A 144,179-nucleotide genomic window follows, 5' to 3' on the forward strand; every position below is an offset into this window, starting at 1 on the left:
AGCTCCTGTCTGCAAGCCTAAGAAAATATCATTAATATTTAGTGTAAAATTAAGTGTTAGGGATTGGTGGTTACTCATGGGATGTGTCAAGTAATTGACTGGCAATTCCCCCAGTCTCTGCTCCATTTTTGTTCATTTGTGTATCTTTTAGATAGAACAAATTTTGGGTTGAAGGTTTTGTGAATGGGTTGGTATCCTTATTCCTCCACTGGAGGTCCTCCCTTAGTATAAGAGGTGGCCTCTTAAGGTTGCATATCCTCCACCCCTTCCAGCTGCAGATTTCCATTCATTCTTCTGACTCTTTAGCGCTCTCTCTCTCTCTCTCTCTCTCTCTCTCTCTCTCTCTCTCTCTCTCTCTCTCTCCTCTCTCTCTCTCTCTCGTTTCTCCACACACCTGAATCTGACCCCCCCATTCTCCTCTCAAACCCAGGTCCCTCCTTCCCTCTGCCTCCTATGACTATTTTATTCCCCCTTATAGGTGAGATTCAAGTATCTTCACTTTGGCCTTCCTTCTTGTTTAGCTTCTTTGATTCTGAGAGCTATAGCATGGCTTTCCTGTACTTTATGGCTAATAGCCATTTTTATGTGAGTATATCATGCATGTCCTTTTCAGTCTGAGTTACCTCACTCAGGATAATTTTCTCATTCCATTCATTGGCCTACACATTTCATTGTTTTTAATAGCTGCATAGTATTTCATTGTCTAAATGAATCACAATTTTTGTATCCATTCTTCAGTTGGGGTACTATTTCCAGTTTCTGGCTGTTACTAATAAAGATGTTATAAACATAATTAAGCATGTGTCTTTGTGCTGTAGTGGAGAGTGTCTTTTGGGCATATTCCCAGGAGCACTATAGCTGTGTCTTCTGGTAGAATAATTTCCAGTTTTCTGAAAAACTGTCAAATTGATTTCCAGAATGGTTATACAAGTTTGCACTTCCCCAGAAATGGAGGAGTGTTCCCCTTGCTCCACATCCTTGCCAGAAAGTGCTGTGTCTTAAGTTTTTTATCTCAGCCATTCTGATGGGTATAAGATGGAATCTTGGGGTCATTTTGACTTTTGTTTCTCTGATCATGAAGGACATTTGACATTTAAGTGTTTCTCAGCCATTCAAGATTCCTCTGTTAAGAATTCTCTGTTTAGCTCTGCACTCCATTTTAAAGTTAGGTTATTTAGTTTGTGTCTACCTTCTTGAGTTTTTCATAATTTGGATATTAACCCTCTGTTGGATGTAGGGTTGGTAAAAAATCTTTTCCTAATTGCCAGGCTGCTGTTTTGTCCTGTTGACACTATACTTTACCTTACAGAAGCTTTCATGAGGTCGCATATATCAGTTGTTGATGTTAGAGCCTGAGCATTGGTGTTCTGTTTAGGAAATTGTCTCCAGAATCAATGAGTTTAAGGTTATTTCCCACTTTTTCTTCTATTAGATTTTAGTGTATCCAGTTTTGTGTTGAGGTCTTTAATCCAAGTCTTTGGACTTGAGATTTTTTCAGGATGAGAATATAGATCTGTTTGCATTCTTGTACATGCAGACATCCAGTTAGTCCAGCACCATTTGTTGAAGATGCTTTCTTTCTTTTTTTTTCCCCATTGTATGACTTGGCTTCTTTGTCAAAAACAAATATCCTTAGGTGTGTGGGTTTATTTATGGGTCTTGGATTCAATTCTACCCACCAGCCTGTCTATTTGTATATACCAATACCATGCAGTTTTTATTACTATTGTTTTGTAGTAAAGCTTGAGAACAGGGATGGCGATTCCTCCAGAAGTTCTATTATTGTTCAGAATTGTTTTGGCTATCCTGCATTTCTTTGCTTTTCATATGAAGTTGATAATTGCTCTTTCAAGGTCATGAAAAATTGTGTGAGGACTTTTATGGTGATTGCATTGAATGTATAGATTGCTTTTGATAAGATGGTCATTTTCTCTGTTAATCCTAGTGATCCGAGAGCACTGACAATCATTTCATCTTGTGATTTCCATCTTCTTCAATTTCTTTCTTCAAAGACTTGAAATTCTTAGCATATAGGTCTTTGTACGTGCATAGTTACAGTTACTCCAAGATATTTTATATTATTTGTATCTATTGTGAAGGGTGTTGTTCCCCTAATTTCTTTCTCAGACAGTTTATTATTGGTATAAAGGAGGGCTACTGATTTTTTTTTTTCTCTTTTGAGTTAATTCTGTATCCAACTGCTTTGGTGAAGGTTGTTTACCAGCTGTAGGAGTTCTCTGGTAGAATTTTGGAGTCATTTATGAATACTATATTATCTGTGAATAGGGATACTTTGAATTCTTCTTCTACAATTTGTATCCCTTTAATTTCCTTTAGTTGTCTTATTGCTTTGGCTAGAACTGCAAGTACTATATTGAATAGATATGGAGAGGGCGGCCTTATCTTGTCCCAGATTTTAGCAGAATTTCTTCAAGTTTCTCTCCATTTAGTCTGATGTTGGCTATTGGCTTGCTGCATATTGACTTTATTGTGTTTAGGTATGTGCCTTGAATCCCTATTTCTCTACGACTTTTAACAAGAAGAGGTGTTGGATTTTGTCAAAGGCTTTTTCAGTGTCTAATGAGATGCTCATTTGGTTTCTTACTTTCAGTTTGTTTATATGGTGAATTACATTGATACTTTTTGTTGTTGTTGTTGTTATTTTGGTTTCTTTTTTTGTGTGTGTTTTTGGGGTTTTTTTGTTTGTTTTGTTTTGTTTTGTTTGTTTTTTTGTTTTTCAAGACAGGGTTTCTCTGTATAGACTTGGCTGTCCTGGAGCTCACTTTGTAGACCACACTGGCCTCGAACTCAGAAATCTGCCTGCCTCTGCCTCCCAAGTGCTAGGATTAAAGTGTGCGCAACTACGCCTGGCTACATTGATACATTTTTGAATGTTGAATCATTTGTGCATTTTTGGGATGAGGCCTACTTGATCACAGTGGATGACTTTTTTGATGTGTTCTTGAATTCACTTTGTGAGTATTTTATTGGGGATTTTTGCACCAGTGTTCATAAGAGAAATTGGTCTGAAATTTCTTATCTTTGTTAAGTCTTTGTGTGGTTTAGTTTTCAGGGTGACTGTGGCTTTGTGGACTCATTTAAGAGTATTGGTATTAGCTCTGGTTGAAAACTCTGATTGAATTCTGCTTTAGAACTATCTGGTCCAGGGCTTTTTTTTTTTAAATTAATTAATTAATTAATTAATTTATTAATTTATTTATTTTTGGTTCTGGAGATTTTTAATGAATGTTTCTATTTTCCTAGGGATTCTTTAGATTATTTACCTGATTTAGATTTAACTTTTGTGAGTGGTGTCTAGCAAAAACAGACTCAACTAACTTGGATCCCTGGGAGATCTCAGAGACTGAACCATCAACCAAAGTGCATCTACTGGCTGGACCAAGACCCCAGAAACATAGATAGCAGATGAATAACTCAGTTTCCATGTGTGTTCTCCAACAACTGGAGTGGGGACTCTAACCTGACTGTGGAATCTGTTCCCCAACAGGGTTGCCTTCTCTGGCCTCAGTGGGAGAGGATGTGCCTAATCCTGCAGAGACTTTATCTGCCATGGTAGCAGGATACCCAGGGGACCACCATCCTCTGAAGAGAAGGGGAGGGATTTGACTTATAAACCTCAAATCCTACCCACAATGACATACTTCCTCTGACAAGTACACACCACCTAGTAGTGCCAATCCCTGATTCTATGAGGACCATTTTTACTCAGACCACCACAATGCCCCTCTTTTCATGACAGACATTTCAGGGACCACTTCTGATAGCTTGCTCTGTTGCCTAAGAGTAGAGAGAATTTGTCTGAAATGCCACATTTTTTTCCTGAGGCACTTTCTCAAGAATTTGTACTGTGAGGAGGTCATGAAAAACCAGAACAATAAAAGCAAAAGATGCACTGGGTTAGAAGGCAAGGTTAGGAAATTGCATTTGTATTAAGGTCAGACAAGTCCAAGGTATGAAAACAGACTGAGGCTCTGTCCCAGGTTGCTGTAGAAACAGAACAATGAAATATGAATCAAAGGCAAATAAATCCTGAAAGCTACATATTGTACAGTATTTGGTCCTATATTCTGTTCAATAATCTATTTCTTACTTGTATAAGGGAAAATATATCTAAGCCACTTAGCCCCAATCCCCACCTCATCCCTAATCCCTTTCAGCATTTGCATGTGCTTGGTTTTGCATAAGTCTGGTCAACTTGACTAATGTCATTCTTTTTTGTTTGTTTGTTTTTTGTCTTTTTTGTTGTTTGTTTTGTTTTTTGTTTTTTGTGGTTTTTTTGTTTGTTTGTTTGGTTGGTTTGGTTTTCAAGACAGGATTTCTCTGTGTAGCCCTGGCTGTCCTGGAACTCACTTTGTAGACCAGGCTGGCCTCGATCTCAGAAATCTGCCTGCCTCTGCCTCCTGAGTGCTGGGATTAAAGGCGTGCGCCACCACCCCTGGCTACTAATGTCATTCTTAATGTTCACTTGGTCTAACATCTGGTCCTCGTGATGCCCACTGCTTTGTACCATCATGATCCCAGAGATTATTAGGGCTGCTAAGATCACTGACCATCATTGACCCTGGCTACTCTGACCATGTACAACACAGTACCAGGAAAATATGTGATCTGTCCATCAGGAAACATGGGAATGTAAAATTATTATTTGGTGTAGGAAAGACTTCATGCCTCTTAATCCCTAAAATCTCAGCTCCTTCAGTACCACGTTTGCCTGTGTGCTGCCTTGTTTCCTGCCATGTCAAGATGATGTAATATGTTGCTCTGGCCAGTGATATATTTTGATCATATTTTTTTCTTTCCCAAATGTTTCCAAATCTTGCCCATTATCATACCCATAAAACTTCATGTTATTTTTCTCACTTAAAAACAAAACAAAACAAAAACTATATATCAAGTCATATTTGTGTGGGTCAAATATTCCTGAGCAAGAGGCCTACCCTGGAATGTGGTTGATACATTTAATATCACCCCACTGATGACAACAGAGAGTTCCTGTCCTAGTACCTATTAGTTGCAAATAGCTCTGAACTAGGGGTGAGACATTGTGCCAATTTCTCCTTCTCCATACTAGGAATTCGTTTGGCTTAAAATTGTGCAGGCTCTCCACATATTGTAGTCACCTGTGCATCAGTCATGTTGTGTATTGAAAATGCCATTTTTCATCACATCTGTTTCTTACAATCTTTCTACTTCCTTCTCCACATAGATTTCTAATCCCTGAAGGGAAGGATGTGTTAAAGAAATCTCATTTAAGGCTGAGTGCTCCAAAGTCTCTCATACTTTGCATATTGCCCAGTTGTGGATCTTGTGTAATAGTTTCCATCTACTACAAGAAGAAACCTCTGTGATAAGAGTTGAGTGATGGGCATAGCAACATAGCATGGAGAGTCATTTTTTGTTATGTGTCTTTAGCAAAAGCATAGTAGGTTTCCCTCTAAGATCCATGAGCAATGCTAGTCTCAGGTTCCTGGCCACTTTGGTACTGTGATGTATGGCTTCCATCTCATTGAGTGGGCCTTAAATCCAAACATTCTCATATTGTTAACAGCATAATAATATCCTATTGTATAAATATACCACAGTTCTATTATCCCTTCATCAATTGATGGACATCTAGGCTATTTCCAAAATCCAACTATTATAAAAAGAGTAACAGTGAACATGGTTGAGCAAGAGTTTCTGTAATAATATATAAAGTCCCTTAGGTACATTCCTAAGAATGACATTACTTTTTACAATTATGATGAGGCTGCAGTTTTTCACTTTTGTAATCATTTTAGGAAAGCAAAGATTGAGGGGGCATAGCTTTCAGTGGAAAAGAGGACTAAAGTGAAAGTTTTCTACTGAATATGTACCTAGAAGAGATCATGAGTTCAAAGTTTCTTCTAAGCTGTCAATAGAATAATATTGAGTCAAAGAAAGCTCTTTCAGAGGTATATGATGGCAGCAGGTTATATGGCTTAAGTCAATTACCAAGTGAGCTAGATTGAGAACAACAGGATTAGATTCCTTATGTTTAAATTTTAACTTAAGGTATTATTAATCTAACATTTGAAACATGACCTCTGCCTACTTATTCACACCAAACCAGACTTCCAGCCAGAGCTAGACAACAAAATTTTTTGGATTAGTTTTAGATGGAGAGCCTGGCCCTTGGTTTTTACCCCCTGAATACCATCAAGGAGGCACTGGCATTAATGAAATGTAACAGAGTGTAGTAGTTGGGTTTGGTTGATATTCTTGTCAACACTTGATGCTTCAGTCTTATTAATATTTTTCGTTCAAGTTGGTTCAGAGATGTTTCCTATTACATTTTTTTATTTTAATTTTTCTGATATGTAAAGAAATTCAAGATTTTTCATGTATATATGGGCTGTTTGCATTTCTCATTTACAGAGTTTCTATTCATTAGTGCATAATTCTATAAGATCTTAAGTCTGTCTTTTCTTATTGACTTGTTGGAAAATTTTTACTCTTTGGTGTTACATTTAATAATACATTTTCTAATTTTAATACAGTCTGTTATATAGTTTCCTGTTCCATTGATGCCCATTGTGGTATTCCAAGAAAGATTTTTCTCCACAGAGAGTATAAACTCTGAAGCCAAAGATTCAGGGTTTGAATTCCACTCTATAATATAGCTTAATCACATAGTTTAGTTTATATTTGTCTCACATGACTGACTGTAGCTTCTAACTCCTATAATGTTATAGAAATTAAATAAAGTGATGTACACCAAGTTCAAAGGGAGACTGGTATATAGAAAAAAGTACATTTTTGTACTTGTCAGGACTTTCGTTTTTAGCACACAGTACACAAATGCTTTGTTATTTTCAAGAATCTGTCATAGAATTTGGTAGTTTGAATAGGTTTGACCTTCATAGACTCATGTGTTTGAATGCTTGGCCTATAGAGAGTAGCACTAATAGTAGGTATAGCCTTGTTAGAGTGGGCATGTTCTTGTTGGAGGATGTATATGACAGTGGGAGTGAGTTTTGAGGTCTTCTATGCTCAAGCCATGCTTTCTGTGATAGTCTCCTCATTGCTGCCTGTGGATTAAGACGTAGAACTCTCATCATTTCCAGCACCATGTCTGCCTGCGCAGCACCATTCTTCCCACCATGATGATTATGGACTAAACCTCTGAAACCATAAGGCAATTCCAATTTAATGTTTTTCTTTATGAGAGTTGCCTTGGTTATGGTGTCTCTTCACAGCTATAGAAACCTTAACTAAGACATAGAACTTCTGCTTATTTTGACTAGATGATTGCAATCCTGTCTTCAACACAATAGGGGAACTTGTCACTTTAGTTCTGGTGATCTTTCCTGACACATTTGGAACAAACAAGTCAGAGAAACAAAGTCTCCAAATTAACATGTCTGCTAAGAACAATGACCATAGCAAAAGGATTTTACAGTCCTTCATTCTGGTAGCTAACAGATACTACATACTGAGTTTAACATCTTGATTTCAATGAAAAAACACACCACTGGCTCCCTTTGAGGTTAGCATACAATCATACAGAATCTATTTTTTTGGTCAGTTCTCTCTGCCTTTGGAAAGAGCAGAGGCCATGGGACACCATTGATATTTGTTATAATAGCAATTATATCCTAGAAGTATTGCAGTAGTCTCTGCTCTGAGGTAAGGATGGCAGATTAAATAATCTTAGTTTCAGCATGTTTTCAAGTTGATTACCTATAAATAACCCACACTGAGGAAATGAATTTAAATAATATAATGTATGTTATATAACATAGTTTTTGAGGGATTCTAACTTGATACATAATCAAATACTCCACTTTCATAATTTAAATATGGAATAGTGTTCAGTCTGTAGTTGGGGGAGGGGAGTTTGTTGAAGCCATTGGTTAAATAGCAAGCTTTAAGATCTCTCATATCTGAGTCTTTGAATTAAATGATATAAAAATATACCTGAAATACATATGCATAATTACATACCTAACTACATACATACATACATACATACATACATGTCTGTACCTATAAATCTTTGATTTTATATCCTTTGCATGGAACTGGACTTGGTGGCATGTGACTGATTCTAGCACTTGAGAGACAAGGGCCAGCAGTTTAAGGTCATTCTCGGCTATCATGAACTCAAGCCTCACATGAACTACATGAAATACTGCCTCCAAAAGCAAAGCAAAGGGATGCAAAACAAAGCAAAAGTAAACTGCCTGGAATATGCTTAAAGGACCCAGGTTTCAAAGCTTCTAGCTGAGCAAATATGGATTTCAAATTATAAATTTACATTTTAAGTAATTCTGCTAGTAATTGACGTAGAGTTCAAGAAACACTGTTCTCTAAGGTGGATGCAAAATTTGTGGTTAAGGTCCTCTATAAACTACTAAATTCAAGATGGTAGAATCCAGAGGGGGTGGGTGATATTAGGCTTATCTTGAAATTAAGGTTGGCCTCTAGAGCTGGCTCTGTTCTTGAAAACTGGGCTAAACAACAACTGAGAACTTGTCACAACATCATCCTCAAGATACTATGGAAGTACTCCCAATACATTTGGTAAATGAAAATTAATCGTGCTTCATATAATAAAGTTGAGTGTGTATTTTAGGTTGCCATATAGTTAATGAAGACCCATAATTGATAGACATAGAGATAAAAAAGGAAGTAACAACAAAGAAATAATGAACAGTCAGATGCTGCTTTATCTAAAAAAGCTGTGGACAATAACAAAAGGTTGGCTGAGGTCTTGACTAAAACAAGGGCCTTCATAAACACTGACAAGGAGAATGATAATTTGTTTTATTTCTATCTAAAAATGGGAGTGAAACTCATGAAAAATTGTTGTGCAGGTCTCTGAATCATGAGTTTCGAATCTCATTTTAAAAGATTATTTATTTAATTCTAGTTCCCTAGTCAAAAGTCTAACAAAAGATCATGGAGTAATTGGCAGGAAACAGAATCACTCAGGAGTAATAACAGCATAATTCAAAACAAAGATTTCCCTAAGTGAAAAACAACTTGCAGTGAACATAAGATCCAGTCAAAACTTAGAAAACACATGAGCAACAATCAATCATGAATGCAGAGGATAAAACAGACATGGGACTAAGCACAAAGCCATTTAAAGCAATAGAATACCCACAACAGAGTCCTTTTACAAATACATTTATATGATTGATGAGCCACAAAGAAAGAATAAAATGTAACAAAATTAAACCAAGTTTTAAATGAAGTCCTTTAGCTAATGTGAAAGATCCTGTGAGGTTTTAAACAGCAGGTTGGTAAGAGCTTCAGAAAAACTGGTGGTTCAGAAAAAAATTACCCTCAATGTAGATCGGAGGAATGACAAACTGAAACATCCTTGAAATATTATATGAAGCTTGTCACGGAGATAATGTAAAATTGTAAAAACACAAAGTACTGGAAAGGCATAAAGTAGAACCAGTTCACTGAGCCCTGTGCAGAAATTCCTGAAAGAATACTAAAGAGATGAAATACAAGTTACCTTTGACAATAGAAAATAAAGTCATGATGAATATAGCATTTGACCTATAAGAACAGAACAATAATATGTATAGATAAATAGCCATAGGTTTTTTCAGATTTGATGAAACTCATAAATCAAAGTGGACTAAGCAACTAAGCATATGAAATTTTGTAAAGATCCAAATCAAGAGAGTCTACTCAAGGGAGCTTTAAAATACCCCAAGAAAAGGGAGTTTTAAGCCAAAAAAAAAAAAAAAAAAAAAAAAAAGAAAGAAAAAAAAAAGAAAAAGAAAGGAACAAATTACTCACTCAGAAGAAATTATAAGAAAAGAAGAATTTTCAATGAGAATAAAAGAATCCAGAAAATGTGATAATATTTTTACAGTTTTTAGTAAGGCGGCATATGGCTTTTGTTCCAGGTAAGACATCTGGAGAAAGGAAGGAAGGAAGGAGTGAACATTTTCCAACAAGCATACAGTGAGAGTTTGGTGCCAATAATGTGGCGGGAAACTTGTAAGACTGAATAGGGAAGGAGGGAGGACCCAAAAGAGTGAAGAAAATGGGACAGCAAATAATCTTTTCCAGAACAAGTCTACACAAGAACTGATCACACACTGAAAAAGCACTCATATGGAAGCATAGTTATAACAAAGGCTGTTTACAGCAAGCTCATAGACGATGTCAACTTAAATAGTGAAATACTTAATGCAATTCCACTAACATCAGGAACAAGAAAAGGTTGTCCACACATATCTACTCAATATAGTACATGAAGTCTTAGCTAGATCAATAAGACAACTGAAGGAGATCAAGGGGATACAAATGGAAAGAGAAAAAAAAATCAAAGTATCTTTATTTGCAGATGATATGATAGCTTATTTAAGTTACCTGAAAATTCTACTGGGAAACTCCAACAGCTGATAAACACATTAACAGAGTGCCTGGACACAAGATTAACTAAGAAAGAAAGAAAGAAAGAAAGAAAGAGAGAGAGAGACAGAGAGAGAGACAGAGAGAGAGACAGAGAGAGAGACAGAGAGAGAACGAAAGAAAGAAAGGAAGGAAGAAAGAAAAGAAGGAAGAAAGAAGCCAGTAACCTTCGTATATAAAAATGGCAAATGAACTGAGGAAAAAAATCAGGGAAGCACTTTTTATAGCAGCCTCAAAAATATATAATAATTTGGAATGGCTCTTGCCAAGCTAGTAAAAGTCTTGTATGATGAAAACTTTAAGACATTAAAGAAAAAAAAAAAAAAAGAAGATCTCAGAAGATGGAAAGATCTCCCTTGCTCATGGACCAATAGTTTTAATATAGTAAAAATGTTCATCCTACCAAAAGCAATGTGCAGATTCAAAGCAGTTCCCATCAAAATGCCAGCACAATTCTTCACAAATCTCTGAAAGAACAATCCTCATTGTCATATGGAAACACATACACATAGATACACACACAAACTCACACACACACACACACACACACACACACACACACACACACCAGAACAAAAACAAAAAACCCAAAATCAAAACCAAACCAAAACAGGATATCTAAAAACTATTATGAATAATAAAAGAACTGTGGAAGCTATCACCATCACTGATTTCAAGTTGTATTTGAAAGCTGTGGTAACAAAAACATAATTCTACTTGCATGAAAACAGACATGTTGATCAATGAAATCAAACTGAAGACCCAGACATAAATCTACACACACACACACACACACACACACACACACACACACATACACACACACATACCACACCACACAGCACACACACACACACACACACATACACACACATGTACACACATGCACAGACACCTGATTGTTGATGAAGAAGCCAGAAACAAACACTGGAAAGAAGGCAGCTTCTTTGGCAAATAGTGCTAAAAGAATTAGTCAGCATGCACAAATCTGCCCCAGTTGGAGTCCTAGAGCTCAAAGAAGTGGATAACCCCATTCCTACCCCAGAAGTGATTTCCAACTAATAATCTCTTGAAAATGAAAAAAAAATAGTTTCTCCAAGGGGAAACAAACTCTTCTTAAGGGTAGACTGCATACCCAGTGATAGGATTTTTAATCTCTGCAGCCATGCCAATTCAACCAGATTAGATTACATTAAAGGCAGGTTTAGTGGGAAGCAGGCTCTCTGGTGGGTGAGTTTGCTGACCTCAAGGACCAAGGCCAGGGAAGTCACCACTGGGAAAGGAGGAGGAGGGGTATAGAACAGAGAGAGAAAGGAGAAAAGGGGTAAGGGGGGGCAGAGAATGAGGGGGGAGAAGGGAGGAGGGAGGAGGGAGGAGGGAGGAGGGAGGGAGGAGCAAAATGTCTGGATTATATAGGGAGCAGCCTCTGGAGGAAAGGCAGCCCAGACTCTGGGTTGGAAAAATCAGGGTTGGGGGAACGATATGCCAGGTAGGGACTGAGGGATACTAGGAGAAACTGGAGGCCAGGTCTGCGTTGATATGTAAAATATGCACCTCAGTCCCTTGTGAGGGTCCAAAACCAAACACCTAACAGTAAATAGTCAAATAAAATTAAACTCAAATGACACTTTTGGAATTCCTTATCTCATAATGTCTTGCCAGGTCTCTATCTATCTATCTATCTATCTATCTATCTATCTATCTATCTATCTATCTATCTATCTATCTATCTACCTACCTGTCTATCTACCTACCTGTCTATCTACCTACCTGTCTATCTACCTACCTACCTGTCTATCTATCTATCTATCTATCTATCTATCTATCTATCTATCTATCATCTACCTACCTACCTATCTGTCTCTCTATCTGTCTATCTTTTACCCTAAAAGTTTTCTGTATATAGTACAGCTTTCAGTTTTGTGTTTTTCTGGGATTCCTGAATAGGACCATTTCTGTATCTATATCTGTTTCTTGTGCCTCTTCTGAAGTCTCTTTTTCTTGAGTTTGTTACTTTTGTCTTGTATCAATCTGGATGTTTTTGTTTTATTTTTAATTTTATTTTGTTTTATTATTATCACTTAGAAGTTTGTTCTTTTCCTAATTATTGGTCAAAAAGGGAAGATTTGTATGGGAGTGGAGGTAGAGAGGAAATTGGGCTTAGAGGGAGGGAAAGTAATAATTATAATGTATTGTATGAAAAAACTGTCCTTAAGTAATAAAACATATTAGGGACATATTTGAATGAACTATGCTTTTGTTAATTACATTTAGTTTCAAGTCATACATAGCACTAAATACTTAAGGACAAATACTAAAAGTAAATAAAAATAGATGCTATAGTGTCAAAATTAATAGAGGACAAAAAAATAATAGAGACCTGGATGACAAAGACAAAAACTAATGATACATAAAAACCCTAAACAAATATACTAAAAAAATGTAGTAATAAAAATTCAAATGTCTGAGTAAGACCTAATAATGCAAATATATTTAAAAGAGAAGTGATAGAGTATCTCATTTTTTAAATGGACTATCTTTTTCCTTTGTTTATTTTCTTGTGTGTGTGTGTAAGACAACCTTATTGTTCTCTTTTTATCATATAGGTTCCAAGGGTTGACCTCAGATTCTCAGATAATCTGTCATAAAAATACGTATGACATGTGAGAAATTTCTCACCATGTTGACATCTGACTCAAGACATTGTTTATTACTGCTGTCTCTGATAATTTTCTGCTGAAGAGGATAATCTCTGAATTATCTGTAATGACACAGTCATGTTCTCCACGGTCCTTTGAGATGTACTAGATGCGTAGATAGGGTCTGAATTTCCAAAGTGATGCTGGGATATTATACACTGTCATCCTGAGAGGCATGGCTGTTTCCTGATCTAACCTAAGTTTTGGTCTCCCCAAAAGTCTGGGTCTAGTGAGCAGATCCATCACAAAAGCAGTAAATAATTTGCATTTGAAATTCAGAAATGCAAATTGCTTTGGTTCACTATTTTTATCTTTTGGAATTTTCACCTTTTTGAAATGGCCTAGTCCAATGGAATATTTCAAAGAGGATTTCCTCCATTACCCATAACTCTAGGTGCCTATAACTAGAGAGCAGTCAGCCTCAGTGGACACTGTTGTAGCTTCATGTGGCCCTGCCCTTCAATGCCTGGCCTGAACACTTATGACGTATGGCCCAAACTCAAAGTGAAACTTTACCAGATATTTTATTAATTCTTTGATAATGTCACGATATTTTAATCAGAGTCACTCGTAACTTCTCTCCTTAATTCCTCCCTCCTTAGCTCCTTCCAGATCCACTTCTAATCTCTGATCTCTAACTTTATGTAATCTTTTAAAAATGATTTTCCACTTAACAACCTTCAACTCTCATTTCTGCTGTCCATATACTTCTGGGTGTGGGGCCATCACTGAACTATGGTCAAACTGTGAGAGCCAAACCTTTGGAGAAAACAAACTCTATCTACCTTTTTCAGAAGCTATCAACTCTCCATAGCTCAGTTAGTGGTGAAGTCTTAGAAGACCCTCCCTCTCCATGCTAGAATATTGACTGGTTTAACCTTGAACATGTCTTCTGCATATAGCTCTCTGAGTACAAAGTGCAATGGCCCTGTCATGTGTAGAAATACTATGTTGGACTGGCCTTCCTCAGTCTCTGGCTCCCATGGTTTTTAATATGAACTCTTCTGTTATGGGTCTTGAGGCTTGAGTGTGACCTAGATTTCCTCGGTGTAGCTAAGCATTCTGAAGTCACTTGTTCGCTGTACTTTGGCCAGTTGTAACTTTCTGCATTAATCACAGTCCACACTACACAGAGGAATATTCTTAAAGATACCTGAGAGATGCAGGTGCTCTAACGTATAGGTAGAGATGCAAATTTTCAAGGCAGTTTCAAATAATGTCCATGTAATGAAATAATCATATGGGTTCATTCCAGGGCCTGTGGATTCCCACAAACACAGCTTTCATAGCCAGATTTGCAGTAGTATGCATGTGTTTTCTCCCATGGAGAGGGCCTTAAGCAGAATGCAGCTATGGCTGTTTTGAAAATTGGCAACATAAAATAGTTGTAGCAGAAGTGATTTATCAATTCAATGTTCTATCTTTGGGGGGGAGGGTCTGAGGCAAAGCAAGGCTGGACTTGGGCTCTGCAGCATGGACTTCTCTCAAGTTGAACCTCTTGAAAGCTTGCCACACAGCCAGGTTCACCACTAGGTCAATAGAAGAGCTGTTAAGATGGCATCTTCCGATTAGCTTTTCCATTTCATATTCAGGAAGTAGGATTGAAAACATCTTTTTAAGTTATTTGAGTCAGGTCAGATGACAATGTCTAAAATTAGAAACATTCCCTAAAAAGCATTTTGATGATGTAGACCCTTGTCAAGTGCTCTGTACAATAGCAAAGAGTCTAGCACTAAGTAGACTGTCTCAAAAATCTGGAAAGGACATTTGAAAAGCACAACAATATCCACCGTGATGAAGTATAGCCTCTCAGTGTTATGTCTCTCCATTTTTTGATTTTCTGACTTCACCTCATACAATTAATTCCTAAGTATTACAGGCATTACCTCCCAAATAATCCGTTTCTTTCACATTATATTACATTTTTCACTTCTTGTCTTAAAACATTAATTTAGTAGTTCATTTTCCCAATGTGTTCATTACCTATAATGGGCCAATCACTACACCTGACATTAGAATATATAAATTATTCAAATCTGGATTTTTTCCATTAAAGCATTCATAGCTCATATGCAAAGTTTATTAAAATAAGATACCTGTGAATAAATTACATGCAGTGCCATGAAAATAATTTAAAAGCTAAAAAGATCATCTCAGGGGTTGATACATGAACTAAGCTAAGTAATAGACATTATTTCTAGCAAAGGCAATGGTTTAGGTGCAGGTACTGGAGTAGCCAATTGCATGTCCAGTTTCTAATTTTTAATAATCCATTAAAATTATATGAGATAATGAACACTCCCTGAAAACCCTTAAACACTTTTTGAAAAGTATATGGTATGTAAAATGTCTTAATTTGACGTATACTACTACAGTATCTGTCAATGTGGCTGGAACCATAGCAGATACAATCTTAAAAGGCAGGATAACTAGCCTTGCCTTACTGGAGAGGACTGAAGGACTTGGCAGGGCTTAAAGCTGGGGCTGATTAGTCCTTGATCTTTGCCCAATGATTTCCTTGTATATGTACACAGACACCATCATAATTCTACATCATTTTGGGGGCCTTTAGTTTAGTACTTTGCTTATTTCTATGGAATCTTCTACCCTTTTGAAGTTGGTAGTATAACTCGAGTACACTCAGAAAATTCTTAAGGCCACTTTCCTCTTAACTATATATAATTTCAATTAAAGTTGAAAATTCTTCATTACTACTTCTCCTTAACACCTGGGTGAGAATATTATCTCAGTTCTAGGGGAGAAGCAAGGCTGGATTAAAGTCATCTTACTAAAGGTTTGGATATCAAGTTCCCAGTAACAAAAGAGTCAGGGAAAACATAGTTTAGTTTGCTAGAATAGTTTATTCATGAGCTCATCTATTTATAGAAAAAATGTTACTGAAAAAAATGGTAAATTCAGGAAACAGAAGTAAATGAAGTATGATTCCTGTCTTTAAGCACCTTCAGTTGAGAGGGCCAAAGGTATAAAATAATAGAAGATATGGTCTGTGCTCATGGTTTATAAAGGCAAAGTACTGTCACACGGAAAAATAATCAATTCTGCCCAAGAAGGTAGGGTCATGAAGGAGGCAAGAATCTAATCTAATTTATGAGGCATGGGAACTGAGCAATAAGTAGCAGTGACCTGTGGTATATGAACTGCATTTGTCATTATGTCCTAGAGAGTCATCAATTTTGCTTGTTACAGAATCAATCTGATGTATCTTTCAGAGTAGAGTATGAAAAGAATTTACACTGCTTTCATGTGCCCCTGCTATGTGAGAGGTCAGGGATCCTGAGACACACTGGAGAAGGAGTTCCCAGAGGGAAAATGCTTTCTGATAAATGAACAAATACACAGAAGTGACAGTTCCTGTAGATGACGGACAGAGAAGGGAGGGAAGGGCAGAGCTTCAGTCATTCATTCACTCATTAAGTTAACATTTCCTGAGCCCCCCTTCAGGTAAGCACTGGGTGTTACCTTAGCATTGTGAGAATTGCAAAAATCAGTCACCGACATTGCTCTCAGAATCGCCATCCTGTCAGCAGGCTCTGATGCAGCCGCCTGGATATGACTTCTCATTCAAAAAACTAAGAGCCCAGTGAAAACAGGATGAAGGCAGGAAAAAATAATGTAAATGTTTCTTGCTGGCTCATTTCTTTGGCTGATAGATTTAAAGGATCTACTCATCCTGAAGATCGCAATCTGTATCCAGAGAGTGGATTAAAAGGCAGTGTTTGATGAGAAGGGTGGCAGGGTGGGGGAGCACTATAAAGATGAGAGTAAAGAGGAAGTACAAGCTCTGGATGCTGTTACTGACAACAGTGAAACACAGACCGTTCCTGTGCTTTCATGGCCTGCTGCAAGGAGCAGCGCTTCCCTGTTCTTAATGGATTTTGTTTTGTAACTATATCCACCACTCTTTAACATACACTTCCCATTTCAGGTAAACAGAGCTTGCCTTGCAAATGACCTGCAATTCCAGGATACCTTGGGCTATTGGAATTAACATTCGGACAGAGCACTAAGCATTCTAAGATTTTATTTTGTGTGTATGCGTGTGTTGTTTGCCTGAATGTATGTGCTTTATGTGAATGGTTTGTTTGTCCAAATGTTTGAATATGTACCACACTGTCCAGTACCTACAGAGTCCAGAAATGGGAATTCAATCCCCTGGAACTGGAGATAAAGGGAGTTGTGAGCTTTCATGTGAATGTTGAGAAACAAGCCTGGGTCTTCTGCAAATCGTAAAGAAAATGTTCTTAACCACCGAGCCATCTCTCCCTATTTTAAAGAAATATGCCAGATGATTAAAGGGTGAGTCAAGGTCAAATCTCACATCTTCCCTCATTGGAAAGATTACATCTTATTTGATGATGTTAACATTGTCAAGAACAAGGTAAGTTAACATTAATGGCATAATATGTGCTAGAAACTCATTAAATATTTTAAACATCTAATCTATGTGCTGATTAATCTTCATTGTTGACTAGTGGGATCTAGATGGAGGCAAACCTCTAGGTGAGTTTCTGACAGTGTATTCAGAAAAAGAGAGATTCCAGGGAGTTTAACTAGAGTATGGACCAATTCAGAATGAGGCCAGCATCATATAATGGGCTGGGGTCTTAGAATAAATAAAAAGGAGGCAGCAGACTGAACAGCAGAATTCTTCTATCCTTGTTCCCTGATGGCAGACCCAAAGTTGTTGGCATCCCTTCTAGGCTCTGCTCAAGAGTTTCCTGGCGATAGCCAGGTAGGCCTAGCTTGCTTTAAAAGTGGCTGTTTGGCCCCTCTTCACTCTCTCTGCTGCCCCCCTCTGCTTCTCTTCTTTCACTGACCCTTTCTTCTTTTCTCCCCTTGCCTCTCCCCCTCCACGTGTTCTTTGATGGCCCCTCCTCTTCCCATCTCTATCTCTCTCTCTGTGTCTCTCTCTCCGTCTCTCTCTTTCGCTCGCTCGCTCACTCACTTGCTCACTCGCTCTGTCTTTCTCTGCCTCTACTCTCTTCTCAGCTCTCCTTCCTGTGCCCCCAAATAAACTCTATTCTATACTATACCTGTCTTCTAGCTGGTTCCTCAGCATGGGCCCACTGAGGCATCCCTTGTACCTTACCATATCACATGCTATAAAACATATCCTTGGATTTTTTTTTTAAATAAAACACAACATTTGGTGCTTTAACTCAGATTTAGAAACTTGCAGGTTCATATTTCCCAATGCCACATGGACTTTCTAGCCATTGGATTGCTAGACCTCCATCCCAAAACCAGTGAAATAGTAAGCTTCCCCCTGCCACAGGTCAGCGTAAATGGCTCATGGTCCCCAGGGCAGGTTGTTGAGCTCATAGTTCCTCTCTGGTGTCCTTGAGGATGGAGGTATTCACAATCATCATTGCCCCTCTTGCTTACCCTTAGTTCTAGAACATCTTCCCTTGGGTGAGATTTTTTTTTCTCTCCTTGAGATGGTTTCTTTCTCGCTTTTAGGAAATCCTAGGCCTAGGTAAACTGGTCTCCAGAGACTACTCAAGAACTGGCCCGAGCTCAGCCACCACTTCATCACATGACAACCTGATGATCTGGACTGGCTGCCACCATGTCTACTTATTAACTTATTCTTGGGATGCTGGTAGGGATGACATTAATAACTTCTCACCCAAAAGGAAATATCTTAGCTGCTACTTCCAAGCTCCCTACTAGGATACCTCCCAGTCTAACTCACAGGCTAAATTTGGCCCCAGTATCCACTAAATCATAACTATAAATGACCTCTTAACAGTGCTTAAACAAAACCAAAACAAAACAACAACAACAAAAACCCAAAAACGTTTACAACTCGAATCAGGAATCCTAAAAAAAGAAAAGATTTCTATGTGCAGGCTTCAGGCTTTGGTCCAAGTAACTCTCTCTGCTTCCTACCCCTTCCCCTCCTCTTGCTCCTTACCTGACTCCACAGTAGCCATGCTAGCTGGTTGGAGCTCCAGCAGCAAGAACACGGTGGTATGCTGTGCTAGAGCAAAGTTGCCAGGAAGGGGACCCGGTATGCTCACTCTCTAACCACTCCCCTCTCCTCCAACTGAGGCTCTGTCAAGCCTCTACCTGCACTTCCTCTCTCCCATGGCCCCTGCCCATTGCCACCATGGCCAACTGCTTGCTCCAGTGGGCAGTGTTAGATTTCTATTTGCACCACAGGAGCAACCAAGCCATACTGTGTGCCACTCAGACCAGCCATACTACAGTTGTGTGCAAAGAGGCACAGGCTGCCTGTGGTGACAGGGAGAGACCTATTTATATACATATAATGACCTGTCCACTAGACAAAACATGTCTATCTGTCTCTTTATATGTTTCTCTCTGGATACATAACAACACTTCTGCTATTCCATTTAAGGTAGAACATGTGACTTTACAGTGGATCAATCACTTCAGTGCCATCTTAGCTAACAGCAATCACATGGCTGGCTGTAGCTTCACTGCCATCTTGGTTAAAGCCAGTCTCATGAAATATTCACCATTTTTATTATGGGCACTGCCCACCTCACTGCCATCTCACTTTAGAAAAGCCTGACTTGTCTTTCTCCAAAAGACACTTCAACTAGATAAGGTTTTCATATGATTTCTATCCTGCCATGGTAAATAAATTTAATATTAATTTAAAATTTTGCAACAGCCAAAAGGTTAAAGACTTCTGCCTTAAAGATATGTCCGGCCTTGTTTTTGCTACGGTCATTAATTTATAATGCACTCTTTTGTTTGCTAGGTATATACTAGAGCAAATAATTAAAAACAAACACAGATTGTCTAACTCAGAGAAGCTTAATAGATGATGACTCTCAATCTTGTCAGAAATCTGCTAAATGTAATAATAAATGCTTAAGCTTTCTAGGACAGACAGAGCCTTCCTAATTCTAAATTTTTATTAGATATTTTCTTTATTTACATTTCAAATGCTATCCTGAAACTTCCCTATATCCACCCCCCCCTGCTCCCCTACCTACCCACTCCCACTTCTTGGCCCTGGCATTCCCTGTACTGGGGCATATACAGTTTGCAATACCAAGGGGCCTCTCTTCCCAATGATGGCCGACTAGGCCATCTTATGCTACATATGCAGCTAGAGATACGAGCTCAGGGGTGCTGGTTAGTTCATATTGTTGTTCCACCTATAGGTTTGCAGACCCTTTCAGCTCCTTGGGTACTTTCTCTAGCTCCTCCATTGGGGTCCCTGTGTTCCATCCTATGGATGACTGTGAGCATCCACTTCTGTATTTGCCAGGCACTGGCATAGCCTCACATGAGACAGTTATATCAGGGTCCTTTCAGCAAATTCTTGCTGGCATATGCAATAGTGTCTGGGTTTGGTGGCTGATTATGGGATGGACCTCTGGGTTGGGTAGTCTCTGGATGGTCCATCCATTCGTCTTAGCTCCAAACTTTGTCTCTGTAACTCCTTCCACGGGTGTTTTAGTCCCCATTCTAAGGAGGAATGAAGTATCCACACTTTGGTTTTCCTTCTTCTTGATTTTCTTGTGTTTTGCAAACTGTATCTTGGGTAGTCTAAGTTTCTGGGCTAATATCTACTTATCAATCAGTGTATATCAAATGACTTCTTTTGTGATTGGGTTACCTCACTAAGGATGATATCCTCAAGATACATCCATTTGCCCAAGAATTTCATAAATTTATTGTTTTTAATAGCTGAGTAGTATTTCATTGTATAAATGTACCACATTTTCTCCATCCATTCCTCTGTTGAAGGATCTCTATTCTTTCCAGCTTCTGGCTATTATAAATAATACTGCTATGAACATAGTGGAGCATGTGTCCTTATTACCAGTTGGAACATCTTCTGGGTATAACCCAGGAGAGAAATTCCTGGATATTCTGGTAGTACTATGTCCAATATTCTGAGGAACTACCAGACTGATTTCCAGAGTGGTTGTACAAGCTTGCAATCCCACCAGCAATGGAGGAGTGTTCCTCTTTCTCCACATCCTCACCAGCATCTGCTGTCACCTGAATTTTTCATTTTAGCCATTCTGACTGGAGTGAGGTGGAATCTCAAGGTTGTTTTGATTTGCATTTCCCTGATGATTAAGGATGTTGAACATTGTTTTCAGATGCTTCTCAGCCTTTTGGTATTCCTCACTTGAGAATTCTTTGTTTAGCTCTGTACGCATTTTTTAATGGGGTTATTTGAATTTCTGGAGTCCAGCTTCTTGAGATCTTTGTATATATTAGATAGCACTGGTACAGCGACAGACAGGTAGATTAATGGAATAGAATTGAAGACCTAGAAATGAACCCACACACCTATGGTCACTTGATCTTTGACAAGGGAGCTAAAACTATCCAGTGGAAAAAAGACAGCATTTTCAACAATGGTGCTGGCACAACTGGTGGTTATCATGTAGAAGAATTCGAATTGATCCATTCTTATCTCCTTGTACAAAGCTCAAGTCTAAGTGGATCACAGAACTCCACATAAAACCAGAGACACTGAAATTTATAGAGGAGAAAATGGGGAAAAGCCTCGAAGATATGGGCACAGGGGAAAAATTCCTAAGCAGAACAGCAATGGCTTGTGCTGTAAAATCAAGAATTGACACATGGGACCTCATGAAATTGCAAAGTGTTTGTAAGGCAAAAGACACTGTCAATAAGACAAAAAGACACCAACAGATTGGGAAAAAGCCTCCCTAAGTCTGACAGTAAGCTCCTCAAGGTCTCCAAGAAGATATGGGCACAGCAACAAGACTGCCTAGTTGTGGTATGATAACCACTGAGAAACACCACTCCACTGCCTTATCTGCTGCCAGGGCTTGGGAAAAAATGTGGACAGAGGATACGTGGAGAATTAAGTGTCTCCTATTCCCTAAGATGAGGTGAGTCATTTCTCCCACACTCCTCCCTAAAAGGAGCAAAGCTTCTCATCTTCTGACCCTGATGGGCAGACTGACTCTGGCTGCCATGGAGATCACAGGGCCCTTAGAAAACTATTTAGGTAGTGGACTATAGACCAACCTCTGCCATTTAATTAATATATGTCATTTAGATTATAATTTATTCTTCTCAGATTTCTGATTATATTGACAGCTAAGATAACTGCAGCTTGACAGCTAGACCTCTAGCTCCTTACCCCAAGGAAATCCACAATTTTATTAGCTCATTAGTCAATTTTGTTAACTAGTCAAGACTATCAGACTTCTTATCAAAGAAAGGCAGGGTTATCTTGCTCATAGGCTTCATGATAAAAGATACAAAAGTTCAGATGTAATGTTTTACCTACGTAACCTGTTATTTCCTTATCTAAGCTCAGTTTCAGTGACTAAATGTTTTATACTTATTTCCCTTGTTATGCCACTGTCTTAACATTAACCAAAACATTTCTTATAAATTATCCTATGTCTAATAAAACATTCTGCTACATGATCTAACTTTTATAATCACAAGTTCTAATTTTAAGTTTCCTTTGGTTGTCTTTTAACTATAGACTTAAGGTGTTTTGCATGGTACATCTATATGATCATATTCACAAGGTCAAGGTTTTGAGTTTTCTTTAGTTGTCTTTTAAATACAAACTTAAAGATTCTTCTCATAGTCTGTACCCAGAGCTGATCCTGTGCCAAAGTGCCTGGAGTAGATCCTGTGCCACAGCATTCCATACCCAAATACTGTTGGGAGAGAGCTGGACACCCAGGAGTGCCAACAAACCTATGAGCACAGATAAGATCACCATTTCTGCTCAAATTCCTAGCCCAAGAGGGAACTGCTCAGAGCCATCAGGACACAAGAACCCAAGAACAGCCGGGGACAGGATCCTTCTAGTTTCAGACTGCACCCGGAGCTGACCCTGTGCCACAGCTCTCCATACCCAAATTCCTCCAAGAGAGAACTAATGTCCCAGGAGTACTGACACATGGGCTTGCAGGAGAGACAAGCCACAGTCAGAGACAGCAAGACCAGCTAACAACAGAGATAACCAGATGGTAAGAGGCAAGGGCAAGAACATAAGTAACAGAAACCAAGGATAATTAGAATCATCAGAAACCAGTTTTTCCACTATAGAGAGCTGTGGATACCCCAACACACAAGAAAAGCAAGACTCAGATTTAAAATCACATCTCATGATGATAATAGAGGAATTTAAGAAGGACATAAATTAGTCCCTTTAAGAAATACAGGAGAACATAAGTAAACAACTGGAAGCCCTTAAAAAGGATACACAAAAATCCCTTAAGGAATTACGGAAAAACACAACCAAACAGATGAAGGAACTGAACAAAACCATCCAGGATCTCAAAATGGAAGTAGAAACAAAGAAATCACAAAGGAAGAGAACCCTGGATATAGAAAACCTAGGAAAGAGATCAGGAGTCATAGATACAAGCATCACCAACAGGATAAAAGAGATAGAAGAGAGAATCTCAGGGGAAGAAGATACCATAGAAAACATTGACACAGCAGTCAAAGAAAATACAAAATGCAAAATGCAAAAAGCTCCTGACCCCAAACCTCCAGGAAATTCAGGACACAATGAGAAGAGCACACCTAAAGATAATAGACAGAGAAGAAAGTGAAGATTCCCAACTTACGGAAGAAAATTTCCCTAACCTAAAGAAAGGGATGCCCATTGTCTTAGTCATGGTTTCTATTCCTGCACAAACATCATGACCAAGAAGCAAGTTGGGGAGGAAAGGGTTTACTCAGATTACACTTCCATACTGCTGTTTATCACCAAAGGAAGTCAGGACTGGAACTCAAACAGGTCAGAAAGCAGGAGCTGATGCAGAGGCCATGGAGGGATGTTCATCACTGGCTTGCTTCCCCTGGCTTGCTCAGCCTACTCTCTTATAGAACCAAGACTACCAGCCCAGAGATGGTCCCACCCACAAGGGGGCTTTCCCCCTTGATCACTAATTGAGAAAATGCCTTACAGTTGGATCTCATGGAGGCATTTCCTCAACTGAAGCTCCTTTCTCTGTGATAACTCCAGCTGTGTCAAGTTGACATAAAACTAGCCAATACAATGTTGGATGTTAATTGTGTGGGATTATGCATGTCTGCATTTCTATCAAAATTAAGTGATTTAGTGACTGATAAAATTCACATAAAGTTCTACCTTGTCTTCTTGTCTTTTATTTTATTTTTAATCTTGTTTTCCTCCTCCCACAACTTCTCCTGGAAACTCCTACCTCCTTGCCCATCCTCAGCTGCTCTGTGTGACCCCTTCATGCCTTCAAAACCAGTACCACCTGGGTGACCCTTACACATTACCAAGTCCCGGGGCAGCAGGAGTACAACTTTGGCTCTCTCTGGAACACAGCCTCTTTGTGCTTTCAGAAAACACCTCCCAGAAGATGTCACCTCAACGATGCTGGTCTCTTCTTAATCACTGCTAATTTCTAGCTCCAGCTAACCAGCATTAATAGTCCCAGTAATGCAAAGGTTTTGCTTTAGTAGTTTTGGTATCTTGTTAATCACAGCTGATTCTTAAGCCCCAGCTAACCAGAACCACAGAATAATCAAACTCCAAAATAGCAATGGTTCTGAAAGAGTCTTTAATTTTCCCTCTGAAATTTCACAAGATAGGCATCCATCTTCTGGACTGTTCTCAACATTATCTTCCCAGCTCCTATACAACATCTGACAGAGCTCTTAACACGGAATGGATCTTCTAGCCCAAAGTTCCAAAGTCCTTTCACAGTCCTCCCCAAAACATGGTCAGGTTGTCACAGGAATACCCCTCTGTGCTGGTACCAATTTCTGTCTCAGTTAGAGTTTTGCTGCTGTGAACAGACACCATGACCAAGGCAAGTCTTATAAAAACAACATTTAATTGGGGCTGGCTTACAGGTTCAGAGGTTCAGTCCATTATCATCAAGGTGGGAGCATGGCAGCATCCAGGCAGGCATGGTGCAGGAGGAGCTGAGAGTTCTATCTTCATCCAAAGGCTGCTAGTGGAAGACTGACTCCTAGGCAACTAAGGTGAGGATCTTAAGCCCATACCCACAGAGGCACACCTACTCCAATCAGGTCACACCTCCACATGGTGCCACTCCCTGGCCCAAGAATATACAAACCATCACAGCCATCAACATATAAGAGGCCTTAAATAACTAAATAGATTGGATGAAAAAAGAAATTCCGCCCATCAAAACATCAAAAGCACAAAACACAGAAAGAATAGTAAAAGCAGTAAGGGGAAAAGGTCAGGAAACATAAAAGCAGACCTATCAGAATTACACCAGACTTCTCACCAGAGACTATAAAAACTAGAAGATCCTGGGCAGATGTCATACAGACCCTAAGAAAACACAAATTCCAGGCCAGGCTACTATACCCAGCCAAACTCTCAATTACCATAGATGGAGAAACCAAGATACTCCAAGACAAAACCAAATTTACACAATGTCTCCACAAATCCAGCCCTACAGAGGATAATGTATGGAAAACGCCAACACAAGGAGGAAAAGTCTTCAAACTATTCCACAAAATAAAACAAAAGGAACACTACCCAATTCATTCTAGGAAGCCACAGTTTCACTATGTATTCTTTGGAGATGGAACATTTTCTGTCTAATCAGGAACCTGTCACAATTTCCTCTCATAAAGGACTTCATAAAAGATTTTTTTCTACTTCTATCATGTTTAGTGTTCCAAATAGATTTTAAAAACTGGTTGAGTGCACATTACTTTTAGCTTTAGAAGATATCGTGAATATTTAAGAGGCATTTAACTATTATAAATTATTCTGATGATGTAAAAAAGAAGTTACACATAAAGTTATGGTTTCAACATAAAAAAAATCAGAAAATTCTTGTCATTATGCTGGATTTATATACATTCAGTTTTCTAGACAGAGGGAAATAGCCCTTTTTGTTCCTTCTGCTCCATGAAAGGTTTTGTCTTCCCTAAGGTCACCTTAAAGGCTGTTTTTGCTGTTAACAAATTTATCTCTTTTATAAACTTATAAGCTTCTGGAAACCCACTCATATCTACGCTTATGGACCAAATAGACTCCATCCAGATAAGTACACCTGCTTTCTGGGCCTTCTTTCATCCCAACCCCCAAGACCTATGGTTTTCAAAGACATATTCAAATGTATATGTATGAAAAAAAATTCTCACAAACCTACTCTATTCTCTATCTCTAATGTGTGTGTGTGTGTGTGTGTGTGTGTGTGTTTCATCATCTTGTGAAGTTCTGATGTTTACTCAAAATCTACATCCAGAACAGCTCCAGAGAAGCAACCCACAGATGCTCCAGCCTGCTCTCACATACACAGATGCTTCTATTGGATCTGCTCCTTCTTCACCACAGACCGTGGAAATCAAGAAAACATCCAACTCTCCTAATTCTAGACAAACATCCCCATCCCCACTTTCTTAGGTTTCCCAGAGACACATCACCCCAAAGTCAGCAGGACTTTGTAGTTAGCTAAAAATCACAACAAACCTATTCCTGCATCACCATCACCATCACCACTTTCTAGTTTCTATTTTTAATTAAACTAAAGTGGAGGAATGATGGTATTCCTTCTAGGTTCAGCCCAACAGTTATCCGGTAACAGCCAGCTATGCCTTGATTTATATAAAAGGGGCTGCTAGGCCCCTCCTCACTCTCTATGCCCCTTCTCTGTTCTCTCACTGACCCTTTTCTTCCTCTCTCCTCTTCCTCTTCCTCCTCCTCCCTCCCTCTCTCTCTCTCTTCCTGGCAGGCCTCCCCCCTCTCTCTCCACCTCTACTCCCTTGTCAGCTCACTTTCCCATGTCCCCCAAATAAACTCTACTCTATACTATACCCTATGGCTGGTAGCTCAGGGAAAAGAGATGCTTCCGCATGGGCCCTTAAACCACCCCACCCACCTCACCATACTGTGCTTTATAAAACATATCCTTGTTTTTTTTTTTTCCTGTAAAACACAGCAAATATAGCCAACTGCCATGTGATCTTGCTGCCATAACGTTGGCCACGTTGGACTGTACTTAAAAATATGAACCAAAATGAATTTGTCCTTCTTTGAATTGCTTTTGTTGCGTATTTCTCTCTGAATGACCAGAGAAGTAGCAAACATAGCCTACGTTCTTATTTCCACTCTGAAATAGGAGCTATCCCTCTCCTAAGAGTGTACCAGAAAATTTCCAGTAGAGAAATCCTCTAATGTAGAATATAACAAGTTAACGATAATAATACTTTGTAAACCATGGTGAATTTCCATGTTGAGATGGTGGTAAATAAAATGACTAAACTTTCCAAAAAATATATTAATGGTTGACAAACACTGAAAATTGTCATTCTTCAACTGATTATCAAAACAATAGATAACAGTGATGCACTTTGTAGGGTCTTTCACCTTTAAAGACAGTTGGCCTCTTTTTAAGGATAGTTTATATTTCTTTACAAACACTTTGATGCACATTACAGTCTTATGATGTTGGATGAGCTGTCAGATTCAGTAAAGCAGGGATCAAGCTCAAGGTATTTTCAGAATTTTACTGAAAGTTAATTTGATACTATGTTTCCAGTGCTGCTAAAAATCCATATTCCTCTACTTCAGTAACTCAAGTCTTTGAAATTTATCCTAAAATATTAACTATACAAGCAAAATTTTAAAATTCTGAAATGCAAACATAAACTGTGAAAACAACCTTAATACCTAATTATTCAAATGTCTTGAAGTATAATCAAATAATGGAATATTATTCAAATATTAATTGTAACAATTCTGAGTCCTACAGCTTGGACTTTCACCTTTAAAGACAGTTGGCCTCTTTTTAAGGATAGTTTGTATTTCTTTACAAATTTTCATATCAGCTTGTTAATCTTATAAAAGTACTCATCTGAAAAGTACTCAACAAGAATTGTGTTAAATCTACAGAGCAGTGTGAAGAACACTGCTGCCTCCAAACTGATGCTTCAAATCACTACTATATCTGTGAATTTTTATTTGTATATGTGCTTACATTTCCCATAATGCTTGCTACATCCACTCCAGTAGTGACAAGCCCAACAGGCCCCCAAAACCTGGGTGCTGTCCGGAGGCGAAAAGTTCATGGAAACTTAGTCTCCTGGAATCATGGCATCCTGTATAAAGAATGCTCCAATGTCCTTGCTTTAGTTGGTAAACGGATCTGTGTGCTTTGCCTTAATATTGCTTTATTACAAGTGCTCTTAAGGATTGATATTTTGACATATAGCTAAGTTAGATTTTAGGCAGTCCTTGATCTGACCTTGGGCATGGATAGCTAAGTCACTGCCCTACACAGAAATTTACCATTATTTAGGAAGAAGGAAGTTTGTGACCTAAAGAGGAACCAGAGTAGATACTTAGAACTATAGATAGCTGAGTTACACCCTTGCACAAGTATTTACAATGGCCTAGGGGGAAGGTGGACTATACAATAGACTAGAGTAGGAACTATGGCAAGGGCACAAAGCCCTTGCTCCTGGCTTCTAAGATTAAGTGGACCTTAGGTGGAGCTGTTTTTGATCTCAGTTGTTAACATTGAATTTTATCCCAGTTGGTTCCCGCCAGTCCTTCCCTGTTTGCATTCCTGTTTTGTGTAAGAATCCAGTAACCTCTTTGTACCTTGCCGGTGTGTTACCCAACTTCCCTATTTTGTTCTGTATAAACAGTTTGATGCTCGATTTGAAAAATTACGTTCAGATCCACACTCCCTTCTGTCAGAGTCTGTCTGTCAATTCCCGCCGACTCCTTGCCCACATGCAACTAGAGACTCGTTCCACGCAGACAAGGGACCAAGAGGGTCTGCGGCAAATGCTGTGTTTTATTAATACATCAATTTTGCTCTTCTTTCATTAAGTTTATACAAAGTACTTTATTCATTTAGATACTATTACAAATATAATTCTTTTATTAATTTCCAGCTTTGGATTTTTAACTGCTAACAGTTGGAATTGCAACTGAATTTTTTAGATTGATTTCCTGCAACATTTCTGAACTTATTAGCTCTAAAATCTTTTCATGGAGTCTTGAAGACATAATTTCTATTGTATCATTACTAAACTTGATAGTTTTCCTTCTTTTTGCTTCATTGCAATGGCTAGAAACTCTCCTTAGAATGCAAGATGTTGGATGGACATCAGAATATTTGTCTTTGTTCTGTCTGTGAAGAAAATATTTTGCATAGTTATAAAACTAGTCATTGGTGTTTTTAGATGTAAGGATTGATCTTCATTGACAAGTTGACTAGATTTAGAATCATTGTGAAAACACATCTCTTTATATTTATATTTTTTATATCTTTATGAATTATATTTATATTTTTATATCTTTATAAAATATTTATATTTTTATCTTTATTTATTATATTTTTATATTTTTATGAATATATATCTTTATGAATATATATCTTTATGAAGATATAACCAGGAAGACTTAACTGCATGTGTGTAGTACTATGTGCCATGGTCCTGGCATGAATTAAAAGAAGAATGATGCCTACAGCAGAACTCATCTCCAGGCTTCCTGACTGTGGACACAGTATGGCCAGCTACCTAACATCCCAGCTGAAAATTCTTCCCAGTCATGATGGACTGCTCACACAAAGTTGGAACAATTCCAGACCCCTTTCCCATAAGATGCTTCTGATAAGGCATTTGATCACAGCAAGAAAAGGAAAGAATACCGATGCTTCTGTTGAGTTGAGGAAATTTGCTTCTGCCATTAGATTGTTGAATCTTTCCTCGTGAAAGTATGTATTTTTGATTCAATGGCAGGGGAAGCTTTTAAAGATTTTTCTTCTTCTTTTAATTAATTTTAATTTCTTTTTAATTAAAAATAGCAAATAATATTTGTACATCATTCATTTTTACGTAATGTTTTATTTGCAGAATGTCTAAGTTAGTACCATGTTGGGGTGGTCTTTTGGTGCACTGTGCAAAGATTGTCTTTGTATTATTCAAATGCTGAATTCTGTGCCAGCAGAGTTGAGTGCAGACAGGACTTAGTGTTTTTATATGGCTGCATCATACCTTGTAAACACTCCCTTTAACGCCTTCAGATTGGTTTAATAAAGAGCTGGAGGGCCTATAGCAATCCTGGGAAGGATAGGCGGGACTTTTGGACAGTTAGTAACTCTGGAAAATATTCTGGGGGTGGGGGTGGGGAGATTAGTGCATCAGCCATGGAGGTGAGGAGGAGAGATTCACCACCCCAGAAAGAGAAAAAGAAACAGGTGCCGGTACTGAGGAGAAGTAACAAGCAATGTGGCAGGATGTGAATTAGTATACTAATAATGGATTAACATAAGTTATGAGCTAGTTGGAACAAGCTTAAGCGAAGGCTAAGCTGTCATAATTAATAAAAGGTCTCAGTTTCATTACTTGGGTGGCAGGTGGGTCAGAGACAGTCTGGCAATAATGCCATTAACATATGTATTATCCCATATAATTATCTGTTTTTGTAACAATAAGAAAAGTTTTAAAATCTACTCTCCAAACAATTTTTAAGGGTGCTCTAGTGTATTTTTTAATATGAACTCTGTAGTGTATCTTCTGTCCCACTAAATGTTCTTTGACCAGCATCTCCCCAGTCTCTCTACTCACTAGTCCCCTGTTGCCGTCATTTTACTCTATGTATTTATTAACTAGGTGTTAAACTTTCTCATATGAGGAACTTTAACATTAAGGAATGGGGGACTACAGCATCATCCCAGCACCTGAGGATTCCTTCTGTGGCTGTTGAATGTAGGCTTCAAGTATGAGCTTTAAATGAAAAATATCTGAATCTTTAAAGACCAAATAGAGTTACACATATATAATTGTCAGCTGCCATTTTATAATACTTAAATGAGTATATAAAAGTTAAAACTTCCTTAAAGACAATGGAATTGCAAAGTAGCTTTTCGATGTCTACAGTTGTTCATAGAATAATGGCAGCATCATATAAGAGATGTTTGAATTCTCCTGGAATTTTATTGGATAACATTGTAAGAATTCCCATGTTTCCAAATAGGAAATCCCATCTCAGCCCCTTTAAAGGCTAGCAACTACAATCTGTATATAAATTTCTTCCAAGGTTCCAGATTTTCTTTATGTGTACAATTGGCCTCAGTCAGTGGCTCATTTGGATAGAAGGATACAGCTTGGGGCTTCTATTTCCCTTGCTCCTAATTATTTTAGCCATGGCAGTGATTTCTGCTTCCTAGCATGACAACAGTCTTCTCTCTAGTGTTACCTCCACCTCTCCCACACCAGTGGACTATGGGAGATAAATTGTACCACAAGTGGTCCTTGTTTGCACAAGTGGTCCTCTGTATTTTGCAATGTCTCCTCTGTGGGGCTGCCTATCACTGGCAATTACAATGCCAGAACTTGGTTGAGAAAAATCGAACAGCTTTGAAACCTGCATCTCAAAACATACTCCTATGGCTTCTATGCCATTAATCACAGCTCACGTAACTATGCTGTGATAATAGAAACTGTTTGCTATGTTTTTGTTGGGAGAAGAGAAAGTTCAGCAAAGAGAAAGCATGTTCATGCTCTCAAATGAGTTTAGAAAGTCAGTTTGTCTAATCTGAGGTAGCAATAGTGGGAGAATATTGACATCTAGAGATCACAAGGGGAGAACAATAGTAAGTTTAATGAGAAACTGTTCCTGATTAACTGTGGCTCTCTATGACTAACGAAGCAGTCATATAATGATCAAGGTCATTGTGAAGTCCTTTATTTATGAAATTGTTATGGTTATGACACACTCAAATCTGGTTCGGTCCATTTGGCTGGTACTAACTACTTCAATGTGTCCCTGAAGAAAATTACTTCACAGAAGCATAAGAGCGAAGCCTAACTTTGTGGCCAGGAAGGAGCTAGAAGAATCTAGCTATGTCTTGATGAAAACCAGGCACAAGGCCAACTCCTTTTATATTTGGTTTTCATGAGAATCTGTCTGTGGGGGAGCTCTGAGTGTTTTTAGTGCAATAACAAGCTTGTGTTCTCTGAGCCAATTAGTATGTAATTAGGTGTTGGCTAATGAGGAGGAGGGACGAGATGGAGCTGGCAGAGGGAACTCGTGTGGGTGTGACTCTTGTGTACGCAGGTGGTGAAACGGCGCATGTTGAGAGCTAAATTGAATTTCTAAAACCCCATAATTTGTTACACTCTATTAGTAAGTGCTGGAGTAGACTTCCAGCATCCTTTCTCCTTCTCTGCAAGAAGTTCTTCTTTTCCTCTTGGTAGAATGTAGTCAGCACATGTGTTGTCAATATTTTCTGTTGACCATTCTTGAAGACTTTTGCATCAAAAGTTCTAATAGTATTGAGTTACCTAGAGGAAGACAAAAGGGATCAATTAGCTTACTTATTCCTCCATTCAACGCGTGTTACATTTTCATCAGCAAATAAAACAATGGCCCTTGCTTTCCTAGAGTTTACATTCTTTAGTGGAGAACTGATACCTAAACAGGAACAAACTGCTGGAAGCTTAGTCAGACAACTTATGGGAAAAAATGATAATAGAGTTGGGCCCATCAGGGTAAATTTTGAAAGATAAGTCGAAGTATACTCTACTAAGAATGTAAGAGGGATCTATACAAAGCATTGAAGGAGTTGTAGAAGAAAAAGGTTGAGGGACCCGAGGCAGAAATTGACACCAAGATAATGTATCCAGTATACCCAAAGGGTTAGGGAAGCATCTGAAAAATAAAACAGAATCAATTTTTGTTCCTTTCGTGATTGCCAGTTTGATGTTTACACAAGTAAAGGTGGTTCAGGTGTCTGTGATAGAGGCAGAGCTACAGTGCCCCGTACTCTCAGGTGTGTTTACAAAAATAGGATAGGGTAAATATAAGGAGATATAACAACTTTATAAATGAAAAGACATAGTGATTCAAATTATGTGGATGGGTAAATAGTTTTCTTTTAAGCAGGAGATATATAAATTTCTTTTATCTCTGTGAGCTCTTTGCAGGGATGCAGTACACCCTGGGTGATCTTGAAAGTGACCCTACGTGGTTTCTACTTTTCATTCATCTGGTCTCTTTACAGCTTCATAGTTAGACAGAGTTCTCTTGGTTATCTTTTTACTACTGTCTAGAGAAAGGTGAGAGTCTATGTTACAATACAAAATGCTTAAATGCAAGATACTGCTGTAATGATAATATTTGGAATAAAATAAAAGTTCCAAATAAGAATGTATGTATTTTTCTGCTCCAGACAAGCAAGGTGATGATTGATTTTAATTTCAAGTTTATTTTCAAAGTTTTAAAGTTATATGCAGCTTGAAAATTAAGGGAAACCTCAAACAGTAAGTTCTGATATTAGGGCATGCTTTTTTAACAATGAAACATTTCTTCCCTTCCTATCAAGAGTCCTAATCATGGCTCAGCAGCAGGAAATGGAGCACACCTGAAGCCTTCTATTTTCAGGTTCCCTATGTTGTATCATCTCTCTGATATTCATACATCATCAAGGAAACAACATTATGAGAGAATGCTTTTATGATGTGCTGTGCTCTTGGAAAACTAATACCTTGAAGCTAACATTTTTCAGTATTTACACAACTGTTAGTGGGAGTAGATTAGACAACACTGACGAGTGTTTGCATTTCATTTAGTTTTCATCTACTTTTTCAATGCCATATACAGAACTGTGGGGAATTGTGTTTGAAAAAAAAATGGCTCAACTGGCATTATAGATCCTCCTAATTCCAGGCATGTGCAGCTTTAAACAAAACAAAACAAAAACAAAAACAAAACAAAGAACCCCAACCTAGTTCTGTGTAGTAGCTTCACTGACATGCTTCTCAAAAATTTACCTATTCTGAACCAACTTGCCAATCTCCTTTGGCTCTTTCCTAAGTTTCTGCTGACTCATTGACTTCTTTTAGTCATCCCAGATAACTGCAGGTGCACATTTCATTTTGGGGGCGCTACAAGGATGAGTACGTTTCTCAGCAGACTAATTCAGTGAGGCATCTCCCCATTTCCCATCTGGGGATCTCTCTCACTTGCCTCTGCCAAATGATAGCCAACAGCAATAAACACGGCAGAACTCAGCCCTTTTTGTTTATAGCATGTTATTATTGCCATTTGTATGTGAAGGTATATTGAGCTAGTCTTTTCTTGTCACCAAGACAAAATACTGGATGGAAACAACTTAAGTGAGATTACCTTGGCTACCAGCTCAGAGGGAATAATACATTATAGTAGAGAAGACACAGTAGTTGAAGGGTCTGATCTATGACTGTGACATAGTAGCGGAAGTCATATCTTTCTAGACTGGGAAACAGAGTGCTTGGCTAGAAGTCAGTCAGTTTAAAGTCACCAAAGGGCCAGCTCTGAGTGACTCATCTCTGAGAGGCTGTCTCTTGCTTCAGAGAATCCATAGCCTTCCTGAACAGCACCACCAGTTAGGGACCAAGTGTTCACACATATGAGCTTGTGAGAGACATTTGAAATTCCAACCACAGCAGAAGGTGACCCTACTGACTGAATAGCCTTGGGGCAAACATTTCCATTCATTTTCCAGTAATGGGTATAGATTTGTTCTGGCATGCTTATGTCATTCTGGGTGATGCTCAGAGCATGGAGCAGAACACTTTGGCCTCCATAGAGCACTGAACACATAGCCATATAATTGTTAATATCATGAACTAATCAGTTGTATTTGTGGTTAAAGAAGTCTTTAGTATTCAACTCAACGCTTACCTTATAAATCTGAACAGACCCTGCTACAAACTAAACACAGTCTTTTCTGAGATGTAGAGCTCAATAAGATAGTTTTTATTTAGAAGGAGACTTTGAGTATCATTTATTTAAGATGATGATGAAAATTAACAGATAATATGAGATATTTATCAGTTTTACCAGACAGACATTTACAATGAACTGTCTTCTTCTTCTAATTTACAAATACCATATACATGTTTTAATAATGCTGAAGATCACAATTAGGGCCTTTCACATATGTGGTAAGTGCTCTAACATTGAGTCATATCCTTAATCTGCTACATAAATTTTAGCCCATTATATAGGCTCCAGCCTACAAAACCAAAACATTATCTGACACTTATATATAAAGACTGCAATGCAGGGCTTGTGTGGTCAAGTCTAGGGAGTGTCCTATCTTTGTATAAGAGAACCCTCAAGGTAAATGATCATGTTCATCCTAAGAATAAGCCACAGAGAATCTTAGCCAGTATGCTGCTAATTGTCTTAATATTTAATGTGTTTCTTGTGAGATGATATTTGTTAAAAATATTTTACTAGGTGGCCAAAGGAGCTAATATGATGAATCATATGCTCTGCTTCAGCAAACTGCCAAGGGGTTCTTTATTGCATAGAAGTTAGATTTTTGGGGGAGAGCTGAATTAATGAGTCAAATCCTGGTATGGTACCTAACAAAATGAAAGCAGTTGCTAACCTGAGAGGATACATGAGTTTTACTGAGAGTCAGTGAGTAAAACACATCACACATTGGGATGTTATTGCAGTTTAGGGGAAAGAGAATTTTTGATAATTAAAAATTAGATGGGATATATAACACATAGCACATTCCAAAGTAAAAATAGAAGGCAGAATTATTATATAATTGTATTATTTCTCCAGTTTAAAGAATTTAAGTTGTTTTCAGGAAAAAATGGAACTTTGTAAATTTCAGAGGGGAAAATTTTCAGAGTACAATGTAAGATGTAGATTACATTAAGGTCCAAATGAAAAAACAGGTTTTCATAAAATATATTTTTATTTCCTTCGTGCTTGTTGGTTTTATTTTACTCTGAGAAAAGGCTACAAAGCATTATCAAATAAACTATAATAGGTTATAACAAAAGCAAAATATGGAAGAAAAAAAGGATAAAGAGGACTCCTTATCTAGGAAAAAAATACTTCCTGGTTTCATTTCCATGGAACAACTCTGTGTTGTTTACTTTTCTGTTGCTGAAATAAAACACCATGAACAAGGACACCTACTGAAGAGTCCATTTTGTCTTAGAGTCCAGAGGTTTAGCGTTCATAGTGGTGGGAACCACACAGCACCAGGCACCAGATCTGGCAACAGTTATTAAAAATTAATTAATGATTAAATATAAGTAACTATTAATGTGTGATTTGAACTTTAGTAAAGTTTCTCTTTATGAATGTGGGTGTCCTTGCATTTGGGGTATAGATATTCAGAATTTAGACTTTCTCTTGGTAGATTTTTCCTTTGATGAATATGAAGTGTCCTTCCCCATCTTGTTTGAAAACTTTTGGTTGAAAGTCTATTTTATCAGATATTAGAATGGCAACTCCAGTTTGTTTCTTGGGACCATTTGCTTGGAAAACTTTTTTCCAGCCTTTTTGGCTGAGGTAGTGTCTGTCTTTGTCATTGAGATATGTTTTTGTATGCAGCAAAATGATGGATTCTATATGTTAGCCTGTGTCTTTCTATTAAGAAATGGAGTCTATTGATGTTGAGAGATATCAAAGACAGGTGATTGCTACTTCCTGTTACTCTGTTGCTGGAGGTGGTATTATGTGTGTGTGATTTTCTTCTTTTGAGTTTGTGTGGAATGTTTAATTTCTCATACTTTCTTGGGAGTACTTACCCTCTTTGTATTTGAGATTTCCTTCTAGTATCCTCTGTAGGATGAGATTAGTAGAAAGATACTGTTTATATTTGGTTTTGTCATGGAATATATTGGTTTCTCCATCTGTAGTGATTGAGAATTTTTCTGGATACAGTATCCTGGGCAGATATTTGTGTTCTTTTAGAGTCTGGATGACATCTGTCCAGGATCTTCTGGCTTCTAGAGTCTCTATTAAGAAGTCTGTTATAATTCTGACAGATCTGCCTTTATATGTTACGTGGCATTTTCCCTTTACAAATTTTAATATGCTTTCCTTGTTCTGTACATTCAGTGTTTAGATTATTATGTGGTAGGAGGATTTTCTCTTCTGGTCCAATCTATTTGGTGTTCTGTAGGCTTCTTGTACATTTATGGTTATCTCTTTCTTTAGATTAGGGAAGTTTTCTTCTATGATTTTGTTGAAGATGTTTTCTGGCCCCTTGAGCTGAGATTCTTCACCCTATTCTATTCCTATTATTCTTAGGTTTGATTTTGTGTGTGTGTGTGTGTGTGTGTGTGTGTGTGTGTGTGTGTATGTGTGTGTGTGTGTGTGTGAATTTCCTAGATATTTTGTACTAGGAGATTTTTATACTTTGTACTTTCTTTGACCAGTGTGTCAATATTTTCTATATCAGCTTCTATGCCTGAGGTTCTCTCTTCTATCTCTTATATTATGTTGGTGATGCTTGCATCTGTAACTCTTGATCCTTTTCCTAACTTGTTCATCTCCAGGGTTGTCTCCCTTTGTGTTTTCTCTATTGTTTCTATTTCTATTTTTAGATCCTGGATTTTTTTGTTCAATTCTCCTGTTTGATTGTTTTTTCCTGTATTTATTTAAATAATTTATTTAAATAATTTATTTGTTTCCACTTTAAAGGTTTCTACCTGCTTGTCTGTGTTTTCCTATATTTCTTTGATGGAGTTACTTATGCCCTCATTAAAGACTTCTATCATCTTCATGAGATGGGATTTTAGGTCATTATCTTGCTTTTCAGGCAGGTTAGGGTATCCTGAGCTTGCTGTGGTGGTAGAACTGGGTTCTGATGGTGCTGAATTGCATTGGGTTCTGTCTTTTATGATCTTGTACTTGCCTATTTCCTCTTGGTTATCTATGCTGTTAACAGGCTTGGGAGTCTCTGACCAGTGCTGGCCTCCTTTGAGGCAGGTAGAAGAACACTGTGACCTGGCTTAAAGCCAGTTTCTTGGGAGGCAAGCAGTGCTGTCTCTGGTTAGAGCAAACTTCCTGTGTTCCAGGTTACTGTGTGCTTCCTAGAATGCAGGCAAGCTGCGCCCTAATCAGTAATCACTGAGAACCTTCTGGGAGGCAGACAGGCTCTAGGGTGTTGGAGCGTATCTGACCCAGGTAGAGAAGCAGACCAGAAAGAAGATGGAGCTAGAGAGGGCAGGTAGGTCCCACTTCAGCTAGGCTCTGTGGGTGTCAAAGTTGGCATGGGTATTTGGGCAAGATTCTCACCTATGTTACTGGTTCCTTGGACCTCCTGGGAGATACACTGGCTGTAGGGTGTGTGTGTGTGTGTGTGTGGGGGGGGGGTTATTGGGCCACTGATATGGCCATGGTTGAGAAGCAGACTAGAATAGGACTGTTCTTTTCTAATGAGAGACAAAATGTAAGTGGAAGGTGGGAAGGAACTGGGAGGAGGAGGAGGAGGAGGAGGAGGAGAAGGAGAAGGAGAAACAGTAACCAGGGTTTATTGTAAAAGAAATCTATTTTCTTTGAAAGGAAAAAAAAATAAGTAGGAAGAAAGAAAGAAAGAAAGAAAGAAAGAAAGAAAGAAAGAAAGAAAGAAAGAGAAGGAAGAAAGAGAAGGAAGGAAGAAAGAGAAGGAAGGAAGGAAGGAAGGAAGGAAGGAAGGAAGGAAGGAAGGAAGGAAGGAAGGAAATGACTCAAGGAGCTGGGAAGATAGCTCAGCAGTTAAGAGCGCTTATTGCTCTTCCAAAGGACATCAGTTCAACTCCCAGAATGCAAATTAGTTCAAAACTACCTGTAATTCCAGTTTCAGGAGAATCTGTTGCCTTCTGATCCCCATGGGAAATGTACATACACAGTACATAGATATACATGTAGGCAAAATGCTTACATATAAAATAAATAAATATTTAAGAAAAAAGTTAGAAAATGATTCATAGATGATATAGATATTAGAATTAAGTGATTAGAAACATAAAATAGTATTTATATATAACACCCATATGTCCTAAAGATGAATTAAGGCTATGAAGATATTTTGACATTCCCATAAAACCTCTTATGATTTAAAACTACACTACTGACTAAAATTTAAAATGAAGACATTTTTAGAAGGTATTAACCTCTGACTAAATAATACAGAATAAAGGAAGAGTGAGCTGAAGATCAGCAGCAGAGACTGTCCAAAAGAAACACAAACAGTGAGATTTACCAAACAGAAGCTCATCACAGATGGGACTTATAAAAAAAAATGAGCTTCATGACTGGCTGTGAAGAAGATGCTGTTGTATTTATTATTTATGTTCTTTGCTATCTTGCTATATGTAATTCTTACTTTCTTATCTTATAGTTGAACTCAGGCTTATCACACCTTTAAGTAGTATACAAAAACATGCCTATGGGGAAAGTATTGCATCAGAGTAAAAATGAAAGTTATTTTTAAAAAGCTGGGAACATTTATTCTTCTATAGCCGAATTTTTTATAAAGGCCCCAAAAGATATTCCTTTCAGGTTTTCAGGTCATGTGACCCCTCTGTTTCACTTTCTATTTACAGTCCCTTCGAAGTATAAAAGCCATGCTTGTTCCAACATGTGCAGGATGCAATTCTTATGTCCTCCACTGTCTAGCCACATTAAAACTTCAGAGGCAATGACTCAGCTGTTGAAATATATAAAAATGGAGACAAAGAATAAGCACAATGAATTCACAATAAACACTAAGGCACAGGTGCAGAAAAACAGAAATTAGGCCAACAATCAAACAAAAAACAAGAGGGCAAGTCTAAAACTACTGATCTAGATAGATTATACCTAACATCATTTCCAGACACCATATAAAAACTTCTCAAATTGAGTGCAAAAGCAAGACTCTTCCCTATAACATTACCTGGAGAAAGTATACTTGAAATAAAGGGAACCAAAAAGGCATGCAATAGGCTATAATCAAAAGGGGAGCAGTTGATCTATAGATTTAATGCAATCCTGAACAAAATGGAAAAAAGGTATTTTCTTTCTATCAACTAGCCAAATTTAAGTAAACATTTTTCACCAAGACAAAGGTTGAGAATAACTGGTACAATATTTAAAGGAGAACAAATGAAAGGATCAACACTAGTGGACATTAAGGCACTGTAAAATGCTACACTAATTATGACAACAGTGCTGGTGAAAGAATCAATAAATTGATCAATGGAACAGAATCAGGCCTCAGAACCACACTCTGATTCTTATATAGGAAAAAGGGAATTGGAACAGAGGAAGGGCAGATTTTTAGTCCTAAATTTAAAATGTAACACTAGCTATATGTAGTGGCTAGGACTAGCACACAGGAGACTCAAACAAAAAGCCAAAGCCATGAATAACAAGCCAGCCAGGATGCACAGTGAGTAAGGACCAGGCCAGTGGGGGCTGCACAGAAAGTGAGCAACAGGCCAGCTGGGGCTAAATAGTAAGACCTTATTGAAAAGAAAAACAACACAGCTAAGATGCACAGGCAAAGGTCTAGATGACCTTTTCCACACATAATCCCCAAAGCAGAATAGATAAAAGGGAGAAGTGACAAATTATATTACGGAATTAAAAATTTCTCTTCTGTGAAAGATTATGGTACAGAATGAAAGGCAAGACACAAGTTGGGAAAAATATTTGCAAGCATGAGTCTGGAAACAGACTTGGGTTCTATATGTATAGAAAATATTTAGAACTCAACAATACAAATTACAGAACCCAATTAAACTTGAGCAAAAGAACTGAGCATATTCCTTATCAAAGAAAGCATCATACACAAATAAAAATACAAGACTTTTTTTTTCTTTTTGTTTTTTTCGAGACAGAGTTTCTCTGTATAGCCCTGGCTGTCCTGGGACTCACTCTGTAGACAAAGCTGTCCTGGAACTTAGAAATCCACCTGCCTCTGCCTCCCGAGTGCTGGGATTAAAGGCATATGCCACCACTGCCCGGCTACAAGACTCTTATATGGATGACTAGAGTACTGAAAATTGAAACAATGAAATAGTATAGCTACATATTAGAATGGCTAAATATACAAAGAGCTGCTAAGCAGTGATGGTGCATGCCTTTAATATCAGCATTTGGAAGAAAGAGGCAGGAGGAATTCTGCATTTGAGGCCAGCCTGGTCTACAGAGTGAGTTCCAGGACAGCCAGGGCTATATAGAGAAACCCTGTCTCGAAAAACCAAATAAATGGATAATAGATAGATAGATAGATAGATAGATAGATAGATAGATAGATAGATAGATAGATAGATAGCTGATGACACCAAATGTTATCACATGGAACAAAAAGATATTCATGGATCTAGAGAGATAGCTCAGTGGTTAAAAGCATTTGCTCTTACAGAAGACCCAGGTTAAGTTCCCAGAAACTACATGACAGCTCACAACCATTTAGAACTCCAATTCTGGAAAACTGGCTCTGTAGGTATCAGACATGAATATGATGCACATAAATAGATGCAGGCAAATTTTTATACACAAAATAAAAATAAGTAAATATTTATAAAAGCATTCATTATTGATATGAATAAAATATGGGCATAGTTGGGGTGATAGATGACTCAGTAGGTAAAATGGAGAAAAGATATACTGTGTCAAACAAGGAAGGGGGGTTAGAAGAGACAGTAGAATGTCATTTTCTCTCTCTCTCTCTCTCTTTCTCTCTCTCTCTCAGTCACACACACACTCACCAAGAAGAATAACATATCTATATAAAACTCCATACACAAATACATATAGCAGATTTATTCATATTTGTTGAATTACAAACAATCAAGAAGTTTTAAGTAGATGAATGACTAAAAAGCGATAAAGAATACAATGGATTATTTTTCAGTGTATAGGGAAACGAACCACTAAGCTATAGCAAATTTATAGTTCTAAATGCATATTGCTATGAAAAACATATGCTTGAAAAGATTGTGCTCTGAGTGTATTTCACATTTTCCAAATAGCAAAACTATAAGAACAAATAAAAAACAGTAGCTTAGGGCCCTGTTGGTAAAATGGATACTGTGTGAGCAGGAAGATCTAACCTGATATTCAGAACACGTGCTTTACAACAAAGAAAATCATGCCTTAATAGTCTTATGTAGCTGCAAACTCTGTTGTCCTGGATTTTGTTTGTTTGTTTTTGTCAACATTATACTAGTTGGAGCCATTTGAGAAGAAGGAACTTCAACTGAGAAAATGCCCCACCAGACTGACATGTAGACAAGTTTGTGAGAACATTTTCTTGATGGATCATTTATGTGGGAAGACCTAGTCCTTTGTGGGTGGTGCCATTCCTGGGCAGGTGGTCATGGGGTGAGCAAGCCATGAAGAGCAAGCAAGCTGTGGTGGCTTTGTCTTCAGTCCCTATAGGCATAATGGTTTTATACACTGTATATAAAGTTTACCCTTGGGTTATTCAAGTGCAGAGTTCTCTGCTCTCATATCTTGTTTCAATCTGGACAAAGCATTGTAATGCTTATACCAAGAATCTCCTATCTCATTTGTGTAAACAATTCTTACTATTCATTCTCTGCCTTGTCAATAATTGCTGATCACTCAAGGATTTAGGCAGGAAATAGGAGGCAGGACAACAAGAGCAGAGAAAGAAGACAGGAGAAGAGAAGATGCCATGAGGTAGGTGAATCATGAAAACATGGCCATAAGGGCTGGCCAATTGGAGAAAAACCCAGGGGGGGAATCATGACAAATTAGAACTTGGGATTATTGACAGGGAAGTAGTGTAGCAGCCAGCACCCAAGGGTTACTGAGTTCCCGAAAGGAAAGCTGGGAAAGATGGCGAGAGAAATAATGAGCCATGAGAATGTTCTCTGATCAAGGCTCAAATTTTAAGACTCTTGGATATATATGGGAAAACCCAAGGTCCTATCCCATTGTTTCGGCTGGGTTCTGTTGCTGTTTCAGCTGAACTGAGTTGCAAAGTAGGCTCTTCAGCAGCTCAGCGAGCGAGCGGGCAGTTCTCAGTTCTCTGGCAGGAAGACATAAATGTAGCAAAGCCAGATGCCTGGCTCCAGTGTCAGAAACGTGTTCAGCCAGCTCAAGGCTGGCGGTCGGAGGGCACGAAGTAGGCATAATAGCATACAGGGATGATATCTGCTGAGCTCTAGTGCTTTAAAGGCTTATCTTAAATATAAAGGTTTTGTATCTTTTATCTGGGAACTAAATGATCCAAGGCAGGGTAGAAACCCTCAATGGATATTAAATATTAGCTATGACAAGTCCCTAACTTCAAGAGTCCCTTCCTCTCTTGAGTTGCTGACCTGACTTCACTGCATGATGGACTACAAACTGTAAGAGAAAATAACCCCTTTCCTCGCAAGTGACCTTTGGGCATTGTGTTCTATCCCAGCAAGAGGAACCCTAACTATGAACTACCTATGAACTAGCAGTACTGCCTTTCCAAGCATGGCTAAGTTCACTGGTGCAATATTGGCAAGACTGCTGTGGGACTAACCAACAATTCTCTGCTTGGATTTGCGGACTGTTCCCCTCAAGGGACTTCAATGCCTAGTACTGAAAGCCCAGTCAAAAATCCATGGTTATGGATGTCTAGGGCCCTAGAAAGAAATTTATTACTGTTGCTTAGCTGAATTTATAGAACACTTTCTAAATATTATATTCAGCCACTAATGGTTTTTTTTTAAATTAGAATAGAGAAATGCTACATTCAGCCTTAAACATAGATGTTAGTAAATAAATAAATAAATAAATAAACAAACAAATATCAATGAGTGCAGAGATTTTTAGCTGTTAGCTGGCCTAGATACATAGAATAAATGATAATTGAGTACTACTGTATAAATAGAAGATCTATAACTGCCCTATAAGCTTCTGGGAACATTGAAGAAGTGAACGCCCCCCCCCCCCCCACACACACACACCGGCACTAGTGGTTGCCAGAGGATTGAGGATAAGGAAAAGAGAGGTGAAAGGAATGAAGGACAGGAGACTCTTAGAAAGGCTAAATGATAGCATCCTGTATAAAAATTGCAAATGGTGTGTCATTACATGTGTGTCATTACATAGGTATCAAAATCCATGTAAGTGTAAAACACAAGTGGTCAACAATCATGTAATCTGTGGGTAGCAATTTTAAAATATATCTATAATAATTCCTTCATTTTAACAAATATACTATGCTAGGGCAAGACATTGACTATGCAAGGGGATAGTGTACAGATGTAAAACATTGGTACTGTTATTAAAGATGCATTTATTTTTCTTACAAAGGGGAAGTACAAGTCTATGTTTATATTCATGTTGCAGTAGCTGTTACAATCATGGGGAAGAGCTCTGGAAACCCAGCGTAGGCTGGGCTCGAAATTCCTTCTCACTACAAACCTCTTAGTGCTTCATTTTTGAAAAGCATCTTTGTATTCCATCAAAAAGGAACTGATCCAGATATTTTCCATTCATTAAAGAGAATTACCAAAGATATTGCAGGAAGTGGGAGTGTGAGAATTCAGCAAACTTGTCTAAAGGGAAGCAATGCTCTGCATGTGCAGAGCATAGTTGTGAGACCCAAGCTGGCCAGGGGAGCTATGGTAAGAAGCTAAGCTCCCCCTGGGGGCAGGTAGGTGCAAGCGTTTCAGACACAGACTCCATTGTAGTGCCATCCGAGTGAAGGATTGTAGTTAAAAGACTAGACACAGACTAGGTTGCAGACCTTCAGCAGCAGGACGGTGCTTGCAATATGCTTCCCAGCCTCCCTTTATGGCTCTGCACTCTGTCTGCTATATGAGGTTGCTTGTGGTCAGCACACTCTCAGCTCATTGCTGTGCATCCTTGTGCACCCCAGTGATGCTCTAAAAGAACTTGATGGTTTCAGAAAACAATTGCAACACTGTCATCAGTTCTGAACCTGCTGAGCTTTTAAGATCCCAGACAAAAGAATGAATGAATCAGAAATGATGGATGCCTGTAAAGCTTCCTGGCTCAAGAGAAATCTAAGAAGCTGAGTTGATTGAACCTGAAGAAACAGGATGACTCAGGGCTCATTTTAGAATCCCAGAGTTAATGCATGTTCTGTATTTGGATCCATTTGGTGAGGGTGAAAAGATCAGAACAGGATGAAAAATGGACTTCTTTTTGTTCTGCAAAATGCGTGCTCCATGCAAGAACATGATGTTGCTTGACAGTCCATGCCCTTTCCATCTCAGTACTATGACTATTGTCCCACAGTACATCCCTTTTCACAAAGATTCTGCTAGATAGAGCTCAGGGTTTGAATAATAACATGCTTATCCCAAAAGATCCTCTTCTGCTAACATTCTTAAGCCTGCATGCTTCTGGTTTCTGGTGAATTTCAGTTTTGTATATTTGTTGTTAAAATGCTGCCAAGAATATTTTCTCTGCTAAAAAATATGTCCTCGTTATTTTATAAAAAGCAGGAAAACTTTATGACCCCCAAGTGATCTTCAGTTTCTGTTGTAGTTAACTATAACCATGTCTAACCATCTAAAAATATGCAAGTAAGGGGTGCGTACAGATTACGTTAAATGCATGTTTAACATACACTTGGCTCTGGGTTCAAATCCCAATGCCAAAAATAAAATAATAATGTTGACTTTTCTGTAAATCATTTTTCCTATTTTAGCATCATGGCACACTATTTGAAGTCATCTCATGGATTTTTTAAAAGCTTTATTATTAATAAAAATATTGCAAACATCATTCCAAGATTTTAGTAAAATGAATGCCTTCCCTCTTTCACCTGTAGATTACCTGATTCTGCTTCTCAGGCTCCTGAGTCCATGTAGACATCTATTCTATCCCAGACACAAATTCCTTACAGTCCTCTTCAAAGAGTACAAGATACCCTGCATGCCACTTCCTTTGTTCTTTAAATAGCCCTCTTTCTTGCTTATTGCCATGCATTCAAGAATCATGCCCCAGATTTTCCCTGGCTACCTCTTTCTCAAAATGTGGATTTTATTTCAGTTGTTTCCTCAATGGGCATTAGCTGTCTTGCTCTCTTCACTAACTGCATGTACCCTGCCTGCTTCCCAGCCCATCTCTAGGGTGAGGCCCACCCACAGACTTCTCAGAGCTGCTCAGGTATGCAGGAACTGAGCCCCCTACCCTGCAGACATTTGCAGTTACCAACAGATGTACACAACTCCTTCTGTCTTGCTCTTTTCACATTATCTGCCCCCTCCTATTCTCATCTTGATTTGCTCTAACCTAGTTTAAACGACCCACTTATTTCACATTGTAAATGAGAACATTGTTGTCTAGCAGTTAATAGTCCACTTGGCGCAAACCTGGCTTTATAAATGTTTGCAATATATGCTGGTGCTTTTGCATGGTGCCTAAGTCTTCCTTCTGAGGTTTCTGTACTACAACTTCTGAAGATATATACAGGGATCACATGTCATCTTTCTATGGCAGTTTTCATAGTGGAGCACATGACTCCTCATAAATCATAAAGTTTGATTTCTGAGTTTAAAAGTGAACTTTTATTTGATTCAGCCCAAGTTGTCATAGGTAGGGAAAGATTGTTACTCCCCTGAAAAATAATTGAAAATTGAGTATATATATATATATATATGTGTGTGTGTGTGTGTGTGTGTGTGTGTGTGTGTGTGTGTAATCATTCATTATTCTTTGGGCCCTTTAAGTAAGTATACATTTGATGCAATTCAATTTTTTTGACTAACCAATGTATTATGTTTTTATATCAAATCCTAGGATAAGACAATTCTAATTTAAATAGTTCAACACAAAATGAAATCTTAACTTATATTCAAAATGCCTTAAGTATTGGGACAAGTATGGAAATTCCTTAAGTTTTGCAAATATACCTTTTGTGGATGAAGACATGAAGATTGTCTAGTAAACAAAGGACTTCATATTTACTCTTAGCAAAAGAATTCGTTAGAGCTGAGGCTATAGTTCAGATACTGAGTGCATTTGCTTGCAATTCATGAGGCCCTCATTCAATCCCCAGTTCTGACATAAAATGAAAATAGAATTTAATGTTAAAGCCATCACTCATTAAAGTTATTAAAGTATGTAACAATATGAAACTGTTCTAAGTAACCTATATGATAGTTGCTGCCTGTGAGCTTAAATGTGATTTTTATTAAAGAGTTCAGGTGTCAGGCTACCTGTTATAGGCTCTCCTTGCTTTCTTCCCCCATTCTCAGGTGACTAAGCTGACACTGGTAGAACATTCCCCCAGTCATCACACTTATTAGGATCCCAAAATAATGTCTACCAGCCACCACACAGCCACCACACACTTCTGAGAACTATAGAGAGTATCAGAAACCAAGGAACAATATACCAACCTAGCAAAGAAAAGACCAGATATTAGCACCTAGAATTACAATTGTCCCAAACACAGATGCCTTGATGTCAGCAACAAAAACATAAAACCACAAACAATAAAGAGCAAGATACTATATCTCTGTTAGAGCCCTGCAACTGTACCACAGAAAGCACTGAGTTTTGCAATGTAGCTGAAGCACAATAAAAAAAAACCTTAAAAGAGCCTTTATGTATATGATAGAAGTATTTTAAAAAGGAATATCTTAAAGAAATCTGTGAAAGCACAAAATGATGGTATAGAGAAAAATGAATAAAGTAGTTGAAGTCGCAAAAGTAAAAATAGATTCAATCAGGAAAACCCAAACTGAGAGAAGTGTGAAAAAAGAAAAATTTAAGAATTCAAAGGGGACTCATATAGGCAAGCCTGACCATTAGACTACCAAAGATGAGAATCTCAAGCACCAAAGACATGATAGAAGACATGTATACCTTAGTCAAAGAGAATGCTAACTCTAAAACAAAACAAAACAAAACAAAACAAAACAAAACAAAACAAAACAAAACAAAACCCTCCTGGAATAAAACATGCACAATATCTGGAACACTGTGAAAATAACAAGTCTAAGACTAATTAACAAAGGAGAAGAACTTTAAGTCAAATGCATAGAAAAAATTTTCAACAAAATAGCAGAAGAAAATTACCCTAAACTAAAACAGATTCCCAAATAGAACCAGTAACAGACCTCCCATTGGTACATAATAATCAAAACATTAAATGGAGACAACAAAGAAAGAATATTAAAAGATTTGTCTTAGTTAGGGTTCCCATTACTGTGAAGAGAAACTATAATCAAGGCAATTCATACAAAGGAGAACATTTTATTGGGGCTGGCTAACAATTACAGTGGTTTAGTCCATTATCATGGTGGGAAGCATGTCAGCCTCCAGGCAGACATGGAGCTGAAGAAGGGCCAATAAGAGTTCTACATTTTGATTCAAAGGTAGAAGCAGACTGTCATGCTGAATGTAGCATAAGCATATATAACCTCAAAGTCCAACCTTCACAGTGACACATTTCCACTAACAAGGCCACATCTCCTTCAATAAAGCTCTACCTCCTGGGTTTGGTGGTTAGATATGGGGTGGATCCCCAGGTGGGGCAGTCTCTGAATGTTCCTTCCTTTAGTCTCAGCTCAAAACTTTGTCTCTGTAACTCCTTCCATGAAGGCTATACCTCCTAGTAGTGCCACTACCTATGGCCAAGCACTCAAACATGTGAATCTATGGGAGCCATACCTATTCAATTTACCAGAAGCAATAAGGGGAACAAAACCAAGAAACAAACACAGTGTTACAATTGACTTCTTGATTCTAAAAACCAGCAAAATGCCCAAGCACAATACATGAAGAAAATATGATATTCCATTAAAAATATGTAAGAAATATCTATGTAAAACTTCAGTCCTACAAAAGGTTCCAGAAGGAAAATTCCAACCTACAAAGGTTAACTATACCAAAGAAAACATAGGAGTTAATAATCACAGACAAGCAAAGGAGAGGCAGTACACACACACACACACACACACACACACACACACACACAGAGAGAGAGAGAGAGAGAGAGAGAGAGAGAGAGGAACCAGCAAAGTAGCAAGAATTAATACACACTGCTCATTGATATTTATCAACATAAAAGTTATCAAGTACCCAATAAAAACATGCAAAAAAAACCCCAAGAAACACATTCTAATATCAAGGATAGACATCAGCGTAAAGGGATAGGAAAAAAAAAACATTCCAAGAAAATGAACCTAAAAAGAAAACTGCTATGGCCATTTTAATATCTAAAAAAATAAGCAGAGACAGGAGTTGACATTACATACTCATCAAAGGAAAAAAAACACCAAGAAGACATTTAATTTCTTAACATATATGTATTAAACACAAGGGCGCTGAAGTTTGTAAAAGAAACGCTGCATTCCCACCAATAATAATGTCATCCAAACAAAAACTAAACAAAGAAATTCTGAAGCTAAGTGACTTTATAAAGTAATGAACCTAACATATTTACATACCATTTCACTCAAATAAAAATGAATATTCTTTCTTCTTGTCACCTGGTGAAATATATTCTCTGAAACTGACAACATACTCAGATACAAAAATAATCCCAACTGATACAAGAAAATTGCAATAACACCCTGCACATCCTATAAGACCACCATGGATTAAAGCTGCATATCAACAACAGCAGAAACAACAGAAAGTTTACAAACTCATGGAAACTGAACAGCTCACTGCTGAGTGAAAAACAGGTCAAGACAAATATAAAAGAAGTTAAAAAATGGGTACACAACATACAAAGTTATGAAACACAATAAAAGCAGTTCTAAGAGGGAAGTTAATAGCACTAAGTTCCTACATTAAAAAAAATGGTGAAATCTCAAACTAGTAAAGTAATAGTATACCTGAAAGCTCTAGAACAACGATGAGAGAGAGAAGAGAGAAGAGAAAGAGAGACAGAGACAGAGACAGAGACAGAGACAGAGAGACAGAGAGACAGAGAAAGAACACACCAGAAAGGAATAGACAGGAAGAAATGATCAAGGCTGAAATCAATAGTCTAGAAACAAAGAAAAACAATACAAATAATCATTAAGAAATAAAAGAGTCTTTAAGCTTTTACCTTTCTTACTCTCTAGCCCTCCTTCTCTCTTTCCTTCCCGCCCCCCCGCCTCTTTCCACATGGCAATGGCCGGCCTCTCTTTCTACCTTCTCTCTTTTCTCCCTGCCTTTCTACAATAAAGCTCTAAAACCATAAAAAAAGAAAAAGAAAAAAAAAGAAAAGAGTTTGTTCTTTGAGAAAATCCATGAAATTGACAAACCATTATCCAAGTTAACAAAAAGGCAGAGAGAGAATATCTAAATTAATAACATGAACAGGGTGACATAACAATAGATGCTGTAGAAATTCAGAGAATCATATAGATGTATTTAAAAAACCTGTACACCAACAAATTGTAAATCTAAAAGAAATAATTTAATTAATACATTCCACTTATCATTGTTATGTCAAGTTTGAATAAGCAATTGAAACAGATTTATAACCTCTGAATGAAACAGAAGCAGCCATTAAAAGTCTACCAGCACCACCAGCACCCCAGCCTACCGCAAAAAAAAAAAAAAAAAAAAAAAAAGCATCAGAGATTCTAGAGCAGAATTCTACTAGACTTTCAAAGAAGAGTTAATATCAATACTTTTCAAATTATTCCACAAAATAAAAACAGAAGGAACATTGCTCAATTAATTTTATGAAGCTGCAATTACCCTGATTCTCAAACCACATAAAGACCCAACAGAGAAAGAAAATAATAAAACAACTTTCCGTATGAAATTACACCAAAATTTTCTCAATAAAATACTTGCAAACTGAATCCAAGAACACATCAAAAATTTCATCCACCATGGTCAAGTAGGCTTCATTTTAGAGATTCATTGATGGTTTAACATAAAAAAATCAATAAACATAATTTACCATAAAAAGAAGTTGGGAAAAAAAACACTAACTGATCTCATTAAATGTATAAAAGACCTTGACAAAATCCATCACCCATTCATGATAAAATCTCTAGATTAGGATACAAAGGACATACCACAACAAAATGAATGCAGTTTAAAGTAAGCCCACAGCTAACACCAACTTAGATAGTACAAAACTCAAAGCAATTTCAATAAAATCAGAAAGAAGACAAACTTGTCCACTGTCTCCATACCTATTAAATATAATACTTGAAGTCTTAACTATAGCAATGATACAACTGAAGGGGATAAAAATTAGAAAGGAAGAAGTCAAAATATCTTTATTTACAGATAATAGGATAGTATGTGTAAGCAAACCTAAAAATTACATAGGGAAACTCCTACAGAAGGTAAACATTTTTGGAAAAGTAGTTGGATTCAAAATTAATTAATTCACAAAATTAGTAGCCTTTCTATATACAAATTATAAATAGAGGAAAAAAATCCTGGAAAACATCCTTCAAAGTAGCCTCAAAAGTATGTAATATCTTGGGGTATCTATCTCTAACCAACCTGTGAAAGACTTATATGAAAAAAAACTTTAAGACACTGAAGGAAAGAAGATATTAAGTATTAAAAGTTGGAAAGCTCTTCCATGCTCATGGATTAATAGTGAGCATGGTCATCCTACTAAAAGTAATGTGCATGTTCAATGTAATTTCCACTAAAGGTGCATCCAATTCTTCATAGATCTTGAAAGAACAATAGTTAGCTTTATATGGAACACACACACACACACAAAAACTGAGATAGCTAAAACACTCCTAAGTAATAAGAGGGGACTGCTGAATACCACCATCTCAAACCTTAAATTGTACTACAGTGCTATAACAATAAAAACAACATGGTGTTGGCACAAAAACAGACATGTTGATCAATGGGATTGAATTGAAAACACAGACATAAATCCACATACAAATAGACACCTAACTTTTAATTTCTTTTTAAATAAAGAAGTCAGAAATACACACTAGGAAAAAAAGCAGCATCTTCAACAAATGGTACTGGCCAAATTGGACAGCTGCATGTAGAAGAATACAGATAGATCCATATCTATCACCCAACACAAAACTCAGCTCCAAATTAATCACAGACTTAAAACAGATATACCAAGCCTAATGAAAGAGAAAGTGGAGAATGCCCTTGTGCTCATTGGTACAGGAGTCAATTTTTAAAATGGAATATCAATAGTGCAGGCACTCAAGACAATCACTAAATGGGACCTCATGAAACTGAAAAGTTTTTGCAAGGCAAAGGACACCATCATTTGTACTACGGGTCACCCTACAGAATGGGAAGAGACTTTTAGCAACCACAAATCCAATAGAAAAAATAATATCCAACATATATAAAGAATTCAAGAAACTATACATCAAGAAAATAAATATTAAAAATTGTGTAAGGAAGGAAAATTGTATAGCTATTAAAATTGTATAAGGAATTAAAAATTGTATGGGGGAAAGAAAGCAAAAATTAAGTGTCATTTGAGGGGCAGTATGGAAACCTAATACAGTAGAGATTGTGTGTGTGTGTGTGAAAGTGATATACAAGTGATCTAAATAAAATCACCTAATAATGGAGGGACAATACCTGAATTGACAATCTCTTGACACCAATTGAAATTTCTTGTACCAGAACTGGGTTATATCTAATTAAGTTGTTGGACAAAGAGATTTATGTGAATCTGCGAACAAATTTTGCTATTGCCAAGACTATGGGTTGTTCTCTACCAACTGATTGCAAGGCCTCATTGCTGAACACAACACCTACATAACTCATTGAACATGGAGAGGTCAAGTTGATGCCTTCACCCATTTGTATTCTAGTAGTATAGGAAGGTACTCTCTATACTACCAAAGGAGAAATGTAAACACTAACCCAGGTGTAAAACCTTTGATCTACAATGGATGTCCTACCTGTAAGATGTGCTAGGGCAATGGTGGCACAAAATCTGTGGGAGTAACCAACCAGTATCTGATTTGACTGAAGACTGAATCCACAAGATGGAATCTACACTCAACCCTGATTGGGTGACTAAGAAATTGAGACTAGATAGACCAGAGACATAGGGTAAAACTAAATACTACTATTTTAAAACAAAAAAAGATGTAGAAATAAAAGTGATTCCTAATGGCATTTTGCTTTACTCATAGATCAGTGCCTTGCTCAGTCATCATCCAAGAAACTTCATCTTGCAACAAATACAGATATGCATAGTCAGGCATTACACAGTTAATGAGAGACATTGGAACACTCAGGCTAAACAGGCTGACTCCATCAGATCACTCCTAGAGTGTAAGGATCAGAGGAGATGGAGAACACCAAAAAACCCCAATGCCTTCTAAATCAACTCAATCAGCACACATGGACTCACAGACACCGGGGAAGCGTGCACAGAAACTAAAAAGATCTGCATCAATTGAGGTCCCAGAAGGAGAAGCAGATACATGTCCCTATTCCTAACACAGAAAAGACAAAACAAAAAAAACAAAAAAAAAAAAACAAAAAAACCAAAAACCCCCAATTGATAACCACTTGCAAATAAAAACTTAGTTTTCTCCATTGGAGTCTCATTGGGGAAACAATGCATTTTTAAGATAAAGCTGCAAGTTCTTTTATCAACAGATTATTAGCCGAAAGTGAACTAAAAGGCATCTTTGGAGGTTCTATGTTTCATAATGTCTTGTCAGGCCTCTTCCTTTTTGATAAATTTTGTTTTTTTAAACTGTATCATATTTATGCATTTTTCTTCTTTTTATCCTACATGTCCTTAATGTATAAATTATGGCTTTCAGTTTAGCGTTTTTATGGGACTCCTGAGTATGTGAACAAGTGAGTGTTTCTTGTGCCTTGTCTTGGGCTCTTTTCCTTTTGTTTGTTCTGCCTGATTCTGATGTGTTTGTTTTGCTTTATCATATTATAATTTATTTTGTCATTATTCCATAGAAGCCTGTTTATTATGAGAGTTAGAAAGGGAGTGGATCTGGATGGGAGTGGAGGAGTGAAGAGAAGAGAAACTGTAATCAGGATATATTATATATAAAAAAAAGTTGGAGCACTAGCTCAGAAGTTGAGTGCATTGGCTGTTCTTCCAGAGAATCTGAGTTTGATTCCCAGAATCCACATAGCAGCTTACAATTCAGTGTAACTCAAGTCTTAGGAGATTCAATAACCTCTTTTGACCTCTGTGGGCATCAGGCATTCTCACAATGCACAGATTAACATACCAACAAAATACCCAAACACAATAAAAATATTTTCAGACAGAGTTTGATTTAAAGTAACATTATTAATATAGGTCTTATTTCTTGGATACATGATAAATACAAATGGGGTTGCTTCCTGTTATTCCCCTCTCCTTTCCTCTCACTTCTGTAGGGAAATGGGATAGAGGGCACATTGTGAAGGATGGAAGGGTGTAAATAAGAAAGGATGTGGGTAAAATAGTAGCATGGATGTCTGAAAATGTCAAAAGGAATCATACTAATAACTATTTATCTAAAACTATGTGTAGTTTCAATAAGCTTTTCTTACCTTGGCTTCTGAAGCTCCATCTAAAATCCAATGATCATCTAACAAAAACAGCTTTGAATTATTGGCTATGGCTGTCTAAGGAAAAATTCTACAACATGGAGCAATTTATTAATGAAAAATGATATTGTCTTTCCTGTTTAAAACATTAGAGCACATGATATTTATATATATATATATATATATATTATAATAGGTTCAACTAATGCATAGGCCTTACAGTGCAAAGGATGCCTCCTAATAACTAAGATATTTTAGAGAGCTACTCAGTGATAAGAGGTATTATCTAGGAACCAATTTGTCAAAACCTTTGGAATCAAAACACCCTTCTATAAATCCTGACCCCACCCTAATTAGCAGCATAGCTTTAGGAAACAGTTTTTACCCTTAATTTCTTTTCTATGCAAAGTGAAATGATATTACCCACCGTTACAATTATACATTAATTAAATTAGAGAGGGAATTAAATTAGGTAGCATATGCTAACAATTTATCATTTTCTAGACATAGTAAGTGTACTAGATAAAAGCTACCTATCATTATGTTTTTCTTACAGGCTTTGATGCATGATCTTGAAGAAAGTATCCTGAAGTATCTAGACATTGCCTACAGATCAATGCCAAGCAGACACTAAATATTCAGAATCAGGAAATTCCTGGTTCTCTGAAGACACCCCCCTGCAGCTACCATGAAGCCTATGGCAGAAATCACTAAAGGAGCATGAGTCTCTTTCCATCAAGTCTGAAAAGCTTGGCCTTCAATGTTTTAAAAAAATGATAGATCAATTTCCTAGAGTTGAAGATCTAGATTCAGAAAATGAAGCTGGAAGTTTATTTTGTGGTGTCTCATATCTGTATTTCTAGAACGAAGGAGAAGCTAGAAGGATCTCATTAGTGGTCAGCCTATGTAGTATGTTTCAGCCTATGTAATATGTTGCCTCTCTGAGTTGCCAACCTAACTGGACTAAGAGATACCTAGGATTGGTGAAATGTGGCTTCATGGCTGTGGGTGCATATCCAGAGGAGATTGACATCTGGGACATTGACTACAGGAAAGAGTTATGCCCAGAATACATACACAACCCTCAACGAAGTGACCTGCCTGATGGGGAAGAGAAGAGGGAGGGATGGCTGCTGCTTGGTAAGTTGATTTCTTCTGAGTGATTACATCTATCGATGAGGCTGCCCAGGGCATACATTCCAGTTTCGTCAGCTTTTAAGCGAACTAACTAATAGTGAATCTGCAGAAACTTCCATCTTCCAGTACTGGATTGGAGCTGCTAAAGCATTTCACTTTCTAGATTGGGAACTTCATTGTTCTGCTTCTCTATTATAGAGTTGACTGTTGTTTAATGATCCAGGCCAATCATGTGAGATAAGCCAGTAAGTTGCCCTTTAATGTGATGTCTCTCTGTGCTCTCTCTCTCTCTCCCTCTCTCTCTCTCTCTGTCTCTCATATGCTATTAGTTCTGTTTCTCTAGAGAACTCTCCCTAATAAACCTGGCCCACATAGTGAAATCATGTCTTTAAAATAATTAAGAGAGGAGGCTGGAGAGATGAATCAGCAGGTAAGAGCACAGGTGACTCTTCTAAAGTACTCAGGTTTGATTCTTAGCAACCACAGCAACTTATTACAAGCATCGAATACAGATCTAGAGGGTCTGATACCTTTTCAGGCCACAGAGACCACCAGTACCCAAGTTTTGTAAGCCAAGGAATGGTATACTGATAAATTAATTTTCAAAAACTACATAGGTAAAAAAGAGCCAGGATTCTGATACTAGAAAATACATTAGAAATATCTGATAGTTTCTAAAGGAGAATGTCAGAGAAAAGAATTTTTATAAGAGACATGACTGTAGGTTTGGACCTGGAAAACATTGTGTCATCAATCTACTATAATTGTACAAGTGAAATAATGTTAAAAGCTTGAAAATGTAAAAACAGCTCCATGAATACACAGATTTTTTCTTTTTTCTTTTTTTGGATAATGTTACAGGATTAATTTTGTTTTCCAAATAAATAAATAAATAAATAAATAAATGAAGTTTGAAACCCTAATCCCACATACCCTGGAGTGGTTTCAGAAATAGAGTTCTTGTAAGTGTACTTCATTAAGATAGGTCATCCTGGAGCAAGTTGGGCTTAAAATCCAATATACCAGGTATTCTGGAAAACAGACAGCTATGAGAAGACACAAAAATAGCTACTGAAGATTAGGGCAGAGGTTAGAGCCATATTATCACAAGTTCAAGAGCATGGGGGTAGCAGACAAGAGTCAGGGAAGAATTGTTTCTGGAGACTGCAAAGAAGGTTTTACATACCTGGCCACTTGATTTCAGGTTTATACTCCTCAGAATAGTGAATGAATGAACATTTGCTGTGTTAAGCCACTTAGTTGGTGGCACTTTGTCACGTCATCTCTGGGAAAGTGATGGAGGGAGTAAGCAAACCAAGTACTTCCATGTAGAACTACAAATAGCAGTTTTGGTCCCCACAATAAATGTCAGGAAACATAGCCTTGTGATCACCAGCACCTGGGCCCTCTACTTGGGAAGTCATGGAGTCAAGGGAATTTTCCTCTTCCAAGTGGATTTTCTGCGTTGCCTGGTAGCTGCAATGTTCCTGTCCTGGGGAGATCAGGAAAGAAGTCCCACCATCCTTTGTCTGGAAGATAAAATATCCAGACAAGAACCTCACTTCTTGCCAATAGAAAGTCTGGAGTTGGCAAGTTCTTTCTGGTGGCACCCTCATGCTGGATAAACCATGCCATCGGTGTGGGAAGAATAACAGCTCCTTGATAGGATCAGAGGTGAGGAGGACACAATATCTGCCCCAGCACCTGGAGGAACAGTGAGACCCAAGGCACCCAGGTACTCCACCCGACCAGAGGCACAGGTTCCATCCTCTCTGGACCAGGTGCAGACCCCGGGTTCTAATCCTACAGCCAGTCCCACAACACCCACAGGAAGATCCACACCCAGGTGCTCTAACACTCCCAGAATCATAGGATCAGAGGTGAAGAGGACACAACATCTGCCCCAACACCTGACATAACTGGGACCAGTGGGATCTGGGCACGCAGGAACTCTGCCTAACCAGTAACACATGTTCCATCTGATCTGGGCCGGTGCCCTGAGCAGACCTCAGGCTCAATCTCCACAACCAGTCCCACCACACCAAGAGGAAGATCTGCTCCCAGGCCTTCTAACACTCCCAGGACAACAGGATCCCAGGTTCCCAGGATCCCAGGAGCTTGGTCACACCAGGATCTCAGGGTTCCAGAGGCAGCTTGACTCCCAGGAGCTCTGACACACCCAGGATCTCAGGATCATAGGATCCCAGAATCACAGGATCACAGAGACAACTGAACACAGGAGTTCTGACACAATCAGGATCACAGGAAGGATAGGTTCCAGTCAGATATAGCAAGGGCAGGTAGCACTAGAGATAATCAGATGGCGGGAGGCAAGCAAAAAGAATATAAGCAACAGAAATCAAGAACCCAATTCTCACACCATAGCAAGTTCTGCATATACCATCACACCAAAAAACTAAGGTTCAGATCTAAAATCAGTTCTCATGATGGTGATAGAGAACATTAAGAAGAACACAAATTATTCCCTTAAAGAAATACAGGAGAACACAGGTAAACAGCTAGAGGCCCTTAAAGAGGAAACACAAAAATCCCTTAAAGAAAACACAAAACACAAAACAGGAAAACACAATCACACAGGGGAAGTAAATGAACAAAACCATCCGAGATCTAAAAATCAAAATAGAAACAATAAAGAAATCACAAAGGTAGACAACCCTGGAGTTAGAAGACCAAGGAAAGAGATCAGAAGTCATAGATGCAAGCATCACCAACAGAATACAAGAGATAGAAGAGAGAATTTCAGGTGCAGAAGATATGACAGAAAACAATTTAGTATTCAGCATTAGATATAGAATCCTCTGTTATGTATAGTATTAAATATTCATTAATGAATTTTTAGGGTATGGAAGAATATTAATATAAAAGTTGAACAAATTTTTATGTATTATTTGACTCTCAAATTACTCAAAATTATTGATATGTTTGACCCTAAAATGCAGTTAAATAATAAAAAAATTAAGAAAAAACCAAGTTCCACAAAATATCCATATCCCAAACCCTAAAGCCTGTGCCTGTAATAAAGGGGACTTTGCAAATGTGACAAAATTTAGGGCCTTGAGGGGCAGCAATGGTGCTGTATGAACTAAGTAAGCCCAATCTTATCACATTTGTTTAGAGCAAAGAACTTTCCCCTCCTGTGATCAGAATGACTGACGATGGAAGGAAAGTCAAATAACAGTAGTAATACTTCAATTGAACGAAGACCAAAGTGTGGACACTTTGCCCCTTCTTAGATATGGGAACAAAACACCCATGGAAGGAGTTACAGAGACAGAATTTGGAGCTGTGACGGAAGGATGGACCATCTAGTGATTGCCATATCCAGAGACCCATCCCATAATCAGCTTCCAAACGCTAACACCATTGCATACACTAGCAAGATTTTGCTGAAAGGACCCAGATATAGCTGTCTCTTGTGAGACTACGCCGGGGCCTAGCAAACACAGAAGTGGATGCTCACAGTCAGCTATTGGATGGATCACAGTGGCCTCAATGGAGGAGCTAGAGAAAGTACCCAAGGAGCTAAAGGGAAATGCAACCCTATAGGTGGAACAACAATATTAACTAACCAGTACCCCGGAGCTTTTGTCTCTAGCTGCATATGTATCAAAAAATGGCCTAGTCGGCCATCACTGGAAAGAGAGGCCCATTGGACTTGCAAACTTTATATGCCCCAGTACAGGGGAACGCCAGGGCCAAAAAGGGGGAGTGGGTGGGTAGGAGAGTGGGGGTGGGTGGGTATGGGGGACTTCTGGGATAGCATTGGAAATGTAAATGAGGAAAATACCTAATAAAAAATTAAAAAAAAATAAAAAATTTAAAAAAAAAAGAAAGAAAGTCAATGAGTAAGGAAGGGATGTAGGAACAAGGGCAGCTCCTAAAAGCTGGGAGAAGCAAAGGTCTTCTTGAAGACTCACCTTAAGACTTCAGAAGGGACTCGAGACTCGAGCCCCGGGCTACCTTGCCAGCAGAGTCTTGCCCAACACCCGCAAGGGCCCACACGGGACTCCCCACGGGACCCTAAGACCTCTGGTGAGTGGACCACAGTGCCTGCCCCAATCCAATCGCGCGGAACTTGAGACTGCGGTACATAGGGAAGCAGGCTACCCAGGCCTGATCTGGGGCACAAGTCCCTTCCGCTCGACTCGAGACTCGAGCCCCGGGCTACCTTGCCAGCAGAGTCTTGCCCAACACCCGCAAGGGTCCACACGGGACTCCCCACGGGACCCTAAGACCTCTGGTGAGTGGATCACAGTGCCTGCCCCAATCCAATCGCGCGGAACTCGAGACTGCGGTACATAGGGAAGCAGGCTACCCGGGCCTGATCTGGGGCACAAGTCCCTTCCGCTCGACTCGAGACTCGAGCCCCGGGCTACCTTGCCAGCAGAGTCTTGCCCAACACCCGCAAGGGTCCACACAGGACTCCCCACGGGACCCTAAGACCTCTGGTGAGTGGATCACAGTGCCTGCCCCAATCCAATCGCGCAGAACTCGAGACTGCGGTACATAGGGAAGCAGGCTACCCGGGCCTGATCTGGGGCACAAGTCCCTTCCGCTCGACTCGAGACTCGAGCCCCGGGCTACCTTGACAGCAGTCTTGCCCAACACCCGCAAGGGCCCACACAGGACTCCCCACGGGACCCTAAGACCTCTGGTGAGTGGAACACAGCGCCTACCCCAATCCAATCGCGTGTAACTTGAGACTGCGGTACATAGGGAAGCAGGCTACCCGGGCTTGATCTGGGGCACAAACCCCTTCCACTCCACTCGAGCCCCGGCTACCTTGCCAGCTGAGTCGCCTGACACCCGCAAGGGCCCACACAGGATTCCACACGTGATCCTAAGACCTCTAGTGAGTGGAACACAACTTCTGCCAGGAGTCTGGTTCGAACACCAGATATCTGGGTACCTGCCTTGCAAGAAGAGAGCTTGCCTGCAGAGAATACTCTGCCCACTGAAACTAAGGAGAGTGCTACCCTCCAGGTCTGCTCATAGAGGCTAACAGAGTCACCTGAAGAACAAGCTCTTAACAGTGACAACTAAAACAGCTAGCTTCAGAGATTACCAGATGGCGAAAGGCAAACGTAAGAATCCTACTAACAGAAATCAAGACCACTCACCATCATCAGAACGCAGCACTCCCACCCCACCTAGTCCTGGGCACCCCAACACAACCGAAAATCTAGACCCAGATTTAAAAACATTTCTCATGATGATGATAGAGGACATCAAGAAGGATTTTCATAAGTCACTTAAAGATTTACAGGAGAGCACTGCTAAAGAGTTACAGGCTCTTAAAGAAAAGCAGGAAAACACAGCCAAACAGGTGATGGAAATGAACAAAACCATACTAGAACTAAAAGGGGAAGTAGACACAATAAAGAAAACCCAAAGCGAGGCAACGCTGGAGATAGAAACCCTAGGAAAGAGATCTGGAACCATAGATGCGAGCATCAGCAACAGAATACAAGAAATGGAAGAGAGAATCTCAGGTGCAGAAGATTCCATAGAGAACATCGACACAACAGTCAAAGAAAATACAAAATGCAAAAGGATCCTAACTCAAAACATCCAGGTAATCCAGGACACAATGAGAAGACCAAACCTACGGATAATAGGAATTGATGAGAATGAAGATTTTCAACTTAAAGGGCCAGCTAATATCTTCAACAAAATAATAGAAGAAAACTTCCCAAACATAAAAAAAGAGATGCCCATGATCATACAATAAGCATACAGAACTCCAAATAGACTGGACCAGAAAAGAAATTCCTCCCGACACATAATAATCAGAACAACAAATGCACTAAATAAAGATAGAATATTAAAAGCAGTAAGGGAGAAAGGTCAAGTAACATATAAAGGAAGGCCTATCAGAATTACACCAGACTTTTCACCAGAGACTATGAAAGCCAGAAGAGCCTGGACAGATGTTATACAGACACTAAGAGAACACAAATGCCAGCCCAGGCTACTATACCTGGCCAAACTCTCAATTACCATAGATGGAGAAACCAAAGTATTCCACGACAAAACCAAGTTCACACAATATCTTTCCACGAATCCAGCCCTTCAAAGGATAATAACAGAAAAGAAGCAATACAAGGACGGAAATCACGCCCTAGAACAACCAAGAAAGTAATCATTCAACAAACCAAAAAGAAGACAGCCACAAGAACAGAATGCCAACTCTAACAACAAAAATAAAAGGGAGCAACAATTACTTTTCCTTAATATCTCTTAATATCAATGGACTCAATTCCCCAATAAAAAGACATAGACTAACAGACTGGCTACACAAACAGGACCCAACATTCTGCTGCTTACAGGAAACCCATCTCAGGGAAAAAGACAGACACTACCTCAGAGTGAAAGGCTGGAAAACAATTTTCCAAGCAAATGGACTGAAGAAACAAGCTGGAGTAGCCATTTTAATATCGGATAAAATCGACTTCCAACCCAAAGTTATCAAAAAAGACAAGGAGGGACACTTCATACTCATCAAAGGTAAAATCCTCCAAGAGGAACTCTCAATTCTGAATATCTACGCACCAAATGCAAGGGCAGCCACATTCATTAGAGACACTTTAGTAAAGCTCAAAGCATACATTGCACCTCACACAATAATAGTGGGAGACTTCAACACACCACTTTCTTCAAAGGACAGATCGTGGAAACAGAAACTAAACAGGGACACAGTGAAACTAACAGAAGTTATGAAACAAATGGACCTGACAGATATCTACAGAACATTTTATCCTAAAACAAAAGGATATACCTTCTTCTCAGCACCTCACGGGACCTTCTCAAAAATTGACCATATAATTGGTCACAAAACAGGCCTCAATAGATACAAAAATATTGAAATTGTCCCATGTATCCTATCAGACCACCATGGCCTAAGACTGATCTTCAATAACAACATAAATAATGGAAAGCCAACATTCACGTGGAAACTGAATAACACTCTTCTCAATGATACCTTGGTCAAGGAAGGAATAAAGAAAGAAATTAAAGACTTTTTAGAGTTTAATGAAAATGAAGCCACAACGTACCCAAACCTATGGGACACAATGAAAGCATTTCTAAGAGGGAAACTCATAGCGCTGAGTGCCTCCAAGAAGAAACGGGAGACAGCACATACTAGCAGCTTGACAACACATCTAAAAGCCCTAGAAAAAAAGGAAGCAAATTCACCCAAGAGGAGTAGACGGCAGGAAATAATCAAACTCAGGGGTGAAATCAACCAAGTGGAAACAAGAAGAACTATTCAAAGAATTAACCAAACGAGGAGTTGGTTCTTTGAGAAAATCAACAAGATAGATAAACCCTTAGCTAGACTCACTAAAGGGCACAGGGACAAAATCCTAATTAACAAAATCAGAAATGAAAAGGGAGACATAACAACAGATCCTGAAGAAATCCAAAACACCATCAGATCCTTCTACAAAAGGCTATACTCAACAAAACTGGAAAACCTGGATGAAATGGACAAATTTCTGGACAGATACCAGGTACCAAAGTTGAATCAGGATGAAGTTGACCATCTAAACAGTCCCATATCACCTAAAGAAATAGAAGCAGTTATTAATAGTCTCCCAACCAAAAAAAGCCCAGGACCAGATGGGTTTAGTGCAGAGTTCTATCAGAACTTCAAAGAAGATCTAATTCCAATTCTGCACAAAATATTTCACAAAATAGAAGTAGAAGGTACTCTACCCAACTCATTTTATGAAGCCACTATTACTCTGATACCTAAACCACAGAAAGATCCAACAAAGATAGAGAACTTCAGACCAATTTCTCTTATGAATATTGATGCAAAAATCCTCAATAAAATTCTCGCTAACCGAATCCAAGAACACATTAAAGCAATCATCCATCCTGACCAAGTAGGTTTTATTCCAGGGATGCAGGGATGGTTTAATATACAAAAATCCATCAATGTAATCCATTATATAAACAAACTCAAAGACAAAAACCACATGATCATCTCGTTAGATGCAGAAAAAGCATTTGACAAGATCCAACACCCATTCATGATAAAAGTTTTGGAAAGATCAGGAATTCAAGGCCCATACCTAAACATGATAAAAGCAATCTACAGCAAACCAGTAGCCACCATCAAAGTAAATGGAGAGAAGCTGGAAGCAATCCCACTAAAATCAGGGACTAGACAAGGCTGCCCACTTTCTCCCTACCTTTTCAACATAGTACTTGAAGTATTAGCCAGAGCAATTCGACAACAAAAGGAGATCAAGGGGATACAAATTGGAAAAGAGGAAGTCAAAATATCACTTTTTGCAGATGATATGATAGTATATATAAGTGACCCTAAAAATTCTACCAGAGAACTCCTAAACCTGATAAACAGCTTCGGTGAAGTAGCTGGATATAAAATAAACTCAAACAAGTCAATGGCCTTTCTCTATATAAAGAATAAACAGGCTGAGAAAGAAATTAGGGAAACAACACCCTTCTCAATAGTCACAAATAATATAAAATATCTTGGCGTGACTCTAACTAAGGAGGTGAAAGATCTGTATGATAAAAACTTCAAATCTCTGAAGAAAGAAATTAAAGAAGATCTCAGAAGATGGAAAGATCTCCCATGCTCATGGATTGGCAGGATCAACATTGTAAAAATGGCTATCTTGCCAAAAGCAATCTACAGATTCAATGCAATCCCCATCAAAATTCCAACTCAATTCTTCAACGAATTGGAAGGAGCAATTTGCAAATTTGTCTGGAATAACAAAAAACCTAGGATAGCAAAAAGTCTTCTCAAGGATAAAAGAACTTCTGGCGGAATCACCATGCCAGACCTAAAGCTTTACTACAGAGCAATTGTGATAAAAACTGCATGGTACTGGTATAGAGACAGACAAGTAGACCAATGGAATAGAATTGAAGATCCAGAAATGAACCCACACACCTATGGTCACTTGATCTTCGACAAGGGAGCTAAAACCATCCAGTGGAAGAAAGACAGCATTTTCAACAATTGGTGCTGGCACAACTGGTTGTTATCGTGTAGAAGAATGCGAATCGATCCATACTTATCTCCTTGTACTAAGGTCAAATCTAAGTGGATCAAGGAACTTCACATAAAACCAGAGACACTGAAACTTATAGAGGAGAAAGTGGGGAAAAGCCTTGAAGATATGGGCACAGGGGAAAAATTCCTGAACAGAACAGCAATGGCTTGTACTGTAAGATCGAGAATGGACAAATGGGACCTAATGAAACTCCAAAGTTTCTGCAAGGCAAAAGACACCGTCAATAAGACAAAAAGACCACCAACAGATTGGGAAAGGATCTTTACCTATCCTAAATCAGATAGGGGACTAATATCCAACATATATAAAGAACTCAAGAAGGTGGACTTCAGAAAATCAAATAACCCCATTAAAAAATGGGGCTCAGAACTGAACAAAGAATTCTCACCTGAGGAATACCGAATGGCAGAGAAGCACTTGAAAAAATGTTCAACATCCTTAATCATCAGGGAAATGCAAATCAAAACAACCCTGAGATTCCACCTCACACCAGTCAGAATGGCTAAGATCAAAAATTCAGGTGACAGCAGATGCTGGCGAGGATGTGGAGAAAGAGGAACACTCCTCCATTGTTGGTGGGAGTGCAGGCTTGTACAACCACTCTGGAAATCAGTCTGGCGGTTCCTCAGAAAACTGGACATAGTACTACCGGAGGATCCAGCAATACCTCTCCTGGGCATATATCCAGAAGATGCCCCAACAGGTAAGAAGGACACATGCTCCACTATGTTCATAGCAGCCTTATTTATAATAGCCAGAAGCTGGAAAGAACCTAGATGCCCCTCAACAGAGGAATGGATACAGAAAATGTGGTACATCTACACAATGGAGTACTACTCAGCTATTAAAAAGAATGAATTTATGAAATTCCTAGCCAAATGGATGGACCTGGAGGGCATCATCCTGAGTGAGGTAACACATTCACAAAGAAACTCACACAATATGTATTCACTGATAAGTGGATATTAGCCCCAAACCTAGGATACCCAAGATATAAGATATAATTTGCTAAACACATGAAACTCAAGGAGAATGAAGACTGAAGTGTGGACACTATGCCCCTCCTTAGATTTGGGAACAAAACACCCATGGAAGGAGTTACAGAGACGGAGTTTGGAGCTGAGATGAAAGGATGGACCATGTAGAGACTGCCATAGCCAGGGATCCACCCCATAATCAGCATCCAAACGCTGACACCATTGCATACACTAGCAAGATTTTATTGAAAGGACGCAGATGTAGCTGTCTCTTGTGAGACTATGCCGGGGCCCAGCAAACACAGAAGTGGATGCTCACAGTCAGCTAATGGATGGATCATAGGGCTCCCAATGGAGGAGCTAGAGAAAGTAGCCAAGGAGCTAAAGGGATCTGCAACCCTATAGGTGGAACAACATTATGAGCTAACCAGTACCCCGGAGCTCTTGACTCTAGCTGCATATATATCAAAAGATGGCCTAGTCGGCCATCACTGGAAAGAGAGGCCCATTGGACTTGCAAACTTTATATGCCCCAGTACAGGGGAATACCAGGGCCAAAAAGGGGGAGTGGGTGGGCAGGGGAGTGGGGGTGGGTGGATATGGGGGACTTTTGGTATAGCATTGGAAATGTAAATGAGTTAAATACCTAATAAAAAATGGAAAAAAAATAAATAAAAAAAAAAAAAAAGACTTCAGAAGGAATGCAACTCTGCCATTTCCTTGGTTTTGGTTCAACCAGATCTGTGTTGAGATCGTATATAAATGTGAGGATAAGAAATATATATTATTCAAGCTGTTACATGGGTGATGCTTTGGCAGGTGGATGGGGGAATCTGTCCATTAAGTCTGGTCACATATAGCATGTCATGATCTGAAATTTCTGAATTCTTACCTTGACTTTACTTCTTTGTGGTTAGTGATCTAAATCCTCTTTTACTCTTATCTCTAAAATTTCAATATGCTGTGGGTCCCTGGGATATATCCACATGCATGTGGATAAAAAAAAACATTCGTCACGGCTGGCTTCTTTCCTCACTTGTTTCCATATTGAGAGAAGATATTTTCCTCTCCTAATAAGAAAATACTCTTAAAATTCATTGTTACAAAGTTTATAACTTCAAGAGAATAAAAGGTACATTTACAGCAGACTACCAAAAGAGAAACATAACACCAACGCAGCCACAAAACCTTTGATTTACAATCTGTCCAGCCTATTTATGCTAGGGTAATGGTGGCACAAAGCTTTTGGGAGAAACCAATCAATTTCTGATTTGACTTAAGGCCCACTTCACAAGATGGGACCCATACATGATCCTGCTTGACTGACCAAGAACAAGAGACTGAATAGCCAGGGACCTAGGGTGAAATGAAGTACTACTGGCTAAAACAAACAAACAAACAAATAAGCAAATAACACCTAATGATACTCATCAGTTTAATAATTCAGCCATTATCAAAGAAACTTCCTGCTTCAATAGGTGGGAACACCCACAGCCAGAAACTATCGAGAGAGAGAGAGAGAGAGAGAGAGAGAGAGAGGGAGAGAGAGAGAGAGAGACCTTGGGATATACAGACCTAAATGGTATACCTCTGTCATATCCTTCACTTCAGAGGTCAGGGAACCCCCACAGAAGAAGAGATGAAGAGTGTAAGAGCCAGAGGGGATGGAAGATACCAGGAGAACAAGGTCCTCTTAATCAACTGTGCTCATATGACCTCACAGAGACTGAGAAGTCAAACACAGGTCAAATATTTGAGTATATATTATAGGCTTCAGTTTATTATTTTCATGGGACTCCTAAGTGTGTGAATGAGTGGGTCTCTGATTCTTGTGCCTTTTCTTGGGCTCTCTTTTTTTCTGTTGTTTTGCTTCATCCACCTTTGATGTGATAGATTTTGTTTTACCTTAATATGTTTTATTTTGTTAAAAAATACAAAAACTCAAAAATTCTGATAAATTAAAATAGATAAAAATAAAAAAATTAAATTGTGGTTTTGTAATTTGTGTTCTTCCAGCTGAATCACAAATAGATGGAGATGGGAAAGATGGGATGAGAAGAGACAAAATGCATGGCCTTCATGAGGCTGATGGAATGGGAACCAGCTTCTGAGCGCAGTGTTACAGAGGCAACCCTACATCTAAGTCCCGCATCATTGCACTTGAAGAAAGCCAGATATATTGTACCCTGACATAAACAAATATGAGATAGGTCCTAAACTCTCATTCCATTAATGGGAAGGATGGATGCTCCTAAAATATGTATACCTATCTTAAGTCCCAGGAGTTGTGGGTATAACTTTACTTAGCAAAAGGGTCTTGGTGGGCATTACTAAATAACTCAAGATGAAATCACCCTGGATATTTCACATAGACATGGCAATATTCACTGAAGACACTGAAAAGAAGAAGACCCAGAATAGAAGGTCACATTAAGGAAGCAGAGACTGGAGTTATGCAGCCATAAGCCAAGACTGTCTGAAATACAAGATCTAAGATAAGTTAGGAAAAAAACTTCCCCATAGTCTTGAAAACAAGTTTGACCTTTGGCATCTGATGAGTCCAGAGACATTGGTTGGAATCTAATGTAAATATAGAAAAGTTGATAGAATACTCTAAAAATAAATTTATGCTAACTATGGAAAATCAGTAAAGAATGAAAATCCAGTAGCATAGAAAATGAAAATCCTTTCCAAGTCATGACTCTTCCAAGATGTATTTTTCTGCAAGAACTCCATCTTGAGCATTTAATTAATTAATTATTAATTAATAATAAAGGTTGGAATTCAATCAAAATAAACTCTATGTACTTTGTATATTATATAAACAACCTCATGTACTAGTTAACATTGAAGTCTGTTTATTTGACACAGCCTAGAATCACCTGAAAATAGAGTCAGTATTGATTAGTTGTCTTTCCTGTTTTGGTTTTTGGGTGTGTCTATGAAAGACAGTCTTTGTTGTTAATTGATGGAGGAAGGCCTAGCCCACTACAGGAGGCACCATTCCCTGTACAGGGGGTCTTATAAGAGAGCTTGCTGAGAGGAAGTTTACAAGTAACTTAACAGCAAGCAATGTTCTCCCATACTTTCTGTCTTCAAGTTCCTGATTGAACTCCTGCCTTACTTCATTCAATGATGTATTGCCATCTGTAAAGTGAAATGATTTCTTTCCTCATCCAAATATTATTTCCTTCTCCAACTATATTATCACAGCAACAGAAAGAAAACTGGATCATCTCATATACAATTATTCCTATATCTAGAGTATGATTAATATCATAATGGTTAAGAATGTCTTGATATTCTCCACATGCAGGATTCCTGGATTACTAAGTATGCTGTGGCTTCACAAGGCAAGAATAATTTTTCAAATTTATTTTTCTTAAATCATGTGTGGTGGCACATGACTTTCATCCTAGCATTTTGGAGGTAAAAGCCAAGTGTCTTTCTAAACCCAGGACCAGCCAGGACTATATAATGGAACCTTGTCTAAAAAAAAACTAGATTTAATTTCTTTTTCTGTCCAATAACTTAGTGTTAAATGTACGGGTTATATGAATAAATACTTTATCATTCACCTCTAGTAATAAGAACAGAATCTTAGAAATTTACTAAACCAAATTCCAAATTTGCTCTTTGAGCTTATTTCCATATGAACATGACCACTGAACTTTGCTCATAAAGGTGACCCAGTGAACTTTCCATAAGAATGTGACCCACTAGGAACCATTTTCCTTTTACAAGTAATAAAAAATCGTTTTTATAAGTTGCTAGCAAGAATAAGTCCCTCCCTCAAAGCTTATTATAATAAAAGGAATGGCATAAGCAGTTGTACAAGGAGAAACAGATCCAAGTTGATAGAGTCAGAAAACATCAGCATCTCTGGGACAAGTTAAAAATGCAGCCCCCCAGCAGAAGGGGGGGGCAAGTAAGAGCTTGCCTAGATCTAAAGAAGGTCCTTCAAAAGACTCTTATCATATTAAAGTGACTTTGAATCAAAGATAAAATACCATGAGATGAGTTGAATGTGTTTGTGGAGAGTAAGACTAGGGAAAGAAAACAGGTATGTGACATAATATCTTAAATGAAGTGATTAAAAATGATTCATCAAATATGGAGCTATAGTTAGAAACAGTGTCACAGTTGAGAAAAAGACATAAGACCCAGTTAAAGCAAGGCACTGTCAGTTGTGATGAAGAAAATGTGACTGTGGCACATAGAAGACTGATGGCTTAAATATAGAACTCATTAAAGCACAAACTGACGCCGCATCATACCTAACTGCTGCTATTTTAGTAAGCTTCACTGGTAGGCTGTGTAAAGCTACCATCCACTGGTTTGAACACAATTTTTTTCAATGTGGTTGGAACATAATTCAAGCGTGTCACTTAAACGCTTACCCTCTGCTAACAAGCACACCATAGCATCAGTAATAGTGTCAGGCCTTGGGCCCTCCCCTTGAGAGGGATCCCAATTTGGACTGGCCACTGGACATCTGTTCCCCCAATCTCTTCTCCACTTTTGTCCCTGCAGTTCTTTTAGACAGGAACAATTCTATGTCAGAGTTTTAAACAGTGGAATGGTAACACCATCCCTCCACTTGATTCCCTGCCTTTCTACTGGAGGTATATGCTACAGTTGGGCTAAGGTCCCTTCCTCTGAGACCTGAGCGTCTCTCACCACCCAAGACTCTGTTACATTCTAGAGGGTCCCCTCCAGCTCCTACTTCTCAAGGTTGCCTGTTTCCATTCTTTCTGCTGGTCCTCAGGGCTTCACTTCTGATACCCCAACCCCCAATACCTGGTCATTTAACCCTTTTTCTCTCCATGTTCTCTCTTCCACCCAGTTTCCTCCCTCTTTCTGTCCCCCATGAATGTTTTCTTCTTCCTCCCAAGTGGCATTGAGGCATCCTCACTTGGGCCCTTCAGCTTGTTAACCTTCTTGAGTTCTGTAGAATCCTGGGTGTTCTGTACCTTTTTATTTTGTTTGTTTGTTTGTTTTTTGCTAATATCCATGTATTAGTAAGTATATACCATGCATGTTCTTTTGGGTATAAGATACCTCATCCAGGATAATATTTTCTTTTTTTATTAGATATTTTCTTCAATTACATTTCAAATGCTATCCCAAACGTCACCTATAACCTCCCCCCTACCCTGCTCCCCAACCCTGGCCCTGGCATTCCCCTATGCTGGGGCATATAATCTTCAAAGACCAAGGGCCTCTCCTCCCCTTGATGACCTACTAGGCCAAACTCTGCTACATATACAACTAGAGACACAAACTCTGGGGGGTACTGGTTAGCTCATCTTGTTGTTCCTCCTTGTTGTTCCTCCTATAGGGTTGCAGACCCCCTTAGCTCCTTGGGTACTTTCTCTAGCTCCTTCCTTGGGAGCCCTGTGTTCCATCCAATAAATGACTGTAAGCATACACTTCTGTATTTGCCAGGTACTGACATAGCCTCATATGACACAGCTATATCAGGGTCCTGTCAGCAATATCTTTCTGGCATATGCAATAGTGTCTGGGTTTGGTGGTTGTTTATGGGATAGATCCCAGGATGATTCTTCCTTCCAACTCAGCTCTGAAATTTGTCTCTGTAACTCCTTCCATGGGTATTTTGTTCCCCATGCTAAGAAGAAACAAAGTATCTATACTTTGGTCTTCCTTCTTCTTGAGTTTCATGTGTTTTGCAAATTGTATCTCAGGAATCACCATGCCTGACCTCAAGCTGTACTATAGAGCAGTCGTGATAAAAACTGCATGGCAGGCAGGTAGATCAGTGCAATAGAGTTGAAGACCCAGAAATGATCCCACACACCTATGATCACTTGATCTTTGACTAAGGAGCTAAAACCATCTAGTGGAAAAAAGACAGAATTTTCAACAAATGATGCTGGCACAACTGGCAGTCTACATGTAGAAGAATGCAAATTGATCCATTCTTATCTCCCTGAAAAAAGCTCAAGTCCAAGTTGAACAAGGACCTCCACGTAAAACCAGATACACTAATTCAGAAGAGAAAGCAGGGAAAAACCTTGAACACATGGGTACAGGGGGAAAGTTCCTGAACAGAACACCAATGACTTAAGCTGTAATATCAATAATCGACAAATGGGACTTCATAAAATTGCAAAGTTTCTGTAAGTACTGAAAATAGGACAAAACAGCAACCAACAGATTGAGAAAAGATCTTTACCAATCCTACATCTGATGAAGGGCTAAAATCCAATATATACAAAGAATTCAAGAAGTTAGACTCCAGAGAACCAAATAACTTTATTAAAAAATGGGGGAATAGAGCTAAACAGAGAATTCTCAACTGAGGAAACTCAAATGTCTGAGAAGCACCTGGAAATATGTTCAACATCCTTAGTCATCAGGGAAATGCAAACCAAAACAACCATGAGATTCCACCTCATACCAATCAAAATGACTAAGATCAAAAACTCAGGTCACAGGATGGCAAGTATGTGGGAAAAGAGGAACACTCCTCCATTGCTGGTGGGATTTTAAACTGCTATGACCACTCTGGAAATGAATCTGAAGGCTCCTAAGATAATTGACCTAGCTATACCACTCTTGGGCATATACCCAGAAGATGCCCCATCATGCTACAGGGCACATGTTCTACTACATCCATAGCAGCCTTATTTGTGATAGCCAGAAGCTGGAAACAATCCAGATATCTCTCAACAGAGGAATGGATACAAAAAATGTGGTACATTTACACAATGAAATACTACATTTACACATGAAATGCATGTATCTGGAGGACATCATCCTGAATGACATAACCCAATCACAAAAGAACACACATGATATGCACTCACTAATAAGTGGATCTTAGCACAGAAACTTAGAATACCGAAGATGTCCTTGTTCTTAATAGCTGAATAATATTTTATTGTGTAAACCAACCACATTTTCCGTATCCATTCTTCCATTGTGGGATATCTGGGTTGTTTTCACCTTCTGGCTATCACAAATAAGGCTGCTATGGATGTAGTAGAATCATTGAAACTGTAGGTTGTTTTTGGTAGGGTGGATATTTTTACTGTTCATTCTACCAACCCATGACCATGGTTTCTTATAGAACACAGGGTCACCAGCCCACCTAAGGTTCCATCCCATCTGCAGACACCAAACCCAGACACTATTATTGATGCTGAGAAGTGCTTGTTGACAGGAGCCTGGTATGGCTGTACTCCGAGAGGCTCTGCCAGAGCCTGACCAATACAGATGCAGATGCTTACAGTCAACCATTAGACTGAGCACAGGTATCCCAATGGAGGAGTTAAGGGAAGGACTGAAGGAGATGAAGGGGTTTGAAACCCCATAGGAAGAACAACAATATCAACCAACCAGACACCCCAAAGCTCCTAGGGACTAAACCACAAACCAAAGAGTACACATGTAGGGACCCATGTCTCCAGCCACATATATAGAAGAGGATGGCCTTATCTGGCATCAGTGGGAGGGGAGGCCCTTGGTTCTGTCAAGATTCAATGCCCCAACACAGAGGAATGCTAGGCTGGTGAGGTGGGAGTGGGTGGGTGAAGGAGCTCTCTCCTAGAAACTGAGGGGAGAGGGAATGGGATAGGGGGTTTGTGGAGAGGAAACTGGGAAGGGGAATAACATTTGACATGTAAATAAATAAAATAACCAACAATTTTTTAAAAAATGTAGAAATATATGTATTTTAAACAATATATCTTCCCATTTCCAGTCTTATATTGAGGTCACTTGATATGATAAGTGCATAGTTCAGTTATAGATAAGATGCTGATTGATAAACTACATTAAAATTAAGAAGAATATTTTAGTTACTGTACTATTATATTTCTGTTCTACTGTTGTGATGAAGTACCATGATCAAGGCAACAAAATCACAAGAATATTTAATTGGGGTTTGCTTACAGTTTCATAGAATTAATCACTGAACACATGTCATGGTGAGGCAGACATGGTGCAGAAGTTCATAGCTGAAAGCTCACATCTGATCAATAAGTTGCATACAGAAAACACTAGGCCTTGTAAGGACTTTCAGAACCTTGAAGCTCACCTCCAAAGGCATGCCTCCTCCAGCAAGAACACACTTCCAAATCCTTCATAAACAATCTTCCAAGTAGGTACTAAGCATCTAAACATATGGCATATGGGGGCCATTTTTAATAAACTACTTCAAAGCAATAAAAGTAGAAAGACAATAATCAGAGAAAATACTCAAATTCTTGCACTAAAACTGAAAAAAATCATAGAGCTTCTATAACTCATCCTGGAAAATAGACAAATCAGTAGGAAGAGGAACAACAAGGCATGAAATGGTATTCCATGTGGAGCACACAGGTCCAAAGCTGCTGAATCCTATTAAGTATCAGGAAACCAAAGCAATGACATTGAGTTCGAAATCTACAAGATCAGCTCAATTAAAACACTGAAGACTAGAGCCAAAGAGATGGTTCAACTATCATGAGTATTACTGCTCTCGTAGGAACCTGAGTTTTGTTCCTACAACCCACCTCTGGAGGCTCACAATGCCATTTGCAGCTACAGCTCTAGGGGCTTCTACTGCTTCTTCTGGCCTCCTTTGGCTCCTGAACACACATGCAACTAACTACACTCACACACACACTTAAAATAATTAACAAATAACACCAAAAACTGACAACAGCAGGTACCAATGTTGATAGAGCATCTAGAGTGATCATTTATTTTTGGAGTGTACATTTGTATAGCCACTTTAGGAATCTCATTGATAATATTGGGTGTAGTTATATTTTTTCTTATTTTTAAAACTTATCTATTTTTATGGGTGTGGGTGTTTTGCCTGCGACTATTATCTGTACACCATGTGCACGTAGTTCTCCCAGAAGCCAGAAGAGGGCACTTGCATTTCCTGGGGCTGGAGTTACAGGGGGCTATAGGGTTGGGAATTGAACCCTGATTCTTTGGAAGAACAGCTTAACAATTGGTCTATTACTCCAGCCCACAGTTTTTGTTTTAAGTACTTCAGCATAGATAAAGCTGAATTATTTGTAGCCCAGGTGTGGTTAGTTGACATTTAAAGGTTTTCAACCAGAAGTTACACTCAAGTAGTAGCTGGCTCAAATTTGAAAGATATTTACCTGAATTCTTCTCTCCAAAGGCAGCATGCACTACAAAAACGCTTCCTAACAAAAGAAATAGCAGAAATACTTTTTCATTGCTAAAATGAGTGATGTTTGAGAAATGCGGCTGCCTGGATATGATCTTTAGCTACCACTACCTTATCGATATGGAGTGAAACATGTGAGCCCAGAAACTTAGCATCGCCCAGCACTGCCTTAGAAGCAGAGCTGGGGGGGTCAGAGTTCTCTTCCTAATGGAGTACACTATAACAGATTCATGAGTGTTAGGTATTTACACCATTGTACTTCTTTGGAATGCATTGTAAATGCACAAAGTGATGGAGAAAAGAGATTTCAGTATCCAGGAGAGCAAGCTTTAAGAGTTGTATCACTGACTGACAAGTCCTGCTTTCACTGTAGTGTGGTACCCACCCCTGCTCCATCCTTCAGAATATAATGTTAAGTATAGCTCCCCTAACACCCAATTCACCCAGTCTAGGGAGTGAGACAGACACCTCAATTGCAATCAATTGCAACCAACATAGGGGTTGTGATGCAGTGAAATTGGTACACAAAGAAGGAGATTGTTAATCTGAGCCATAATGTAGATACAAGAACAAAAGAGAGCTAATTTTTTTTTATGAAATGGGAGAGTTAACACCTGTAGAATGTATAAGAACTTCACAATCATGTTTTAAAGTGAGAAATCAGCAAGTCAGGAGCATCCCAACTCTAGAATATAGAATAGAATTCAGCAGGCAGCACAGACTGTATTCAAACCCATCGCAGTTATAAATCACAACCCCTCTAGTTTCTAGCTATTCTATCCAATAACATTAACTAGCCTGTCCACAATGGAGCTTGTTCACCCACACAACAGAGGTATAAATAGGACCCTTTTACAGCTATTCTAAAGATTAAATAAGTTAAATATATACAAACTGCATAGAACAAAGTGTGGTACATGGCAATAAATCAAAACATTGTGCCAGGCTGTGTTTATAGATTGTATGAGCTTTTTAGAACTGCCATAACAAAGCACCGTGTGCTGAGTGGTTGTCGCCATAGAAACCCATGTCCTCACAGTGCTAAAAGTCAAAGATTAATGTGTTGGTTTAGCTTCTTCTGGGACTCTCCTCTCTTCTTTTTGTTGAAAGACAGCCTCCTTCTCCCTCAGTCCTCATGTAGTTATCCTTCTGTTTCTGTCTAATTTCCTCTTCCTGTAAGGATCCATCCTATTGATCTCATTCTCCCTTAATACCCTTGTCACAAATACCAGCTCCAAACACACTCACATTCAGAGATTTGAGAGAATAGAATTTTTACACATGAATTCTAACAGAACATGATTCAGCTAATCAAAAGCACACCGGAGACACTGGCAGAGTATGTAGCTTGGCACTCTGAAAGGTTTATTTTGTTCCTTTATTTTGGTGAGATTTGTTTTAAGCAATCCATCTAAAATCAGAACCCAATGACTTGTTCCTCCTGGCATGCTCTCTGCCAATATCATAGCTGTGCTCCTTCAAGGCTGAATCCAAGAAGAGGGAGGAGATGTCGGCAGTGTGGGGGTGTAAGAGTTGGCTTAGCCCAGGGACGATGGAGGGGGTAAAAAGGAAGCTTTCAGACAAGAAAATGCTGTCTTCTTCAACTGCAGTTTGCACTTTCAAAGATGACTCCCTTATCTCTGTAAATAGGGCTTTTGAATTACTCAGGTGTGTGAGCAGGACATAGATAAAGATACAGTATTTTTTTTTTTTTTTTGTCATTTAAAAATAAGGTCTGGAGTGATGGATTGATCAGTGCAAGCTGTGATAGTATGAGGCCCTGAATGCAGATCATTAGCCCCTACACCGAAATGCAGGCATGGCAATATATACCTGCAACCACTGTAGTCAGGAGAATCTGCAAGGTTTGCTGGCCAGGCAATCTAGTCAAATCAGTGGTCTCCAGTTCAAGAACTCAAAATTAATGAGGCAGAGAACAATTGAGCAAGACATGCAACATAACCTTGTTCCCACCACGGAAATGCACACACACAAAGTATACCTACAAGCACACGTGCACACACAACACCATTCTCTACACAAATATTATATTGTGTAAATATTACATTGCTGTATACCAGAGCTAAGTTTGTAAAAAGCTTTCCAGACAATTCAGGTTTGGAATTCATCTTGGAAGTGATAGGAAATGACTTATATTTCTAAATAGAAATTTAATAAAGTCTAATTTTGGAGAATTGTAGTCTCAGAATTACAGAGCAGGAAGTGATTGGAAAAGAAAATGTGATGGCAGAAAGGCACAGCATGGGCCACTGCATCCACAATAAAGCAAAGACCACAGAAGAGAAAAGAACCGTTCAATTAAGGATTGTGCCAGAATTGCTGCCCATAGATTGGCAGATAGGAAGAGCATATTTGGAAGATTATTACTTCTTTATTATTAATCTTAGAAGCAATATTCCAAACCAGGAAAATAGAGGAGGGGGGAGACAAAACCAGTAATGCAAACTGAGGTAAAAGCAGCGAGCAAGGTAGGGGACCCAGCAGAGATAGGGCAGGATGGAAAAACAAAACAAATGAAAACTCTCAAAAAGCACAACAACAATAACAAAAGGCTAGGGAGGTTGTTATAAAGACAGAGCAGGACAGTTTATACCCATCACGAGAAGCTAGGTAGCACCTACCACATACACCTCGCTCTCCTTCATCATATATTTCTAAATGAGTACCAAGTACTGTATTCTTTCTGGCTTCTGATGTAGCTTCAGGGTTGCTTACTTATCGTGGGGTCAGTAGCCTGATGACTGAAGTTCAATGTGTCCTCCATACCCAGCTTTCTGGTTGGATTTTTGCATTTTCTAACAGGCATACAAGATAAAATGAAAGGCTTACGTATTTTGCCCTCTTCCACACATGTGAAGCAAGAGCACAGATAGATTGAAGATGATTGAATCTGGGCACAGGAGGTTGAGGGGAGAGCCAAGCTGGCTTTAACCCTTGTTCATCCCACCTGAGCATGGTTGCCCAGGACGTCACTGCAGAGTGAGAAATGCCTGTGTTCTATTAACAGCATATTGTCTCAGCCTTTTGGCAGTGGGAACTGGCAGTTCTAACCGTACACCTGTCACTTCAACTCTCCTGTCATGTTTGCCTTGTTTCCTCTTTTTATTTTTCTCTTGCCAGTAACTAGGGTTTGTTGGAGTAGTAACTGAATTATGGATTTGTGTGTAGGAACAAGCTATATTAAACTCTCTTATCAATAGATCACATGCCTCAAACTTTAACTGAATTCTACAAGAAATCCAACCTTCTCCATTGTTCTAGAAGCAAACCAGGAGGAATTGGGCGCAGACAACCTACAAGGAGCTGACTTCTGTCACGCATCTGAGTCAGCTCCAAGCAGGGATAATGATGGTCCCTGATTGGGGAGGATGGAAGGTGCATATAAAATGGAGTGAAATTATATGGGTCTGTTAAATGTCAGGACGAGATTGAGTCATAACAGAGCCACAGAAGCCATTGTGTCAGCTCGGCAGGGGTCAGGTGGGAAGAGTATTTCTGCTAACCAGCAGCAGCTGTTTACCTCAAGTTGCTCTTTCCTAATCATTTCAAGCATCTTTTAGAGAATTAAAATTTATGAACTGAATCTAACAGATCATATTGCTAAAAACATCAAATCCACAAGTTATTATTTGTTCCAGATACAGGAAGTTGGTGATAGACCAGCCTGAGTCCATCTTAAGATTTGAAGCCATCTAGTTGCAAGGTCAAAATAAGTCTATTCATTTTTTTTTTCTGTAAAACTTGAATTTGACCACATCTTAACCAATTTCCTGGAATTTGACCTGTTCAACATCATATACTTTGTACCATCACTTCTACCTTGATAAAACTGATGCTCTGCAAATAATTTTGAGATGTTCAGCCAGATTTCTATGTAACCAAAAAAAATCTCTCAACTCTTTGAAATCCCCTAGTCTTGTGGGCTTTTTAAAGCTATAAGAACCCCACTGTCTCCTGTGTTCATGGTCATTGCCTCAAGCCCACTTTAAGGAGTCAGCCCTGTATAATAGAAAACAAAGCTTGCTTAAGTTGACCTAAAACTGGGGTGATGTCCTCATTCTCATTTGGTGGGACTGGAGCTGATGGGATCTCATTGGTGGGAAAACTGTTGGACATGGCGCTTTTCAAGTTTGTGTGTGTGTGTGTGTGTGTGTGTGTGTGTGTGTGTGTGTGTGTGTATGATCTATAGTTAATGATGGTCTTTAATTCATGATACAATCTGATTAAAAAGTCACGTTCTCAGTTAAAACTGTGGAAGTATTAACTTAGCAAAGATTATATTTTGTCTTATTGCGTGGTTTTGGAAAAGATTAACTTTTGAGAAGTATTTTTATTGCAAAATTCACAGTTTGCTCTTTATATCAAAAAGACAAGACACTAAAAACCAGTAATGTATGCCTGAGGATTTTGTCTGCCTATTCTTGTTATTTTTTTACAACTAAACATGGTAAAAAAATTTTAGAATTATGAAGCAAATATTTATAACCCTCTCTCTACTACAAATTGGTAAATCCATAAAAGAAGAACTTCGATAGAACAAATAATTAGCATTTCTGGGATGAGTTGGCTATAGATGGTGTACAAGCACAAATGTTGTAAAGATATCAGTCACTAGTTAGAGCAGGTGCAGGGAGAGAGAAGGACAGAAGAGAGTGAACGAAAAAGTTGGTGAATCCTTTCCACATACTATATTTGCCTTTCCATGTTTGGGATACCTCACTTAAGATGATTTTATTTTCTAGTTCCATGTTTATGTGTTAATTTCATGAAGTTATTTTTAAATGTCTGAGTAATGTTCCATAGTTTAAACGTACCATATTTTCTTTATCTATTCTTCTAATGAATGATATCTAGATTGTTTCCAATTTCATGTTATAATTAAAGATAGGACATTTAGTTAGTCCCTACAATGTTAGCTGGAGTCTAGCTAGAATCATATGAACTAAATTATATTGTAAGCCAGCCTAGCTTGTGGTAGAATGACTCAGCTGGTAAAATCAATTAGGAATGGGAGAACAATAGATGAGCCAAAAATGCCAAATAGATTTGAGCTTCCTCAATGGTCCATAAAAGCAATGCCTAAGAGTAGCTTTGTAACATTTAATGGTCCTGTGAGACAGATGGCTTCTTGCATGCAGGAATGACACCTGGATTTGCCTAACTGCAGAGATCATCATGCCACTGAACTATCTTTTTGTGAGATGTTGTCTCCTGTAAGCTGTGTAGGTTGCAGTACTAGGTGCTGTGTAGTTTCTATTAGTAATCCTTCTCTTGGTGCTACCCTTCTAGCAAACTATGTCCTCTAGATGGTTTGAGAATAAATTGTTCCCAAAGTAGTCTTGGGAAGCCTTGTGTGTGTGGGTACTTGGTTAAACTTCGAAGACACTTTGTTTCTCCCTTCCTTCTCTCTCACATTGCCCTCTTACTCTACTCCCAACTTGACCCTCCCATTACAGTCTATGCCTTCCATCCATATCTGTCTATGCTATTTCTGTTTCCTGACAAGATCTATCTGTTGCTTCCACTTGCTAGTTTGTATCTATTCTCTATGGCTCTAAGAATTGTAGTTTGCTTGCTATTGACTTAACAGCCAATATCCACATATAAGAGAATATCCACATACTATATTTGCCTTTGCATGTTTGGGATACCTCACTTAAGATGATTTTATTTTCTAGTTCCATGTTTATCTGTTAATTTCATGAAGTTATTTTTAAATGTCTGAGTAATGTTCCATAGTTTAAACATACCATATTTTCTTTCTTCTGATGAATGATATCTAGATTGTTTCCAATTTCATGTTATAATTAATAAAGCAGCAATGAAATTGGTTAATTAAATATCTATGTCATAGAATAAAGTGGTCTTTGAGAACATGCTCAAGAACGGTATACCTGTATCTTGAGGTCCCATCTTCACAAGGGAATGCCTCACTGATTTCCATAGTGACTGTAGAAGTATGCAGTCCTGCTGGGAATATATGGGTGTTCCTCTTATTCCACATCCTTGACAGCACGAGATACCACTTGTTTTATAGATCTTACACATTCTGACTTTTGTTAAGATGGAATATAAAAAGTAATTTTGCTCTGCATTTTCCTGATGGCCAAGGATGTTGAACATTTCTTTAAGCGTTTCTCAGCTCCTTGAGTGGTTTCCTCCTTTGAGAACTCTCTGTTTACATCTGTACACTATATTTCAATTGGAATATTTGTTTTCTTCATGTCTAGTTTATTGAGTTCTTTGTATATTTTGGATATTAGCCCTCTATCAGATGTGTAGTCAGTGAAAATCATTTCCATTTCTGTAGGCTGTCACTGTGTCTGAATAAGAGTACACTCTGCTATGCAGAAGTTTTTCCATTTATTACTTTTGGATCTTAATATCTATGTTAACAGTGTTATGTTCAGAAAGTCTCCCCCTATGCACATGAGTTCAAGGTTATTGTCTATCTTCTCTTCTACTAGATTCAATGTATCTGGTTTGACATAGAGGGTCTTGACCCATTTGGAGTTGAGTTTTGTGCTGGGTGATTACTATGGACCTTTTTGCTGCAGCCAACCAGTTTGACCAGCACCATTTCTACAACCATTTGTTGTAGATGTTGCCATTTTTCCCCTTGTGTATTTCTGGAGATATATATATATATATATATATACATACACATATATATGCAGGGCAGGTGTCTACAGTTGTGTTCAGATTTATGTCTGGTCATCAGCTGGATTCTATTCATCAAGGTGTCTGTTATTGTGCCAATGTTATAATGTTTTTACTATTATATCTTTGGACACTACAATTTGAAATCAGGGATAGTGATATTTTAAGCAGCTCTTTTATTATTCAAAGTTGGATTTGGCTATTCTGGCATGTGTGTGTTTCTATATAAAGCTAGAAACTGGTTTTTAAATATATGTTAAGAATTGTGTTGGAATTTTGACGGTGACTGCGTGGAATTTGTAGATTACTTCTGGTAGGTTGGTCAGTTTTACTAATTTTACTGATCTATGAACATGGGAGCTCTTTCCATCTATTGGTATTTTCATCAATTTCTGCTTTTCAGTGACTTGGAGTTTTTATCATACAAGTAAAAGCAACATGCTTCACTCAGGATGATGCCCTCCAGGTCCATCCATTTGCCTAGGAATTTCATAAATTCATTGTTTTTAATAGCTGAGTAGTACTCCATTGTGTAGATGTACCACATTTTCTGTATCCATTCCTCTGTTGAGGGGCATCTGGGTTCTTTCCAGCTTCTGGCTATTATAAACAAGGCTGCTATGAACATAGTGGAGCATGTGTTCTTCTTACCGGTTGGGACATCTTCTGGATATATGCCCAGGAGAGGTATTGCAGGATCCTCCGGTAGTACTATGTCCAATTTTCTGAGGAACCGCCAGACTGATTTCCAGAGTGGTTGTACAAGCTTGCAATCTCACCAACAATGGAGGAGTGTTCCCCTTTCTCCACATCCTTGCCAGCATCTGCTGTCACCTGAGTTTTTGATCTTTGCCATTCTGACTGGAGTGAAGTGGAATCTCAGTGTTGTTTTGATTTGCATTTCCCTGATGATTAAGGATGTTGAACATTTTTTCAGGTGCTTCTCTGCCATTCGGTATTCCTCAGGTGAGTGAAGTAACCCAATCACAAAGGAACTCACACAATATGTACTCACTGATAAGTGGATATTAGCCCAGAAACTTAGGATACCCAAGATATAAGATACAACTTGCCAAACGCATGAAATTCAAGAAGAATGAAGACCAAAGTGTGGATACTTTACCCTTTCTTAGAAATGGGAACAAAACACCTATAGAAGGAGTTACAGAGACAAAATTTGGAGCTGTGATGAAAGGATGGACCATCTAGTGATTACCATATGCAGGGACCCATCCCATAATCAGCTTCCAAATGCTGACACCATTGCATACACTAGCAAGATTTTGCTGAAAGGACCCAGATATAGCTCTCTCTTGTGAGACTATGCCGGGGCCTAGCAAACACAGAAGTGGATGATCACAGTCAGCTATTGGATGGGTCACACGGCCCCTAATGGAGGAGCTAGAGAAAGTACCCAAGGAGCTAAAGGGAACTGCAACCCTATAGGTGGAACAACAATATGAACTAACCAGTACCTGGGAGCTCTTGTCTTTAGCTGCATATGTATCAAAAGATGGCCTAGTCGGCCATCACTGCAAAGAGAGGCCCATTGGACTTGCAAACTTTATATGCCCCAGTACAGGGGAACGCCAGGGCCAAAAAGGGGGAGTGGGTGGGTAGGGGATTGGGGGGGGTGGGTATGGGGGACCTTTGGGATAGCATTGAAAATGTAAACGAGGAAAATACCTAAAAAAAAAAAAAAGCAACGTGCTTGGTTAATGTTACCCAAAGATATTTTATATTATTTGAAGCTATTATAAAAGGTGGTGTGTCACTAATTTCTTTCTCAGAATTTTTGCCATTTTTGTTAATTCACAAAAATCAGTAAGGCTACTGATATTTTTGAATTAACTTTATATCCAGCTATTTTGCTGAATGTGATTATCAATTCTAGAAGTTTCTTGGTGGAACTATCTAGGATATATATATATATATATATATATATATATATATATATATACACACACACATATATATATATATAAATCATAACATCTATAAAGAAAAATACTTTGACTTCTTCCATGCCAATTTGTATTCCTTCAATTCCTTTAATTGCCCTATGAATTAATTAACTTGTACTGAGTAGGGATGTCTTGTTCCTTATTTCAGTGGTGTCCTTTTAGGTTTTCCCCATTGATGGAAATGCTGGCTATGGGTTCGTTATAAAATTTTTTTTTACTATATTGAGCTAAAAGTCCATATGAACTCAGAGACACTGAAGCAGCATGCATGGATCATGGATTGGCCTGAACCGGGTTCTCTGTACTTATTTTATGGCTTGTAATTTGGTGTCTTTGTGAGATTTCTGAATGTGCAATGAGTGGGTCTCTGATTCTTGTCTCTTTTCTTGGATTCTTTTCCCTCTGCTGGTATGCCTTGTCCCACTTGAAATGTGACAGGTTTTTTTTAATATCTTTATATTTTATTTATTTATTTTTTAAATAGTACATTATTAATGAAATCAAGTCATTAGGACAAATGCTCACAACTGAACTGTCATTTATACCTCCTGGCAGAAGAAAAAAATCAGTTTTCTACAATGTAATAATACTGGATATATCAATCACTCCATGGCAGGTCTCATGTTTAGGAGTATATAACAAACAATTGGTCAATTCTATAGTATTTGTGTGCTTTTATTCAGTTTTAGTTGGTGATGGTTTTTGTGATGTTTTGTTTTCTTGGTTTGGCTATGTTTTATTGTTGTATTTGAGTTTTTGTTTATTTTTTTTTTTTTTTGAGAAGGAACTTAAAGTTGGGTAAGGAAGGAGGGGAGCAAGATCTGGAAGGGGGAAAAGAAGAATATGATCAAAATATATTTAAATTTAAAAATGTTTTAAATAACCAAGTAAAAGAAAACAAAGATGCTTTGATGGAGATAACGCAAAATGAGGGTATCATCTGTTGCCAAATCACACAAAACAGGAAAATAGTATTTCTGGATTAGAAAGAAACTTTACAGTGTGTGTGTGTGTGTGTGTGTGTGTGTGTGTGTGTGTGTGTGTGTAAGGGGTATTTGTTGGAGAAACCAATGTGTGTTGCTAGGAGGGGAGAATGGCAGAAAAAAAGATACAAGAAGAGACAAGCAAGGAAATATTAGATTACTATTGTTGTAAGGATAAAATGATATGATTTACATTGGCTATTGATTACTTTAGTTATGAAGACAACCAAGGATTAAAAACATAGTAGAAGAGTGGAGACAAGGACATGCACAGAACAATCTGCTGCAGTAGTCCAGGCTACAGATCATGAATGAGGACTTGGATTAGAACCATAGGAATGCAGCAGAAAAGAAGAGGAAGAAGAACTTGAAAGCTTCATTCATGGGACAGGACTAGAACCTGATAAATGGAAAATGAAGAACAAGGACTCAGCATGAGTATCAGGTGGTAACAACTTTGGTAATGATATGTCAGTTATCCCTAACTTTAGCACAGACTTATTTCTAAGTAAGTAAATAAGTAAATAAGACTCAGCATATCATACCGACACCTTGCCATCTGCTACTGGTTCTTTTCTTTATTTCTATAATTTATTTTTTATTCACTTTACATTCCAATCTTAGCCCTACTCCCTCCTCTCTTCCAGTCTCACCCATACAAATCCCTCCCTCACTACCCTCTCCTTTTCTTCTGAAAGAATGGGATGTCCCACTTGGTTACTACTCTGCAGTGGGAATATGTAGTCCCAGCAGGACTAAGCACATCCTCTCCTACTGAACCCAACCAGGCAGTCCAGGTAAGGGAAGGGGATCCAGTGGCAGACAACAGAGAGGTACTCCTTGCTCCAATTGTTAGGGTATCCACATGAAGACTAAACTGCACATCTGCTACATATGTACAAAGGGCCTAGGTTCAGCCTTTGCATGCTCTTTGGTTGGTTGTTCAGCCTCTGTGAGGCCTCATGTTCCCAGGTTAGTTGATTCTGTAGGTCTTTCTGTGATCCCTCTAACTTGCTCAATTCTTTCCCCCATTTTTCCACAAGACTCCCTGAGCACCATCTGATGTTTGACTGTGGGTATCTCCATCTTTCTCCTTTCACTGCTGGATAAAGTCTTTCAGGAAACAGTTATTCTAGGTTTCTGTTTGCAAGCATTAACAGAGTATCATTAATAATGTCAGGGGTTGGCTGTCTCCCGTGGGATGGGTCTCCAGATTGGCCAGTCATTGGTTGTCCCTTCTCTCAGTCTCTGCTCCACCTTTTTTCCTTCACATCTTGTAGGCAGGACAAATTTTGGGTTGAGGTTTTGTGGGTGGGTTGATTTTCCCCTCCTTCCACTGGAAATCCTACAGGAGGTTGCCACTAAAGTATCTATATCCCCAGCTGGTAAAAGTCTTAGCTAGGATCACCCTTACAGACTTCTGGTAGCCCCAGGTCTCCAACTAGTCTCAGAGGTGCCCCTAAAACAATTTCCAGTTTCACTTCCAGCTCTCTTCCATCCCTTTCCCCAAACATCTGATCACTATCCACATATTCCTCCTTATCCCATCTCTCCTCATTCTTCTCTCTGTCTCCATCTACCTCCAATGACTATTTTACTTCCCCTTCTGCCCCTGAGCCCTCAATATTACCTAGTTTTTTGAGTCTGAATTGTAGCATGATTATTCTGATAATGCCCACTCATAAGTGAGTACATACTCTGAGTGTCTTTGTGGGTCTGTGTTACCTCACTCAGGGAGAAATTCTCAAGTTCCATCCATTTGCTGACAAATTTCATGATGCCATTGTTTTTAATAGCTGAATAGTATTCCATTGTACCATCCTTTCTTCATCTATTCTACAGCTGAGGAATATCTAGGTTGTTTCCATTTCTGGCTCTTACAAATAAAGCTGTTATGAACATAGTTGAGCCTGTGGTATAATGGGGCGTCTTTTGGGTAAATGTCCAGGAATGGTACAGCTCGGTCTTGAGGTAGAGCTATTCCCAATTTTCTGAGAAACCACCAAATAATAAAGTTGTTTTTGATTCATCCCATTATATAAATAACAGTTTATTGAGTTGGATATCTCAGTTATGTCAATCAAAAAAATCTTCATTTTTTTTCACATGGAATCTCTGAAAAGCAAATAGACAACTCTAGCTAGTCTCTGGGAATCTTTTCCTGCTTTTAACACTGTCTCTGATGGAACCCACCTTTAAACAACAGAATGATCTTAATTTTAGTTATTGACATAGCAAGTTATATCTTAACAAGTACACTTCAACTCTCCTGTAGTAGAGGCAATTCAATGCTTTTCCCTTTCTTCCATGTTCTGTTGGTTGGATTCCTGTAGCCATTCCAAAACAAAGAAGAATGAGAGAATTGACACAAGTTGCTTAGTATTATTAGCTGACACCCTTATCTTGGTAATAGACGGGGTGTTGTGTGCGTTATTCTGAGACCCTCATAGACATAATAGCATCATACTACCCCTTCCCCGGCCCCTTGGCCTTCCCTCAGGAATTGCTGCAAAGGTGTACTCCACTTTGCTTTTACAATCAGTTTTCTTACATGTTTCCTTGTAATTATGAAATCTGGCAATTGGTAAACAAAGCATATCATATTCCTTCTGACCTTTGACCACCAGACTCGTTGCTGACCACCTCCACTCTGCCTAATAGTAGGCTTCACCCAGCCCTTTACACCGTGCCTTTCCAGATAGCAATAAGAAAATGGCCTCCACATGAAAATATGTAACTAGCACTCTGAAAACTCCCAGATAGCATCAATTGTTTTCATTTGTCCTGTTGATTATTTCCAATTTTTTCTTCTTTTATGAGGTAAAGGAAGCAAATTATGGTTTGCCAAGTCTAGATTTGAATGTATCTGATGTCCTCAACATTGAGGCTTTCAGGTAAACTCTTAAAAAAAAACCAAGAAAGGTTCTATTTGAGACCCATGTGTATACTTCAAAGGAAATAAGGCAACAACATTTATGTTTGCTTCCAACAGCACAAGGGCAATAGTAGTATGCTAAACTTTGCATGACCAGGCAGATAGACATGAAGACTCTACCTCAGGATAGGGAGTCCTTTCTGGTTTGTGTTTAGGTTTTTTTTTAATGTACCTGGCTATAACTATTATTTATATGTTTATTGCTAGTGTGCTAAATGTTACTTCAATTGCCTGTCAGGGTTTTTCAGAATTTCCTACTAATGAGTGCTTTTAGACTGAGTTTTGTTTTCTTTTAAGATCAACAAATAACTAGTTAAAATAAGAAAAATAGCTATGTGGTTCATTCAGAGTAGAGAAATTATTCTTAATGATAGAGAATTTTATTTTTAATTTTTGCTTTGTAAAATTATCAATCAACTTTACTTGGCAATAAATAGAACAATATTTCTTATTCAAAAATGCTTGCTTCTCTTCTGGTCTGTGTAGTTGCTATTATGAATTTTTTTGGTAATGTTTACTTAGCCGGACATCAGTTCAAAAAACTCAATAAAGATGTAGGTGTTGAAAGAATTGGGGGGTGGCCTAGTACAGACGCTGGTTTGACAAGTTATTTTGCTTTTCGATAAGCAATTGCTTCCACATTTGTTAAAGCTTTTTGGATGGAGTCCTGTAACAGCTTTTCTGAGATAGATTTGTTCCTGTAAAGTTGTATATAAATCAATTTTTAAAAATTGATTCATATTTTGAATGCACTGAAAGCTTGCTATTTAGAGAAACCCTATGCTGAGTCCTCTTATAACATAAAGAATTTATTTTGTGAAATGGAAGAGAGAGGTTTATTTAAAGCTATGTCTATAAAACCAGTCATCTAAAAGTGTATCTAGATGTTTGACTTATTTTTAAAGAAGCACAGCATTGGGGTCACCAGAAATGTTAATGGCCACAGGATTGTGTAATAAAATTCTCTCTTCTAAACCCTGTAAAGCAGTCTTTACACTGAGTACATGTCTGGAGGGTTCTTGTTCTCATTTTTGCTTTAATTTGAGCATCTCAAATTAACCACTGGTTTGGGTAGGGAATCAATGAGATCCCTTTGTGTTCCCTAGCAGAAGACAGGAAAATGCCCAGAATGTTAGGAACATTGGTGGACAACTAATTTCCATGTTGGTTTACTTCATTAGAAGAAAACCAATGTCGGTTATCAGAACAGACCTGTAATCTAGTAGTGACTGGTATATACATGTAAGGAATGAAGAAACTGAGGCAATGAAAGATTAAGTGCATTCCCAAGAATACTTCATTAGTAATGTGTCATATTAAGTTTTAAACATCAGGAGAATGGCTCAAGAGGTTAGATCCTTTAATAACCATATGGCATAGCCTTGTAGACATGCATATATACATGGATAAATGGGTGGATGATTGGATGGATGGATAGTTGGTTGGAAGGATGGATGTTTGGTTGATTGGTTGGATGGATGGATGGATAGATGTGGCAATGGATGGGTGAGTGGATGCTTGGTTGGATATATGAGTGAATGGATAGAAATAAAATGTTTAAGTACTCTTGAGTGACATGAAATTCTATTATTTATTTGTTTCTAAGATTTTAGGGTTAAAATGCTGCTAAGATAAACTTGGGCCATATATCACTGTTTTTCATTTTCAAGAGCCAAATATTTGCCACACATAACTGAGTGCAAGTTTAGAAAGGATATTAATAGTGACCCTGAAGACTAGAATTCCTCATTAGCCATCATTTGTAGCACACAAGGGGTCTTTCTCTGAGAAATTTTATATCATATTTCACTACTCTCTCTCTTCTCATAAACATCAAACATTTGACAATATCTGCTCACTTTTTTTTTATAGGAACATAATCAGTTTTGGAGTCGTTTTTTCCCAGTTTGCCACAGTTGATACACTATCTATGTAAAAGCCTTTCTAGCACATGGTTTTACCCCTTCACCTTTCTAGGTAGCGTGGTATTGGAGTTGTAGAAAAAACAAAAACAAACCCCAAAACAACAGATTTTAGCACCAGGTAGTCCTAACATAGAAGGTCCTAATATATAAGTCCTGTATATAAGGTACCTAACCTACTATGTGAAAATATATTCATATTTATAGTTCCGCTACTCAGAAAAGAGTCTCAAATCTCCCCACAAATGACTGATACTTACCACTTTTATAATATTTATTCATCTAATCAATATTTTAATATTACACTATAATGCCGAATTTGATATTTGATATTTGATATTTGATCTCTGCCAGGTTTTCTCTAAGAGTTCGTCCCTCTGCAGATAATGTGTGAAGAGGTGAAGACATAGATCTGGTCTCTAGAAAGCCTTAAATCCAGGAAAGAAGCCTGGGGTATTTAAATATGCACATCTATTCCAGAGGCCAGTAGAAAAATAAACTTGTTTCGGTCCTTTTACATTTTTAAATTAAATGCAATTTGTTACTAGAAAGCAACTAGGATCCTGTTAAATATGTATTTGAAGATTTGATCTTCATTGAAATACTAGCTAGTTTAAGCCTCCCATCTTATTTACTCACACTTAATTCTATTTCTATTGGATTCTGATTTTCTCAGTAGATAATGAAGGCAATATGTATAGGAACTATAGCACCTTAAAGGAGTTCTATAAACATAATCCAGTTTTATAGTTCCTTTCACAACCGTTCAAATATCATTAATGATTTGAAAGAACACTGCTACCAGACGGTAATATAAAGACCCACTTACCCACTTGGGCAGCCAGCACAAACAATGAATGTGAATTTCCTGACTAAACAAACATGCTCCAGACTTCCTGCTCTATTGGAGGGAAGATGCCAAATGTAGGAGGCAGCCATGAATTCTGGCTACTGAAACAGTCCCTTTCAATGTGCTGCTCGTCATCTTTCAAAGAACATTTTGTAATCATCGCTGACAGCTGCCTTCCAGAAGGGAAACAATGAAACATTTCAAAACAGTAGCTTTTGGAAGCAAACTGTAACAGCTTGACACTTGTGAAGAAGTTCATGGTCCTTGGATATCTACCATCTTGTGAAAAGAGGGACAGCAACTGCTCTGCTCAGACCCAAATATTTTATAAACTCCCTTACAAAAACTAGGGCTTGTTTAACTATGAAATGGTCAGGACCATATGTTTAATCTGTCTTTCTGGAAGCTGTTAAATGATAGATAATTATTTCTTGTTAACCTAAGATGAATGCTTTTATCTGTAATTTTTCTTTATTTGAGTGATATAATTCATTGGTGTTAAGTCTTTAGTAAACATCACATTACATTTCTCAAGCAGCTCACTCCATTTCCAACCCTCGCTTATTTATTTGCCTATTTATCACCATGTCCGGAAGTGGTTGTGGATTACTTCTACCATCAATAAGCCAGTCTCTGTGTGTTACTGAACTATCACTTTAATATCTAGTACATGGATTAGCCTGTAAATAGCCTTTCTTTCTTTTTTAATTAATTAATTAATTAAGATATTTTCTTCATTTGCATTTCAAATGCTATCCCGAAAGTCCCCTATACCCTCCCCCTGCCCTGCTTTCCAACCCACCCACTCCTGCTTCCTGGCCCTGGCATTCCCCTGTACTGGGGCATATAATCTTCGCAAGACCAAGGGCCTCTCCTCCCATTGATGGCCTAGTAGTCCAGCCTTTTTAATGTTAATATTATGAAACATCTTTGTTCACAATCACATTAGTTACATTTAACCTTATTGTAACAAAATACCCAAAAAAAGCAACTTAGGGAGAGAAAGATTTATTTTGGCTTACAGTAGGCCATGGCGCGGACACCTTGGTAACAGAAGTGATGTGGCTGGGCATGTCAACCTTGGTAACAGAAGTGATGTGATGTGGCTGGGCTGTGGATAGAGGAATGTGAAGCTCCTTGCTTACATATTAGTGGTTGAGTTAGCAAGAAAAGAACAAACTAACTTGAATCACATTTTCTTTTTCTTTTCTTTTACCTTGTTCATTCACTCTTAGGCCCACCCCATGGGATGCTTTTGTCTATATTCAAGATGGGTATTATTCCCACAGTTAATTCTATCTGGAAATGCCCTCACAGACACACCCAAATCTACACCTCAGTAATGCCTTAGGTATATATTGGGGTATGTCTGTGAGGGCATTCCATTCAAATCAACTATTGCAGCATGATTTTAGTTTGCAGGGGGAAAAGATACTATTATATCTCTTGGGGTTCTTCAAAATATACAGTAATATATTCCAAGCTTTAAATGTTTTAAGGCGGGGTAACAAGCAAGGTCTGATGGTATACATATGCCATGCTAGTACCTGGGAAACTAAGGCAGGAGTATCTGTGCTGCAAGTCCATCCCAGGCTACCCAGTGATACATTATCACAAAATAAATGAATAAAATAAATTATAACTCCACTTTTAAAGGTAGTACAGGCTCGGTACAGAATTTTTATAAAATGTTATAAAACTCTATTCTCATCAAACAAATTAAATGTCTGAAAGTCTGATTAATAATACATTGATCTTTTTTCCTTTTACAAATGATATTTATTTGTAAGACATGGAACAAACAAATGAACAAACAAACAAAAACCAAGATATTGGCACACAGCTATAAATAAAACAAGCTGAGTAAAATATAGTATATCAATAATCATATTTGTAATGATTAAACCCAATTGTCCACTAAATAAGAATAGAGACACCTGGGAAGTGGGACCCTGAAAATACCAGTTAGAGGCTATCATGCTTAGGGTAATTATGGTGGAAAAACTTTCCTTCTGCAGATAGCACCACTCCCTGGGGTGGGATCCTCAACTATATCAAAAGGAAAAAAAAGCATAAATATTCACAACCCTATGCTTCTTGACTGGATTCAATGGTGTTAAGTTCCTAATGCTGTGATCCATGATGGGTTATAGCCTAGAACTGTAAGGCAAAAGAAACTCCTTCTCCCTTATGTTGCTTCAGTCAGAGTATCTTATCACGGCAACAGGAAAGTGTTGAAGACAGAAAATTGATGCAAAAATATTGAGTTACTGCTGTAGTAAACTCATCCATGTATGTCCCAAGTTTTTAGAACAGATTTTCAGGGAATGTAAAAAAGTTTGGATCTTAGGGCTATAAAAACTTTGAGTGCTGTGAGCAGGGATTAGTCAGTTGTTCTAGGAACATAGAAGATGAGAGTGCTGAGAGAAACCACTAGTTCTAAAACCTGACTCAGGAAGATTGTGTGGGGAACAAGGACTCAATCATATATTTCACTAGGGGCCATTCATGTGATATTTTAGCAAAACTCTGGCCTTATTCTATCCATGTCTTGAGAACCCTAGTGTAGTTGAATTAAAGATATTTAACAAATTTGATAGAGGAAATTTCAAGACAGGAGAGTATAGGAACTGAGTAAGGACAACTGGTTAATTCACTTTCCAGATCCACAGTGAAAAAAGATAGAAAACATGAACAAAAAAGATAAGAAAAATGTGTGGTTTATAAGGAAATGTGTGTGGTCACATGTAAATTTGTGTACAAAGAAAGTTCAGATGACAAAGTGTTCGTAATGGGTGAAGAGAAAATTCAGTTTTTCCACTAGAACAATAGAAAAAAATGCCCCAAAGACAAGACTCCACTCATCCAAAGCTCCACATGATAAAAAGCACATTTTATGAAATGAGAACCCTGAGCTAAGAATATTTCAAAGGAATTTTTGCAATTAAGCAAATTTCCCTTCAAGGAATATTCAGATTCATCCATCAAGACATATAAGAAATACTACTATGGTCCAAAAGTATGTGCTTCCATCTCAAGATGGCACCTGAACATGGCAACATTGTCCATTTTGTATTGATTTCTCAGGCATAAAATGTATAAAATCAAGAGGTCACAGGATCTTGATCCATAGTTTTAGAGAGCCACCAAGGTCAGGCACCCTGTGGGGTAGGATGACAGTTCCTGAAAGAAAGCTCTGAGAGGCAACTGCATGAAGCTACGACTATGAAGCCTTGGTTGCAATAGATACTCCAGGATGTTAAAGATTTCTGGACCAGAGGAAATCCCCAGGCATTTAAGGAAACTGGTCCAAGAAAGAAGCTACCTGTGCTGCACAGGGAAAGCTATAGGGAAAATGCTACCCTTTGCTAATTTCAGCATTGGAGTCAGATGCAAGGTATGAAGATGCAGGATTTGGGGTTAGCTTTGCTAGATTTTGGTGTTTGCTTTGGTTTGATCTATAGTAATAAGTTTTCCAAAAATATATTCATTCAAAGACACAGAAACTTTGCCAGAAGACCTTGCAACTATGTTATTAATATGACTTGAAATGACTTAAGACTCTGTACTTAACCTGACTGTCCTACTGTGTTTCCAGTCTATTTAATTCTCACCAGCCTTTAAGACAACAATGTACCAACTCTACTGAGGCTTGGATTCCCAGCTATTACAACCTAAGCTAACTGTAGATTCTGCCTTAAACTGTGTATTTATTCTATGTCCCTTATCCAGAATGAAAGCATTTTGAATTATCAGATAAATTTGAGATCTGGAGGACAAAAGTGAAAAAATATGAATTAAAATGATGCAAGTGGGTACCATGTTGATCAGGAATGGAGTTGAGATACAATTCAATCTCAACTTTCAACTTCTCTAATGTCAAATGGAAGACAGTCTCTAAGGCATGCCTAGAGTTGGAATATGTGCCTACTGTGGGTGGCACCATATGACTCTGGACGGTATGAAACACAAATGGTGTTAAGTATTAAGTATTAAGCTCTGCTTCTTGACTGTAGATTCAATGTGACTAGAGGCCTCAAACTCCTAAAGCTCTGGATTTCTCAACATATTGATGTAACTTCGAACTATGAACTAAAAAAAGTTTCTCCCTTAAGTGGCTGTGTCATGTATTTTATCATAAGAACAAAAGAAAAATAATTAAGACAGAAGCTATCTTACAATGAAAGGAGTACCGAGGACAAATTCTACCAAGCTGATAACCATTTATTAACAAAACAGCTCATATATATATATATATATATATATATATATATATATATACACATGTATATATGAGTTTCATGAGATAACTTTTATGTTTATAAACTACAAATAATAAATCATCTTGGACATATTTTTATTATTTTCTTTATTTACATTTTAAATGTTATCCCCTTTCCTAGTTTCCCCTCTGAAAATTCCCTGTCCCCACCCACTCCTATGTATATATTAAGTGTTAATTATCTAGGCTGGAAATATAACTCAGTGATATAATGGAATACTTGCCTAGTATATACAAAGCCCAGAGTTCAGTCCTCAGCACTAAAAATAAAAAAGCACATGTTAATTCCTAATTTAAAAAAAACTTTAAATGTCAATGATAGTACCCAGAATATGCTAGAGTTTGTTTACACACACACACACACACACACACACACACATATACATACACAAGCTACAAAGAAGGCGTAACCAAACACCAAGTATGAGAACAAGAATAGGTCAAGGGATAGTTGCCATTTTGAATGTGAAACCAAAACCATCATTTGATATATTTATTTTCAACATATTTATATCTTCATCCTTAATCATATAAGAAGAGCATGAAGTTTTTGTAATTTTCCCCATGCTTAGTTGTTTAATATTTATTTACATGAATACTACCACAATGACTTATACATATTAAAACAATATTCTAGAATGATGTCATATCTTTAGATGCATTAATTTAAATAAGACTTTGATACTTGAGATATTTTGTAGATTTGATAAAAGCAAAAAAAATGTGAAAATGAATAATAAAATTTAAATTTAAATAATTTATTAGATAATTTAATAAATAACTTCATTAATAATTCAATCATTAATGAAGTTAGAGGAAAAAGTTTTCTGTAGTTAAATAAAATTTGAAAGTACTTATCTGAACAACATGAGAATACTTATAACAATTCATACTGATACATAGATTAGAGCCCAATATTGTTTCAGTAATCCAGTCTAAATCAAATACAGCCTAAGAACTTATCCAGTTAACATGGATTTATGAATTAAAATAATTTTTTAAAAGCCTGTTTATAGAAAGAATATATCTGGATTCAACAAAATTAGTTCACAATAACCTTCCATCCCCATCCATTTTTATTAGATCCCCTGAGAACTGAGAAGGTTTTATTGAACATATAACTCATCCTTTCTTCCAGGACTCCATTTCTTCAGGCAAGTGATATTTTTCAATATTCAAGTCCCCATATTTTAATCTGATTACGTGTGCAAATAAATTATTCATATTTTTGACTTAGCAACCATGTAACATGGGTACTGTGGTCTTTGTGATTTAGATTAAATTGAACAAACATTCCTTGTATTTTTATTAATGCTTTTGGAATTTTAAACATATGATGAATTCACCAGAAGATTCACAATATTGAAATTACAGGAGGATTTTCTCAAACTGGCTTATTATAGAATCAACACTACTGTAAACTTTCACAGGATGAATCTTGTACACAACTTTGAATTTTAAAGGGTGAATGGTTCTATGGTTGATAACAACAAGTACTCTTTGAGTGTCATACAGCTTGCCCTAGCCTGGTAAGGTGTGGATGAACAGTTTTCCATTTATACAGTTGAGAGAAACGGAGACTTCTGAAACATTTCGAAGTCATTTTTCTTTTTCTTTTCACAACCTGAATGGTGCTCCACTGGATCACCTTTCCCACATGACAATTAAGACATATAAATTCCCAGTAAAGAGTTTTCATGATTTATCAGTGCTTTAAACATTTAAGTATGTCTACATATAGGCATTTTAGTACAAAAGGCGCAGGCAAGTCTTGGAATTGAAGCCCAAGATGTGCCTGATGAATCCGTGGGTGAGTCATTCAGTACCTCTGAGCTTTTGTTTTCTTTGCTGTACCATCCAACCCTTAAAATAGCTTTAAGATTAGACCAGTGGGAGTGGGTGGGTTGGTGAGCAAGGGGAGGGGGGATGGGATAGGGGGGTTCGTACGGGAAACGAGGAAGGGGGATAACATTTGAAATGTATAGAAAGAAAATATATAATTTAAAAAAGAGTGGATCATTTCATATGTTTGTGAGCTCTATAGCCCACTCAACATGTATGAGCTAGCTGTGTTGGTTGTCTATTGCTGCTGTGGTATATACTACTACAAGTGTAGTGGCTTAAGCAATCTGAATGTATTAGCTTAACATTCTGAAGGGTAGAGGTCTAACACAATTCAATCTAGGCTAAAACTCTTTCCCCTTTCCATATTCTTTTCTCCTGGAGGAAGGACTCTGTTCCCTTTCATTCCTAGCTTATCAGAATTTGTATGGCAGTGCTTTTATTCAGTCAGAAATAATAAATTTTTATTCTCTAATTTTCTCTGATACCAACACCCCAAGTATTTCTCCTCCTTCTCTTCCTGGAAGACTTTTCTGCGTTTAAGTGCTCATTTGACTTTTGGATCCACCCAGTTAACCTATGATTTCTATTTCAAGTCCCTTAATATTAAGCATAACTGCAAATTATGATTAAGGCAACATTTTCACAGGCTATGTAATAAGGACACGGGTATATTGGGACTACTATAGTTGTTTACCTTAATATCTAGATATTACTGTTATTTACCCAAGACTTATAATCTCCCCTCATTCCATATATATGTATATATATATATGTATATGTATATATATATATATTCCATACACACACACACACACACACACACACACACACACACATATATATATATGTATATGTGTGTGTGTGTGCTGGGTTATACATTATCATAAGATATATGCCCAGAATTATAAAATATTTTATGTTTATATGAGACATTCATTTCTTATCTGTTTGTAATCAACTTCTTCCAACACACACATTTATTTTAATGATCCTTAATAAGTATCCATTATTCAATGTATATTAATGGATGACAGGAAACATTTCAAAATTGAAGGCTTACTTAGACATATACATCAAGTATGTTCCAAGATGAGAACAGTAGAGAAAATGAAGAACAATTTTTGGCATTAAACTTTGTCTTGTAGCTATGTGGTCATAATCGAGATCAGTGAATCTCAACCTTCCTAACACTGTGACCCTTTAATACCTTTCTTCATGTTGTGATGACCCCAACCATAAAATTACTTTCAGTGTTATTTCTTAATGGTAATTTTGCAGTTATGAATTATAATGTAAATATATGATATGCAGCATATTTGATACATGACTCCTGTGAAAGGGTTGTTAGACCCTCAAGATGATCCACAGGTTGAAACTGTTGATGTAGATGTTTAATCTCTTTATGTCTAAATTTTCTTTTCTAAATATGGTAATCACAAAGATTACCTCTTTGTGATGTGGTGATGATGAAACCTCATAGAAACAATTGTAAGAGATAGAAGGTTTATTTTCCCTTACGATTTCAATCTATCACAATGGGAGACATGAAAAAGTAAATAGCTTATAGCAATGGGAAAATGTGGCAGAGGTTGTTTCCATCCCAGCAGACCAGGCGGTAGAGACTGACTAGAAGTCTCCCGGTATAACATACCCCCCTGGGCCAGCATGTAGTGACCTATTTCCATCAGCCAGGCCCCAAATCCTAAAGGTTCTACAGTCTCCTAATTTAGTGCTACCAGCTGTGAAAAAAAATTCAAAACATAAACTGGGGATGGGGGTGAGTATTTAAGATTCATATGATAACCACAATCCAGTCAAGTGACTTTTAGGATTATGTGAAGACACAAGAAATACACGTAAAAATCTTATGGTCTTCATCTGCAAGTGTGGTATGTCAGGTATTCAACAAGCCTTCCATAAGCTGTACAGCTGGCTTCCACAGCCCACAAAGTCACTTGTAAACATTTCTGTAATTTTGCTTTCATTTTTCTGCAACATTTTAATAAGTTTGACATATTTTACATGAAAAGGGCATAAGGATTTTCTTTTTTGTATTGTAATAATTTTTAATACTTTTTCAGAGATTTTCATTTTCCACCTGGAAATTATCTGGCCCTTTACTCCTTACTACAATTATTCTGACTTCAGGGCTGTGTCCTGATATTACAAAACACAATAAAGAGTGGGGATAAAGGAGAGGAGAGAGGAAAATAAACCTAAGTCAGTCTATAGATATGCTTGCTTGGCCATTTAGTTATAAGCTTAAACCCACCAGCTACTGGAAAGCTAAATGTCATACTTCTGTATATTTCTTTATCCTACATGTAATGGTAGAGATATTTCAGAATTTTATCCTTTTCTTTCATTTAGTGACAGAAAAACTAGGCATCTCCAACATACTCATGACACAGAAACAGTCTGCTACTTTTAATTGTGGAGTCTGAAACAGACCACTCCACATCTATCTACACAACAAACTAAGCCTCAGGCTCTTGAGACTTGAAGTAGAAGCCATCCTCTTGAAAAGGAAGACTTTATAATGCTTTTTCAGATCCATTTATGTCTAAGGACCCTACAGACAAGAACACTGTAGGATCTTAAGACGGCTAGGGTTATTGCAATGATTTTCATCTTTTGTGAGCAGGCTATTAATTATCTTCTTTTCTCTGGAAGCTCTTTGCAAAGACGGGGCACCCTTAGTAATGTCTATTATTCTGCCCTATCAACACCTTGCATTACAAAGTCAGTTAGACTCAGTTTCTCCATCATAAATCCTAGTTCAGCCGTTTATAAGTCACTGTAAGTCACGATAAATATTCACTTGCAGCATGAAAAGATTTGACAAGATTTTCACAGTGATCACTTAAAGAATTATGGAACAGAACTTGTAGTGTATTGTTGATATGTTAGCGGAGAGACAGAAAGAAAGGATTCAACCTGGATTTTTACATGCATATTAATTACACATGATCTTGTCAGAATCAAAGTAAATTAAAATATTTATTTATTTGTTTGTTTTAGAAAACTTGCAAAAACAACTGGGTACACATTGTTGTATGTTATACCTTCCATGTGGGAATGACACACCCTTGTCATCTCAGTATTAAAAATTGATCCATAAGAAGATGGGAGGCAGGTAAAGAGAAGAGTGGGATAGAGTGGATCGTATAGAGGAAATGGGAAAGGGAAGGGAATTAATAAAGAAGGTGAGTTACTAAAGGAAAATAACATGAGAAAAGTGATTGGCTAGAAATGAGAAAAGACTGGGTCCTTAGGAGTGGTGTGGAGGTAAATACAGAAGAAGGTGGAGGAGAGTGAAGGGGGAGGGTGAGAGTATGCATGCATGTGATCTGATAGGAGGAGTGAAAAAGGTGGGCGTCTTTAAGGAGGGGAGGGAGGGAACAGAAGGAATAAAATGTGTAAAATAACAATAAAGATGTCTTTAGAAGCCAAATGAAGTCATATTATTAGCTATTTACCTAAGAACAACTATAATTCTCTCTATATGTATGTATATATAATTATTATATATTATAATTATAAATTACATATATATTCTGTACATATATAAATTACACACATATTATAAATTATATATACATGCATTTTAATAAGCTTGATTAATCTGGGCTCATGACACTGCTTTCAAAAGCTGAAGATCATGTAACAAGAACCCCCTACTCCAGACATGAGAAGCCACCTTTGAGCTGTTGGCCAGAGCTCTCCAAGAGACTCTCAAAACATATGGCCTATCTTCCCCCTTGGTCTTGCAAACTTGATGTGCCCCAGTACACGGGAACACCAGGACCAGGAAGCAGGAGTGGGTGGGTTGGGGAGCAGGGCGAGGGGGGGAGGGTACAGGGGACTTTCTGGATAGCATTTGAAATGAAAATGAAGAAAATATCGAATAAAAAGTTGTAAATCACCCCTTCTTAGAATTGGGAACAAAACACCCACGGAACGAGTTACAGAGATAAAGTTCGGAGCTGAGACAAGGATGGAGCTTCCAGAGGCTGCTGCACCCAGGGATCTATCCCATAGTCAGCCACCAAACGCAGACACTATTGCACATGACAGCAAGATTTTGCTGCAAGGACCCTGATATAGCTGTCTCTTGTGAGGCTATGCCGGTGCCTGGCAAACACAGAAGTAGATGCTCACAGTCAGCTACTGGATGGAACAATGGAGGAGCTAGAGAAAGTACCCAAGGAGCTGAAGGGGTCTGCAACCCTATAGGTGGAACAACAATATGAACTAACCAGTACCCCCAGAGCTCGTGTCTCTAGCTGCATATGTATCAGAAGATGGCCTAGTTGGCCATCATTGGGAAGAGAGACCCCTTGGTCTTGCAAACTTTATATGTCCCAGTGCAGGGGAATGCCAGGGCCAAGAAGTGGAAGTGGGTGGGTAGGGTAGCATGGGGGAGGGAGTGTATAGGAGACTTTCAGGATAGCATTTGAAATGTAAATGAAGAAAATACCTAATAAAATTGGAAAAAGAAAAAAATTGTAAATAATATAAAATCATATGGACAGCTGAAAAAAAAAATACGGCCTATTGTTCTTGCCCTTGGTTGTCCACTAAAGGACAAACCCCTACCACTGAAGAAATCATGCAATTCAGAAACAGATCCCAGAGACCTCTGAACTGGAACTGATCTGAATGCCTCCGCACTGAGGACTGACTTTTGAAAATGATGCCAAAAAGCACTGTGCAAGCTTCCAAAAGAGGAAGGTAATCAGCCATTTTCCCCAGTCACAATACCTATGGACCACAACAATGACCAGCATGAAATACTAACCCTATAGTGCAATAGTGGTGTTAATACCTTAGCGGTAACCAACAGCTCTCTAATTGGAATTAAGATCCATTTAACAGATACTAAAAACTTAGCTAACTGCTCAGTACTAGAGAAGTCATAATTATTAGAGGAGAAACTATAACCTTTAATTCACTAAACTAGCATAATCTATAACAGCATACAAACATTTGTCTTTATATCCATAGAAAAGTGTAGTCTTCACATACCTTCAAGTAAACTTCTCAATAAAGACTACTACAGAAACTACAACCAGTTTCAGAGGTCTGTCCCAACAGATACATCTAAAAACACTTGAGTACCTAAGTAAGTAAGGTTCAGGGTACATTCTGTAAGAGAAACAAAATTATTGTAAGAGCCATCAGATCCAAGAGTTTGCTGTGCGATTGTGTCTCTTAGCGATATCAGAATCTACACTACAAAGTCTCACCAACATGACTTCTCAAACATGAGTTGAAGTAGAGTAACATCAATGAACATTCTAAAGTGGATAGGAGAAAAGTCTCCAAGGCTGGAGTCCTACACAAAGAACTATAGGCAAGTGAGGAAACTGAGAGCAGGAGTCATGGTCTTACCCAGAGAGGAGTGCAAAAATTGTTTTTCCAGTGCCAAAATGTCAACTCAGACAATGTACATTAAAGTAACATTATATGTGCTGAACGGGTTATATTTTAAATATATTTGTATATACAAAGACATATGTATGTGCAATAACAATTAGTTTTTAAAAACATAGGGCATGAATTTGAAGGCAACTGGGGATAACATATGGGAGGGCAGTTGGAGGGACAAAAAGGAAGAGAAAAATGTTGAAATTATATTGTAATGTCAAAAAAATCTTCTGTAAGTGAAAAAATAGGTTCTTCAGCTGTAGAGTGGCTATTAATCTACTTCCTTAATATACCTTGGTAAGACTTGTAAGGCTATATGATCAAAGAAACAAAAGTATGTGTTAGAAGGAAAATGAGTAAATAAAACACCGAACTCTCAAGAACCAAGAAAACAAAGATCACACAGAATATCAATGTTGTTCATTGTTTACTGAAAACACATTCTGTCTTTGTAGCACCCTGACAGTGTGATTACTTTTTTTTGTTTTGGATTTGAGGTTTTTTAAAAAGAATATGCTGAAGAAACTCTTTGAAAAAAATTTTCTTTTGAAAACAAATAAGGAGAAACAAAAATAGGGAAAAAGAAAATAGAAAACACAAACCAATAAGCCCTGTTTGTTTGCTAATTTTGATGGGAGGGCAAGTTTTCTAGCAGTAAAGTGTGTGTGTGTGTCTGTGTGTCTGTGTGTCTGTGTAAATGAACAAAAGGGACAGGAGAAGAAAGGCAAGTGATGTTCAAAGAAAAAGCACTGTACTTCAAAAGGCAAGACCTTTCCAGATCTGAAAAGGGCATATGAAAGATGAGAGAAGACATGGATTTCTGAATGGGTTGAAAATTAAGTGGTGTGAAATCCCATTAAACAAAATAAGGCTTTTACAGAGAAAACACAATAGTATGTCTTAGCAACTTGTAAAGCTAAATTTCAGAATGCTGAAGATACATAATTATCACTCCACATCACAGGAATTGCAGAAAAAGGAGGAAGTCTGATAAAGCTAAAACTGCATTAATGTTTCCAGTTTCCAACACAGGTGACATAGACATCCACTCTTCTTTTATCGTCTCTCAGGAAGGATTTCTCAAATTTTAACATTCATAAAATTTATATCAGGAATTCATTAAAAGATAAGAGGTTGCACTCCAGCCAGGGAAGCAGGTATACTAACTCCAGATTTTCACCACTAAGACCAGTAAAATAACACTAGAGAGCTAATTGCAAATCTTCACACTTCTTTCCATTCCACAAAGTTCAGCCCCCTAGCTTCATACTCAGCTCTGTAGTACAACACCTGTTATGGCCCCTTCTCACTCTGCCCTCAGTTACAAGGGACTAAGCATATCACAGTACAACATCAGGCTTTAGTTTTTCTTGTGAACTCACTCAGTTCTCCTATCTAGCCCATCCTCTGTCCTAAATGTTAGCTTCCAACACCTAGAAACACATTTTAGCCAGAACCCCGGTGTTCACACCTATCAGGATCCCCCCAAAAAATTTCTTACCAGGAAACATACAGCAATCACACTCTCCTAAAAAACAAAGATGGCAACAGAAACCAAGAAACACAAAACACACATTTAACAAAGACTAGAGAAGATATGAGCACCTAGAATTATAATCTCCCCAAATGCAGATGCTTGTGTGCTGGCATAAAAACCCAAACAATAAGGGAGGCCAAAGAAATATGTCTCTACTAGAACCCAGCAACCCTGCCACTAAAGGTCTCGAGTATTGCAACATAAGTGAAGTACAACAAAAGACCTTAAAATGTCCTTATGAATATGACAAAGGAAATTAATAAATCCCTTAAGGAAATCTGTGAAAGCTCAAAAATATAGTGGAAATAAATAAATGAGTAAGTAAAGAAGTTCATACTCAAAATCATGCTTGAAATCTTCACTAGAACAATAAGAAAACTAAAGGAGATCAGGGACATAAATTAGAACATAAGAGTATTTTTTTTGATGAAATCATAGTATACATTAGTGAGCCTAAAATTCCTGTCAGGATACACCCACAGTTAATAAACACTTGTATCAGTAACTGGATAAAAAACTAACTCACAAAACTCAGCTCTCCTATATACAAGTGACAAACTCACTGAGAAAGAAATCAATGAAATAATTCCTTTCATAATAGCCTTAAATGAAATAAAATATCTAAACAAGCAAGTGAAAGACTTGTATAAGAACTTTAAGGCATTATAGAAAGAAATGGAAGAAGATATTAGAAAACAGAAAGATCTCCCATGCTCATGGATCAGTAGGAGTAACATAGTGAAAGCACTTGTCCCACCAAAAGCAATCCACAGGTTGAATGCAATCTCCATCAAAATTCCAACACAGATCTTGAAAAGACAATTTTCAGCTTCATTCAAAAATACATACATATGCACACATACATACCATACAAACAGGATAGCTAAAATTATCTTGAACTGTTGAAGGAAACATTGTCCCTGAGATTAATTTGCATTACAGAATGAAATGACATAGTAAAAACACCATGGTGTTGACACAAAAATAAATATATATTCATACACTCATGGATACCTGTCTGTCTGTCTGTCTGTCTGTCTGTCTGTCTCTCTCTCTCTCTCTCTCTCTCTCTCTCTGTGTGTGTGTGTGTTTGTGTGTGTGTGTATCAATAATTAAGAGAGTGGGGATATAGATATATTGACATAGATACAAATGCAGAAATACACACTGGAAAAATACACAGCAGCATCTTTAAAAAGTGGTGCTAGTCAAACTGAATGGCTGCATGTAGAAGAACTAAAATAGATCCATAAATATTATCCCAAACAAATTCTCAACTCCAAGTGGATCAAAGACCACAACATAAAACCAGATACACTGAATCTGACAGAAAAGAAAGTGGGATTATCTTTGAACTCAATGACAGAGGAAAAGACTTCACTAAGATCAACAATTAGTAAATGAGACCTCATAAAAATGAAAAGCTTATGCACAGCAAAGGACACTCTTATTCAAAGTGGCAACCTATAGAATAGGAAATAATTTTAACTGACTGTACATTGACAGAGGGCTACTATTCAAAGTATATAAAAAACTCAAAAATCTAGATATCAAGAAAACAACCCTATATGTTAAAAGATGGAGTACAGATCTAAATGGAAAATTATCAAAGGAAGAAACTCAAGTGGCTGGGAAACACTTAAAGAAACACTTCATATCGGAGCAGGTGAGGGAGCCATCTTGGGTCCTGGAACCCTCTGAGACTAGTCTGCGCAGGTGAGAGTGTGGACTACAGAAGCAACACAGCTTCTGGGACAGACCCCATTTTGGGCTTCAGACATCCGGGCACCTTCCCCGCCATAGAAGAGGTGTCTACCTGGGACGGATGTGACCACCAGAGCAGGTGAGAGAGCCATCTTGTGTCCCATGTCCCTCAGAGACCAGTCTGTGCAGGTGAGCATGCAGAGTGCAGAGGCAAACATCTTCTGGGACAGACCCTGTTTCAGGCCTTCATCTTCAGCAAGGAGGAAGGTCTGAACACAAGATATCTGTGCACCTTCCCTGCAAGAGGACAGCTTGCCTTCAGAGAGAACTCTGACCACTGAGACTCAGGAGAGACCTAGACTCCCAGGTCTGTTGACAGAGGTTAACAGAATCATAGGAGGAACATGCTCCAACCAGAGACAACTATAACAACTAACTCCAAAGATTACCAGATGGCAAAAGGCAAACTTAAGAAACTTACTAACAGATACCAAGACCACTCACCATCAGCAGAACCCAGCACTCACACTTCAGCCAGTCCTGGATACCCCAACACACCCAAAAAGCAAGACTCAAATTTAAAATCATATCTCATGATGCTGATAGAGGACATTAAGAAGGGCTTTAATAACTCACTTAAAGACATACAGAAGAACACTGTTAAAGTGGTAGAAGTCCTTAAAGAAATACAGGAAAACACAATCAAACAGGTGATGGAATTGAACAAAACCATACTAGACCTAAAAAGGGAAGTAGAAACAATAAAGAAAAGACAAAATGAGACAACACTGGAGATAGAAACCCTAGGAAAGAAATCTGGAAACATAGATGCGAGTATCATTAACAGAATACAAGAGATGGAAGAGAGAATCTCAGGTGCAGAAGATTCCTTAGAGAACATGGGCACAACAATCAAAGAAAATGCAAAATGCAAAAAGATCTTAACTCCAAACATCCAGGAAATCCAGGACACAATGAGAAGACCAAACCTATGGATAGTAGGAGTAGATGAGAATGAAGATTTTCAACTTAAAGAGCCAGCAAATATCTTCAACAAAATTATAGAAGAAAACTTCCCAAACCTAAAGAAAGAGATGCCCATGAACATACAAGAAGCCTACAGAACTCCAAATAGACTGGACCAGAAAAGAAATTCTCCCTGACACATAATAATAAGAACAACAAATGCACTAAATAAAGATAGAATATTAAAAGCAGTAAGGGAAAAATGTCAAGTAACATATAAAGGCAGGCCTATTAGAATTACATCATACTTCTCACCAAAGACTATGAAAGCCAAAAGATTCTGGACAGATGTTATGCAGACCCTAAGAGAACACAAATGTCAGCCCAGGCTACTATACCCAGCAAAACTCTCAATTACCATAGATGGAGAAACCAAAGTATTCCATTATAAAACTAAATTCACACAATATCTTTCCATGAATCCAGCCCTTCAAAGGATAATAAATGGAAAACACCAACACAAGGACAGAAACTACACCCTAGAAAAAGCAAGAAAGTAATCCTTCAACAAACCTAAAAGAAGACAGCCACAAGAACAGATTCCCAACTTTAACAACAAAAATAACAGGAAGGAACAATTACTATTCTTTTTTTGTTTATTTTTTTAATATTTTTTATTCAGTATTTTCCTCATTTACATTTCCAATGCTATCCCAAAAGTCTGCCATACCTTCACCCCGACTCTCCTATCCACCACTCCCACTTCTTGGCACTGGCATTCCCCTGTACTGAAGCATCTAAAGTTTGCAAGACCAATGGGCCTCTCTTTCAAATGATGGCTGACTAGGCCATCTTCTGATACATATGCAGCTAGAGACATGAGCTCTGGGGGGGGGGGGTTACTGGTTAGTTTATATTGTTGTTCCACCTGTAGGATTGCAGACCCCTTTAGCTCCTTGGGTACTTTCTTTAGCTCATCCATTGGGGGTCCTGTGATCCACCCAATAGCTGACTGTGAGCATCCACTTCTGTGTTTGCTAGGCCCTGGCATAGCCTCACAAGAGACAGCTATATCTGGGTCCTTTCAGCAAATTCAACAATTACTTTTCTTATATTTCTGTTAACATCAATGGACTCAATTCCCCAATAAAAAGACATAGACTAATAGACTGGCTACACAAACAGGATCCAACATTTTGCTGCTTACAGGAAACCCACCTCAGGGAAAAGGACAGACACTACCTCAGAGTGAAAGGCTGGAAAACAAGTTTCCAAGCAAATGGTCTGAAGAAACATGCTGGAGTAGCCATTCTAATATCGAATAAAATTGACTTCCAACCCAAAGTTATCAAAAAAGACAAGGAGAGGCACGTGATACTCATCAAAGGTAAAATCTACCACGATGAACTCTCAGTTCTGAATATCTATGGTTCAAATAAAAGGGCAGCCACATTCATTAAAGAAACTTTAGTAAAGCTCAAAGCACACATTGCACCTCACACAATAATAGTGGGAGATGTCAACACCCCATTCTCATCAACGGACATATCCTGGAAACAGAAACTAAACAGAGACAAATGGACACTAACCAAAGTTATGAAACAAATGGATTTAATAGATATCTACAGAACATTTTATCCTAAAACAAAAGGATATACCTTCTTAGTGCCACATGGTACCTCCTCCAAAATCGACCATATAATTGGTCACAAAACAGGCCTCAACAGATACAAAAATATTGAAATTACCCCATGCATTCTATCTGATCGCCACAAACTAAGGCTGATCTTCAATAACAACACAAATAATAGAAAGCCAACATTCACATGGAAACTGAAAAACACTCTACTCAATGATACTATGGTCAAGAATGAAATAAAGAAAGAAATTAAAGACTTTTTAGAGTTAAATGAAAATGAAGTCACAACATACCCAAACTTATGGGACACAATGAAGGCAGTCTTATAAGGAAAACTCATAGCCCTGGGTACCTTCAAAAAACAAAACAAAACAAAACAAAACAAAACAAAACAAAACAAAACAAAACAACACAAAACAAAACAACACAAAACAAAACAAAACAAAACACAACACAAAAAAAAAAAAAAAAAAAAACTAGAGAGAGCATACACTAGCAGCCTGAGAGCACACATAGAATCTCTAGAACTAAAGGAAGCAAATTCACCCAAGAGGAGTAGACAGCAGGAAATAATCAAACTCAGGACTGAAATCAACCAAGTGGAAACAAAAAGAACTATTCAAATAATCAACCAAACCAGGAGCTGGTTCTTTGAGAAAATCAACAAGATAGATAAACCCTTAGCCAGACTAACTAGAGGGCACAGGGACAGTATCCTAATTTACAAAATCAAAAATGAAAAAGGAGACATAATAACAGAACCTGAGGAAATCCAAAAGATCATCAGATCCTTCTACAAATGGATATACTCAACAAAACTAGAAAACCTGGATGAAATGGACAACTTCCTAGACAGATACCAGGTACCAAAGTTAAATCAGGATCAGATTAATGATCCAAACAGTCCTATTTCCTCTAAAGAAATAGAAGCAGTCATCAATAGTCTCCCAACCAAAAAAAAAAAGCCCAGGACCAGATGGGTTTATTGCAGAGTTCTATCAGACCTTCAAAGAAGACACAATTCCAGCTCTTCTCAAAGTATTCCACAAAATAGAAACAGAAAGTACTCTACCCAATTCATTCTATGAAGCCACAATTACTCTGATATGTAAACCACACAAGGATCCAACAAAGAAAGAGAACTTCACACCAATTTCCCTTATGAATATCGATGCAAAAATACTCAATAAAATCCTCACAAACTGAATCCAAGAACACATCAAAACGATCATCCATCATGACCAAGTAGGCTTCATCCCAGGAATGCAAGGATGGTTTAATATACAAAACTCCATCAATGTAATCCACTATATAAACAAACTCAAAGACAAAAACCACATGATCATCTCTTAGATGCTGAGAAAGCATTTGACAAAATCCAACACCCCTTCATGATAAAAGTCTTGGAAAGTTCAGGAATTCAAAGCCCATACCTAAACACCACCAACATTATATATATATATATATATATATATATAATTTAGGTATCTCTTCTTGTATTTCCCCCCTCGTCTCATTATTCACTCTATCCTCCCATTCTACCCATAACTATCTATTTAATTTTCCTTTCCTAGAGAGATCTATTTGTCCCTTAGTCTGTACTTAACCACTGGTTCAATATAATGTTGGTGGTCCAAATAAAATTGTGAAATAATTGGGCAGACCCGGCTTGCCATTTCTTGACATTAAATGAAGCTTCCAGTATCAAGATTGGGTTACATCTAATTGATTTGTTGGCCAAAGGGATTTCATGGGAATCCCCCCAAAACCTAAGGTTTTGCCAAGACTAAAGCTTGTTCCCCACAAACTGATAATAAGGTCCTATTTCTGAAAACAACACCTATAGAACTCACTGAACATAGATAAGTCAAATGGGTACCTACATAGATTCTTCACCCCTATATTCGAGCATCTTTGGTACATAAGGAACTCTGCATGCTACCAAAACAGAACAAACACTAACCCAGCCACAAAACCTTTGATATCATGCTGTCCTGCCTGCAAGATATGCTAGTAGGATCAATTGTAGCACAAAGCTTACAGGAATAACTAGTCAATATCTGATTTGGCTGAAGGCCCACTTTATGAAATGGAATCTGTACCCAACAGTGCTTGGATGACCAAGAAGAACCTGAAACTAAATATCCCAGGGATCTATGGTAAAACCAAATATTACTATTCTAAATAAATAATTAAAAGTAGCAATAGAATGACTCCTGATTACATTCTATTATACTCACAGACCTTCTTTTTTCATCTCTAGGATCCCATCTGGTGCGGACTCACCCAGGTCCTGTTCATGCCACCTTCGTCTCTGAGTTCAAATGTATGTCTAGCATGCTGATTTAGAGGGCTTTGTTTGCTTGGTGGCCTCTCTCCACTCTTGTCCTTGAACTCATTCTGCCTCTCTTTTCCAAGGTTCTCTGAGCCCTGAAGGGAAGGATTTGATGGAGACATCTCATTTAAAGCTGGGTGTTCCAAAGTCTTTCATTCTCTGCAGAACAACTAGCTTTCATTCTCTTCATTTGTTCCCATCTGCTGCAGGAAGAAGCTTTTTTGATATGGTTGAAGGAGGAAATATATGAGAAGTGGACTTCCCCATCCATAACTCAGAAACAAATTACTCTTAAGCTTAGGCCATATGCTCAGTATAGATGACTAACAGAAAACAAATCAGTGGCGGCTTGGTAGGTTCCTTGTCTCCCAATGTCATGTTAGGGCTTTTCCTTGCTTTTTTAAAATGTTTTTTCTCTTATTTTTAATTTTATCTTTTTATTTTATCTTAATTGTGTCCTCTACTATCTCCTTTTATATTATAAGTCCTTTGTGTATATGTTACAGCTTCCAGTTTACTCTCAGAGGGAGCCCTTGTGGTATAAAGTGGATAGGGGCTAAGTAGAGAAAATCTATAACTCTCTAAAAATAACGTCTTCTAGATTTATCTTATTTTAAATAATATGTATTTCTGAGCATGGATATGTGCATCCAAACATAGGTGCCTGTGGAAGCCAACATAGATGCCTGTGGAAGCCAGAAGTTTTGAATTTTCCTGAAGCTTGAATTAAAGCATTACTTCACTTTTTTATTCATGGGTATGTATGTATGTATGTATGTATTTATGTATGTATGTATGTATATATGTATTATGTATATGTGTATATGTGTATGTATGTATGTATGTATGTGAGTAGGGGTATTCCCAAGGGTGTAAAAGGGCCCCATCTATCTGTAATTGAAGTTATGAGGTTGTAAGCTGCCCGACTGTGGTGCAAGCACTAAACTCAGGTCTTCTGCAAGACCAGGAAGTGTTCTTACACAGAGAACTGTCTCTCCAGCCCCAACACTTTAATATCAATCCCCTTTAGTGCATAGTCATCTTGGAATAAAGCTTCTAACGTGACATAAGTTCAGCAGAATATTTCTACTATGTGGAAATGGCTTGGATTCAAAGTTTTGATGAAAAGGACTTATTAATGACTGAACCCAGGACACAGGGATATTAATGCAAATTTAGAGAACTGCATTATCATATTATTTATGGTTGCTTTCTGTTTACACTTTATATCATGTTCACCTATTCTTTAACACCATTTCTACAGCCTTACTTCTTACCCGCCTCCAATCATTTCGTCTTTTTACTTGAGTTTCATAATTTCTTCTGAAGAGGAGTTTTTTTATATTTTATACATTATAGGTGTACAACATGTTAGCTTTTAGTATATTCTTAACTATGCAGGACTCACTACAACCAGCTTTAGAATATTTCATCAGTCTCCCTTTAGCAGCAACAGGGAATTCTCAATAGAGGGATCTCAAATTGTTGAGAAACACTTAAAGAAATGTTCAGTCCTCTTAGTCGTCAAGGAAATGCAAATCAAAACCACTTTGAAATTCCATCTTACACCTGTAAGAATGACTAAGACCTGTGACGAAAGGATGGACCATCTAGTGATTGCCATATGCAGGGATCCATCCCATAATCAGCTTCCAAATGCTGACACCATTGCATACACTAGCAAGATTTTGCTGAAAGGACCCAGATATAGCTGTCTCTTGTGAGACTATGCCAGGGCCTAGCAAACACAGAAGTGGATGATCACAGTCAGCTATTGTATGGGTCACATGGCCCCCAATGGAGGAGCTAGAGAAAGTACCCAAGGAGCTAAAGGGAAATGCAACCCTATAGGTGGAACAACAATATGAACTAACCAGTACCCCGGAGCTCTTGTCTCTAGCTGCATATGTATCAAAAGATGGCCTAGTCGGCCATCACTGCAAAGAGAGGCCCATTGGACTTGCAAACTTTATATGCCCCAGTACAGGGGAACTCCAGGGCCAAAAAGGGGGAGTGGGTGGGTAGGGGATTGGGGGAGTGGGTATGGGGGACCTTTGGGATAGCATTGAAAATGTAAATGAGGAAAATACCTAATAAAAAAAAAGAAAAAAAAAAGAATGACTAAGACCAATAACACAAGTGACAGCACATGCTGGCAAGGATGTGGAGCAAAGGAAACCCTACACTGTTGCTCATGGCAGTGCAAACTTCCACAGCTACTATGGAAATGAATAAGGTGGTTCCCCAGAAAATTGGGAATTGATCTACCTCAAGACCCAGATACTGAGCATAGGATCCCTAATGAAGGAGCTAGAGAAAGGTCCTAAGGAGCTGAAGGGGTTTTCAGCCCAATGGGAGGAACAACAATATGAACTAACCAGTACCCCCAGAGCTCTCAAGGACTAAACCACCAACCAAAGAAAACACATGGTGGGACTCATGGCTCCAGCTTCATATGTAGCAGAGGTTGGCTTAGTAAGACATCATTGGTAGGAGAGGCCCTTGGTCCTGTGAAGGCTCTATGCCCCAGTGCAGCAGAATGCCAGTGCAGGAAGCAGGAGTGGGTGGGTTGGTGAGTAGGGGGAGGGCGGAGGGGACAGGGACAGGGGGTTCTCAGTGGGGAAACCAGGAAAGGGGATAACATTTGAAATGTAAATAAAGAAAATATCCAATTAAAAAAAGACCCAGCTATATCATTATTGCAAAATTGCATAAAGAACCCTCTATCCTACATTTGTTCAGCCATGTTTATTGTGGTTTTATTCATAATAATCAGAACCTGGTAACAATCTAGATTTCCCTCAACAGAAGAATGGATAAAGAAAGCATGGTATATTTACTCAATTTGGTTTTATTTACTGAGCTATTAAAAAATGAAAATTTCAGAGCAAAGGGATGGAATGGAAAAAAATATCCTAAGTGAGGTAACCCAGACCCAGAAAGACAAATGTGGCATTGTATTCTCGCATACATGGATATTAGCTGTTAAATAAATATTAACCAAGCTACAAACCACAAACCCACAAAGATTAGGTAAAGAAGAGGAATCAAGGGTAGGGAAGAAGAAGTGATCTCACTGGGAGTAGGAAACAGATTATATTTTATTGCAGACAGGGGCAGGTTAGAGTAAGTGCCAGGGCATCAAGTCAGGGTGTGTTCAGTGGTGGTTAGAGACTATGGGGAGAAGTAGATGGAATTTGGGGAAACATTTGGAGGATGATGTGGATATAGTACAGTAGAAACTTTCTGGAATGTATGAGGCTGATCTTAAAGAGGACCTCAAGTAATGGGGGATATGAAATCTCAACTGGCCACCTTATGTAATCAGGTGTAGCTTCCAGTGTGCATTCAACTGAGTTGTTTGTCATGGAAATCCCCCAAACAACTAGACTTTTGCTAAGACAAAAGGTTGCACTATGGAAACTGAAAGTAGGGCCCCATTTGCCAAGGACAATATCCACACTCTGCATTGAAATGAGGGTGTCACCCTGGCACCTTCTTGGAACTCTGGCCCCAAGTTCTTGTCTCTTTGATGTGGGAAGATACTCTGCAAGCTTTGAAAGAGAAACATGGATACCAATCCAGCCACAAAGCTTTGGCCCACAATCTGTCCTACTGGCAAAATATGCTAGTTCAGTGATGGCAGAGAACTTGTGGGAATAGACAAGTAATGTTTGATTGTGTCTCAGGCCAACTCCAGAAGAAAGAACCCATACCTGACACTGCTTTCACAACATAGAACCAGAGAGCAGATAGCCCAGAGGCCTAGGGTAAAGCCAAGCACTACTGGTCTTTAAAAATCCAGTAATTTAAATAAACTTTAAAATAAAATGACTCCTAATGATATTCTGTTAGACTACTGGATCAGTTCCTTACCCAGGCATCATCAGAGAGGCTTCCTCTAAAAGCAGATAGGAACAGATGCAGAGACCCAGAGCTAGGCATTATGAAGAGAAAGAGAGTCTAAATGGGAGATCCCCATTAAATCCCTCCCCCTCAGAGCTCAGAGAATTCTGTGGTAAAGGATGTGGAAGGATTGCAAGAACCTGAGGGAATTGAGGACACCAAGAGTTCAGAGACCTCTTAACAAGCTAAGAAAAGTGAATATGAGATCACAGATGAAGCAGGCAGCATAGGGCTTACACGAGTATGCACCAGGTCCTCTGTGTATATATTATAGCTATTAGCTTAGTATTTTTATGGGACTCATGGGTGTGTGAATGAATGCACCTCTGACTCTTGTGCCTGCTCTTGAAACTCTTCCCCTTGTTGTGTCCTAAAGTTTTCCTAAAGTTGTGTCCAATATTAATATGATGGGGTTTTGCTTCATCTTAACATTTTATTTTGTTGTTATCTCTTAGAAGCTTGTTCTTTTCTAATGAGAGACCTAAAGAGAGTAGATTGAGACAGGAGGGGAGGAGGCAAGGAGGATAGGACATGGGAGGAGTAGAGGAATAAGAAACTATAATTAAGATATATTATATGAGAAAAGAATGTATTTTCAGTAAAGGGGGAACAAGTATAAATTTCTGCACCTTGAGACTCATTTTATAATTGATAATGATAAAGAACATTTTATGGTTAATATTTATAAAACAAGAAAATATAATATTTGTAAGCAAATTCCTGTGTTTCTGAGCCCATCCCATGGGCAAGCACTAATCTCTGATGCTATTATTGCTACTCTGTTATGCTTGCAGATTGGACAGGAGCAAGTTGTCTTTTGAGAGACTCTATGCAGCAGCTGACTCAGATAGGTGCAGATACCCACACACAGTAAAACAGTGGATAGGACATGGGGACTCTTACAGAAGAACAGGAGGAGGGATTGCCGGTCATGCCAGAGTCTAATATGTCCCACTGTATCAATTGATTTAATTTACTATGTGCTGTTTAGTGCTGTGACTAAGAAGTGAGTCAAAGTCTGTGAAAAATGACTTAGAGATGTGGCAAGGGTTCATGAGACTTACGCCTTCTTTGGGAATAGAAACTTTGATTAAGGAGATGATACTGCTAGTGGGGACTGAATAATATTAGGCAAGAGAAAATTAGGACACAAATGAAAACGACAGGTATGATTTGTGTGTGTGGGGGGATCTGGGGAGGGCACCATAGGTGTGTTTTTGTTAGTGTTGCACTGATTGATAGTGAGACAGATGAGGACTGAGAGAGAGGCCCATCATCAAATCTTTTGTGGAGTTTGACATCTTTTTAATGGAACAGGAAGTTTGGGCACAGCTCCTCACTCACACTAAACAATGAAGCGCAATGACCACATGTGGCCGGTGACCGTTGCATTAGGCAGTGCAGGTTATTGACCATTTTCATCATTGCAGAAATTTCTATCAGCTGCAATGCTCTTGACCTATAAGTCTCCCTTATTGTTGCTGAATTTCAAGCAATAAGAATGAGACCGGGCTCCCTCTGCATGATGACTAAATATTTATTTAAATGAATAAAAATGCTGGATTTTTATTTGAGTTGTCCATTGCCACCCTTCATGTATGAGTTTTGTTGAATTGTTCTGTAGTAGATTTTTGGTATACATCCCCAAAATTTTGATAAAACGACATGCTAAAATTATACAGTTTTTCTGTACCATGATTTCTAAAGTGGAACATGAACAATCCCATATGTTAATAAATTCAATGAATCATAGCATTTGCTGTTTTACCCCCACTATCAATTCCATAGGAAGATGTTTGTAATTCAAGCTGACAATGAGGGATGGTTCCTACCTGTGTTTCTCCTGTTTTAGCTCTTGATATACCTTCCTTTTTTAATAGCCAGCTATATATTGAGAAAGCCAAGTCGGTTCTACCTTAGCCGCTACCAATAACCCTGCCCCTCACAACTATCACCACTTAAAAGACATATCAAAAAGCAAGAATTCAGTAATCATATTGAGTACACAGAGAACTTGCACTCATGTTTTGGCTTTTAGTTTGTTTGATGAAATCTCTAATGGAGGCCAAAGTTATGTAAATCTGTTCAAACAACTTCAGGCAATTTTAAGTCCCAGCTTCTGATACACAAAATGGTCGATGATCTGTAGTCTAACAGTGTCTGATTGCATCTAAGGCCAATTCCACAAGAAGGAACCCATACCTGACACTGTTTGTATAACCAAGAGTCAGAGGTGTACTCATTCACACACCCAGGAGTCCTATAAAAATACTAAGCTAAAAGCTATAATATATACACAGAGGACCTGGTACATACCATGTAGGCCCTATGCTGCCTGTTTCATCTGTGATCTCATATGCACTTTGCTTAGCTTGTTAAGAGGTCTCTGAACTCTTGGTGTCCTCATTCCCTCTGGTTCTTGCAATCTTCCATCTTAATTTCCACAGAATTCTCTGAGCTCTGAGGGGGAGGGATTTAATGGGGATCTCCCATTTAGACTTTCTTTCTCTTCATGATGCCTAGCTCTGAGTCTCTGCATCTGTTCCCATCTGCTGCTGGAGGAAGCCTCTCTGATGATGCCTGGATAAGGAATGATCCAGTAGTCTAACAGAATATCATTAGGAGTCATTTTGTTGGTTTTTAAAAAAACCAGTAGTAGCAACAGTGAAGCTCTAGAGAACTACAGTTCACTTCCTGCTTGGGATAAGGATAATCTGTCTTAGTGCAGTGTGCACACTGAAAGTCTTTTTACTTCTGAGCATATAGGTAAAGGGCATGCACCACATCACTTGCTCTACAGATAGTTAGTTATTGAATGCCCATGTGTCAAAGCCAAAGGGAGAATAAGAAGATGGCTGTGATGTAGACTATGAACTATACTTTCCTGTAGCTCATGGGATGAGATCTCTAGAGCACACAAGAGATAAAAGTCATGTACTCAACACACTGTTGAAGTAAATGGGGAACACTCACCCTATATGACATAGGGAAGACCCTCATTCCTAAAGAGGTGATTCCGTGCAACTTAGAGCCTAGGAGAGTGAACTGAGAGAGGAAGGGATGGTAGATGGAACTATTCCTGAAAAATCAGGAGATAGCAGTTCAATGGAGCAGAATGACTTACTGAATAGGTATAGACAATTTAGGAAGTTTGAACTCTTCTCAGGAAACTGGAATCAAATATATGCTTTCATAGAGTAGTGACCTCATGATACATCAGTGTAAATTATGCCAGTCTGCTGTCAGCACATTGTTTAGAAAACATTTTAGTGCTTTGAGTATTGCCCAGGAACTTCAACAGCTTTGATATTGATAATCATCTTTTCAGTGGTTCTAAGCATAAAAATATTACTCCATTATCAGCTGTTGACAATCTACACCATTCTTGTCCCTTAAGAAAAATTTGTATGACTATTGACTTAAGTGGACGAGTCTTCCCATTTACAGAGAAAATTTCACAGGCCATTTAAGCATTGATGCTAATCACTTCTTTTAAACCTCAGTAGAAACCCTAAATGGACTTTATAATCCAGCACACAGTGCCTATCTCCCTTCAATTAAATTTCCAATCATGGTTTATTCACACCACAACACCAAAATCAAGTGCTTTTTACTCTGCCTTTATACGGAATTACATGTAAATTTGTTTTCTGAGCACAGCTCTAAAATTACAGGTGCCATCTGCATGCTTAGTCTTAAAACCTTACTGAGATGCTTTTTCTGCTGTGGACTAGGCACTACATATTTCAGGCTGTCTTCTAGCTAACTCTCCCTGAAAAGTCTCGATTCTCATGACATAGCCTTGTGTAGGATGTTTCAATGCAGTTCTTGCTATGTATAAGCTCTCCAAACACCTATGCCTCACAGATATTATTCCAATAAAAGCAAATACAACAGAAAGAGAATTTTTTATGTGTTTGGCTAAAGATGGAAGTGAAAGTTATTGACCAGTCTGGAGTGAATTAAAAATGAGCGATGTTGAAAAAGGCAAGAAGATTTTTGTTCAGAAGTGTGCCCAGTGCCACACTGTGGAAAAGAGAAGCAAGCTTAAAACCGGACTAAATCTCCACGGTCTGTTTGGGTGACAGGCAGGCCAGGCTGCTGAATTCTCTTACACATATGCCAACAAGAGCAAAGGCATCACCTTGAGAGAGGATACTCTGATGGAGTATTTGGAGAATCCCAAAAATATATATCGTGGAACAAAAATGATCTTCAATGGAATGAGAATAAAGGAGAAAAGGCAGACCTGATAGCTTATCTTAAAAGGGCTACTAATGAGTAATTCTTCTGCCTTATTTATTACAAAGCAAACGTCTCATGGCTTTTAATGTATACCATAATTTAATTCATACACCATATTCAGATCACAAATGGCTAACAACGTTTTTGTTGCACAGTCCTGATTTAAATAAAACAGTTGTCATAAAAGAAAAAAGTGAAACGTGAAAGTTATTCATTAACAACTTTGCTTAAGTTGTATCAGAGCTTCACCTAATGAAGTCAGAAACACATTTCTGGTGTTCATCCCATATACAAATGGCTTATTTAAAAAATATCAAATTTCTTTTCTAGTATTGAAAAGTCTGTGATCTAGAATTCAAAAATTATTTTCATCAAAATCAAGGGAATATTGCACTCCATATTGCAGGTGTCTAAAAAGATCCTAACCTTATAGGAAATTGTCAAGTAATCATATTGCAGATAAATGTGGAATTTTTAATACAAAAATTACTGAATAGGTAGCAGATAGGAGTGTAACATTTGTCTATCTGTATTTAGGTACCTCATAAATTAATATAAAAAAAACCTTGGTGACTTAAGTAAGAATAACCTTCAAGAAAAAGTTGTCTTGGGAAACCTCATCATGGATTCTAGTCTTGGAGAATTAAAAAATTGCCCCCTTTCTCTACAATCTAAGCAAAATTTGTAGAAAAGTCAATACAGCCAAAATGCACATTTGGACAGGTGGTGTTCATTGAGAACCCAAGCCACAAGACAATGATATTGGTCCTTGGTGGTTATGCAGCACCGCTAGCATAGAGGAAGCAAGCCACAGGGAGCATTGGCCTAAGGCAAAATTGTGAAGTAAAAGAATGTTTTTCATATCCTCATAATTTTTCTTTCTTACTTTTAAAAACATCTGGCAGGCTTTCTCTCTTCCTGTTTTAAAAAATTCAGTGATACTCCTTCTATTTAAGAGCCCAAGTTTCTTACAGAATCTTGATCATTACTATTGAAAAGTCTTCCATGAGCCACCTTCTTCCTTCTGCCTTCTCGACAGCTGCAGAAGCCCTAATGAAAACCAAATTTTATAAAACAAATAATAGCCAAAGTCTGATAATGTGCCTAGGATGCTTGGGATAAAAATCTAGTATATGAGTCAAGCCTTGGTCCTTACAGGTTCATATCTCTAGAATAAATACTTTAAAAATAAGCAACTAAAATGTGTGGGAAAAAAACAAACAAACAACAACAACAAAATAGCACAGAGTTTTCATGCATTGTAAGGCATGTAATCAAACTTCTGGGGTCCAGCTAGTATCGCAGTGGATTAGTTTCTAAACTTAGTTTGAAGAAATGAAAGAAAATCAGAAGACAGAATATTCTAGGCAAAGGGCATGGCTGTGAAAATACTAGGCAGATTGTGCAAAAAGGGCATGACTGTGCAAAGACTGGAGTTTTGGTGGACAGCACACAGACCGTTGAGGATGTAGAGAAAGAACCAGGAAGGCAGAGATGGCAATAGGATGTCTCACTGAGCAGACTGTGGTGGCCTTGTCTCTGATGCCAGGGAGGTGGATGGAAAGATGCTGGCATGGTTTAAGTTAGAGTTCAACACAATTAGATTCTCAATCTGAAGAAGTTCTTGGGTACATTGTATAGAACAAATTGGAGAGGACACAAACTAGAAATCAATAGCCTAACTCAATGAACACAATAGAGGTAACTATTCACAAGGAATGGACTCAGGAAATATAAAGAGGCAGAATCAATCGGGTAATAGATTGGGCACAATAATTGCAGCGAGGAAAATTCTTTAAAAAGGAAGGGGAAGGAACATGTCAGATTTCTTCATAAAATGGCTTCACACCTGTGATATAGCTGCCTACACAGACCTCCTTGAGATCATTTCTGCAGGACACTTTTGGGAAACAGAAACACTGACTGCTTTGATCATATCACAAAATACGGAAGACACTAGGAGACTCAGGTGTTCCTCCTTTTTCAAAGTGAAAGCTCTTGTCATAATTTTTTACAATTCTCCTGCTTTGTGTCAAAGTGTCCTCAGAACACAGTATCTAATAAGCTCATTTATTCTAACTTAATCAATGACTTAGTATATAGCAAGATGACAGGATACCTCATCTCATTTAATCTTGATGTGTAATTAAATTAAAAGGACTCATTTTGTGACAGGCCCATCTTCTTTCATCTATGGTCTTTCCAAAGAAGAGCATGCCAAACACAGATACCAGCAAATACATTTTTTCTCAGTTTGAGAGATCTCAGAGAGATTCTCTTTTCTGTCCTCGGCTTTTAGAATCTTTAAAGTATAGATCAGATAGTCGTTTTTAGATGAGCGGTCTAGATTTCAGAAAGTCATTTAGACAGTTTGCAAAGTTTCTCTTCAAAACCAGAATGCCCATATTCCAGGATAACATAGGTCCTGCATAGGAAGCAATTACTCTCATGTGAAAGCAGAGTTGTATGTTTGCTTACCACCTGTAGACCATGATCCAAAGTAATTTCACTGGGATTGAGTAAAATACACCGGTCCCTCTGAGCATGTCCTTCGGACCTGAAATGGATACTGATGATTGCATCCAACTTTAGCCTTCTCCCCTTATTTTTAGATGAATATTTCACCAAGGAAGTTTGAAAAGATTTTGTGCTCCATTTCATTTAAAAAGACTGAGATAATATGCTTAAAGATTAGCTTTCAAATCATAGTTAACACTCTATTCAACTCGTCTCTTTTTCCTGAAGAAGGATAAAATGATTCTTATAGGGAGTGGTGAATGAATTTCAACTACATACAGGAGAATTTTATTAGGACTTCTTGGAATAGAGCACCCTAACAATCTTTATTTTAAAAAAAAGTATTTAATACAAAAGAACACAAACATACAAAAGGGACTGGGTAGGAGATCAGTGACGGTAGGAAAGGAGAAGAGAGGATAGCAGGTGTGCTGCATAGTTTTATGTCAATTTGACACAACCAACGTCATCTTAGAAGATGGAGCCTCAATGTCAGGCTGCAGGTAAGCCTACAGGACACTTTCTTAATTAATGATTGATGATTAAGGGCTCATCCCATTGTGGGTGGCGCCACCTCTCCATGGCCTCTGCATCAGCTTCTGCCTCCAGGCTCCTGTGCTGTTAGAATTCCTGTCTTGACATCCTTAAATGATAGACAGAGATATGGAAGTGTAAGCCAAATAACCCTTACTTCCTGGCTTGTTCTTTTGTCACGATGTTTCATTTCAGCAATGGAAACCCTAACTAAGATGCTGGGGGAGGGGAGTCATCAAAATATACCATGTACATGTATAAAAATGTCAAAATAAAATCCATATAATCAATCAATATATACTAACAACACAAAAACAACAACTCCTTTAAAAGACACTGCATTGTGGGACTGTGAAAGGCAGCCTGTTTTGGTTGAGTGAGGCTTGCTCTGGAGACCCAGTAGGAAACTCTACAAGGGACAGAACAGTGAGCCACGTTCCCAGAGACAGGTGCCTGACACCACAGAGCCCCCAACTCCATAATTCTGTAACTATCAGTCACACAGACAAAGCCCCAAGCTCCTGGCATTCTAGTTAGACTCCACCCTCAGAGTTACCTGACAATAGCCAGGTATGCTCCTCCCCACAGCTACCCTGCAACTGCAAGATAGCCCAGTCCACTATAAAAGTGGCTGCTTGGCCCCTCCTCTCTCTTAAGCTCTCACCTTTCTTACTCTCATCTCTAGCTCTCCTTTTCCCCCTCCCTTCTCCCCAGAATGTGGCCATGGCCGGTCTCTCTCTTTCTTTTACCTTCTCTCTTTCTCTTTGCCTTTCTATAATAAATCTCTAAAACCTTAGACTGTCTCTGCTCATCAAGGCCCACTGTGCTTGAACAATTGAATAGGCTCTCCCCTAAAGAGCCGCGTCTAACCTCCCGCCAGAAGGCCTTCGTACACTCTAACCATGGACTGGACAAAGGACTCTCACCCTTGTGGGACTAACCCAGCTACCCCTTTCCCCCTGCCTCCTCCCTTCGGCCTCGAGGCTGGCCGAGCCCCCCATGGGGCCCCCACTTTGTTCTCAGCTCTTCTGCGACATACAGCGGCATCTGGGATGTCCAAGACTGAGAACCTGTTATCTCTGGCCTCAGTGAGGCCCAGAGACCTTGGACTACCCCTTGTCCACCCCCCAAGCGGTGGGGTCCGTGACTTCCCACAGACAGACACCCACCTGGGGCCATTTGGAGAGCATGCAGCAGTCCTCTGAGTCTGCCCACCCAGAGCACTGGAACTCTGGTGGGACTTGGGTTTCCTCCCACACCCTTATTCCCCCATGCCTGCTGCTTGACACTACATCATTGAGGAGAACTGCTAGCTTTTAAAATCACCAAAAGGAAGTCCTTTGTTTACTTGTGTGGCTACTATGTAAGATGTAGAGGATACTGCTGGGTTTCAATGTTTATGATGACCACATGAAAGTTTATCAAGATTAAATGTCTTAGGAGAAACTATCCAAATTCCCTTTGAACAAGTTAACATTGTTTTTCTCAGAGAAGCAAGTAGAATTAATAAAGGATAGAAATTTTCTGTGCTCCTAAGGAAAGGACTGTGTACATCTTGGTGCAGAGACTGCAATAAACAAGAAAGTAAACATGTAACATTTGCCCACCTATAGCTAATGATTGATCATTTATTAGAATCCTTTTCTGTGCTAAGCAAATGCTCTACCACTGAGTTGCATGCCAAGGACCAGGTTTCATTTACTTAAAATAATTTAAGAAAAAAATTAATCCTCTCTGTATCCTCAGAGAGTTGAAGAACTTTTATGACTGGGTGTCATCCATGCCTCAAGTTATGATACAGTATAAATAATAAAGGAAGTTGAAACTCTACCCCATTCCACACCAATGCTTGGACGACACTGGCTGCTTTCAAAGTTGCCACTTTTGGCTTCCAGAAGCAAACATGAGTTCAGTCTTAATCTTAGTCAGGCTATTGGCAAATATGGGGGATGTTATTTCATCTTGTAAGACCCTCCAAGTAGTGAAACAGTTAAGTACAACCACAGACATGAATGTATATACACACGGAGCAATGTAAGAACACCATTTTCTTACTTTTTCCAATCTCCGTGATAAATGTGGCAGTGGAGCATGAAGCCAGGAGGTCTAAACCTGTTCCACCCCCTCCACATTTTACTCTCTCTCCACATCAATCTCTTCTTACTTAGTTTCATGTTATTCCTCCACATTTGCCTCCTCTTTCCTCTCATGCCCCTGGTTACCACACAAGATCTTTAACAGCTCCTATATGGGAGTTTTCTCTAGTCTTCTAATGTATAGTTTTTTTCCCCAGAACTTACATATGGAATAGAACCATTAGCATCTATTTTTTCTTTAGCCTGCAGATAGTGTGAATGTACAGGCATGCAGTGACACTCCTTTCTTCAGTACTAAATGTGCCTACATTATATATGTGGATGTTTATAATTTTAATTCTTGCTTCACTGAGTGATAAATGTTACTTTCCTCTACTTGTTGCATGTGCATATGTGTGTACGTGTGTGAGAGAGAGAGAGAGAGAAATTATTCTGTCTTCCTTTCTATTGTATAGTGTGGTGGCATAACTGCCTTCAATAGACTATTACCACTCCTAAACACCCCTCAAATCCTTAAGGAAAGAAAAACTCTCAAGTTGAATGGCCTGGCACCATATATAATACATTTCTTTCTCTGAAACCACTTGAAGTTGTATAACTGATTCCTGGACACCATAGTTAAATTTTCCTTCCACACAACATTTTGAATTTTGAATCATTACCTGCTACATCTACAGTAAATTAACCCAAGGAAATGGTCTTATACATGAGAATTTCATAAGCAAGGAAATGTTTTCAATATGGTAACTTTTTGAAAGGTTATTCTTCAAGTAGCTTCATGGTGCTGTCTAATAGAGAACTACTCTCCAGTATTCTATAGAAAGTCCTTGAAAACACATTTGAACATATTTAGATTTTTGACAGAATTCTCATCTCTCTAAGGAACAAACATTTACTGGATAGTTGCAGTATCCAAATAATTTTATTTAAAAGAAAATATTTCAGTATTCTATAAAAGTGAAAGAGATCACTGTCATGGTTTGAACTAGAATGTCACCCATAGGTTCATATATTTTCATGCTTGGTCTCCAGCTGGTGAACTCTTTCAGAAGGATTAGAAGGTGTACTCTTGTTGGAGTAAGTGTGGTCTTGTTGGGGGAATTGTGTCACTGGAGGTAGGCTTTAAGGTTTCATAAACCTAGGGTAGGCCCAGTGCCCCTCTCTCTGCCTGCTATTTGGATATAAAGCTCTCAGATAGCTCTCCAGCACCATGCCTGCCTGCTGGCCTCTGTGCTCCTTGCCATAATGATGGACTAATCCTCTGAAATGTAAAAAATCCCTCAATTAAATGCTTTCTCTTATACAAGATTCCTTGTTCATGGTTTCTTCACTGAAATAGAACAGTGACTAAAACAATCACCTAGGTTTTTAAATGATAAAATGGATTCTAGAAATTTAGAATTTTCCCAAACCTTGTTGATAATCAGAATTTAGGTTAAGTTTAGACTTAGCATAGCTCCCAAGCATCAAGTTTTTAATGCAGATTTTTATCCTCTGGGAAGAGGAGAGAAACTCAAACCCAGGTGCTGAGTTTGAAGGAAGGAAATAAATTATATTCTTTCGAAAACCACTTTTTCAAGAAGATGAAGGTTCATACTGAAATATAATATAGCAGAATGCCTTCTAACATTCTGAAATGTAGGAAGCTATGCCAATGTTTTTAGGTCATTTATTGTCCACTAAATGGCAAGAGTCACCAGCATCACTTAGCTATTGTTCTGCTTTTTTCTGTTCCTTTTCTTTGATGTGCAAGTATTATATTTAAAACATTAGTGTGCTGGTTAAATCTCCACATTGTCAGTTCCCTAGTGCTGAGCATGTTACTAAGACTCAATAAACACAAGCCAATAACAGCCTCCCTAATCTCGTACCAGGGGAAATTTCTTTCCAGCAGGAGCCCATGATTGACTTCCAACCTGATGCCTCACATAACCTCTGGCATTCTTTCTTTCACTGGATTGTCTGAGAAGCCTGACTTCTCCACCATTGTTAGAACTGTGTGTCCCCTAACGGACATGTGCTCTGGCAGTCCTTTGCTTCTCTAACTGAGAATTTAATTGAACTTTGAATCTAGTGTAGATGAAATATAGCCTTTTAAGTAACCTCTTACCAATTAGCTTTTTTTCTAAAGTTAATGAACACAGCCGTATATTGGCTTAATCATTCCACCTATTTGAATACTCTTTGTACTGCGAGCTCCAGAGTATTCACTTAGTTGAAGCAATATGTAGGCAGACTGTGGCTCTTTTCAATGCCTCTCAGAGCAAATTGTTCCAATAAGGGAGGGAAACCTTTAATTTTTTTTCTTTGCATCCATATCTTTGATAAATTGCAGCAAATGTAAAAGTAGATAAAAGATTTATTTGGCCCAGTAGCCAAAGGTTTTGACCCTCTCCGCACATCAACTTAATAGGAAGGGAGAAATGCCATCTTTTTCCACTTAAAAGAACAGGTCATTTTTGAACATCAGTGACCTTCATTTAAGGTAAAAGTCTAATACTTAATTGTGCTTTTTTACTGGTTTTCTATGGCTCAGCTGCCATGCCCACTAAAAGTCTACCCGAAACAAAAGATGCAGGAACACAAGCAGCTCATATGGAGATAGCACAAATGGGCCCAGCTTCCATCCCTAACCATGCACACAGACTCTTTAGGGCTCTTACTTAAAAACAAAAATAAAAGGCTGACTCATAAAGATAGAAATGATGACTGAGTTTTTCCTGTGCTGTTCCTGGATTGTCTTTGTTTCAGCTATAAAAATTCAGAATATGGCTGTAAATATTGCTTGTACTGCATATCTTGCCATCTTACTATCATCACCAGGCATTAGCATTAATTTGGCACTAGTAAGACTTTTGGTCAGATCTTTATTGCAGGGCCAGCAATAAAGGGCTTGGTTAGTAAATTGTCTGCAGCTGAGCCTCATGAGCTGAGTTCAACCCCCAAGACCCACATGATGTAAGCAGAGAAAAAAAATCCTTCCAATTATCCTCTTACCTTCACTTGAATGCCATAACAAATATACCCACAAACATATATACATATGAGCACAAAACAGATAAATTAAAATGTATAAAACTTAAGATCTCCCTTTTGTTTTGATAACTTTGGATGTCTGTTTTTCTTTGATCACAAATAAAATAAATATGTTTTTATCTGCTGTGCAAATTGGTTCCTACTCTAACAGATTATGTTTGTTTGCTATTCTAGTTATGCTCTCAAACCAGTTGCCTGTGAACAGGTGAATGGATAATGAAAATTTGGTATTTATAAAATGGATTACTATATAACTCTAAAAAAGAATAAAATCACAAAATTTGCCTAAAAGTAGATGGGTTTCAAATATATAATATTCAGCGAAGCCCCATGGTCTCAGAAACAATAACAACAAAACTATGTTCTCCTTCATATTCAGACTCTAACCAATAATGTATGTATCAATGTAAACAAATATCGTGTGGGTATAATATTAATGTAGCAAAAAGAGAAGGCAAAGCTAAATATTGGGGAGTAGGAAAGGAATGCATATCTATTCTAATTATGTAGAAACCAACTGAGCTGTATGATCTTTACACAGTTACTTTCATTGTGTGGTTCTTTTTATTTGCAATAGTTTTATAATAAAGGTTATAAATATTATTTTTAAAAAGAGATAGACGAGGAACAGCTGCTGGTATATTGGGCTTCACTAGGCATGAGAATCAGATTCTGTTAATTAAAAAGATGCACATTAGACTGAAGGAGGTAATTCATTTCATATAGCCTACAATGAGAGAGGATATTTTAAGGAGTGATTGATAGTGAGAAATGGTAAGTCTAAGGAAATCTGAAGGAATCTAGAAGTTCTTATCTAAAGACTTCAATCTTAGTAACACCAGCTTAGAATAAGGGCTTGGGGAAAATATGTTGAAAATTTGAAGACAGAAAATAAGATTTAAAATAATCATCAAAGGCAACATAATTAGTTCTATAGTTGGTTAGATAACAGAGTTAAAGTTTTACTTATGGTTCATTCATGAGTTGATAGTGAGTTGGCAGGGTTGTGCTTCAGACTGTCCAATTAGTCAGGATTATATTGAAAGGGGGTTGGGGTTGTTTTATGGTTTGTTTTTGTTTTGCTTGCCTGTTTGGTTGGTTGGTTTTTACTTTGTTTTGTTGCAGCGCAGGACATGAAGCCCAAGGACAAGCAACTTGTCCACCACTGAGCTAAAACCCTACAGCCAAGTAGATTCTAACAAAATGGAGAAGGCAGAGCAGGACAACAGGTACAGAGAAGAATCTGAACATTTAGGTTTGATAAAGGAAAGAAAAATTAATCAACAGACAAATCAAATGAGGGACAGTAAAATCGATGACTTGACTAAAGACCATACAACAGTTGTGTATTGGGCCATCTATGCAGAGTCCACTGATTCATGGGAGGTGAAGGCAGAGGGACAAGGGTGAGATGAAGACTAGACTTGGCATACTTACTAGTAATGCCAAGATCTCTGTTGCTGAAAGTGAATAGATATATTTAACACTATTTAAGATAAGGATGATTATGAAAGGACAGACTTTAGAAATGAGGGTTTGGAATTTCATTTGGGATCCATTAGTTTTAAGACAACTATTAGAAACCTCGGCGATGATACAAATCTGAGTTTCAAAGAAAACTGTAAATTTGAGAGAAATCAACATAGAAGAAAATAGTAAGTGAAGCCATGAGACACAATAAACTTACTGAAGACTTGCTCTAATGGAAGTTAATACATAATACATTCCACAAAGAATGGTACTTTAGAGTAGCCTCATAGTCAGAACATCTGAGTTCAAGTCCTGGCTCCATCCTTCTCACCTGGAAAATGTTGGGTTTATTTTTTAACCACATCATGATGTAACACAGAGGCAATATACATTTCACAGATGATTATGATACATTTTTTTCTGATCAAGGCTCAAAGTTTAATATTTAGCACTATATTTATATAGGGAGAGTCCACAGACCCATTCTTGGTTTCAGGTGGATTATGTTGCAAAGCAAGCTCAGCGGGCAGTCTGCTCCTGTAGGAAATTGCAAATGCAGCAAGGCAGAAGACTAGGGGCCACAAGATTTACTTGTTTTCCATAATTCTGTCTAGGGAATAGAGTGGTTTGGCAACCTTGCTTGTCTTAGGTCAGTGTCTATATTGTTCCTTACATGTCATAGAGGATAAACATAGTTTTTAATATATGTCTCTGTCCTAGGTCCATAAGAGCTCAAGAACACTCTAACCCATCTCTAGCTACTGGCCTTCAATAGTCTACTCTGTCCCATTCAGACCGAAGCCATGAAGGTAATATTAATATGCACTCAATGTATTTCTTCATCCCGATGAATAACTGCCATACCGAATAGCTGAACTTGCTGAAAGTGATCCTGTGTGAAGGCAACCAATCTGTTAAAGATATAAGGTCAAAAAGTTAAAAGCAACACAATTATAATTAATGGTCCAAGCAGTGTAGAAATTAAATTTGTAAGTCCTGGGGAAGTGAAGAGTCAATATTCAAACCATCCCTGATTCTGTTCTTTTTCTCTTTTCCTTTGGCTAGCCCTACTCAAACTTTAGCCATAGAATCTTTTACTATTCCTGAATGATCAATGTAAAAGTAACATTCTTCAAGTACATAGCCCTCCCTGTTGAAGGAATAAACGATTAGGAGCTTAAACACATGCACTAACACTTGTTTGAAATCCACATCCTGTCCAATTTTATCCACTGCAAATGTAACTTCATAAAGAACTGCAACTAACTTCCAAATGTGTCTCTGAAAATGCCCAGAACCAGCCTTCCAAATGAAGACTGTCATTTCCCTTTTTCCAATATTTGATTGATTTCTAGTTCAGTCCACGATTGAGTCAGAGTAACTGTCACATTAAAGGAAAGAGAAGAGCCATTATAGCATTTCCTTTTGATTAACTTTTCTAAGTCAGTGTCCACAGTCTCCACGTTCTCTGACCGACAAGGTCTAAAAGTTTGAAGCCAGATAGCTTGTCTAATCTGGGATATAGACAAACAAAGGTGGGTCAAGAATATGATTATGATACTTGAGTGAAATTATCTGAGTAAAATCTTAGTGTGTACATGGTAGTAAGCTCTTAAGTAAACTAGAAAACGCAAGATCAAAATGTGGGGAGAACAAAGGAATATAAGAAAGAGTATTATTTTTCTAGGTAAGGCAGGATGGCCTCAACATATGGGGAAACATTTGAGCCGGGTTTTGGAGAATACTGAGGGGGGATAAATAAAAGAGGTGGAAAATGTAGTAGAACCCTTGTTGGGCCAGCTTAGAGAGATGGATGAGCCCCGGGTATGCAGAGCAGATGAGGAGAGGCCCAGGGTGTGCAGAGCAGATCCAGCTTAGTCCTTCTCAAACAAGGACAAACTGACCTCTCTTCAAGAGGCTAGGCCATTCAAATGAGAAATATGTTCCAAACACTTGTCCTCTTGGCAAAGAGGAAGATCTAGGGCACATAGGGTTTTGTAAAGATGGGTTCTAGCATCTGAGAAATCTATACTCACACCTCTTAATAACCTAATACTATATATGGTTTTAAGATTATGATATTCTTTGTGGATTTATTTTTTAATAGATACGTATATACACATATATAAACATGACATTCAAATGTCTAGTTCCTGTAGTTTGGAATATTTAGCTACCAGAAAATAAAATTATAGTGATTAATTTTAAGCCAAGCCCACTAATGTACAATCTTTTGTTGACTACAATACCCTGTCCCTGTACTTTCTGGCATTTAATGAATAAAGGAAATTGAAATTTTCAATTGTGAAATCTCCTGAGACTGTTGGCCAGGAAAGTATGTCTACAATATCCGTTTGCTTATACTTCTCCACAAGCCATAGGTATGTGTTTGAAGCAAAATCCTCTAGGGTGTGGAACAGAAATTTTGCATTATTAAAAGCTCACTCCAGTTCATCATAACGTCAGTAGTGAAATGCTTAACAGGCTTCTTGGCAGCTCTCTAGATGACACTGAAAGTGACACCTCCTTTAAGGGTAGTTTTGAAATGTCATTACATTAAGATACATACGTAATTAACCCAGAAGTATTTTGTAGCAAAGCAGGACCAGCTTAGGAATCATCCCTCAACTGGACTTAATGCAAAACTAACTATTTTGAGACAAGGATTCTGAAAGAGCCCTCTCACATCAGACACCTCTCCCTCTGGTCCTGAGTGTCCTGTGAACACCTGCAAATGTCTGGTATGCTGAGGTCAGAGAAACTACTAGGACCCTTTGGCTTCACAAATTTATCCTGGAGGGTAGTGTGGCTTTGACCCCACACAGTGAGCAGATTCTTGATAACACTGTCCACAGTGAAGAAATAGACTAGAGGAAAGGAGAGTTCCACGGGGCAATAAAACCTGGCACATCTCCATGAAGCACCAGCTAGAATGGTCCTGAGCTATCAGCTGATGGGGCAGCCCTCAGTGCATCACTGTCAATGGATCATGTCCCTATTCTACAGGGTTAAATGGGCCAACACCGGCTGGCACCAATCAACTCAGGACATCTTTCCTGATCTTATCATGAACTACTTTTCCATTCATAAAACAGAAATAGCCAAACTGTGTTCAGGGAACATTCTGAGGACACACGTAAATGTGAACTCCTGAACTCAGAGAGTTTCTCAGGAATCATGCTACGTCAATTCAAAGAATGGTTAATTGTTTTTTTGCAAATTGAGTTACAGCTATGGAAAAGATTGCAATCATTGCACGGTTAATCTTTATCTTGTAAGCAAGACGCTTTGCTATTTTCTGAGTAAAAATTGCCTTGGGGCAAGGAAATAACAGTTTTCATTTAATTGCTTGTGTTAAGGGAACTCAAGCATATTTAAATGTATGTTGACTAATCAAATAAATAAGCTGTATAGAAATGTTTTATAATCTTAAATACACTGTGTACAAACACAATATCATTTTTAAGTACTGTGAATAATTTACTCTTCCCATGGAATAATTGTTTTGAGTGTACAAAATGAAACTTTTCAACACCAGAAATTAAACTATGTTGTACTACATGTTTTTGAAAAATTGTCTTAAACTCAATGGAAGTTCAAATTTGTTGTAAGTGGATATATTTCTAAAATATTCATTTCAACAACTATAACAGGTTGGGATTAATTTTTTGTCTTATTTTAATTCATATTAAATGGTGCCTTGTTTCTAAATACATTTCATTCACTGGAAATGTTCTTTGGCAGCTTGAGGACATAGGCAAGAACTGACTCGGTTATAGCTGCCATCTCTGACCGCCGCAAGATAAAGAAAAGCTCTGCTTTTTTCAGCCCATTTAACCTAAGAAAAGTTAAAAACTCCAAAGCAAGCCTGGAAGACAGTTGTAGGGTAAACTTTTAGCCATCTCAGAAACTACTTGACTCTAATAGGCTGTGAAAGTCATTCCGAGTCCTTGAAAACATTACCTTGAGTGTTCTGAAAGTGTGCTCACAAACCAGTAATCCAGAGATCGGGTGCCCTTCTTGCCAAGTCTCTCTGCCCCTAAGTAGGCCAGCATTATTTCCCTGCAGGCTCCTAGGTAAATCTCCCTTCAGCCTAAAAGCTTCCCCTAAGGTTTTATTTTTTAAAGGTTGGCAGTGCAGGGAGATGACTTCCCAAGGTCAAAGAAGCAAAAAGACAACCACGGGAGTGATCCTGTTACTGGGCTATCGTGTGACTGGAGAACATTGTGCAGTTTTGGATGATCTCCATACAGCAACCAGGACAAGTTGAAGGGAGCCAAGGAGCTCCAGGTGCAACCGCAGTCATCTTCCTGTGACAGTTACAGAGGGTGCTTGGGTGGGTTTGCCCACGGGGCACTGCCCAAGTTTCAGACCTTTCCAATCCATTTGGATGATCAGGGTGTAGAAAGAGTGGAAAATTCCAAAGTCCCTACGAGTTTAAATGGGTTCTAGAACTTCCTAGTTCTCCTACTTTGTTTTGCTGGACTAGCAATTGAGCCCAAGACCTTAAGCAGGCTAAGGAAGCTTCTTTCCCAAACTACTCTCAGGGCTCTCCTCTATGAAAGCTAAAGGATCAAGTCCAAGTCCAAGATGAGGGGTGAGTCAACTCTAAGTCTAATGTGATAGAGCACTCTGCATACGGAGGATATCGAACTCTAGTGATGGTCTGGAAAACTAAACAGGAAGCAGATTATGTCTTAATAAAATTATCAGCTCTTTAAACCCCATCCTTGTAATTGCTGCTAACAGGAAAGTTATTTGGATTTTTTTTTGATTAAAACCTTCCTGTACTAAAAACCAACCTTTTACCTATTGCTTTACTTTGCATAGGCAAAGAAAAACAGACCAAAAGTTAATGACCGAAAAGCTACTCCCCTCAACCTTGCCTTGTCAGATCTACTCCTTGTCCAACATAGGTCACAAACTACAGGGCCTACTGTGACCAGAAACCCAGAGTGTACTGTAGCTCGTAGATAAACATCAAAGCTCCAAACCATACCTTCCCCCAAATGATTGTCTCACTGTGCCATTTGATAAGTAATATTCATAGGTGTGGCTATAAATACATAGAAGCTTTCACAATTATAAAACAATATGCTGTCATTAGCATCCAAACGCTGACACCATTGCATACACTAGCAAGATTTTATCGAAAGGACCCAGATGTAGCTGTCTCTTGTGAGACTATGCCGGGGCCTAGCAAACACAGAAGTGGATGCTCACAGTCAGCTAATGGATGGATCACAGGTCTCCCAATGAAGGAGCTAGAGAAAGTACCCAAGGAGCTAAAGGGATCTGCAACCCTATAGGTGGAACATTATGAACTAACCAGTACCCCGGAGCTCTTGACTCTAGCTGCATATGTATCAAAAGATGGCCTAGTCGGCCATCACTGGAAAGAGAGGCCCATTGGATACGCAAACTTTATATGCCCCAGTACAGGGGAACGCCAGGGCCAAAAAGGGGGAGTGGGTGGGTAGGGGAGTGGGGGTGGGTGGGTATGGGGGACTTTTGGTATAGCATTGGAAATGTAAATGAGCTAAATACCTAATAAAAAATGGAAAAAAAATTAAATTAAAAAAAAAAACCTGTTGATTGAAGGGAAACATTGATGGGAGATTTGAGAATTAATCTGTTCAGGATCCTGAAGTATTTTAACCTGTTTGGTATCTTTGTCTTGGACAGTAAGCAAGTTAGCACTATACAGAGAGTCTTCTAGGAGTGAGATTCTTTTTTTTTTTATTCTCTCATAATCAATTTTAACAAAACATAGCTCTATTTCTGAGTTTGTTGTTTCTTATATATAACTTTGCACTTACTTCTCTGAAAGTTTTGAAATTATTAAATCAGTGTAGTCTTTTCCTCCCATAATTTGGGATCACCCTAGATGTTGGCAATTTTAGCCAAAGTGGGGAAGGTAGAGCTATTTCAGGAAAAAAAAATAGACATGGTGTGTGTAACAGTCTGTAAATGTACAGGGAGAAAGCAGGTGCCGCACATTCACCAACCACATCAGATACCAGAGGGCTGCCAAGAGCATGCAGACAAAGCACCCAGAGAAGAAACCAGAAGATTTTGGGGAAACTACAAGGCCTGCAAATGTGTCTCTGAGCACTCCTTGTCCTTTCCTATTTATTCCACTGGTTTCACTGTCAAGTTCAAGTGACTGTTTGTTTTTGAAACTTATGGACATTATGTAAAGCACTTAGCCCTTTGGAAAGTCTCAAAAACAACCTGGGAAACCCAGAGCTTATAAACTGGCATTTGCTCTAATGCCAGGGACTTTAAGACTTTCCTATGCTGTGGAATGAAGAATGAGGCTATAGGTTAAGTGGGCTACTTTCATCTACCTTTTTTGATGGGCAGGTATTTTAGAAAAATAATACTTTCTTGTCTTTCTTGTGTGTATATATGGGCTCATTTAGACATTAATTTGCTGGCCCAAAGTAATATTTTGCACAATGAGTAACATTAATTTGCTTTCTTTTCCCTTCCCCCCCCCCCACCCCGTGCATGGTAAAAGGAATGAAGTGCTACAACCACAGGAGAACCAAGATGTTACACATGCATTTGTGTTTGTGATCTGTATAGACACAGATAGATGTATGTTGCCATCCACCCTCTGTCCTAGCTTGAACGTATTTTTAAGCTGTGAAGTGAAGATCCAGGCTAGTGCAAACTTCTTGGTGCATGTAGGCTTTGCTGCACATTTAGCTTTGGTGGAAGCAGCAGCCTGATGTTCTCACTAAGCCTTGATGTTGGTGGAAAATTGAGGTCACAGAGCAAGGCTACGAAGATAGAAGGCACCCAATCCTCAGTGTTCTTGACATAAAATAAAAAATGTGGGGAAAAAATGCAGCTTTTGAGCTAAAAAGAAAAAATTCTCAAAGCTCAGGCCACCTGGAAAGAGCTGAACATGCCACCTCTCTAGCCTGTCTCAGATACTTTCTAGAAGAACATTTCTCATGGTCTTTCCTGTCAAATTCCTCTTCCTTGTCATGTGACACTTCCTCTCATCAACCTGTCATACAAAATTGGCTGCCAATAATTCAAAGGTGCCAGTGGAAAGAGTTCAGAGAAATTCCCATATTCTTTAGAAAATACCCTTAACATTATTGAGGCTTATGGAGGGAGTGGTGATGGGGGAGGTTGAGACCATTTTTACATCATGTTGGTAATACATGGTTTTGAATGGGAGCTATTGAAAGATATTATGTAAGAAAATAAGAAATAAGAAGCAGATTGTTTTCATAGGAGAAATTTTTTTCTAAGAAGCTCAATCTTCTTTCACTCAATAATGGCCTTTACTGGGGAATTCGAGAGATCGTAATATAACCTATTTCCTGTCAAACTCAGAGGTTATATTGATGCTGTGTGCTGTTACATTTTTATGACTCTAAACAAAGGTCATTTCCATTCACAGATTGATATTTCAATGAACATATGTTTTATTTGAATTCATCCCCAGTAGCTATTCATCATCACCATTTCAAGAATATTTCATAAACTAAAAAGGAAATACTAATTGCCTCATTTGTACCACAACAAATTCTCCCATAATATCCATAAAACTATTGGGTACCATTAAACAACCCGCATATAAGTCATATCTTTTATTTAGGGTTTAATGGCATGGCCCCGGGAATCTCATGCAATTTTCCAGAATCTTGGCTGTATAACCTCCAAGGGATAATCAAATATAGCTGCCAGGTCTACACTAATTTTCATCTACTTCTTAATAGAGTGAAACTCACAGTTCGAAATGGTGTAGCGGCAGGATGTTTACTAATTACAGCCAAGTAATGAGCTGCAGCTCAGGGAGGCAGCTGGGGAATATTCAGACCACAAGTTTCAGAATGCTTCTAGAACTTTTCATCTATTCCTCCTGCCTTATTGGGTACATCTCCATGTGAAATGGGTTAGAACATACCCAACACACACACACTCACACGCACGCACACACACACGCACACTCACACACACACACGGGCACACACACACATAGGCACACACACAGGCACACACACACACACACACACAGGCACACACACACATACACAGGCACACGCACACACACACACACACACACACACACACACACACTGGCAGTCTCATAGTAGAAACCATTCATCCTTTTCCTCTTTTGAAACACACATTTTTTTCTTAACACAGACCAAAATCTCAAGTAGCTACAAAACTTGTTGCTGTAAAGTCATTTGGATATGCCAATTGGACTACAGTCTTTATGAGATGTCAGCTTTGGCTTCAATAATGTTACAACAAATCTGTCTTCTGAATTCTTTTGAACCTGAACATTTCTGTTCAGTATTAGAAGTTGTAGTTTCAGAAAAGGCCATCAAGAATTTTGAAATGATTTTGGAGCAATGTTTTTTCTAATCCTAGTAACTTTAGATGTTCTCTCTCTCATTCAGTTCTCTTCCTGTCCCTCAGACAGTGTGTTTATGCTCAGGATGTTGCCTCCACCACCATTTTTGGCATCTTAGATGCTATTTCAAGTTTCATCATTGTTAACTTGATGAAAACACATGGGATAATCCTAGTTATGATTAATAAGCTGAAGATGCCAGGGTTAACCACTCCGGAGATACACAGTCAGCAATTTATTCTGTGAGAGTACAGATTAAGCACTATATATTTTTTAATTTAGTTCATAAAAGACATAAATCATAGGAAGCCAAATCTATAAATGTATCAAAATAATTAACCTACTTTCTATGCTAACAAAGCAATGTAAAGAGAAACCCATATCTTTGCCAAACCTCACTCATTTAGTCACCAGCAATAGAAAAGAAGAATTTGGAAACAAAAAAGCTGGTTTAAATTTCAAGTGTCAATGTACCACATTTTCTGTATCCATTCCTCTGTTGAGGGGCATCTAGGTTCTTTCCAGCTTCTGGCTATTATAAATAAGGCTGCTATGAACATAGTGGAGCATGCGTCCTTCTTACCAGTTGGAACATCTTCTGGATATATGCCCAGGAGAGGTATTGCGGGATTCTCCAGTAGTACTATGTCCAATTTTCTGAGGAGCTGACAGACTGAATTCCCGAGTGGTTGTACAAGCTTGCATTCCCACCAACAATGGAGGAGTGTTCCTCTTTCTCCACATCCTCACCAGCATCTGCTGTCACCTGAATTTTTGATCTTAGCCATTCTGACTGATATGAGGTGGAATCTCAGGGTTGTTTTGATTTGAATTTCCCTGATGATTAAGGATGTTGAACATTTTTTCAGGTGCTTCTCAGCCATTCGGTATTTCTCAGGTGAGAATTCTTTGTTTAGCTCTGAGTCCCATTTTTTAATGGGGTTATTTGATTTTCAGGAGTCCAACTTCTTGAGTTCTTTATATATATTGGATATTAGTCCCCTATCTGATTTAGGATAGGTAAAGATCCTTTCCCAATCTGTTGGTGGCCTTTTTGTCTTATTGACAGTGTCTTTTGCCTTGCAGAAGCTTTGCAATTTCATGAGGTCCCATCTGTCGATACTCGATCTTACATCACAAGCCATTGCTGTTCTATTCAGGAATTTTTCCCCTATACCCATATCTTTGAGGGTTTAATGAATTTATGAAATTCCTAGGCAAATGGATGGACCTGGAGGGCATCATCCTGAGTGAGGTAACCCAATCACAAAAGAACTCACACAATATGTACTCACTGATAAGTGGATATTAGCCCAGAAACTTATAATACCCAAGATATAAGATATAAGATACAATTTGCTAAAAGCATGAAACTCAAGAAGAATGAAGACCAAAGTGTGGACACTTTGCCCCTTCTTAGAATTGGGAACAAAACACCCATGGAAGGAGTTACAGAGACAAAGTTTGGAGCTGAGACGAAAGGATGGACCGGATCCATCCCATAATCAGCTTCCAAACACTGACACCATTGCATGCACTAGCAAGATTTTTCTGAAAGGACCCAGATAGAGCTGTCTCTTGTGAGACTATGCCGGGGCCTGGCAAACACAGAAGTGGATGCTCACAGTCAGCTATTGGATGGATCACAGGGCCCCCTATGGAGGAGCTAGAGAACGTACCCAAGGAGCTGAAGGGATCTGCAATCCTATAGGTGGAACAACAATATGAACTAACCAATAACCCCCCGGAGCTCGTGTCTCTAGCTGCATATGAATCAGAAGATGGCCTAGTCAGCCATCAGTGGAAAGAGAGGCCTATTGGTCGTGTAAACTTTATATGCCTCAGTACAGGGGAACACCAGGGCCAAGAAGTGGGAGTGGGTGGGTAGGGGAGTGGATGGGGGAGTGCGTGGGGGACTTTTGGGATAGCATTGGAAATGTAAATGAAATAAATACCCAATTTTTAAAATTAATTAATTAATTAATTTCAAGTGTCCTTCTTACTACCCAGCTGAATTTGTAGACTTATTTGTCATCTTCAAAGACTGTGGTTCATAAAAAAAAAAAAAGCAAGCATATTAGAGCCTATCTACCAAGAGTTATGATGGGAATGAAATAATAATATGCATAAAATAATCTATCAGAATGTTTCAATTTACAAGTGGCCAATAAATTCTATCTTTTATAAATAATAATAACAATAGTAAATGCTATGAGCAAGCATGTATTAAGGCAGACTTTCACAACCTGTGGGTCATGACCCTTTGGCAAACCTTTATTTCCAAAAAAAAAATTTATACTGTGATTCAGACAGTAGCAAAGTTACAGTTACAAAGCAGCAACAAAAATAATTTTATGGTTAGGGATCGCCACAACATGAGGAATTGTATTACAGGGTTACAGCATTAGAAAGATTGTGAAGCACTGATCTGAGGCACTGTTGACAAAGTGGAATTACGAGGTTCCAGCAGCAGCAGCAGCACGTGGCAACTTCTTGGAAATGCAGTTTCTCTGGACAGACTGGATTCTTGTGGATCTATCTGGACTGACTGCAGGAACAGCTCCTAAAACAAGTGTTCCAGGTGATTCTGATGCGTGGCAAAAACGAGGAAAATTTCTGTGAGGGAACAACACTTCCCATTAAGGAGATGACAAAAAGTCACGAAGGATGTGCCATTGAACCCAGGCCTAGAGATAGGTAGGATGGGCACTTGCAGTGGGTGGGAGTGAGTGGGGTGTAAAGCAAGTCTCTTATACACTACATTGTATTGTAGTATACAATGTGTACACCACAACAATGTCAGAAAGGGCCCAAATACTATCTGAAGCTTCTTGCAATAACTGCAGACTTTAATTCAAGTACATCTCTGAAGTCTTGTGTACAAATTATTTCAAAAAAGTGTGATCCCCATACTAACATTATTGAAATTTATTGAGTCAAACAAATGCTAAATGTTTCATATTGTTTGTTTCTTAACCCTCTTAACCAGTTTTATTTTAATGTCTTACTAACATCCTTATATTGTAAATGATGAGACTGAATTCTTGGAAAACTTTGAAAACTGGATAAGGGCTCACAGCTAGCATATGTGGGATGTAAATTAGAGTCTACCTTTGAATCCATACTGTGCTACTCTAGAGGCAGTCACAACTATCCTACTACATTAAATATATCTATTCTTAGCTGAAATTTTAATTTAATCCATAAGGTGTTAACTGTAATAATCTTGCCTGAATACTAGAATTATTAACAGGACAATATGGTGGCCAGAGTCTAGAAAGAGAACTAGATACACATGGGGGTCAAGAGCATGAAATTTGGGAGCAGAAAGCAGATCTCAGTTTCATTTCCAATTAGTCCTTCACATTGTGACTATGTACAAGGTCATCATGACCTGACAGAGTGTTTTTATTTTTGAAGAGGTTGCTACAGTGAAATTTCCTGTCTAAAACTCATAATACACTCTTTGATAGATGACAGTAAGAGCCCAATAACTGAAAACCAGGAGAGGCAACGAGGTTGCAAGTTTTACTCACAGCTATCTATCTGTGAACCCTTGTGACCAGATTGTCTAGAGACATGTAGGTGCCAACTTTCTATGCTTTGGCATAGAAATTTAAACACAGTCAAATACTGAATTAGAAGCTGCAACTAATGATTAGAACTGAATAAAGAGGGTCAAGTCTTAGCCTACCTGATGCAATCGCTAGACCCCCACTGAACATGACACTTAGCTATAATGCCATTCAGAACTTGTAGTAAAGCTATCATTACAGACAATTTGTCCTAGGGACAAAAGAGGAAGGAAACATCTGACACAAACTCATGACCAAAATTGTTCCATTGATAAAGATGGGCTGATGGAAGAGAAAAGGGGTTTTAGTATTGATTTAAATCCTTTTTATTTTAAAACAAAGACCATCTGAATCTAAATTATCTTGCAAGGTGCCTCTATATTTCTAAGCTAATATACTAAGTATTGAGAGACCAGAGCTTGGATTCAAACTCCTTCTTAAAGAACCTGACCTGAGGTTGAACTCGAGTTATCTAACAAGGCAGCACCTAGCACCAGTTTCCAGGTTACTCCCCAACAAATCTGCATCTCCAGGTTACAAGCCTGCCCTTGTCACTTCACTTCCTAACAACCCCCAATGAGGAGAAAAGCAGAAGTTTATGGTTTGTCTCCTAGCACCAGCCAGTTATGCTAGAGGAAAACAAAGTTCCATAATGGCCCCCCAATTAGATGTGTGTCAAGTTAGAAACCCCCTCACTTGTTTGGTGTTTCTTATAAAACCTGGTCCTGCTGAAAGCTTGGAGCCTCCCCCCCGACCCCCTCCCCCACCCCCCACTGCTCTGCTGCATCAGGAAGAGCAGTGGACCCAAACTGGAGCATGAATATAGACCCAAGTGAGATTGCACCAGAATCGGCTGCTTGGTGGTCTCTTGGAGTTTATGAATGCTTTTTAACTGGCACAAGAGTATATTAATGTGATGCATCAAACAATAGTAATTTGCTGAATTATCTTTTTGATCTACTCTGATTGGGTCAGCTTGGCAGGAAAGGCTGTCAGATGCCCTGTCCCAAGGCTCCTATTGGTAGCTCTCATATGAACTATGAACAAATGTCAGCCTCTGTTTTCATACTAACACTGTCATAGCTGGACAAGGCTGTGTGACAGTGTTCACATTTCTCACCCTTCTCCTTTTGAAATATGGTTGTTTTTAATTTCCATCTCTTTAAAAAGATTATTCTTTGGAGCTCAAATGTCTTTGTAGAAGTTTCAATGTTACTTTTCTTTCTATTTTTAGGTTTTAGTAGTAAGGCAAGCAGTTAAGAAAAAAGAAAAAAAAACTAACTAACGGGCTTGCTGTGAATGCAGTGGATGTCTCTAAGGTCAGAAGAGCGTTCAGCTGGGTCAGCAGCCCAGAAGCCCTAGGCAGAGGCATTAGTATTATAATGGATCTTGCCTCCAGACTGCATCCTGACACTTAGTCACTATGACCTTGAGAAAGTCATTGTTTCCTCAGTTTCCTCTGGTGCTCAGGGGTGATGGACGGCAGCAATTTTGTAGTGTGCAGTCCTTAGTGGTTTAGTACTGTAGGGTCGGTGTGCAACAAACTTTCAAAATTACAAATAAAAGTGGCTTTCTCTTTAGTCTTTTAAAGTCCCTTTTCCGTGTCACCAATGAAGTGTTCTGCACACTAAATATACTCAGTGAGGCCTTTTAAGATAAATTAGACTCTGATAACTCACACTGTAGAGCTGCCACGGCAAAGGAGTGACGTAATATATTCTATATCCAGTCTAATACTTCCCAGCTAACTTTGGACTTTTAGTCACTAAGGTCCTACAAAAGACAAAGAAGGGATGGATCTGATAACTAAATAATGTACTGATTCTGAACAACATTCACATTTTCATCCTGTGGTTATGAAGCACTAACTGTCTCCTCTGCCCCACTGATTGCCAACTTCTAGTCTCACAAAGATCAAAAGCTCCCGTCTACTTTGAATTTGCCAGGTATACAGTAAATGTGTATATAACCATAAAAGAAACTTCCAGGATATTTTTCAGCATGACAATAAAATCTTGCTCCCCAGAAAAATATAGGCAAGTCCACTTGTTCCATGATATTACCACCACTTGCAACGATCATATTTTTAATATTAGCTTTTCCAATTGCTGTGTTATACTCTCCCTTGGTTGAACTGTATTTTTCCCATGAACAATTAAACAACACTGAGTGTTTCTTTATCTTTATAGCATCTGAATACCTTCTTTCATGAAGATTCTGTTTAAATCGTTTATTTTCTTAAAATCTACTTGTTCATTTGTCAGTTCTTGAATTGTAACAATACTTTACATGTTCCAGAAACCTGATTTTTCTTTGATGGTCATTTGACAAATGATTTCTTTCTGTTTATCGCTTGCTTTTACAGCTCAAAAATTCCATTTGAAAAGTAAAAGAAAGATACGATATGGAGTCCATGTGGTAATTTTGCCTCTTTTCTACTTCAATGTTTTTATACCTTAGCTAATATATTGTGACTAACAGCTGAGAATCGAAGCTCAGAAAAGAAGCTAGCTGCTCCAATGTACCCCTGAGGAACTATGAGTCACTTAATTTTTCATTCATTTTGCTGGTGTAAATCCCTGTACGTCTTTTTCCCTAAGTAAAAAGAAATCTGTTTTGAACTATCTAACAACAGCTAAAGTCATCCAGCTGACTTCTTTCAAAAACAAAATTCCAAACACAGCTACATTAAGATATGCTGCAGATGAAGTTTGAGCCTGTGACAAGGGCCTATCCCAGCATCCCTCAGCCATTTGATCAAACACTGGAGTCTCAGGAAGAAGTGTTCATCCCTTCAAGCAAAGGAAAATGTCTTCTTCCTGGCATTAGTTGTTCAGATGGTGTGAGATGCTTGGCCATGCTTCCTAAAGAGAAACTTCCTTGCTTTTCATCAGCAATGATCACATCTGCAGAGTATTTATGTCTGTTTTGAAGAGGGCTCCCAAGTAGTAGGCTGTGATACGCACTGCTTCAATGAAATAGATTACTAAAGAAACCTAGCAGGATGCACAGCCAGATGGATGGCATCTGGCCAGACTGAATAAGAACCTAAGTACCGGTTATGGGGGTGTCAGTTGATGCTCATCTCTCTTATCCTTTCATAGTATGGGGTAGGGGGCATGCACAGATCTTGAAAAACTTAAACTTTTTTATGTAATTTGGGCATGATGACCCAGAAATATCTTCCAAATTTATCTCTTTAAAGCACTAAGATGTGATTGATTTTTAAAACGATAAAGTTATCAGTACAAACTTTATGTAATAGGAAAATATAGCATGGTTGATGATTGAACCAGAGGCCTCTGAGGTCAGGTCACCCAAGCCCAAGCTCTAGTCTGCCTCCCACCATCTATGAGCCCTGACTTATGCTTACGCTCTTGAACTAGGAATTGATAAGAAGAAAACCTAATCAATGAAAGTTAAACGAAATGCTGTCCTTTAGCCACCATGCTCACCATACAAATGCCCTGTAGTCACCAGCACTATGTATAAACTATTATTGTTGACATCAGTACAAATTACACATGAATAGTGAGTAACAGAGTCCCACATTCCCATTGCGCTAATTACCTTCACTTCCCGATGACTGGTTCTAAAGCTTATCGTTTTATATAGGCAAATCTCAGAAGTCATACCATACTCCCATTCTATCAGATTTCAGAGGTATAGGCTGCACAGCCTATCAGTCACACTGTTTGCTCTGACAGACCTTCTCCAAACATGACATAGTTGCAACCTCACTTTTACTTAGCATTGATTGTGCTAACACAGTGTTGGTCCCTGCTTCGCTCTCTGCTGCTGTTTCCTCTAGGCAATCACTGACCTCTAAATGCTCTTAAAAGGATAGCACTTCATTTTTTTTCTCCTAATGGAAGATTTTTATTTATTTATCACAACCTCTTCAAAACAACCTGCATCCTGTGGTTCACACCCTCTGGGAACTCAGAAGTTAATCCTGTCCAATAAATGTTGACAATGGCAGGAGCTGTGCATGTGGCATCGTCCCTGGCCATGATGATTTGGTCCTTTGTTTGCTCTTAGATTGGATGCCTTACATGCCTCCTACTTGCCCTGACTCCTGGATCTCTCACTACTCAGGCTTTTCATAAAGCTGTCTTCTAATAAATGTGGGTACTAGGATGCACACAACACACTGATGTGGAAGATGACCAGAAATGATAGCATGTTCCCTATGCTTGTTTTAGGCATCATCTTTGGGAAAAGCTGAGTCACTGTGATGGTTCCAACTCCTGATACTTGGTCTTTCTAAGGAAGGCCCAACACTTTTGGGGGTGCTCCCTGGTGATTTTAGCTCTAGACTGCTGGCTCCAGCTCCATGATTTGGGTAAGTCTACTTTTCCTTTGGCCATCCTGCACAGAGAATGCAGCAAGGCCTTCTGCAGATGGTAGCATCTAAGTCATCCCTTCTTTCTTTGCTGCAGAGCTCTTGTAACACCTTTGTAACTAATGCAGAAGTGAACTTGCTTTCCTCTGAATCCTATCCTGTCATTACTAATACCAATGCTAAAAGCTCTTGGCGGAAATATCTATTTCTGGGGAAATGTCTACCTCCCTAGAATGCATATTCCAAATGGAAAAAACTTGTGATCATTTCATATTCAAGAGCAATGTTAATTTCAGCATCCCAAGATCCTTTCTTTGCCAAGGTCAGTCCTTTGTTCCA

General features: G+C 38.4%; 1 pseudogene; it reads left to right on the forward strand.

Moving 5' to 3' along the window:
* The first annotated feature begins 117,604 nt into the window (after nucleotides 1-117,604).
* On the forward strand, nucleotides 117,605-117,921 carry Gm11857 (annotated as a pseudogene).
* Nucleotides 117,922-144,179: the final 26,258 nt, after the last annotated feature.

The sequence above is a fragment of the Mus musculus genome, chromosome 4 (assembly GCF_000001635.26).
Source record: "Mus musculus strain C57BL/6J chromosome 4, GRCm38.p6 C57BL/6J".
NCBI classification, from domain to species: domain Eukaryota; kingdom Metazoa; phylum Chordata; class Mammalia; order Rodentia; family Muridae; genus Mus; species Mus musculus.